We start from the raw sequence: 123,451 nt of genomic DNA on the forward strand, positions 1-123,451 counted from the left end.
GTAACTGTGCTCCCAGCGTGTGATACAGCTGCTGAAGAGACTCTAGCTTTCTCTCCAGCTGCCTCAAACGCTGCAGGCTGAAAGCAAAATAAAAATAAAAATCTAAAGACAGCAGCAATTTAAACAGCCTCAGATCCAACTGTATCTAGGATCCACTAGGAGTAGCCAAAGATATCTAACAAAAGACTCAGAACAGATAGTCACACTCCACAGGGTGGAAAAGAAAGTAAGAGCTATGGAAAACCCAAATTCCAGCCAACCCGCTAAGCATTGCACAACGTTAGACTTCCTGATTTACTATATAAGAGCAAACCCATTCCACTGACGTCCAGCTCTGGATGAGGGCAGTTAACTCATTGGCCTGGAGCTGTGATTAATTCTACATTCATGCGGAGCTCCAACCACTCCGCCAGGGCTAAAGAGTTGGGAAATAATAGCAATAATGATCGTACGATACATTCCTTAAACCCAGCCCGGAATACATTTCAAGTGACTCTCTAAGGAAAACCGATTTTCCAACCTAACGCCTTGTATGGAAAACGAACGGAGTGGACTTCGCCCGGAGACCACGGAGGGAGGATCTGTGGGGGGAAAGGAGAGGAAGTGTTTTCTGAGCTTATTCTGGGCATCCATCATTTGTCCCAAACCAACAACAGCTAGTGCCTTTGTATTAATCGGGATCCCCCGGGGTGATGATTTATAGGCGCTATAGGACACTAGCAAGGGCTTTGAATTATACAAGTCACTTTCCATTTGCTTTGTGGCTTTCTTTTTTTCTTCCTTTTTTTTTTTTTAACCAGGCTTGATTAATGATGGATATTGTCCTGGCCTAGCCCCCACCTCCCACCCCCAGGGCTACTTTGGTGAGAAAGAAAATAATCATTACCTGCTGGTCTCAGACCGCCCAGGGAGGTTACAGACCTCTATTCATCCCCAAAGCTCCAGAGGATTATAGAGGGACTTTAGAGCAGGAATTTTACTGAATGAAGCATTAAATTATGATGTACCCAGGCTAGTGTCAGTCTGCTGGAGTCTTTCCCTCTCTTCTCTTTCCCATCAGGGATTGCTGTTTAAGGAATGATGTGAGGTGTTGGAAGGTCCCATATTCTTTCTCAAGATTAAAAATAGCATTTGGATGAACTGTTTCTGCTCATCCTGTTTGTATCACTGGAACAGAAGGTAGCTCTTGATGAGTCTGTTGGCAAGTATCTTCAGCGGACGAGAAGTTGAGATTATCCAGACGCTCGGACGCAAACCCAGAATTTCGAAGGAAATGGGAGAGCCTAGCAGCTGGTGGAAACCAGAGAGGGATGTAAGACGGGCAAACAGCGTAATCTAGTGGAATGATCTTAGGCCTGGGAGTCGGAAGACATGGGTTCTAATCGGGATTTGCCACTTGTCTGCTGTGTGACCTTGGGCGAGTCGCGTAACTTCTCTGTGCCTCAGTTTCCTCAGCTATAAAATGGGGACTAAAGATCTATTCTCCCTCCTACGTAGACTCTGAGGTCCATGTGTCCAACCTGATTACCTTATATCTATCCCAGTGCTCAGTACACTGCTTGGCACAGAGTAAGTGCTTGTTAAATACCACAGTTATTATTAATAAGGTTGAATGATCCATAAAAGAGTAAGTGCAGGTGTGCCAGATTTCGTCTGGAGAAGTGGCGTGGCTTAGTGGATAGAGCATGGGCCTGTGAGTCAGAAGGACCTTGGCTCTAATCCAGCTCCACCACAAGTCTGCTGCATGACCTTAGGCAAGTCACTTCACTTCACTGTGCCTTGATTCTATTTACTGCTATTGTTTTTGTCTATCTGTCTCCCCCGATTAGACTGTAAGCCCGTCAAAGGGCAGGGACTGTCTCTATCTGTTACTGATTTGTCCATTCCAAGCACTTAGTACAGTGCTCTGCACATAGTAAGCACTCAATAAATGCTATTGAATGAATGAATGATTACTTCATCTGTAAAAAATGGGGATTAAGAGTGTAAGCCCCATGTGGGACAGGGACTGTGTCCAACCTGATTAGCTTGTATCTACCCCACTGCTTAGAACAGTGCTTGGCACATAGTAATTAACAAGTACCGTAATTATTATTGCTATTATTATTAGACCACAACCAACAGACCTCCACTCCCCCACCTTCAAATCCCTACTAAAAGCATATTTCCTTCAAAAGGACTTCCCTGACTAACCTCTCATTTCCACACCCTATTGCTCTCATTTTTTCTTCACCAATGCACACTTGGGGCTATACCCTTTAAGTATTTTGATACTTGCCCCACCCTTATGGCCTCTGCATTTATGGACATATCCAATATTCTGCCATTTCCCCATTTTCCCTATCCATAATTTATCTGTCTCCCGCTCTAGTCTGTAAACTCTTTGTGGGCAGGGAATGTGTTTACCAATTCTGTTATATCGTACTCTCCCAAGGCCTTAGTACAGTACTCTGTACAAAGTAAATGCTCAATAAACTGACTGATATTCTCCTAAGCACTTCATAGTGTTTTGCACAGTAAAATGCTCAATAAACACCGCTGATTGATTGATAAATCAATATGTACAGGGGTGCTATGGGTGGCTTGTGTGTGATCTTTAGACATATAATATTCGCCCCACCCTCAACCCCACAGCACTTAAATATATATATTTAAATTCTATAAATTATTTATTTATATTAATGCCTGTCTCCCCCTCTAGACTGTAAGCTCGTTATGGGCAGGGAATGTGTCCGCTAACTCCGTGGTATCGCACTCTCCCAAGCTGCACCTAGTGGAGTGCTCTGAACATAGGTCGCACTCAATAAATACCACCGATGAATCGATAAGAGCTGAGCCGCAAAAGTGCTGGGGTTGTAGTTGGGAAGGGCTGACCCAAGAAGAAGAAGAATGAATTGGTGAAAACTTCCTGGAGGAGATGGAGACCTCAGGAGGGATTTGAAGGGGGGGTGGAGAGGGAGGCGCCTCCTTGCTGTCTTGTAGGTGACAGAACTCCACGCAGAAGCCTCACTGGTTCCCACCTCTATGTGGGGTGCAATTGTAATTTTGCAAGGAGCAAAGAGGCCTGTGCCTGGGTGTTCAATCCCTCAGTCAATCAATCAGTAGTATTACTGAGCTCTTACTGTGTGCCAAGCGCTGTATTAAGCACTTGGGAGAGTACAGTGCAACAGAGTCAGTTGACACATTCCCTGCCATCAGAAATTTATGGTCAAGAGGGGGGAGACAGATTTTATGAGAAGCAGCAAGGCCTAGTGGCAAGAGCACGGATTTGGGAGTCAGAGGATATGAGTTCTAATCCCAGCTCTGCCACTTGTCTGGTTTGTGACCTTGGACAAGTCACTTAATTTCTCTGTGCCTCAGTTACCTCATCTGGAAAATGGGGATTAAGATTGTGAGCCCCACGTGGGACAACCTGATTACTTTGTATCTAACCCAGTGCTTAGAACAGTGCTTGGCAGAGAGTAAGTGCTTAACAAATACCATTATTATTATTATTATGTTAAAATAAATTACCGATAGGTAAATAAGTGCTGTGGGCCTGAGGGTGAGGTGAATAAAGCAGCGTGGCTCAGTGGCAAAAGCCTGGGTTTGGGAGACAGAGGTCATGGGTTCTAATCCTGACTCCGCCGCCGTGTGACTTTTGGCAAGTCACTTAACTTCTCTGTGCGTCAGTTCCCTCGTCTGGAAAAAGGGGATGAAGACTGTGAGCCTCACGTGGGACAACCTGATCACCTTGTATCTCCCCCCTCAGCACTAAGAACAGTGCTTTGCACATAGTAAGCACTTAACAAATGCCATCATCATCATTATCATTTTTATTATAAAGGGCATAAATCCAAGAGCACGGGGCACCTGGAATGTTCCAAATAGGAATCATCCCCAGGCACCTTGGTCAGAGTTGTCCTTCTTAACCCACTCTGACATTTCACATCTGAATGTGCTGTTGATAATGCCCAGACTATAGCTTCAGATAATTGAGGAAACAAAGCATTTTTTATACCGCCCACGGGAATCCGAAGAACTGCAATCAGTTTGAAACTGAGCAGAGGACCGCGCTCTCTGGTGCATTTTTTCAGGTTCACTCATGTAGCTAGTGATAGTTAAATAGCCAGCTTGCAACCAAGCTCCAACTTGTATGGGGGAGTGGAGGGAGAGCGACACATTTTAAATCAAATTCCCTTTGACTTGACAATGAGGTCTGCTCACAAGTCCTTTGTTAATGGAAAGTTTTCAGAATTTGCAACACAGATGTCGATATTCTAAGGAGGCCCTGGAGAACATCAACCAAGCTTTTTACAAGTGTGTTAATTACAAGTTAATATCAATTCATTATGGGACACAGGCTGATTGAGGGCTCACTTGGGGGGCTTGCTGTTTAGGTAGTTTCAGTGGCTGACTATGAAGAAGAGTTTCAGCCAGAGCAACTAGCAGTTGTTAAATTACATTTGGTTGCTGAGCAGACCACAGAAACATTAAGAAAATTTCCTCCCCCGAATGTGTCCTGCAACACTGTCAGCTCAAACGCCAGTGCTCTGCACACAGTGAGCGCTCAATAAATATGATCGATTGATTGAAATGATTGCTTCGCGTGCCAAGAGTGCAGAAAGGCTGGATTGCTGTGAGCCAGGAAAGCCCCGGAGAATTACTCTGCTTGTCTTAGGGACACAATAAAGCCATTTTATCAGAAATACTTGCAATCAGTCTCTGTTCTCAAATACCTATCTGGAGGTCTTCCTCTGAACCAAGAAAAACAATGTTGTTAGTGATCTTTATGGGGTAATAAAACACACTGATGTGCAATTTGCCCTGGCCCATTTCAGTGGAGTAGAGGAATGACTCCAAATTGAAATCGGAATTACTTTTTATTATGTTTGTAAATATTTCATTATCATATACCCAGGTAGTTCTAATTATCCTGGCAGAAGAGGAAGGTTATAAATACTAGTAATTATGATTAGAATGAGCCTCAGGATAAGGCCCCCTTCTCCTTGTCTATGAAGGGAGCATGCCAGTCCAGGACCACGGGAGGACGTGGCCCGGGGGTCGACGGCGGGATAGGCGAGACCGAGGGACGGTGAGGAGGTGGGCGGCAGAGGAGCGGAGCGTGCGGGGTGGGCGGTGGAAAGAGACAAGGGAGGAGAGGTAGGAAGGGTCCTGAAATCATAAGAATATGGTCCTGGGCCATTTGATAGGCACTAGGGATGCTTAGGGAACCTGGGTGATGGTTGTTCTTTGACATCCAACCTGAAGGTTTGGAAAGCGTCTTCCCACATCCCTAAATTTTCCCCATATTTTCCCCTGAGGACGCTACGTTAGGGGTTCAAATGTCAAGGGTCACCATTGGTTCAGAAGCACAAATAATGTTTCTTTGAATGGGGACTCTCTGGGGAACAACTAGAAGGCAAGAAGGGTGACCTTGAGGCTTTTGCAGTCTGAAACGTAAGCCAAAGGACTCTTCAATAAAGAATTCTCGATTTCGACATCAAGGAAAGCTTTGCTTCCGTTCTGGTACATCGATGGCATGTCATTAATTTCCCGATGCACAATTTTGACTTAAGTGCATTTTGTTATATCCCCTCCCACAAAACCGGAGGCTTTCTTCCGCTAGAGGAAATCAGTAACCAGTCTCTGGTCTCCAGCCAGGTTTTAATCTAAGCCTTGAAATGGACTGGATTTCAAGTTTAATAACAGCCTACTCAACTGGGAGCAGAGTGAATGAGGAGCAGAGAGGAGCTCAGGGGATGAAGATCGCTTGCATCGCACCTCCAACTCCAGACTTTGACTGGTTTTTCACCACCGTCTCACGCGGGATGGAGAGGTGACAATCCCTCTGGGGGATGTGGAATGATACAACAGTCTCCCATCCTGCAGCCGAAGCCTCCTGGAGTGCGGGTGATCTCTCATCACCCTGAGAGACTAAGCTTCTGAGGAATCAGTGAGACATCAGATTCAAAATAATAATGATAATAGTTGTATTTGTTAAGCGTTTACTATGTGCCAGGTACTGTTTTATAACTACTGGGGCAAATAAAAGCTAATCAGGTTGGGCACGGTCCCTGTCCCACTTGGGACTCACAGTCTTAATCCCATTTTACAGATAAGGGAACTGAGGCACAGAGAAGTGAAGTGACTTGCTCAAGGTCACACAGCAAACAAATGGCAGATCTGGGATTAGAATCTAAGTCCCTCTGACTAAAAATCCCTGGAATCACCAAAGTCATTTCCTGTGGTGCTGTCAGTCAATCTTATTTATTGAGCACTTACTCTATGCCAAGCACTGTACTAAGCACTTGGGAGAGTACAATGAAACAGACGCATTCCCTGCCCTGAGCAGTGATGCCTCTTTCTTGTCCAAGGACATTGTAGCATCCCCAGGTGAAAGGCAGATACGTTTGGCTCTGCGGGGATAGAGAAAGTGATATATTTTTCAGGGCTCTGTCTTTCCATATCACTTCCCAACATCAAATGACAAGACAAACAGCAGAATACAAAGGGAATTGTGAGACATCAAGACTTCTGTGCCTTAAAGACTACCTTCTGTCTTTAAGACGAACTTAATATTTGGAGAAGTTAGCAGTCTGGCGTTCCTGGAAACTGAGTGCTTTATTTATCCATGGGGCAAGGACTCAGCATCAGTGGAAAAAAAAATGTCCTCGTTGGCTTCTTGATGGACTTCAGTTGGTACGAAACACCTTTACTAGTGAGTTGTTTTTACTGGTTGGCTTGGCTCTTGCGACCAACAAGACTACCACTTGTAATAATATTTTCAAAATGTTAGCATCTGTGTTCTTTAGCACTGAACTATGACCACCTACTTCTTACCCCCTTTCATCCACATAACTGCCACCTCGATCAGACAAGCAATGGTATTTATTGAGTGCTTATTTTTTTATGTGCCAGGCTCTGTATTAAGCACTGGGGTAGATAATAATAATAATACTAATAATTATGGTATTTGCTATGCACTTATTATGTGCAAGCACTGTACTGAGCGCTGGGTTTGGATTCAAGCAAATGGGGACGACACAGTCCCTGTCCCACATGGGGCTCGCAGTCTCGATTGCCATTTTACAGATGAGGCAACTGAGGCACAGAGAAGCAAAATAACCTGCCCAAGGACATACATCAGACAAGTGGCAGAGCCGGGATTAGAACTCAGGTCCTCCTGAATCCCAGGCCTATGCTCTATCCACTATTCCCACTGCTCATTGTATGCAGAGGACTAGATAGAGCTCTTGAGAAAGCAGAATGCCACAGAGCTGTTACCCCCACTCCCTGCCCTCAAAGACCTTACAGTCTACGGGGGGAGACAGACGTTAAAACAGATTACGGCTAGGGGAAATAGCGGACCATAAGAATATTTATACAAGTACTGTGCAGCTGTGCTGTACAGCTGGAATGTCAAAGTGATGTGAACCAAATACCCACCTGTTTATTTTATATGCCTTCAAGTCATGAATTACTGGAGCTGGATTTGGAGCAACGGTCTTCGAATCGGGATATGGCCATTCATCTCTCAAGCGCCCAACTCCCTTTCCATGATCACATGCGCACCAGTGGATGAGGCTGCCTCATTAAAGAGGAACTGAAACAGTTTCACCCCGGACCAGTCACTACTCGCTAGCAGCATGGCGTAGTGGATAGAGCAGGGGCCTGGGAGTCAGAGGATCAGAGGGAGTCAGAGGTTCTAACCCCGCCTCTGTCGCTCATCTACTGTGTGACCTTGGGCAAGTCACTTCACTGGGCCTCAGTGACCTCATCTTTAAAATGAAGATTGAGACTGTGAGCCCCACGTGGGATAGGGATTGAGTCCAAGCCAATTGGCTTGTATCCATCTCAGTGCTTAGTACAGGGCCTGGCACATAGTAAGTGCTTGACAAACACGATTATTATTATTCTCATATTAGCTCCTCTTGAATCTTGAATGAAAGGGTAAATGCACTTTGTGCAGAATCTCTCTCAAGGGAATGACATTTTCCCTTTGGTTTCCTTTTACCTCTACCTTGAGACCCATCGAACGACAAGGAATGGGGAGGAAGACAGTTAAATCATGACAGCAGTGGCAAGAGGTTGTAGAAAGTTGGTCTATAGGAACCTAGGGGGGGAGGAGTGGCAAGGAGGCACGAGATGTCAGTCAGTGGTATTTATTGAGCACTTACTGTGTGCAGAGCGCTGTACCAGGCACTTGAGAGATAGACACGATCTCTGCCCCAAACAAGCTTACAGTATAGAGGGAGAGACAGACCTGTGAGCTCGTCACTAGGCTGTGAGCTGGTTGTGGGCAGGGATTGACTCTATGACTGTATTCTATTTTCCCGAGCACTTAGTACAGTGATCTGCACACCATAAGCGCTCAATAAATGCGACTGAATGAATAATATAAGGAGACTCCACTGGCTGGAAGCAGGTCAGGTGCCCCAGAGGGGGCCGTTCCGGGGGGTCGGGGAGAGGGCTGAGGGGCCGCCACCCAACCTCAGCTGGGAACTCGCTTCACAGGGAGCTGGATCTTTCCCTGACCTCCTTCGGCTCCTCCACTAAGCTTTCTATGGACTGCTCTCTCCTTAGCCTTTCCAATCTTGAAGCTCCTGACACATGCAAGAGTTTCTGAACCTCCAATTGTTGCCCGCTCACCTCTGCATCAAACAGAAACTCCTTACCGTCGGCTTTAAGGTGCTGAAATCAGCGTTCCCCCTCCCACCTTGAGTCAACGATCTCCTACTACAGCCCAAACCACATACTTCGCTCCTCAGGTTGGGCTAGCTCACTGCGCCCCGATCTCGGATATCTCACCCTTTCCCACATCCTCCCTGAGCCTGGAACTTCCTCCTCCTCCATATATGCCAAAACACCAGTCTTCTCACCTTCTAGGCCTTACTAAAGTCACATCTCCTCCAAAAGGCCTCTGTTCCCCGGCTCCCTTTCCCTCCTGCGATGTCTAGGCACTTGGATCTGTGACTTTTTGGGCATTTGCTATTTTCCCTTCCCTCAGCCCCACAGCACTTGTGTACATATCTAAAAATTATATGTTACAAAGAATTTATTTATATTAATGCCTGTCTCCCCCTATAAACCGTATGCTCGTTGTTGGCAGGGAATGGGTCTACCAACTCTCTCTGGGTATGCAATGCACTCTCCTGAGAGCTCAGTGCAGTGCTCAGCATATACAGTAAGCGCTCATTAAATACCATTGATGATGATAACCAACATCCCCGCTGCCATTATCGTGGCGAAGTCATTAAACATGAAAGTACAATCAAAAGAATTGCAAGCACAATCGAAACAATTACAGATAAATAGGCCCGCTGAAAAAAAGTCGGCACAAAGTGGTTTTAGTCCAATTAGGCATATGCTATATGCAGAAACAATAAATATTACAAGTGAGCCAAGAGCAAGCTAAATGGGCAAAGGTTGACCTCAGAATTTCTATTAGTAATCAATAAAAACAAAAAGTGCTTTAAAGATCAGGTTGGTTCTGTATGTACAAAATGATTTCTCTCAAGAACCTTCATACACAAGTTTATTATGAAACTGAGAAGCAGCACGGCCTAGTGGAAAGAGCACGAGCCTGGGAGTCAGAGGATCTGGATTCTAATCCTGGCTCCATCCTTTGTCTGCTGGGTGACTTTGAGTATGTCACAACCGCTCTGTGCTTCAGTTACCCTCTCTGTAAAATGGGGACTAAAGCTTTTTCCCTCTGATTGTGAGCCCTTTGTGGGATAGGGATTGTGTCCCACCACATTATCTTGTATCTTTCCAAGGCTTAGAACAGAGCTTGCTCAAAGTCAGCACATAAAATGAAAACCAATAGAAATCATTCCTGCATTGTTTGCCCATGTGACAGGGTAATTTAGGGGCACATTCTTTGGAATGATGTTTCAAAGCATCCAGTTTGACCCCTATAGAAAATCCCTTACCATTATGTATTGTATTTTCTTAGAACCTCAGGCCGTTTAGCTCATAAATAACAATGGTCCAAAATACTTGTTGAATAAATTCTTGGACTTTGGAGCTCCCTGGCTGAGTAGATTTCTATCCTTAATTACGGATGGATGTTTGCAGAAGCTCAAGAGGATTACAGTTAGTCTTCACCAATTTATCTGCAAATAGGAGGGTTAACATCCCCTTCAGTTTCAGTATAAAACCAGTTAGGGAAATAAATCAGTAACCAGGATAAATTAACATAAGATATGAACTATTAGGTTAAGTGATTCTTCAGTAAAATTTCCAGTTCTACAATAGTTCAAAGGTCTATGCTGAATTGCCCAAACCGAAATTTTGTAAAAGAGACACTAGACTAAAATTTATTTTATTCCTTTCAAATCAGATGACCTGGGTTCCAATCCTAGCTGCCGCTTACCTACTGTGTAACTTGGGGCAAGTCACTTGAGTTTCCTTACCTGTAAAATGGGAATTCATTATCTGTTCCCCAGCCTACTTAACATGGGGAAGGGTCTGTATCTGACCTGATTAGCTTGTATCTCTAGCAGGGCTTAGTACAACGCTTGGCACATAGCAAGTACTGAAATACCACAGTTATAACTATTAAGAATGAGTATTTCCATACAGAAATTAGAAACCATTTGGAAGAATTGGCATTTTTTCCGCATCAAAATGAATAAATCATACCCATTTATTTCACTGGGGATTTTTTTTCATTTTTTTTTTTTTTACATCTATTAGCTGTTGTCTGCACTCAAATCCACAGCCACAGGAGCTTGGGACACTGTTTTGGGGCCCATAGCCCCTCCTCTTCAGTCACTGACCAAGTCAACCTCCTCCCTGCACACACACATCTTCCCTGAAAGCCTGGATGGAGGTAAATTTCTGAATAAATTTTCTAGCATTTTAGACAAGGCTGCCATGGAATTCGTGTTCAACCTGATTAACTTGAGTTCACCCCAGCACTTAGAGCAGTGCTTGACACATAATAAGCACTTAAATACCATTATTATTATTTGTGGTCACTCTCTAGACCATAAGCTCATTGTGGACAGGAAACTGTGTCTACCAACTCTGTTACATTGTACTTTCCCAGGCTTAGGGCACACAGTAAGTGCTCAATATGATTGATTGACTGACCCCCAACCAATCCTCCATGAATACTGAGGGACTACTGGGCTTCCATCCATTTATAAACTGGATGTACGAAGCTGTCCATAGTAGAATTGTATCACAGCTGCTAGCAATATCACAAAAAATGACTTCTCTATTCTAAATGATGCTTTTCCAAGCACTTAGTACAGTGCTCCCAGTAGACAGTCAAATACCATCAATTGTTTTCAAGACATTAGGAGATAACATGAGCCCCATGAGGGACATGGGCTATGTCCAGTCTGATTCCCTTGTGTCTACCCCAGCACTTAAAGCAGTGCTGGCATATAGTAAGCACTTAAATACCATTAACCGCCCCCCCCCCCAAAACAAAAAAAACCCCAGAAAGATGGAGTTGGAACACTTGGGAAGGAAATCCATAGGTATTTCTGCCCATCATGTTAGCATCCTACAATTACTGGAGATTTTTATGGGATGTTATGTAACTTCTGAAATTTTGAGGTCTATATGAACTGCATGTAAGATGCACGATGTAATGGAAGAGGAAAAGAGGAAAATTATCTCAACTAATGAGATAATTCTGCTTCTGGTTATTTCAAGGTGTTAAAATAACCACTTAAAATCCGGTTATTTCAAGGTGTTAAAATTTACACGTATTCTAGTGTAATGTCAAACCACAAATTTCCAGAAGTTTCTGGGGCCACATTTGAACAGACAACTCATGGAGAGATTCTGTTGGCAGAAAAAGGGAATGAAAAGAAGTTTCCAATGCTTCATTTGCCTCTGGTTTGAATGAGTTAGCCAATCGTTTTTCCCTCAAGAAACTATGCATCTGGGCAAATCTCTTCCACATCTCCCAAACCATTGGTAAATAGCATTTACTAAGCCCTCAGAGGATTCAGTTATTCTAATATGGTTTGTGCTTTTGATTCCATTGTCTTTGAATAAAGTCGGTTTGCACAAAGAGAACATTATGCTGCGCCTTATGATTCATCTCAAGGAAATCTGCTTTAGCCCTAGAAGCGGACTTATAGAAGTCAAGTAACTATTTAAAACTTTGGGATTTGCCAAAGTTTTGTACTTATAATTCAGTGCCCTCCTTGATGCAGGGAAAAAAAACCCCAAATCTACATAAACTAGAAAATGAGACAGGAGAGCTGTGTCTGTGAATGCACTCACACACATTTCCTACTAACTGGATAGTCAATTTATATGAACTATGAAGAGAAACCAAATCTTGGATGAAATGAAGAAACTGCTGGTAAACCAGAACTGCTGTAATTCATCTGTTTCAAGCTGGAGCTTTTGACTTATTTGTTATTCAGAGGTTAATATCACAGACATACCCCATCAGATGTGACATCTAAATGTTGATCATGGGGACAGTGTTGCCGGGGGAAAGTTCCAAAAATCAGCTAGGATGGATAGGGCATTGTCATATTGTGTTCAAACAGCAATCCTCTTCAGTCAGCTGAGAATGGTAATATATCATTACCAAACACCTAAAAAGAAGTAAAGCAGCTCAAGGAGAGCTTATTAAATGTAAATCTAATACCATACTGATTATCCTGTTTTGTTAATGGTCATTTTAAAATGAATTTTTGATAAACCTCTTTTCTTTCCATTTTTACTCTATCTCTCATTCAATCGTATTTATTGAGCGCTGTGTGCAGACAGCTGTACTAAGTGCTTGGGAGAGTACAGTATAATAATGATCATCGCCTTTTGTGCATGGAAGAAAAACAATACTTTTACAGAAGGGTCCATAAACCACATTCTAGTAAACTACAAGTGTCTACTGAGCAGACCTTGGTTCACTTCTTTAATCCCCTATAACCTTCCCTAAATTAAGCTCATAAGGACAAATGATTAAGTTTGATTTCCTTGATTCTCAATGATCACAAAATAAATCATTTTTTGCTATCGCACAGCTGTGGCTGCATGTTTTATATTTTTATCCCTGTCTATTTCTTCTACTAAAATTCCTATTTGTGGATTTCCACATTTCCTCTTCTCTGAACTGCTAAGAATGGTATAGAGAAATCCCATATAGTCAGTGGCCAAATTCATATGGACAGATGGATTATCTGAAAGTAATTTTACAGGGGAAAAAAAATCTGATTTTGATTTGAATCTGCCATTAGGCACCAAGCTAAAAGATTGCCTCATATGGCAAAACCAACATTTTTAGAGCTAATCTAACATTCAAACAACTTGGAAACCCTGATCAGTACCCACAAAATGACCATCAGATTGCATTTCAAAGTTTTTCCACCTACTCCCAATCCTGTCTTCCTAAGGGAAGGTTCTAAGAAATCAAAGACCCTTCCAAATCCTTACTGATTTTTAGGGAAAAGCCAGGAATAGAGAACAGTTTGGCTTATAGCCTCATTATAAAGAGTGCTTTTCTCCTGATGAGCAACCCAGCAGGAGCGGAATGACTACATCATGGAGAAGATAAATTGTCTCCAGAGGAAAGACAAGCTGCCTCTCCCCAGAGCAAAAGAACAAAACAAAATAGGCTTTTGTTCAGCATGGGCTTGCTCAAGGCCAGGGAAAAAAAAGAAAAAATAAAGTAGCAAATCCGCTGCAGATAAGATATAACAAAGAATCAGCACTCCCCAAAAGCAGCTGTCAATCAGACAACCTCTTTGGTCATTCTCATGGATACAATCACAGGGGAAAAAAAAAAAGAAAAATCATTTATTGAGTGCTCACTGTGTGCAGAGCACAGTAGTATGCACTTGAGAGAATACAATATAACAGAGTTAATCAATCACTCAATGAATCGATAGTATTTACTGAGTACTTTTGGTGTGCAGAGCTGCACCGAGTGCTTGGGAGAGTACATGCAACGGAGTTGGTAGACACGTTCCCTGGCCACAACGTACTTACAACTGTCTGTTTCACCTCCCCCAGTGGTTGCTAGCTTCTGTGAAATTCTGGAGATGACTCATATTTCACATTCTCCTTCTGGAGCAAAAAAAAGCCTGCATACATCAGAGATGTTAAGAAGCATATGCGAGCTGAACTATTCTTCTTTCAAATAAACACGAGTTGTTCCCTGGGTAGCTATGACCAGTTGCTGCTATTTTTATCCAATAAAGAAACCATATTTTATTTCAGGCTATAAATTGATCGATGATATTTACTGACTGCTTCCACTGTGTGCAGAGCACTGTGCTAAGTACCTGGGAGAGTACAATAGAGTTATGTTATATCCCTTCCCGCAATGAGTCTAACCTATTAGAAACTGATCCTGAAGTGATGTAAATGTATGCATGACATTTGCCAGAATCTCAGAATTCAAACACAAGTCTAAAAGTACTTTCAGAAGACCATTTTTTCATGAGTAGCAATATCTAGCAGATATTAAATAAATGTTAGGAGTTAATTAAAAAAAGACTACAAAGGCAGAACAACAAATTAAAGTAGGAAAAGTAATTACATTCTTGCCACCCATCAATAGCTATTTAGAACCTTCTGGCTGTCGTCTCTGGGATGGACTTTACGGGGACATTCAGAAGTGATCCATACCACAACTACCTCATGGAAACTCCCGGTATTGTTTGAGGGCTTGTTTCACACTTACGGAGGAGCATTACAGGTAAATAGAACCCAGGCTCTGGGTTCTAATCCTGGCTTTGCCACCTCAATCATGTTTATTGAATGCTTATTATGTGCATTCTCATTTAGACTGTGGGCCCGTCGTCGGGCAGGAATTGTCCCTATCTATTGCCGAATTGTACATTCCAAGCGCTTAGTACGGTGCTCTGCACATAGCAAATGCTCAATAAATACGATTGAATGAATGAATGTGCAGTATCTGGGAGAACACAACAGAATCGGCAGGCACATTCCCTTGCCATGAGTTTACAGTCTAGAAGGGGAGAATGCTGCGTGACCTTGGACAAGTCAATTTCTCTGTACCTTGGTTTCATCTGTAAAATGGGGACTAAGACTATAAGCCTCAAGTGAGATGTGGACTGTTTCCCACCTGAATTGCTTGTCTCCACCCCAGTACTTGGTAGAGTGCCTGGCACATAGTAAACACTCAACAAATACCATTTTTTAAAAAAGTAAATGCCTTTCCACAGCCCCTCCATGCTGAGATTAAGTCAACAATAAAGGGATCTTAGAGGAAATTCTGCCCAGTTTAATATAGGATTTTCAAGGTATGGAAGAGGCCCCTGAGCAGTTAGTCAAAGAAGTTATTGAACCGGAGGTACAATTTAGAAATGGGTGATGCAGGAATGTGTCTAACATCTTTTTTGCATTGTACTCTCCCAAGAGCTTAGTATAGCATTCCGCACAAAGTAAGCTTTCAATAAGTTCCATTGATTGATTGATTAATGAGCTTACTGCAATTCAAGAGAAATTGTTTTCCAAGGAGGACCTCATCAACAATCTAGTGCTTCACTGGAAGATGCTAAAACATATGAAGATCAGTTCCTCCACCACAACTACCTTGGGATCCAAAAGCCTTGCATGGGTTTTCAAGAAAGCAAATGGACTTAAAAATATACTCAAAGAAGACCCTAAAGGGAAGAAGAGTTCAAAAGGGGCACAGAAGTGATTCAAAGGTGTAAGCCTCTGTGTTTTTTGAAGAAAAGCAAACTGCTGGGGTAATAGCTTGGACCAATTCTTCACTGAAGTTGAAAAACCAATACCACGGTCCAACGGGACAAGTTTCTACTTTCGTAGCTGCCTGCAAAGAGTCGTGATCGTATTACAGACCATTTATTATTGCGATATAATGCTTTGAATTACTTTTACGAAGATTAAGCAATAGTTGAATGACCTTTATCACTGCAGTATACGATGGAATTTCATACTACTTTTTCAGAGGTTCTGAAATGGATCCTAATTTATAAACACTGGATGATGGTGCAATCTCCTGTTGAGAAAGACACATGAGCTTTGGTCCTGAGATATGAGATCTGCACGAAGGAACTGAATAGAGTGCTATTAGTTAATGTAGAGTTACTTGGACCGTTTCTTCCCTGCCAGCCAGTTTCTGCTGAACATTCATTCAATAGTATTTATTGAGCCCTTACTATGTGCAGAGCATTGTACTAAGCGCTTGGAATGTACAAATCGGTAACAGAGACGGTCCCTGCCCTTTGACGGGCTTACAGTCTAATCGATGGGTGCAATGAATGACTAGGGGTGCAGTACACTGGCTAGTACATGTGAAGATTTGCTTTTTCAATGTGCAGAACTCTTACAGGTCCAAAGTGACCACAGCACAGCGTCAATGCCGTGCCAAGACGCCGTGACCCAGAAAGCAGTCCTGCTAACCGCTGCGGTCTTCCCTTCGGCTATTTTTCAGAATGCGCGCTGGGTCCTTCATCGTGCGGGAAGCCATCGGTAATTCTTCTGTCAGAAAACTTCATCGCCGTTGGCATAGCTCCAACCGGCAGAACTGGGATTGGAACCCAGGTTTCCTGATTCCCAGAACGGTTCTCTTTCCGCTAGATCAACAGCAGGATCTTATGAAACATAAGCCCACGGGAAAACATACCCCACAGTGTAAGTGTTCATGATTCAGCCACGTTTTCAAGGAGCAATTTGGTGGTGTCGTGGGGTATGCTCATATTGAGAAATCATACCCACATTAATCTCACAGAATTCAACTGTTCCAAGACTCTGTTATAGGAGAGGAAAATCTCTGATTACAAAGGTTCAGTGATATTTCCCTTCTATATTACTTTTGCCCACATATCTCACAGCAGGAAGAGATTTTACCTTTAGTCATCCCCAAATTCTTATTCATCTCCATTAATTTGTAACTCACCTAATCTCACGCTTGTTAATGATGAGCTCCCAATCTGTCCCCATGATGCTTGCTCTGACTCTTCCAAGAGTGGAGGGTTTGGGGTGGAAAGAGGGCGAGATGCATGCTTACTAATGTTGCCCCCACTGTCTGGCCCTTTCATGTTTTTTTTTCCCTCCCCCTGAGTCACTGATGTATGTCTGCTTTTGCTCTTATGACTTTGAAAACTATTGCAATAGCACGATTACCAGAATTCAGATGTGTTGCATTGCTTTTTACACGGCAGAAGGCTGCTTAGATGTGGTGAGCAAGAACTCCTACATTCTTAATGCAAAGGCAGACTCTTTTGAAGATGAGACCCTGGCTCTGGAGAGAATGTTATTGGGCAATCCTACCCCCATTGGTCTCAGACGCAATAGTTAACAGTACTAAGACTAGTTTGGTTAAGAAAAAGCCCTGGAAACACACACATGCACAAGTGTATACACATATACATTTACATATACACATATTTATAAATGTACACACACACATGCACGATGCTATTTCCCCTTTCTGTTACTGGATATTACATTCAGAAATTATTCTGCTTTATTTCAAAATACATTATTGGTTAATTAGAAATTCCAGTTGTTTTTTTATGGTCGGCACAGCTTCAGTTGATTCCTTCTTGCTACCAACAGATTTTATGTAGAAAAAACAGTTATTGGCCCATGTCTGCACAGACTAACAAATGCTGGTAAGGACCAAGCCCTGCAGCTGGCCCAAGGGTTTTCCAAGCACATTACTCCTTAATTCTCCCTTCCATGGGTATCACACTTGCAAGGGAATTTCTACACTAAGCTATTTTGAAAGAGCTATTTGGATACAGAGGGAGTTAATGCGATTCTTTAAAGGCAAGTGAGGTTTTGCCAGCAACACCAGAATCGAACTCAGAAAGGTCTCAACTTTGTTCTCAGTAAATGAGAAATCCAATTGAGACAGGGATTGGGTTTACACTAGCAACCAGCTCGGCATACAGGAGGTATTAGTTACAGATGATAAACAAGAGATGTGGGTGATGAACCAAGACCAACCTGATTAATCTTTCAATACTGAATTTTTAAAAGGAGAAATAAATCCATTAAGGGCAAATTAGTTTCAGTTAAGTGGATTCTGCAATTTAACAAACTGCAACACCAATTGATTCCTTCAGTTCTCTTCTGTGTTTACTGAAGTTATGTGAATTGATCAGGTCAGAGTCTTGTACACATCATTTTATAGAACAGCCTAGAAAGAATTTTTTAAAAAATCCTCAAAAAAGCCAGGTATGTATCCACATGTAAAAGTGATGGTGATAATAATAGAGATGGTATTTAAGTACTTACTCTGTGCCAAGAACTGTTCTAAGTGCTAGTGTAATTACAGGATAATCAGGTTGCCCCATGTAGGGCTCACAGTCTTAATCCCCATTTTACAGATGAGGTAACTGAGGCACAGAGAAGCTAAATGGCTTGCCCAAGGTAATAATAATAATAATGTTGGCATTTGTTAAGCACTATGTGCAGAGCACTGTTCTAAGCGCTGGGGTATACAGGGTAATCAGGTTGTCCCACGTGAGGCTCACAGTCTTAATCCCCATTTTACAGATGAGGTAACTGAGGCACAGAGAAGTGAAGTGACTTGCCCACAGTCACACAGCTGACAAGTGGCAGAACTGGGATTCAAACCCAAGACCTCTGACTCTCAAGCCTGTGCTCTTTCCACTGAGCCACGCTGCTTCTCTAATAGCATTCCCAACCTCCCAACCAATTTCAAATGTGACTGCCATTTTAATGTGGAATCTTTTTTCAAAAAACTAACAGATTAGTCATAGCAGGATCACAAGTGGAATATCATTTTACTCATAGTCATGCAAATACACTGCAATGAGAGGTCATAACTTCAATAAAAAAATTCAGATTTAGCAAATTTAGTTTAAGGAATATTTTCCTGGGAGTTTTGCAGAAAGGAACTCACTGATTGATTTCATGGGTGCAAAAAACATTGATGAAGCCACAAACCAGGTAATATTTCCTGGAGAATAAAAATAGCCCACTTTTTTGTACTGTCACATGAAACTACATTTTTGCTGACACACATCACTCACTGAAGCTGACCATCATTTCGAGCAATGAATCCACTTTACTGGTTTTTGGGAACCAGAAGAGATTAGCAATATACAGAAACGTAATATAGCCCGATTCCCTGAGCTAAATTTAATGAGGTGTGAGGGGGCCACATTTTTTTTAAGAAGGTCTAAGCAAAAATATTAAAGGGAGAAATCAAAATAAGTTCTAGGCTGACTTTTTGCTCAGCCAGCGGCAATCGTTTCTGCAGCAAAACAGTCGACCAATGAGATTCCAATTTTGGATTCAAGATTTGGCCCGGCCACGCACTCTGTGGATGGAATCTCTGTGTGGACTTCAGGAGCGAGCATCTAGAAACGTGGCGGTCCAGCCCCAAAAGCCATCCTTAGAAGAGATGGATAGTCCAGGAGAGAGATTTGAAGAAATAAAACCCATTCCTTTAAGTGGCATATGAGTCTTATGTAAGGCACCATTCAGCCCACTGATTAATAGGAAACATCTGCATAAGCAGTGCCTCTCACAAGCCTGTTACATTTGGGAAACTCATAAAACCCCAGATAAAGTTGTCAAATGGCAAGGTTATGAAAAGAAATGTGAATTTGAGATTTATTCCAACTATGCAATGAAAGCAAAAACCAATCGGAAAATGCTGAAGACTTTTTTAGAACTGATAGGTGTGTAGCAGATGCTGTGCAGAAGCCATGTGACCTAGTGCAAAAATCACAGGCTTGGGAGTCAGAGGGCCTGGGTTCTAATCTCAGCTCTCCCATTTGCTGCTGTGTGACTTAGGGCAAGTCACTTCACTGTGCCTCAGTTTCTTCATCTGTAAAATGTGGATTCAATCCCCGTTCTCCTTCCCTCTTAGGCTGGGAGTCCCCTGCAGGTCAGGGATTGGGTCTGAGCTGTTGAAACTATTCTAGAGTTTAGTACAGTGCATGGTATGTAGAGAGCACAATACCACAACTGTGGTATTATTATTATTATTGGTATTGCACTACCACTCTTCCCATTTTTAAAGCCCTACTAAAATATCTCCTCCAAGAGGTCTTCCCTATCTCCTCATTTCTCCTTACTTTTCATCCTCCCTTCAGCATCACCCATGCACTTGGTTGTATACTTCGATACTCACTCCATTCCCAGCCCTACGGAATTTGTGTTCAGAGAAGCAGCATGTAACGGACACAGCACGGACCTGGGAGTCAAGGATACGGATTCTAATTCCAGGCTCCGCCACTTGTCTGCTGTGTGACCGTGGGCAAGTCGCTTTACTTCTCTGTGCCTCAGTTACCTTGTCTGTAAAATGGGGATTGAGACTGTGAGCCCCACATGGGACAGGAACCGTGTCCAACCTTATTTGCTTGTATCCATTCCAGTGCTTAGTAGTGCCTGGCCCATAGTAAGCACTTAAATACCACCACCATCATCCTATCCTTATACTCTACTATATCCCCTAGCTGGAATTTATTTTAATGTCAGCATGACCCTCTAGGTTGTGAGCTCCTGCTAGGCAAGAATCATGCTAATAATAATAATGATATCTGTTACGGGTTACTATGTGCCGAGCACTATACTAAGCGCAGGAGTAGATACGAGGTAAGGAAGTGGTTCCACGTGGGGCTCACAGTCTTCATCTCCATTTTACAGATTAGATAACTGAGGCACAGAGAAGTGACTTGCCCAAAGTCACACAGCTGACGAGTGGTGGAGTCAGAATTCGAGCCCATGACCTCTGACCCCCCCAAGCCCATTCTCTTTCCACTAAGCCACGCTGCTTCTCAAGCTGCCTACCAATTTGTACTGCACTCTCTCTAGCACTTTGAACAGTAGCCTGCCCATTCTAAGCGCTCAATAAATACTGATCGATTGATTATTTGCTGCCAAGAAAAACAGGAAAAGTGTTTTTCCTTGCAATGGCTCCCTTGGCTTGGCTAGGCTTGGGGGTTTGATAGTTACAGGGCTAGTCAGAAAGACGACTCTGACAGGCTTCGCTTTTGCAGTTGAGACTGAGTTCTTTTGCTGGTGCTCCTGCAGAAGAAACTTTTGATTGGGCTCTGGATGAAAAAGGTTTTGCCTCAGTTCAGTGGAGATGATGGTTGACATTGATGAGGGAAAGAGAAACTGATTTGGAATCAAGCTCAAGGTGCATCTGAGAGTTCCCAAATCGGTTGAATAATATAAGACCTTATTCTGTCTTCTAAGAAATTCATCCCATCTAACTCAAAGGGAGAGAGTTAGGTGCAGAATGTGTATTTTGGACAGGCTGTGATGGCAGAATTAAGGAAGGTCTTCTGCCAATATAGGTTAGGATTTAGCATGGTGTCATCAGAAACAATTGAGCAAAAGGCACACCGCATCCAACATAGGTGAGCACCCCAGCAGTTTTCCTTAAGGAAGCAGTGTAGCCTAGTGGAAAGAGCATAGGCTTGGGACTGAGAGGACCAGGGTTCCAATCCCAGCTCTGCCACTTGTCTGCTGTGACTATGGGTAAGTCCCTTAACTTTACCATGTCTCGGTTTCCCCAGCTGTAAAATGGGTATTAAATCCTATTCCCTCCTACTTAGATGGTGAGGCCCACTGAGAAAGAGACTGTGAGACTGTATGATTATTGGTAGCCATGCAAGTGCTTAGCACCTTGGAAGTATAATAATAATAATAATGTTGGTATTTAAGCACTTACTATGTGCAGAGCACTGTTCAAAGCGCTGGGGGAGATACAGGGTCATCAAGTTGTCCCATGTCAGGCTCACAGTCAATCCCCATTTTTACAGATGAGGGAATTGAGGCACAGAGAAGTGAAGTGACTTGCCCACAGTCACACAGCTGACAAGTGGCAGAGCTGGGATTCGAACCCATGACCTCTGACTCCCAAGCCCGGGCTCTGTCCACTGAGCAACGCTGCTTCTCTATTGTTATAATAACAATAATAATGTGGGTTTCTGTAAGAATGATCCATGTTATAGAGCTGATTGTAGTATTTAAGGATTTCCTAACAACGTGGCCCTCTATAGTGGCCCAAGAATACCTCAGCCAAGCGTGTAGCACAGTGCTCTGCACAAAGTAAGTGCTCAATAAATATGATTTATTGAGCGAACAACGGTGAAACCACCATGCCAGGGAAGGAGCCACCAGTCTTAGATCCCGGTCCTCTATGAGCTGAAGGCCCCAAGCCAAGCATTCAGTGGCATTTACTGGGTATTTTTCATGGCATTTAAGCACTCAGTATGTGGTAAGCACTGTATTAAGTGCTTGGGTAGATAAAAGTTAATCAGGTAGGATGGAGTTCCTGTTGCACATAGGGCTCATAGTCTTAATCCCAATTTTACAGATGAGGTAACTGAGGCACAGAGAAATTAAGTGACTTACCCAAGGTCACACAGCAGGCAAGTGGCTGAGATGGGATTGATTATAATAATGATGGTATTTGTTAAGCGCTTACTATGCACCAAGCACTGTTTTAAGTACTGGGGAAGACAATGAGGTTGTCCCACATGGGGCTCACAGTCTTAATCCCCATTTTCCAGATGAGGTAACAGGTACAGAGAAGTCAAGCGACTTGCCCAAAGTCACACAGCAGACAAGTGGCAGAGCGGGGATTAGAATCCAGGTCCTTCTGACTCCCAGCCCCACGGTCTATCCACTAGGCCATGCTGCTGCTTCTGTACACTTACCGGGTACCCAGCACAATAATCTTTGCTTTCAGGTTTTTACTACCTCAAATGTAACCCCTGTAGTTTTTTTTTTTTATGGTATTTGTTAACCGCTGTTATAAATGTTGGGGTAGATACAAGTTATTTCGGATGGACACAGCCCCTGTCCTTTGTAGGGCTTACAGTCTTAATCCCCCTTTTACAAATGAGGTACTGAAGCACAGAAAAGTGAAGTGACTTACCCAAGGTCACACAGCAGACTAGTGGCAGAGCCAGAATTAGAGCCTGGATTCTTCTGACTCCCGGGGCCGTGCTTTATCTATTAGGCCTCGCTGCTTATCGTTATCAAATTTCAAACTACTTTAAGGTAATTTAACCAACTGTTTAGATCGGCTGATTCTTGGAAAAACAAAACCAAGACAAAGTTCAAAACCAAGTGTGACTTTTAAAAAAAGCTTTTGATTAGACTCTAGAAAAGATTTAACTCAGTTAGGGGTATGCACAAGCCCAAGAAGCCAAATGGTTCTGGAATCTTGAACACGTAGATTTATTTGAGATTGGAATGGCTGAAGGGGAGAGCGTATGGGCATGAACTTTTTCCAGTGGCCAGATCCAGGCCACTGCCTATCCCCAAGCAAATTCTTATACTTTGATGGTACAACATTCTGCTACCAGAGCATTGGCTGGATTTATTCTAAAACACACTGGACATAGGAGTGACTAGGCATCACTCACCAATGAGATTGGTTCAATTCTCACTGAAAGAAGGTGGAGTTTAGGCCCAAGTAGCCTGAAAGAGCTCATGCCAAAGGCTGTCTATGCCATTTTAAAGTCAACAACACGTAAGACACCCATCATTTCTTAGGTCAGTTACCAAAGGTTGATCAAATTTTCGACTCTGGGCATTGAGAGTCTTGAAGTACCTGTTGAGAGGATTTTTTTTTTTTGAGCCCCCCTTCACATATAGTTAGGTGTTCAATATTCTAGCAATTAAATAAGCAACTTAATTTAACAATACCTTCTGAGGCTCACGATAAAATTCAGTAGCACTGATTAGTAAACACCACTTAAAAACACAAAAGATCCCATTTACCCACCCCCAAATCCAATTACAATTTTTCCTCAGCTTTTCAACTACATAATAAAGACAGAGTTGAGAAACTTTAATTCTTGTTTAAAGTAGATGTATAGCAGTATGATAAAGGTTGTGTTTCACTCTAGAGAATTTTGAATACAGATTAAAAATTGCCATTAAAGATTATTTCTGCTATTAAGATTTACTCATAAGCTTAGCTGGATACTGACAGTCTCATGTTGTAGTATAAGGGATTCATTCATTGTTGAATATATTCTCTAAAATGATCTATTGCAAAGTCCAGTTAACACAGAGGGTTCAGAGATTGCTCTGAGGAACTCTGCTTTTAATCTCTACAGATTAGGTCTAGTGAAAAGCAACATTGTGTAGTGAAACGAGCATGGGCCTGGGAGTTAGAGGACCTGGGTTCTAATTTCTACTATGCCATCTGTCTGCTGTGCAACCTTCTTTGATCAAGTGACAACTTCTCAGTGCCTTGGTTACCTCATTTGTAAGGTGGAGATTACAACTTTGAGTGCTGTGTGGGACAAAGACTGTGTCAAACCCCATTATTTTTTTTATCTACCCCAGCACTTAAAACAGTGCCTGGTATATAGTAAGCGCTTAAATAATAATAATAATAATAACAAGAACATTAAGTAGTGAAAGGTACAGAAATTGTGAAGGTCACAAATTTTAAAGGCCTAAAAATCAAGTATTTAACCTTCCCTCCTCCCAAAGCGAGAGAATATTCTTGAGTGGAATTAAGAATGAGACAAAATATTGTTGAAAAGTACAATAGAAAAATACCATTCACTACTTTTTCTTTTTTTTTTTTTAATCTGAGCTAGAGGCTATTTACAGGTAGATAAATCTCAATGAGTGTATTTATAATGGCAATTTTTATCACTGTCTGACATCTAAAGAGATTTTTTTAAACTAGCATTAAGGCACATTAAAGCAATGTTTTTCAATATTTTAACCTTTGCTAGATCCAAACTATGAATAGGTCCAATTCAGTTTTCTTCCCCCATTAATTCTATGAGCACCAAAAATGTTAAGATTAACAACAACAAAAAAAATCCACCGACCATACAGAAATCCGGGGGAAAAAATAACTTTCAAAAACAAATCTTTGGAGATCAGTTTACTGCAAATAAGACATACACTATTTTAACAGTGAGCTTATACTCCTAATATACATAAATATTAATGACTAACAGGTATCCAAGAAGAGGACAGGAATCTAAACAATGGATAATAAATTAAAGGTATATCAGATACAGAAAATAAACAAGCTAGTCATCAGAGAAGGAAATCATCACTTCCAACATAACAGAGATTGGAGAAGATGAATGCAATCAGTTAGAGAAGCCTTTATTTTTTTTCCCCAATGCCTAATTAGGAAGGGAACTTTTTATTTTACTTTTCTTTAAACACAGCAATTATTTTGTTGTGTCATTCTAAAAATGTACATTTAACTCTTTAGTCTGAAACAGGGGGATTAGTAAAAGAGGACATAACCTCCATGGAATTTGTGATCTGCTTAGGATCAGTATAAGACAAATTACTTTGCGAAGGAACTGGAGAACACAAGGCGCTTCCCTCTTTTCCCCCTAAAGTTTACCGGATCCCAGTGAGCTGAATGGTCAGCTGGGTGGAACAACCAAAGTAGGTCTGAAAACGAGAAACATTAGTACTGTTGCACTTCTTTTGTTTTTCTTTTTTTTTTGTTTTAAATTGGAACACAACATGGCTTTCGTTCAAAAAAAGAAAATGCAAATGAAAGGAAGAAAAAGAGCTAAAATAGGGAGAAGCTGTGCAATGATAACAGTCAACAGAATATTTACCAAGCGTACAGTGTTTTTGTTACAATAATTCTTCGTTTGAATGGTCAGGTTCTCTTCTACAGGACCATAACAAAGACAAAGAAGATTGGAATGAAAAGTTAAAAAAAAAAAAAAGTCTTTTGTTCCTCATAAAGTTCTATTTCAAGTCATCATGATAATCCAGGTCTGCTACATTAATGTTCAGCAAGATGTTATCTTCAAAGGCAAATAACGATCACATTTTTTTTGTTGTTGTTCAAAAAAGCTCATTCTTCGAGGAGTTCTTGATAAGAAAATCATTTCTAAAATAGATCCTTGTGTGGACTTCAAAAATGACCTATCAATATAAAAAAACTTTAAAAATAAATTAGATAATTAAAAAAAGTCTTCTCCAGCAGAGCTGGACATTATTAGGCTGTCCTCACTGAGCCATTATTATTGCTGCTTTTCCCATAACTTGGGTCATTTTTCTCAAGCCAGATTTCAGCCAACTGTTGAGTTGACCCGTAAGTCGACGCTTTGGACCCCAAGCACATTTTATACTGTTTGGGGTCGAGATTGGGATCGCAGAAGACAGGGTGGTGAACATGCACTACTCCAACTTCTTGGCTTCTAAAAGTCTTTAAACCAGCTTGGACAACTTTGTTGAAAAGATCTACATCCTCAAGGCCCCAGCCTTGGATGGACACATCAAAACCGCCTGCTCGAACGAGGTCTCCCTTATAAATACACGTGATGCCGAACCCATAGTTTCTCCAGAAGCCTGTTTTTTGAGTGAAGGCAAAATGGTTGTCGCTGGGAACTTTCCCACTGTAAACAATCTTTGGATCATACTGGCTAAAGATAATGGGAAAATAGATCTGTTGGCCTAAAACTGTATTGGCCCTACATCGTTGCAGAAACTCTGCAGTGAACACCAGGTCCACATCACAGAAGAAGAGCAGAGATTCATTGTTGAATTGGGACGATCCAACTTCCAGGGCAAGGGCTCTCGAGAATTCTCCGGAAACGGGCAAAATCTGCATGTCAGCTTTAGGATACTTGACGTGATACTCTCTCATCAATTCAACTTGCTTGGCCTTGTCAGGGTTCGAGTCAGAATTGAAGAGGAGGACCACCAGCCGCACATTCTGATTGGGAATGAGACAGGTCTTCTCGAAGTTCCCCATGAACCTGACAAACATGTCGAAACGGCCAGAGAGGGGGATCAAGATGTTGATCTTCTTATCTTTGGGTTCTTTGTGCTCGCTCTTGGATCCGGGGAGCTGGAAGGGCACAAACATCTTCAGGGAGTTGGAGAGGAAAGACAGGGACCCGGATTCTTGGTTGATTTTATTGGCCAACTCTTTGGCATCCATCTCTTCGTGCTCCATGAACTGGATCTTGCTGAAGGTCTGCTGCAGGTAGGCGTGCCTTCTCACAGGGACCGTCATTTTCTTCCCTTTGTGTTTTTTGTACAGGAGTAGTAAGTCCAGTATGTACTCAGCCCCGTACATAGGATTGACCCTGCGATAGCCGTACTGTATCTCTTTGAAATCAATGATGCGCCCTCGGGTCTTAGCGTTGGCGTTGATCATTTCCATCACTTGCATCACGATATCGTCCAAGGCCTCCTTCTGGGAGGAGTCCATCCCTCTCCGAGGAGGCTGGCCCTCAGCGGCGGAGTACAAGTACTTTCCGGTGAGGAACTCCCACTCCAAAATCTCCTCCCGCTGGCGGGGTTGAAAGCGCATAAAGGACGGTGGAATCCCTAACTGGAGATCGTCCTTGTGAATTTCGGTGTTGCTGTATTTGCTCATCAGGACGATCTCTCGGTGGAGCTGGATGGTTCGATGACGTAACTCTGCTATCTTGCGACTCAGCAAGTAGCTGTGAAGTCTATATTGGTATGGGGGGTTTTTGTTCGGATGTAAGGTGATGGCTCGGTGTATTTTGCTGTTATGCAGGTCCCGGATGTAACCCTTCTTGTTCTGTTCGTAGTTCTCATAAAACAGCTGCTGCATCTAGTAAACAAAGCACAGACAAATTACTCTTTCACCATCGGAGAGCTGCTAACGCCGGCCTACTCTTGGCGTTACTTCACCCACCTACTACGCTCCTTCCGAGTGAGGGGCAGAGCGCCCTCCCTGAATCAGCTGGGATGCGTTAAAGGACTGGGCTGGAGTTTACCAGATGCTATTCAGAGGATTAAGAGGATTACTCATTGTAAACTGACGAAAAAACTCGACTCTGAATTTGGGATCGCTTTTGTTCTGCCCTGGCAATCCCATTTGAATAACGGGCCGCTGCGATGACTGGTATTGTAGTTTTTCGGTCTACAGTGGATTTCTGGACAAAGTTTTTCCAGGTGCTTTTATAAATGGAAGGGTCTTGGCCTAGAGCCGGGGTGCACGGACTCCTTCTTGCACCTTGGGTCACTGTGAACTGGCGGACTGGGGAGGAGGAAGGAAGAGAAGGGAGGGGTGCATGCTCCCCCAAACCCATTTTGGGAGACAATTGAACAATGGTATTTATTGAGCACTTGTGGTGCGCGGACCACTATACTGAGCGCTTGGGGCAGGATTCTGAACATGACCTGAAGTGTTTTGTGTGTGTGTGTGTGTGTGTGTGTGTGCTGACTGTGACCCTGCTGCTGCCCCACGCACCAAGAGGAATTCCACTTTCCATCTCTGCCTGCCATCAACCCCCGCAGAGACCTGGGGTAGAGACGGGGAACTCTTCAGGAACCACGTTTTCCCACCTGTGTATCTTCTCTTGGTTCTTTGCACAGTACTCTGCACAAAGTAAGAGCCTCAAAAGTACTATCGCTACAGCTCCGCCCTCGATTTAATCCCCATCCGCGCAAGGGGGCTCTGAAGTCTAGGAAGGAAATTGGAATCCAGGATCCCATGGGGATCGCGATGGAAGGGCTGCAGAGGCGGAGATGGAAGCATGGACTCCTTTACCTCAATGAAATTTAAGGACGACTTGGGTCAGCATTACGATCTGGGTCTATCAAGCTTCTGAGTGGCCCCGTTCTTTCAAACTGTGCCCGGAGCCAGAGTTTGGGAATCCACCAGATCCCATCCCCTCCCCCCTCCACCGGTTCCCCGCAAGCCCAAGCCCAAGATGGAAAAGACAGCGTCTGGCCCACCCCAACGATGCTTCCTGAAAAGTTCTGCCAGTGTGACACATTTTTAAAAGGCCAAGAGGGATTCTGCTGTTTGCATCATGCAAAGTGGTCCAGCCAGCTGACCACTCACTGGGAAAGATAAACAAACATTTAAATGTCTTTTGTTCAGAAGTGTTGGCACAAAACACAACACTTAAAATTCCCTCAACCCCCTTCCTGAGGACCCTACTCCCCACCCATGACTACTTTGTCGGCCCTGGGTTCCAGACAGCAGGAGAAGGAAGAAGGACAAGTGAGCTGTTCAGTCTGTCCGAGCCCGTTCCCCAGTCCCCCGGGGTTTGGTTCCGGGCCAGCCCGACTCATGCACGCACCCCCTACCCTGTGCTGGGTGTTCTAACAGACATACTTCCTGCCAAACAAATGGATTTACAGAACTAGCATAAGCAATGGAAAAGCTGGGACACACAATTCATAGGAAAAAAGAAAAATCTTCATCTGTCTGCCAGGGATATGTGCAAAATCAGAGTAAAGAGCTCAGAGAACAAATGTGAAGGAATGGTCTAAATTCCTTTGATTGTTTTAGAAGAACTGAACATTTCTGCCACTAGATTAAATATGTAAACATTTCAAGGGCCTCTGGAACTAAGCACATTTAAAAAATGAACGATGGATACACGGATTCATTCAATCGTATTTATTGAGTGCTTACTGTGTGCAGAGCACTGTACTAAGCACTTGGAATGTACAATTCGGCAACAGATAGAGATAATCCCTGCCCAACGACGGGCTCACAGTCTAAAAGATAACTGTAAACTTGTTATGGGCAGGGAATGTGTTTGCTAATTCTCTTGTATTGCACTTTTCCAAGCGCTTGAACAATGCTCTGCACATTGATTGATTGATGACATTCTCTGGTCTCCAATTTGTAGTTTTTCTTTGGAATGTTGACAATTAATGTCAAATAGTGGCACAAAAGACTGAATAAGAAAGAGTCTGGTAGAAAAATTAAATGAGAGTAAGAGGTGCTATTCTTTCAAACACTACACTATCCTAAATGGCACTAAACAAAGTCACATATTCTAAATCAAAGAGTTTTTAATGGAGGCAGACAGACAAAAATTGCACACAGTAGGAAAAATGCAACTACAACCGGTAACGCCAGAAGAGTGGAAAAAAACTGAATAATTACATAAACAGATTACATAAATCAATACATTTATAGGAAAATGCTGGGGATGAAACAACCTGAGGAGATGGAAATCCTTCTGGAGGAGGTGGATTTTCAGGAAGGTTTTGAGGAAAGGGAGAGAAGTGATTTGGCACACTTAGAGAGGGAAGGAATTCCTCGCAGAGAGAAGGGCTTGAGCAACGGGTCGGAGACTCTGGCATTCTAGGAAGGTTGGTTTGGGAGGATTGAAGAGTATTAACTGGGGTTTAGTGGGTGAGGAGAGCGCGTGGTTACGTACAAAAGGGAGAGCTGGTGGAGAACCTAGAAGCCAACAGTCAAGAGCCTCTGACTGATGTGGGAGGAAGAGGATAGTCAGAGGTTTCTGAGGAGCAGAGTGATGGATCTAAGAACGACGTTTTAGCAGTCTGCCCGGGCAGCGGGGAGAAGGTGACCAGTAAGGAGGCTAATGAGGTCGTCTAGTTGGGAGACGATGACGAGAATGTCTCTCTTGTTGTATTGTACTCTCCCAAGCACTTAGTGCACTGCTCTGCACACCGTAAGCGCTCAAATACGACAATGAATGACAGCTTGAACTGTGGTGGTCTGAGTGGAGAGGGACAGATTCATTCAACTGTATTTATTGGGCACTTATTGTGCGCAGAGCACAGTACTCTTCCAAGCACTTAGTACAACATAACAATGAACAGACATTCCCTGACCACAACCTTACAGTCTACAAGATAAGATGCACTGGAGAAAGATATTATGGAGGAAAAAACGTGAGGTCCAAGTCAGAGAGAAATCAAAAATGACACCAAGGTTTTTGCTCAAGACATCAAATATTTAAATAAACATTGCCACGAAGCACAGCGCTTAGTACAGTGCCTGGCACCAGTAAGTGTGCTTCACATATACCTTGAAAAAAAACAACAACAAGACATCCACGATAATCGAATCCTCTTATTTCAGCTACATCAAGGCCTTCAGACCAGAGAACATAAAGTGGCACACACAAGGATTTCTATTCATTATGACCTTTGAAAATGTGGGAGGGATGTGAACCATTCTACTCGGGACGTATTTTCTCGTAGACTTTAATGAATTCATTTTCCTATACCTGATATGTGGCTGAGCCCTCCAGCTAATTGCACGGTACACTGGAGATCGCTACCCATCGCTTCCCTTTCCCAAACCCCTTCCCTTCTATTATTCTTGGAGACGTTTTGGATCCCGTGCCCATCCATTTCGGCCCCCTCCCCACCCCTTATCTCCTCAGCTCATCTCCTGGCCCTGGGGTATTTCCCGCCTCCCAAAGCCCAATGGTCAGACATCTGGGTCCAGCCCTGAGCTTGGTTTGACCGGGTTGCCTTGGTGCTCTTTGGCACTCATCCCTATCCCCCTGGTCCCTTGCTTAGTCCCCAGGAGCTCCACTAATTCCCGAGTGCAGCTGGTACTATCCTTGCACCCCCTCTTCTCTCCTTTCCTGGCTGGGGCTGGTGCCATGTCACTTTTTTTTCTTTGTTTTTAAATGAGGGGGTTCAGGGGAAGACAGGCGAGGGAGGGCCAAATTAGGAATCTGAAATGTCAGACGGGACTTTCAGGTCCTGGGCTGTGTCAGCAATCAGGGCAGGCCATGTCTCTGTAGCTCCAGCTCTCCCACTAGACTAAGGTTTTATGACTGGGAACATGTCTACCGTTCTGTTTATACTAAGTGCTTAGTACAGTGCTCTGCACATAGTAAGCACTCAATAAATACCACCGACTGATTGAGAATTGTGGTCGTTCAGAACCAGCCTGATTTTATTTATGAAACTCTTGAGCACATGAACAAATGGTTTAGTTTGACAAAGCACAGAACATGCTTTAGGAATTAATTCACGAAAAATGGAACCAATTATTTTCTGCACAGTTCAGATCAGATTAGAAGGACCAATTTAGGCAGTGCGACCGGGAAGAAAGATTGTGTACTGGGAGTCCAGAGACTTGGGTTCTGGCCCTCGCTCTGCCACTGATCTTGGGCAAGGCACTTAACCTCCCCTGGCTTCAATTTGTTCCTCTTTAAAACAAGGGTAAAAGGCATCTGCTGTTCTCTTTGAGACTGAGTCCAAGGTGGGTGTACCGGGCTATATCTGATCTTGCATTTACCCAGCACTTAGCACAGTGCTTTGACATATAGTAAATGACACATTAATCGTAATTACCAAAATATCTCTGTGCACCACTGTCGGAGGATGCAGTGAACAACATGCCACCCCAACCGAATTTGTGGAGGGGAAGATTCTTCCTCTGTCCTTCGTTTCTAATTAGGCTTATGCCCCTTACCCGGCATGAAGAGTCAAGTCACTGCTCAGTCTCTCTGGCACACAACAGTGCGTAGAAGAACTGGGCGCTTCAGGTTTAGAACACAGCTCACCCAATCCACCACAGACTAGAATTTGGGGCAATTAACTAACAGATGCTTCATGATGATATTTTCACTTCCTGAAACGAAAACCATGATTGCCAAAAGAGTAAATTTCTACTATCCAAGTATGAGTGAATGTTCCCCTTATTTCTACTATCCAGGTATGAGTGAATGATCCCCCTTACCTACCTACAAATTCTTGAGAAGTAGGGTTTGGGCTCTTTTTAAAAGACCAGCTATGGCTCAATAAAACACACCTTACCCAAGCCAAAAACCACGCTCCCAATCCCAATTTGAAACCGATGACTTAACCTAAGGGGAAAATTTATAGAGGAAATTCTGATGGAACTCTAATTTAGAATTAAACCCAATTCCCCAGGAGGTGCTAGAAAACAAAATCATTCTTAGATGCATTCACATTATAGATTCCAGAGAACCTATGTTTCAGAAGAGAAGCAGCATGGCCTAGTGGAAAAGATGACAGGCCTGGGAGTCAGAGGACCTGGGTTCTAATCCCAGCTCCAACCCTCATCTGCTATGTGACCTTGGGCAAGTCACTTCACTTCTCTGTGCCTCAATCACCGCATATTTAAAATGGGGATAAAGACTGTGATCCTCACGTGGGACAGGGACTGAATCTGACCTGATCATCTTGCATCTAGCCCGGGGCTTAGTGTGGTGGCTGCTACATTGTACGTGCTTAACAAATACCACAAAAAATAAAAAAATAAATTTAAAAAAAAGTTTCATAATATTTTTGTTTCCATCCAAGTACTTCTAGACTGTGTGCCCTATCTCGCACCTAGCCCAGTGGTTAACACACAGTAAGTGCTAAATACCAGTGTTACTATTATTTTAATAGGCAAGGCTCCTTCAAAAACTGGCTCTCTAAAATGGTTTTTTTATTTAAATGTCACAGTCAAAGTTAAGGAAAAAACTGGCACAAGGATACAACCTCCCATTAGTAAAAAAAAAAGACTGTCATTTGTCTTCCCCTCCTCTCCCTCCATCGTACGAGATGAAGCCGTGAATGTAATTGGATACAGAACACGTTAGCATTTTTTCCCCCCAATAGCCATCAAAACGTGCAGAGAATATGCCAGCAACATTACAAATGTAGCAACTGAAGCAATGGAATGCCTATTTTTCCATAAGCAGTTATGTGCAAACATTTGCATGACAAATTGGTAACTACATACTTGCGAGGACATGTCCACGAATTTCCAGAAATACATTTCTCAAAATATTTTAAAGAACCCTTCATTACTATTAATTCCTGAGTAATTACACATTAAGTATGCTGAATTCTAACAGAGTGCTAGGAAGGCCTGGATACAAAGAGCAGCACTTTTTATCGACTGATATTTACTCTAGACCTATTGAGGTCTTAAAAATCCTAATGTTCCCCATGCTTTCGAGACTGAATTTTTCAACTGTTACAGCCGCTGTGCGTACATATTATTGGCTGAACTCCAAAATTCTAGCTGAAAGGAGTGTTATGTATGCTCATTTTTAATGAAGAAATCTCTTGCAAGCCCCCTCCTTCCCCAGCCCCCCCCAAAAGTAATGGATAAAGTTGACTTTAAAATAAAGCCAACTTATACTTAAATTGGCCTGCAGCCACCAAGCAACCCCAAAGGAATTATTCACAGCTCTAGACTATATTCCTGCAATGCTGAAAATACAGCTCAAAAAATTTCATGAGAAGAAGCAATGCGTAAGCCATGTTCAATGGTTTATTTGTAATACGTGTAATTCTCTAAATGTAAAATAAATCTAATTAAAGCCTGTAGACGTCTTTCTACCAAAACAAATTCTGCACTGTGTGGCAGGTGACTAATCAATTGATAACAGGTGAAGGCTTTTGAAGTTTTTTTTTTCCAACTACAGGCGTGCACACAACACACACGTACACAAACACACAGTTATATGATTCAGTACAAACTGAGGGCAGGAACATCCTCTATCGAGTTTGAATGACCTTTCAGTTGAGCTTTCATAAGATTGTGTTGGGATTCTTAGAGTTAGTACTGTCACTCATTTATACAGAAGCAACACCATCATTCTAACCGTATTCACTGCTTAAATCAGAAGTGGATTATTAAATCTGCACAACACCTAGGTACTTGGCTTCTTCCTTCTCTACTTTCCTGGCCATTCTGCTGCTCAGGAGCACCTACAGCAAAAGGTTCGGAATATGTAGGCTATAAGCTCATTATGGGCACCGTGTCTGCTAATTCTGTTGTATTTTACTCTCCCAAGCACTCAGTACATTGCTCTGCCCACAGTAAGCGCTCAATAAATACCACACTGATTGACTGATGGAGGGATCTATGAACCGTCCACCGTCGCATTCATTTTAGAACGCTGAATATTGGATTTATTTTTCTGAAATGCTTGTAGCAACAGAAGCATCCTTCTTTTCTCTAACGTATGCTTTTTAAAATAAGAAAATAACTGCTGCAAACCTTTTAATTGAACCAAATGTCACTTATGTAATACAAACATGAAAATCAGTCAGAGTTCAGTACGTACATTATGTACAGTGTTTTCTCATGTGCTAGAGTTATTTATAAAGTGCAATGCATGTGCATAATTTAATTTCATCATTATTATTATTATTGTAGTTGTTAAGTGCTTATGTATCAAGTACTGTACTTAGCACTGGGGTAGATTTAGACTTTGAGCCTGCTGTTGGGTAGGGATTGTTGCCGAATTGTACATTCCAAGAGCTTAGAACAGTGCTCGGCACATAGTAAGTGCTCAATAAATACGAATGAATGAATAGAGGACAATCAGGTCCCACATGGGGTTCACAGTCTAAATAAAAGGGACAACAGGCACTGAATCCTCATTTAACAGAAGAGGAAACTGAGGCAGAGAAAAGTTAAGCAATTTGTCCAGGGTCATTCAGCAGAAAAGTGGCCAAGCTGGAATTAAAACCCTAGTCCTGACTCCCCGGCCAGAGTTCTTTCCCCTAGGCTACACTGCCTCCAATGATTGTCCTTGGTTTTGTATCATCTGTGCATTTCATAATACATATCTGGAGTTTCAAATACTAACAATGCACTGTGTCCCTCTTTAAAAAAAACCCATATCTGTGCCATAAAATAAGAGAATAAAAGGTCCAATTTATAACTGCATTTTAATAATCTGGGGCAACAAATACCACATATTTAATATAAATTTTAGAGCATCATGACACACACACACACATATATATATATATATATATATATATATATGATATATCACTTGACTTAGCAACTCTGGAAATTCATCATAAAAGGCATACAAAAGGTACTGATGAAGAAATGATTAAATGTAAATGAAGCATTGTGGCCTATTGGAAAGAACTGGGCCTGATAGTCAGAGGACCTGGGTTCTAAACCCAGCTCTGCCCCTTGCCTGTTCTGTGACCTTGGGCAAGTCACATCACTTTTCTGTGCCTCAGTTTCCTCATCTGTAAAGTGGGGATTCAATAACTGTTCTCCCTCCCCCATAGACTGGGAGGTCCATGTGGGTCAGGGACTGTGCCCAACCTGACTTGTAACCTACCCCAACACTTAGTACAGTGCTTGGCACATAGTAAGTGCTTAATGGATATCACAATCATCACTATTAAAGAGATCATGCTATTATTTTTAAATAGCATCCAAGGTATTCCACAACTCACTAGAGCAACTGCTTTACTCTCTGCAAGACATTCTGGGAAGCACATTATTCTACAGTCTATTTAGTTGGCTTTGATTTAAAAGAAGATTCCATTCACTACCAAGTTCACCCGAGTGTCTGTGTGGCTAAAGAGCCAATGTAAAATCTGCAATCCCAGCCTCATAAAAAGGCTGTTCTTTGTTCCATTATGTTTAATGTTAGTGGCACCTGGCACTGTTTTCCTTTTGCCTTCTCCTCTCTCTTTCCCTAGTACAGTACAAAATAAAGCTAAAGTCAAGGTCAATGAAATCCCAATAAATGTCTTGCCAATCAATGGCATTTATTGAGCACTTATGTACCGAGAATTGTACTAAGCACTTTGGGGGGTAAAACAGAATTAGCAGAATTGTTTGGTCAAGGTGGGAATGACGAAAACACATACTCCCCCCCACCCTCTCCCCCCAAAAAAACACTGGGTAAGGCCTTCAATTGGCAAATGTACCCTTTGCCCCTGCACAGGAGAAATATTAGTAAATAGGTCCAAATGCAAGATACTCGAAATCTATCATAGTGTTTCAAACTGCTATCTCTGCCTAATAAAGCACATTTAGTCACTACAATACCCTGTCACCTCTGCCTCTTAAATATATCTCTTGGGTTCCGGAAAAGTGCATTTCTACTGAAATGGCATCTTAAAAAAAATAAGGCAACACTCCAACCTGAGTTTTTTCCCCCTCTCCTTATGCCCAGAAAAATATCACTAGCCTCCGTCACCGTTAAAAATATATTTCCCTTCCCTCCTTCTCCTCCCCACCTCCCTTCAAGATATAAATGCCACCATATCTGGCACCTAAATCTTATTTAAATATGAGTATGTGGAAAAGAGTGAAGTGGTTGTTGCTCCAGTTTTGAGCAGATGTATTAAATTAGGAAAGGAGAAAGTACCTCAACATTTAATCAACGTGAAATAAGTCCTAAATGACTTCAGGACTCTTTTACACAATCTTCTTTCCCTCGGTCATTTATCTGTAACAATTAGTCATGTTAAAATAAAAGCCTAGCACACACCAAGAAAAATGAGAAAGCTGCAGCCTTGTACAGAAATTTAAAATGTTCCTCTGAGGACGTAGGGATGTCATAACAACTGCAATTACTGAAAGTCATAAGTGTTTATAAATGAAATTATCCTCCAAGAAATGGAGCAAGAGTAAAAATTAATTTTAATTGAATCCCCAAATCAGGAAGTTCCTCGAGGGACAATCCAGTCCCCAGCCCCTGCTTCACGGTAGAACTAAGCTAACCTGCACAAGAGAGGTCATCTAGTCTATGATTAAATGGACGAAGATTATACAACTTGCCTTAGAAACCTGCCTCATCTTTAACTGTCATGAGATCTAAGTGTTGCCCTTGATTTGCTGAGATGCAAAATGAAAAAAAAAAAAAAGATGGATTTTCCTGGCCCCCTCTTTCAGAAAGATCGTAATCAGCAAAAATATAATCACCTGCCTTCATATTCTGCCCAACTAGAAGATTTTGTTTTCAAATTAGTCAAATACCATTGTGCCAAAGTTCTCTACGTGAATGAAATTCATAATGAAGAGCACTTAAGACTAGAGGCATCATTTAAAGAAATAAATGTCTCCATGTCATTTACAACTTTATGCTCTGAATACAGAAGTGACTGGCTTTTTTCCCCAGTGGATAATCATTTCATAGACGCCTGTCCCAAACCATGAACTCATTTTCCATTTAGCATATATGATGGTCAATCCATTACTCTGGTCCTGTATAAGACCAGTAAAACTTTACATACTCAGCTCCCAGGTTTTAAAAAAAACCTCCTTGAACAACATTAAAGAGCAAGAGCATTATGACAAATAGTGATGACAACTTGGAAAGAGCTCATTCTACTATGACCCTGGTTGAGGACTACTACATTAAATATTTTCATTGGCAATGTCAAAAATAAAATGTCCAGGTGGAGTTGAGTGTTTAAATCATTCTAGTAAGGGCACATCTCCTCCAAGAGGCCTTCCCCGACTACGCCCTCTTATTTCTGACTCCCTGTCCTTTCTGTGTCATCTGTGCACCTGGATCTATACCTTTTGGGCTACTGGTATTCACCCCACCTTCAGTCCTCAGCACTTATGTGTAAATTATTTATTTACATTAATGTCTGTCTCCCCCTCTAGACTCTGAGCTTGCCACGACCAGGGAACGTGTCTACCAACCCTGTTGTATTCTCCCCACCTCCTAAGTACAGTGGTCTGCACTGTAAGCACTCAAAAGATACAATTAATGGATGTAGTAAGGAAAACAGAAGCTACAAACTTTATTTAAAGGTGGTAAATGAAATGCTGCCCTTCACTAAACTGCTTACTGTTGGAATTACTCACAACTTGTGCTTCTTGTTTTCCTCTCGACCTTTTCAGCCTTAAGGCTGCCTTGACTCCTGTACTTCCACTTCTTTCATTCAATAGTATTTATTGAGCGCTTACTATGTGCAGAGCACTGTACTAAGCGCTTGGGATGAACAAGTCGGCAACAGATAGAGACAGTCCCTGCCGTTTGACGGGCTTGCAGTCTAATCGGGGGAGACGGACAGACGAGAACAATGGCACTAAACAGCGTCAAGGGGAAGAACATCTCGTAAAAACAATGGCAACTAAATAGAATCGAGGCGATGTACAATTCATTAACAAAATAAATAGGGTAACGAAAATATATACAGTTGAGCGGACGAGTACAGTGCTGTGGCGATGGAAAGGGAGAGGTGGAGGAGCAGAGGGAAAAGGGGAAAATGAGGGTTTAGCTGCGGAGAGGTAAAGGGGGGATGGCAGAGGGAGTAGAGGGGGAAGAGGAGCTCAGGCTGGGAACGCCTCTTGGAGGAGGTGATTTTTAAGTAGGGTTTTGAAGAGGGAAAGAGAATCAGTTTGGCGGAGGTGAGGAGGGCGTTCCAGGACCGCGGGAGGACGTGACCCAGGGGTCGACGGCGGGATAGGCGAGACCGAGGGACGGTGAGGAGGTGGGCGGCGGAGGAGCGGAGCGTGCGGGGTGGGCGGTAGAAAGAGAGAAGGGAGGAGAGGTAGGAAGGGGCAAGGTGATGGAGAGCCTTGAAGCCTAGAGTGAGGAGTTTTTGTTTGGAGCGGAGGTTGATAGGCAACCACTGGAGTTGTTTAAGAAGGGGAGTGACATGCCCAGATCGTACTTCTTCCTGACTTAGCTTTCCCTCTCTACTACTCTTCCCTCTTTTGCACCCTAACCTCTAACCATTCTACCAGATGCTCATCATTTCATGTTTCTCTTTTCCTAGGCTTCTTAACCTCAATTCTGGTATTTTGGTACAAGCCTTCTTCTACTGGCCATAGTAGACTCACATTTAGAAATGGGATGACCACGTAAAACAGTGACTGTAGTATATTCAACTACAATATAGGATGATGTAGTGAAACTACTTACTTTGCACACCTAAAACACATTACTGTCCATCTTCCTTTTCCCTAAGCATTTCAACGGTTAAAAGAATCCTGACATTTTAAATGCCGATTAGTGGCTTAAACCAAGCCGCCAAGGGCTGAACTAGAGTTCAACGTCCCTAAAAAATTTCACTCGACCAGGAAGATTTGGTCCTTTATAAATTAAACAGGTTAGCCGACATAATAGATTAGGACGTTTTACTTTCGCCTACGAGATTTCATCCTATTCAACGAGCTTGAAGCACCGACATTCCTCCGATGGTGCTTAAACACTATCAATTAGTGGTATCTACTGAGCACTTACTGGGCATCAAGGGCTTGGAATAATGTAGTACAACAGAGTTCATAGACATGATACATGATGAGAACCAGTGTGGCTCAGTGGAAAGAGCCCGGGCTTAGGAGTCAGAAGTCATGGGTTCTAATCCCGGCTCCGCCACCTGTCAGCTGTGTGACTTTGGGCAAGTCACTTAACTTCTTGGTGCCTCAGTTACCTCATCTGTAAAATGGGGATTAAGACTGTGAGCCTCACATGGGACAGCCTGATTACCCTGTATCTACCCCAGTTCTTAGAACAGTGCTCGGCACATAGTAAGCACTTAAATGCCAATATTATTATTAGCACTGCCCTTAGGGAGCTTACACCAAGTGGGGGATACCAGCATTAAAAGAAATTTCTAATAAGGGAAGCAGCAGAGAATAAAATAGTGCTATCGGGGTGGGCTGAGTAGCAAAGTAATGAAGAGCTTCCCTAACCACCCGCCCACCCCCAAGACTGTAAGCTTCTTGTGGTCAAGGAACATGTTACCACCTCTGTTATATTGTACTCTCCCAAGTGTAAGCAATTGGGAGAGTACAATATAACAGAGGTGGAAAACAAGCTTTGCACACAGTGATCAATATCACTGATTGATTGGCTAAGTGCCTAAAGGGGTATGAACCCAAGTGCCTTATTTACAATAGATTCCATGTGTTATCAACACATTGCATCCATGCACACCATATGTCCATCAACAGAAGTTGTGGAGCATCCATGGAAAAATACCTACAAACTAAAGAATACAAATATGTGAAGACATAATTTAGCCTTACCTATAAATTCTATGGAATACTGGAATGACAGAGTGACTGGAGCAAGATAGGATTAATGTGGCAAGCTTTCCTCAAAGACTGATTTTGGAGAATTTTTAAGAAGGAATGGAACCAGAGAGGAGGTGCAATAACAAAAATGTTGAGAATCTATGGAAGGGCCAGAAAAAGCAGGAATTAGTAGTCTTGGTATTTGAGTGCATATATAGTGCATATATAGTCTACGTTCACACTCTCTCTCTCTCTCCATATGTGTATATATTTACATATGGAGAGAGAGAAAGAGTGAACAGACTATATTTGAAAAAGAATAAGGAATTCTTTATATATATATTATTTAATATACATAAGTAAGAGTTTGAGGGAAATATAAATAGTCATCATTTCCTGTTCATAGGGAGTTTTTAATGTAGAGTGAAGTGGACAAAACAGTCAAAAAATAAGTCTTTGGCTGGAAATTGGAATTTGGTGTGAGAGGAAACAGAGAAACATGCAGATTTAGAAGAGAAAGGATATTGCCACACACGATGCCTGAGAAAGTACCACACATGATGCCTGAGAAATTAGCATGCAAGATGCAGAAGAAAATGACATTATTGATTTGGGATTCAACTTGGGCAGATATGGTTAAGATGGAACATATTAGGACCAAAACATGAGTTCAAATGAGCTCTTAGGCAGTGCATTAGGGGATTTTTATCCTCTGTAAATATGTAAAAAAAGGTTTAGTAAACTTAAATGACCTGCCAATTTAGATGGACATTTTCCCATTTGCAGGTTAAATTACACATTAGTTCAAATATATTTACAATTTTTGTGGTTTAAGTGCAGGTCATCTCAGGATGTCTGCTGTGTAGCATTGCTGGAGGGAAAAAAAAAGCCTCATCATGTTTACTCAGTCCTAGTGTCATTAAGGGAACAACAACAAAAATCAGTTTATAAGTGTTAGAAATGACTGATGGGTTCATATGACCAAAATAACCAACAACCTTTAATCAAATGCAACAATTCAAATACAGAAGCAAGATGTCCCAGGGCCTACATCTGTAGAGGCAAATCTGATATTTACTTTGCAGAATTTGGGTTTTGTAACGGCACTAACGAAGTCTGCCTTATTGGCCAATTCAGCACGGAGATTTGCACACAGTTCTTTATCTTGAGTAGCCTGGGAATCTTTCTGACAGTTGCAAACTGCAGGTCCTAAACTTGCTGTTGCTCCCCTCACCCTACTGTCACTCCTCATGGGCTCTCCAGACTGATTCAAGGCCCCCAGTTTGGCAGCAAGGTGGTGGGTGGGGGTGGGAGAGAAGAAACAAGGCTGAGGGTTGGGAAAGCCTCTAAACCACCCGTTAATGAGGATTAATAGCTGGGGTGGCCATGCCTCATAACTGAAAAAATCAATCAATGGCATTTATTGAGCGCTTACTGTGTGCAGAGCACTGAACTAAGTGCTTGGAAGAGTACAGTAGAACCAAGTTGGTAGACACGTTCCCTGCCCACAACAAACTTACAGTCTAGGAGGGGGAGACAGACATTAATATAACTAAATTAGATATATACTTAAGTGTTGTGGGGCTGAGGGTGGGGTGAATATCAAGTGCTTAAAGGGTATAAAGCGCCCTTTAAGTGCCTAGTGCCTAGGTGATGCAAAGGGGAGCAGGAACCAGGGAAAAGAGGGCTTAATCGGAGAAGGCGATGGAGGAGATGTGACCTTAATAAGGCTTTGAAGATGGAGAGAGCGGTGGTCTGGTATATGAGCGGGAGCGGGGAGTTCCAGGCCAGAGGGAGAATGTGGGAAACAGGTCAGTGGCTAGATAGACAGATAAGAGAGGGACACGGTGAGCAAAGTGTGTGGGCTGGGCTTTAGTAGGAGGTCACTGAGGTGCGGTAGGAGGGGGGCAAGTTGACTGAGTGCCTTAAAACTGACGGTTAGGAGTTTCTGTTTGATACAGAGGTGGTTGGGCAACTACTTGAGGTTCTTGAGGAGGGGGCAGATGTGGAGTGAACTTTTTTAAAAAAACTTTTTTTTTTTTTTTTGAAACATGATCCTGGCAGCTGAGTGAAATACAGACTAGAGTGGGGAGAGGCAGGAGGGAGGTCAATGAAAAGGTAGATGCAGAGTCAAACCAGAATATTAGTGCCTGGCTCGGCAGAGTAGCAGCCCGGATCGAGAGAAAAGGGTGGATTTTAGTGATGTGAAGTACGACCAACAGGATTTGGTGACAGAATAGAATATTTGGGTTGTATGAGAAAGATGAGTTGAGGATAATGCCAAGGTTACAGCTTGTGAAATAATGAAGGATGGTGGTATTTTCTACAGCGGTCGGGAGGACCACATTTGGGTGAGGAAGATGAGTTCTGTTTTGGACGTTTTAGTCTGAGGAGTCGGCAGGACATCCAGGTAGGCAGGGGAAAACGTGAGATTGCAGGGAAGGAGAGAGGTCAGGGCTGGAGAGGAAAAATTTGGGAATCATCTGCAAAAAGGTGGCAATTGAAGCCATGGGAGCCAAATGCCCCACACCAAAAACATAATATGGCCTAGAAGGAGAGTCACCTGAATGGCAAGGAGGGGTCCTGGAGGAGGGGGGATGGGGGGCTGGCAGTGAGGAATGAAGAGAGGAGGTGTTTGGGCAGGCAGCAAGCAGGAAATATCTGGGGGAGGAACTAGGGGCACCCCCACCTCCCAAAGGGCTTGAGCAGTGGGCTGCTGTGGAGAAATCATAAATACAACGGCACATGTGTGTAAGCCGGGCAGCACATGGAGAACAGCTGCATGTGGCTCTCGAGCTGCAGCTTGGCCACTCTTGACATAGAAGTTCCTGGAGTAGGACTAGAGATATTTAACTTAAAAAACATTTGTCTTTTCTGCATTCCTAACATTTGCTTCGCACTTAAACACTAACTTCCCCCTATTCAGAATTGGGTCAAAAAAAAAAAAAAAAGAAATGGAAAATTCCTTTCAAAAATGCATCTGGAACCATGTATCTTTTTGAATGGTTATAAATGCCTCTATTTTTAAGGATCACTTTTAAAATTGGAAGATCCTAAAAACTTACTCCGCACACAGTTACCAATGCCCGTTTCATTTGATTCTAAAGATAACTCCACTTTTTGTCAGCAGGTGTTTGATTCTTTCAGGTATCTTTGGACAAATTCTTTTTTGTTTTATGTTTGTTACTATTTCGAAACAGGAAAAAGTCACTCTTGTTACCAAACAAAATAAAAATTCATGCTCTAGCAAAGCATAAAAGGTGACTGCAAAAAATACAATACATCCTGACAAAATTTCCATAATTTATGAAATGCATAGAGTATTAGGAAGCTATACATGTCAACTGAAAATTACTGGACATTTTACATTTAAAATAAATAAAAGCTTCCGACTTGATAGAGCACAGTTGATTCTAGCTGTTGTAACTCCTCTTCACAAGAATAAGCCCCAGAAAGTTATATTCATCTTAATATTTGCTTTACCATTAAGGTCCGGTGCCTAGTTCTTCCATCTGTATCTTATCAGGGAATGTGTCTACCAACTGTCATATTTTACTCTCCCAAGCACTTAGTACAGTACTCTGCACATAGTAAGTGCTCAATAAATACCACTGACTGATTTGTAAATAAGAATAATAGCAATCGTGGTATTTGTTAAGTGCTTACTCTGTGCCAAACATTTTACTAAGCACTGGTGCAGAAATAAGACAATCAGGTTAGATACAGTCCCTTCTCCTACAATGGAGCTTAAAGTATAAGTGAGAGAACAAGCACTGAATCCCCATTTTGCAGATGAGAAAACTGAGGCAAGTAGGAATTAGGTAAACTTCCCACAAGAGGCAAGTAGCAGAGCTGAAATTAAAAAGGAGGTCCTCTAACACCCAGGCCTGTGTTCTGTTAAGCCACCTGCTTCTCAATCTAAAGATTATTAACTGAGAATTGAGAGTTTTTAAACTGATTCAAGGTTGTTTAGGTGTTGCTGGAGATGCACTATTTCAAAGCCAAAACAGCTAATGTTTTTTTCTCCTTTTATTTTTAAAAAATTTTTCAGTAAAATCTTGTCTTAGATGTTCTGAAAGTCATATAGTTCCTCTTTGAATATTTACCACTTTAGCAGCTGGGATGCAATCCAAGCACTCCCCAAGTTTGGGAGTTTGGAAATTTTTATACTCAACGGACCTTCAACCTCCCCACTTTCAAGCTCTTTTGAAGGTTCATCTCCTCCAAGAGGCCTTCCCTAACTAAACCCTCATTTCCTCTTTTCCCCAATCCCTTCTGCATCGCCCTGACTTGCTCCCTTTATTCACTCATTCATTCAATCATATTTATTGAGTGCTTACTGTGTGCAGAGCACTGTAGTAAGCGTTTGGAAAGTACAATTCAGCAATAAAGGGACAATCCCAGCCCACACCGGGCTTATAGTTTTTTATTTATTTATTTAACCTCCCTCCCATCCCAGCCTCACAGTACTTATGTACATATCAGTAATTTATTTATATTAATGCCTGTCTCCCCCTCTAGGCTGTAAGCTCACTGTGGGCAGAGAATGTGCCTGTTATATTGTTGTGCTATATTCTCCCAAGCACTTAGTAATATGCTGGTATGCAGTAAATGCTTACTAAGTACAACTGATTGATATGCAAGTCAGAAGCCTAAGATACCTGGGAGAATGTTATTTGGCAGCTAAGAGATGCTCAAGAGCAATAGGGGTGAAAGATAACTTTGGCTGCTATTAAAGGTAGTTCAGTTATCTTAATCAATCAGAAGTCATTTTGTTCCACCTTTTCGTTTTACGGTATTTAAGAGCTTACTATGTACCAGGCACTGAACTAAGCACCGAGGTACACAAAAGCTAATCAGGTTGGACACAATCCCTGACCCACATAGGGCTCAGTCTCAACCTCCATTTTACAGATGTGGTAACTGAGGCCCAGAGTAGTTAAGTGACTTGCACCAGGTCAAGCAGTTGACAAGTGGCGGAGCCAGGATTAGAAACTAAAGTCCTTCTGACTGCCAGGCCTGTGCTCTATCCACTAGGCCATGCTGCTTCTCCACTTGGCAATCCGGTAACTCTGCCCTCTCTCCATCCCTTTGACTCTCCAGCTCCAGCCAACTTGACACTCTTAAAAAGCACAGTAGAGAGAGAAGGGAGGGAAAGTTTAAAACCGATATCCCTGCCACTCCCCCCCGCAACCCCCACCACCCCCAAATCAGTATCACCTCCTTCCCCACTGCCCTCATGCTGCTTTTTAAGTCTACTTAATTATGGCAGCCAGACCTGGGACTGCAACAGCTGCGGGGCAAAGGAGGAGGGCTGGAAAGGGACTACTGCTATCTTTCCCCCACCCTGTCCAGCTACTATTCTGCCCTGGTTTAGACCCTGCGGGTGGCCATCGGGCAGGATGGGCAGCCAGCCATGGAGCAGAAGAGGGACCAGTGGTGTACATCACCCTGATTCTATTTATTTGCCATTGTTTTTATGAGATGTTCTTCCCCTTGACTCTATTTATTGCCACTGTTCTTGTCTGCCTGTGTCCCCCCTTTAGACTGTAGGCCCGTCAAAGGGGAGGGACTGTCTCTATCTGTTGCCGATTTGTACATTCCAAGCGCTTAGTACAGTGCTCTGCACATAGTAAGCGCTCAATAAATACTATTGATTGAATGAATGGTGAAGCCGAGATGGTGGGATTCCAGGAGAAGGGGGCTATCTGCCCACCTCGCCACTGTCCGAGGGAGCCACATCAATATAGGTAATCTGAGGGGCAGTGTAGGTTAGGTTAACAACGGCCAGTTGGGAAGCAGCGTGGCCTAATGGATAGAGCACAGGCCTGGGAGAAGGGTCATGGGTTCTAATCCCAGCTCCGCTAGTTGTCAGCTGTGTGACCCTGGGCAGGTCACTTTATTTTTCTGTGCCTCAGTTACCTTATCTGTAAAATGGGGATTGAGATTGTGAGCCCCACATGGGACAGGGACTGTGTCCAACCTGATTTGCTTGTATCCACCCCAGCACTTAGTACAGTGCTTGGCACACTGCGCTTAAACAAATGCCATAATTATTATTATTAAAGCACAGCCCTGCGAGCCAGAGGACCTGAGTTCTAATCCTGGCTCCACCATTTGTCTGCTGTGTAATCTGGGGAAAGTCACTGAACCGCTCTGTGCCTCAGTTTCCCTTCCTGTAAAATGAGGATTCAGTAACTGTTCTCTCTCCTGTGACCCCAGGTGAGACAGGGACTACGTCCCACCGGATTAACTTGTATCTAACCCAGTTCTTACAAAAGTGCTTGACTCACAGTAAGCGTTTAACAAATACAATAAGGGTCGGGGGGAAAAAAGCCAGTAGACTTGGCCAAAAGGCAGGTAAAGCAAAACAGCATTTGGATGGGGGCATGCAACGCCCCATGCTCCAGGGCTTGCCAAACACTGGCTCCTCACCCAGAGTCCCCAGGCTATTTTGTAAGAAATTACACCAACAGAAATTACTTCTTGCTGTCTAATAACAAAGCTTGTCTAATTAAAATATGTACACCTCCATTTTGCCTGATGCAGAGCTTTGCATTCTGTGGGCACTGGATATTTGCTGAGAGTACACAAAGTCTCCTCAAAGTCTTCCCAACTTATTCATGAGTCTTCACAACTGAACACTGCAGCTAAGCGACATGCTACCTTCATCAGAAGAAATTAAGACAACACATGTTAATATTGAAATGGACTCTATTATGCTCAACTTTCAACTTTATACATTATACTTAGTGTATAATCAGGGCTGGAGATAGCTGCTAGGGAGAGGTCTTGGGGAGTGGGGGGGGGGTGGAGAAGGAGAGGACTGTCAAAAGGCAGGTTAAGCAAAAAAGCAAGCCTAGGACCCCAAGTGAAACAGGGTCACCTACATATAATAATGTTGGTATTTGTTAAGCGCTTACTATGTGCCGAGCACTGTTCTAAGCGCTGGGGTAGACATAGGGGAATCAGGTTGTCCCACGTGGGGCTCACAGTCTTAATCCCCATTTTACAGATGAGGGAACTGAGGCACAGAGAAGTTCAGTGACTTGCCCACAGTCACACAGCCGACAAGTGGCAGAGCTCGGATTTGAACTCATGAACCCTGACTCCAAAGCCCGTGCTCTTTCCACTGAGCCACGCTGCTTCTCCATTGGCATAGTAGAGTTTTTGCCACTGACATTGCTCAGGATTCTTAATAGGGTTAATGCAGCGTGGCTCAGTGGAAAGAGCCCAGGCTTGTGAGTCAGAGGTCATGGGTTCAAATCCCAGCTTTTCCAATTAGCTGTGTGACTGTGGGCAAGTCACTTCACTTCTCTGTGCCTGAGTTCCCTCATCTGTAAAATGGGGATTAAGATTGTGAGCCTCACGTGGGACAACCCAATTACCCGTATCTACCCCAGCGCTTAGAACAGTGCTCTGCACATAGTAAGCGCTTAACGAATACCAACATTATTATTAATAATGGGATTACATAAACCAGAAACACTTAGGTGCATAAGACACTCTCTTATGCCCCCTCTCTACTTCACTAAAATGGTTGTGAACATCTTAACCTGACAAATACTAGAAGAACATCTGTCTGGAAAAGAAAAATAGTTTGTTACAGGATATTAAAAAGAAGAGCCAGGATATTAAAACACATCTTTTGTAAAGGACCAGATATTATTTTGAATTTGATCTATTGCAAGTGTGTTGAACGAGGACACAAACCAACCTGAAGCCCAAAGTCAATTCAGATGCAAATGAAATGCAATCTAATAACTCAAAGAAAGATGAACAGTCTCCATCCAGTGCAAATGTAATAACCTTGGCCTTCTAAATGTACTGTTGAATTAAGTTTTTCATCAGATCCGTATTTTTAAAATTGTTCTTTCAGTTAAATTTCTTCTTTAATTGCAGAACTCTATTACTTGGAAATCTTGACAAAAATATTCTCTTGGGATTAAGGTTATGGCAAAAAAGATAATGTATAAGGAATGTATTAACATTCACATAGCATGCCATACTTAGCACTGATGAGACTTTCCTTATACTACCAGGACTCCAAATTTTAGGAAGTATGTGGGGTAAGACATTTGCAGAATGGCCTGGAGAGAGGGGAAAAAACACCAGGAGATGGGGATAAAGCCAGGAGGCTGATGCAATAGGCAAGGTGGATTTTCGAAGGAAGATGAGGGGAACAGCACAGAACGATCCTATTGTGACCCACAACACCCATTACTCTTTCAATTCTTGCTATAACTTCAAACTTAACTCTTCCCGACATCCCTAACTTCAAAACTTCAAAAAATTATCTCTGATTTGCTCAAAAGTCTTCCAACTTTTCTGAACCTATTGAATTCCTCTCCTGTTCCCTGAATGTTTCCAGTTACAATTATACATTGCTAAGTAAAACGGATCCTGCAATCTGAAAAATTTGCCTTGAGAGTCTCATTGATATATATGGGCTTGTCTAATCTAAAGCAAATCACCTGGATAACAGCCCAACCTTTCACACGGCCAATACAGGCCCAATTTTTGTAATGCTACCAACTCTTTCAACCTTAATACAATTTGGTTTTCTTCAGTTGTCACTGATGGGAGGAGGCACTCAAAAGAATGCTCCAGTGAATCTACATTTCATTTTCATCTTTGATCACTTGGATTGTGAACCCTATGCAGGCCTGGGACTGTGTCTGACCTGAATAACTTGCATCTACCCCAGCTCTTAGAACAGTGCTTGACACACAGAAAGCATTTAATGTAATAATAGTAATCCCACTTGACCGAGGCCAAAGGACTGGGATCAATCAATGGTAATTATTGAGCACTTACTGTGTGCTAAGCACTTGGGTAGAGTATAAACAGAATTGAGAGATTTTCTACCCACAAGGAGCTTACCATCTAGAGGGATGGATGGAGAGTGCACGTCTCAGAGTGAACCTCGTAAGCATGAAGTCTTGCTCACTGTTCGATTAATCATTCAATAGTATTAACTGAGCACCTACTGATTGAGGAACACTGTTTGAAGCAGTTGGGAGAGTACATCACATGCACCTGGAGTATTTATTCTAATTTTGATTTCCTTACTATATTCAAGAAGCTTCTGGCATTTGAGAAATAGAGCAGTTTATAATTTAGACACTTTAGCAATCAGATCCAAAAATGATTCAAGCTTAGATTTAAGAGAACTTCTCAGATTATACAATGAAGGGGGAGGGAGGGAAAAATCAGTCAAGTGAAGAAAGCAACATTTTACTTTGCCACTAAGTGTTAGAGCTTACGTCATGTTGAATTTAAGGTCTGGAGACCTTTTTTTTTTATAATAAGAAAACCAGAGGAAAAATCACAGTCAACTGCAAAAAGACAGACAATTTCTAATCCAAGTTATATTTAATCCTGGTACCAAGTAAGAAGTCAAAATATTAGGAAAAAAAGCCTTAATTCCTTAGGAAACCACAGCTCTGGAAGATGTTGGAAAAAGTATATTCTCTACTTTCCATACCAGCCTCTTGGCCAGACATCCTCCCAAATCACATTTTCACTGTAAATACAGTTTTATTTTTTTCCTATTTAAATTTAGAAATACAATAGGAAATACAATAAAACCCACGACTCAAATGGAAAGTTTTAATAGCATTTCATTTTTATGCCCAAACTGTTATTACCTGCCCTCTGATTTTGTTCCGGAAAATCAGGGGGAACAAAAGGATTCCTGGAACAACCAGCGTGTGATGCTACTCACGATACTGCTCTTGCTTGGTTATTGCTCTTCATCGACTCCTTTAAAATGGGGTTAAGCAAACAGAGTGCTAAATGAAGTGTACTTTACCACAGGAAATTATAAAGTGCATTAATGCTTTGCCAAGATTCAAACTATTAACAAACCAATTTAAATATTATACAAAAGCAAAAAAATACAGTATAGTAATATGGCCAAATAATGCAAATATATACACTAAAATACAAGATTGGAATCTGTTTTCTTAATGTTTTCATATGTAAGCACTTAATTTTCAAAGTAATACCTTCCATGTTCTATTCGGGAAAAGGACACCTTTGTACTAAAGGAGCTAAATAGACAGCATAATCTAATGCTAAATTGAAATAAGCTTTAATCACTCTATTCAAGTCAAAATACTTCAGAGGTTGAAGAGAAGGGAGGCGTGGAAGCCAAAGCAAATTTTTACAGAGTTGCTGTAAAAAATACATTAAAACATAACAGTGGAAGAGCTGAAAGTATGGATTTGGGGGAAGTTCCTTAAAATTAATCCAGGTTTCAGTTTCTAAGACAGAATACCAGTGGGACCTTGGATGTAAGCTTTTTTGCAGGCAGGGAATGTGTCTGTTTATTGTTGCACTGTACTCTCCTCAAGTGTTTAGTACAGTGCTTTGCACATAGTAAGTGCTCAATAAATATGATTGAATGAACATATAGAGTTTCTGATTAACATTATAGGTGGGAAAAACCCCAACGAGTGCTTAAAAGATGGACTAAAAAGAGTTCAATGCAGTGAGTCACTGCAGTGAGAGAAGCAATTAGTCATTTGGTGCAATAGTGCTATATAATTCAAATGCATACTTTTAAGGCACGCATTTTTACCCACCAATTGAGCTCTATTATACAGTGTATCCAGATAAGTAAAAAAGGGACAACAAAATGTCTTTAGTTAAAATTAAACTGGTCAGTACCTCCTCTTAGCTACAAACATATGTAATAGTCAAGAAACACAAATTCGGGCATTTATTAGCAGACGGGAGGGTGATGTTTGGAAAAGGGTGTTTTCCTCCAAATTTAGAAAACTTTGGTGTGTGTAGAATAAGTCATTATTAGTTATTGGGTTGTGAGAATTGATAATGCACATAATGATGAAGAGATATACAAAAATACTGACTTTTAAGTACAGTATTCAAAGGCCTCAATGGCCTGTCTAGTCGGAGGAGATCAAAAATGATTCAGCCTGGATTCAAGGAGACACACCCTGGGGGAAAGTTTCCTGCCTTTGACTGACTTCAGGCCAAAATTTTGCTAGACTCATACAGAATTTGGTTCCATTCCAATGACCTTATCCTGTTAATAGGTTCAGACGGATTTTTCCAGTAGTACAAAGATTCTTTCTGGTTAAGATGGCTTAAGACACTAAGTACGATTCATCTAATTTACAACATTTAAGCAAGACAATTACGAATATGTATCGCAGCAGCAGAAGACAGATTTTAGTCATCACTTGTTAGATAAATCTATGAAGTGAGTTATTGGTGAGGAGAAGTTCGTATTAGAAGACTAAGCCATTTATACTCAGGCCTCCAACTAAGATCCTTTCAATTCTCAATGCACGGCTAGTTCCGAACATCCCAGAGTTGGAGACGAGCAGGTGGTTGGTGAGGGAGAACAAGAGGTAGGAGACAAACCTCACCTTTAGAGTTCCCAAGTCTCTCCGGCAGAGCAGCCCTGAAAGTCTGCTCTAGGTCTTCCTAAGGAAAATGAGCTGATGAGACTCTGACCCCCTCATTTTGGAAAAATCATCTGTTCGGTTGTGGCTTATACCACTAGTCCTTGCTTCATGGAAAGAGATGGAATAAGCTAAGGTGACTGACTATCTCATCCATAGAAACAGTTTCTATAAATATAAGCTTGCTACTCCTAAGGCACTAATCTACCATCCCCAAATAGCTAAACAGGAGGCAAAATGATTCTGTGCTTTTTTTTTTTGTCATTGTGCACTAAATCCAATATAACTTCTAATTTTAGAATTGAAACCCTAATTAAAAATTCATATTTTGGGGGGGGCGAGGGTGGGGGGTGACATCAGGTAATATAGGATAAAACTGTAAAAATCCACATCCTAGTTAGTCTCTGTCAATCAATAATGCCATGCAAACAAGGTCGAAGCTCTTTGGACTCCAGGATTGATATTCTGTGATACATTGCTTTTCTTTGAATAGTAACATTAGTATTGGTATTTACTCAACACTCACTAAGTGCTAAGCATTGGGTTAAATTCAGTCAGCCCGATGTTTATTATATCTTTTGGTCAAAATGATGTTGGTGAATTAAGGAATGCTTTTCTGACAGTGCGTGTCTCTCTGAAAATGGACAGTCAAATACAATTTGTTTTTGAAAGTTGCATCAAACACATCAGAACCAATTTTCTCACAGTAACCATGTTATTAATACGGGATTGGTTCCTGAACTGCACATGCTTGGATGCTCTGCACAGCACAAGTCTGTTCTGGAATAACATGATCTACAAGTTGGCACAAAAAGATGTGGAGCACTAAAGACACACTTATGCAAATGCAAGCGCATTAGCAGAGGTGTGATGGTGCTTTGCTTTCCAGCTTCACTGTACTCTACAGTACTTTGTGTTTTGACAACTTTTACAGTAAGTGATCCAGTAAAGTATCAAAGTGGCAAGGATATAAAGCATTTTGCTAATGATGGATGGAACGACAACAGACGGATTTATAAGGAAAAATGGAAGTCTATCTTTGAAGAATGTACCCCCCAATCCATTTATTCCCACTGACTCAAAGGTTACAGAAGGATTTTCTCTGCAACATAGGGTTCTTCAAGAATGCAACTACCATTTTGTAGCTGACATGACTGCACATAGCAAAGAAACATCTGGCATGCTGATAGGACTGAACTTAAAAATTAAAATAAAAAATTTGAAACTTGAAACCTGATTTCACTCCCAAATCCAATTACACTTTATCACCTAAAAACTTCATACCCTATTTATTAAGTGCCATGTTATAATTTTGTGCCCAAGAAGTAGCTTTCTAGAAACTAAAGACTAAGCCTGACATAATTTTTCCCAGTCGTAAAGACGTGCGGTCATATTAATAAAGTTTTTATAAGAGTGGGCAATCACTGAATACAAAATGCTCTAACAAATTTCATTCACTACAAGTTGCTGATGGTCATTTTCATAAAACCAGAAGTCACAACACAGCCTAATTTAGACATTTATTTTCGACACCTAATAAAACACCCAAAACTTCATTTTTGCACCTTGGCAAAAATCTAAATAAAACACAACTTCTAACCATCCATACCTACGGGGAGAGCAGCACAATTTCTCTTTTGATTTTAGGACAGTATCCTGACAGAACACGTTTCAATATAAAAGATAATCAACCCAGAAAGCCTAAAAGTATACACTCAAAGGGCAATTTCTCTACCCATTAGCATCAAAATGCAATAAAATGGGTGGAAGTAAAGATAAATTACAAAGTTAACACTTCAGAGAAAAACATAATGAAAAACGATAACATTCAAAAGGCAGTCATATACTCTAGGTCCCTACATCAAGATCTGTCACCAAAAATAATTTCTATTGGAATGAATTTGTAGTTCAATCCTGTTGAGTAGCAGGACTGAACTATTAGGGTCCAATTTACTCATTTCTCTGGGTACTCATTTCTCTGGGCAAACAAAAGAACTTCAATATTCTGTTCTGACTATACGGATGACAATTTGCTTCTACACAGTCCTTGAAATTTCATATTTCAAAGTTTAAAGGAATAGCTTGTATATGACAATTACAATTTAAATGAAATATTCCCAGAATCTTAAAACTATAATTCTAAGGAACTACCTTCTCTTTCATCTCCAACTCAATTACATTTAACATAACAAGTCTTCACCCTATCTATGAATATTTTGCTCAACCTCTTTGGGCAAGGGATTGGAAAAAGCTCAGATAATCTTTACACTTAAAAGCTGTGAAAGAGGTTGGTTTTTGGTTTGGGTTTTTTTTTGGCCACAGCACTCCTTGATATCAGGACCATCTTAGGGAAAAAAAAAAAAAGGAAGAAGAGGGCCTGGAGGAGAACAGAGGTGAACTAGTAGGAGTAGACTAAAGGTGAGAGAGTAAAGCATCACTCTGTCTTCTCTTTTGTCCTCTTAGCGGGTCTTCACTCTGTCTTGACCTTCCTTTCCAGCACCATGGCACCTCGCTCCTCCTCCCCTTACCCTTTTTTAAATGGTATTTGTTAAGCGCTTTCTATGTGCCAGGCACTGTAGCACTGGGGTAGATACAAGCTGATCCAGTTGGACACAGTCCATGTCCCACGTGGGGCTCACAGAGGGGACTGAGGCACAGAGACATCAGTGATTTGCCCAAGGTCACACAGTAGATATGCGGCAGAGCCAGGATTAGAACCAAGGTCCTCCGACTCCCAGGCCTGTCTTTTTTCCAATGGGTCATGCTGCTTTCCCTCTTCCTACCTCTTCAGGAAGGTAGATGCCCCCTCGGTCACCTTCCACCCTACTACCCTGCATGGTGAGATCAGAGCAGAGACTGTGCCCTGAGTAACATGCCCTACTCTGGTCCAAATCATTTCACGGATTTATCATACACGTTAACCTGAATTATTGTTTCAGTTTGAGGATTTTTTAAAAGTGAAAAATGGTATACCATTAGGATTGGAGTCTTGAAAAACCTGCATTAAGGAAACATCATGCTATAGTAGTCCTCCATTTCAATGACACATGGGGGTGTGTGTGTGTGGGGGGGGGGTTTGACATTTTTTCCTAGGTAGTATGGTAGCCATCACCAAAAAAGAATACTTTGTTAGACAACCTCCCTCTTCCTATTGGACCAATACATACTCTCACCACCTTCAAAGCCTTATTGAAGGCACATTATTGAAAGCACATCTCCTCCAAGAGACCTTCCCTGATTAAGCCCTCATTTGGTCTTCAACTCCTTTTTGCATCACACTGATTTGTTCCCTTTACTCACCCCTCCCTCAGCCCCACAACACATATCCATTATTTATTTATATTAATGTCTGTCTCCCCTGCTAGACTGTAAGCTCACTCTGGACAGGGAATGTATCTACCAACTTGTTATACTGTACTCTTCAAGCACTTAATACAGTGCTCTGCACAGACTAAGTGCTCAATAAATATGATTGGTCGATTAACCATTCCATGATTCCCTAACAAAGCTCTGGTCGAAATCCATTATGAACATTATGGTAGAACTGAGCGTATTCTTATACGCAAGTTATTACCATAAGATGTTGTGAAAGCATACGATATTAGATTTGAGTAACCGCAAGCGCTAAGTGCTTAGGAGAGTGCAGTATAACAGAATTGGCAGAGTGCAACAGAGTTAGTTGACTCAAAATAAGTTTGGATAAATTTGTGGAAGAGTGGTTAGGAGGGTTAACTGAATTGGAGCTGGGGAGCTGCTAACCATCTGGGTAGGCTAAGGAGGGAGTTTTCTCAACAAGTAACAAGTCCCAAACCATGCAGATCTTTTTATTTTATTTTATTTTTAAAAGAGTTGCATGAAGTGCAGTCCCCTCTTTCCGCAGAGTTGATATCAGGATTACACGGAGGTTGTATTGCTTTTTCTCCAACCCACGGATTCCAGCTCTGTCCTGGGAGTGAGAGCTGCATAGGTATACAGGTAGGGCCAGTTCAAACCTAGGTCCATTCTGCTTTCAACCAGCCCAAGACCATGTCTCACACAGATCTCTGTTAGGTCCCAAACTGCACGTTCAAAATGGTTCCACAAAATATCATGACACAATGTTTAGACCATCTTTCCTCCAAGACACTCAAAGCGCAGAGCATTCACACCTCATAAACATGAAATGGAAAAGGAAGTCAATTGAAGCCTGATCCTAAGAAATCAAGACCCGCTTACCATATAATAATAATGTTGGAATTTGTTAAGCGCTTACTATGTGCAGAGCACTGTTCTAAGCACTGGGGCAGATACAGGGTAATCAGGTTGTCCCACGTGAGGCTTACAGTCTTAATCCCCATTTGACAGATGAGGTCACTGAGGCACCGAGAAATGAAGTGATTTGCCCACAGTCACACAGCTGACAAATGGCAGAGCCAGGATTCAAACCCATGACCTCTGACTCCCAAGCCTGGGCTCTTTCCACTGAACCACGCTGTCTTTTATACGATTCCTTATTTTTAAAATGGATTTTTGAAAAAGTATGGCACTTCAAAAATTTACAGTTATTTTTCATGTCAAATGGATACATTTCGATCCTTTGCTTCAATTGCTTCAATTTCTACTTTCAAAAGCAAAGCATTAAAAACACTTGGTTTAAACATTGCTAACTATACTGAGGGAGGAGGGGATGACACAAAACATTAAAGAAAACAGAATGTCTCCACTCATAAAGGTTGTGAAACCAATGCGAAGATGGAAAATACTATTTATCCATAATCTCCTCAGGCATTTCACAAAAAGTGAAGCCCTAGGTGAATTCAGCTGATGTTAGTAGTAGCCACAGTAGAATGACTTTCGAAATTCACCTGGGTTAGAGAGGGAGAAAACATTGCATTCCAGTAAGAATTTACTCAAAATAGAAAAAAAACGAAAGATTTAAAGATGTGTAGCTGGGACCCAGGGATTGGTCATCTGTGAGAAAATGAGGCAAAAGCCAAACAAGACAACTGGATAGAGCTGCCCTATATAAAAGGTCAATATCTTAATTTTCCTGTTACTATTAGTAGCACCATTATCCTCCCTCTTTCCAAGTGGTAACCTTGAGGTTATCTTTGTCTCCTCTCGCATTCATATTCTAAGTACCACTCTGTCCCCATGCACTATTTCACAATCTACCCTTCCGTTTCATGTCTGTAAACACACTTTAATACAAGCCCTTAATTACCTATAGACTAAATTACTTTTAATAACCTCCTTGCTGATCTTCCTGTCACAGCCCAGCACAGGTCTAAAATTTAGGACCTAACCTGGCCAGAATCTGAGTCTGGGCTCTTGTTTGCCCAGATCCCCATCGTTTTTTCTTTTTCTTTCTTTCACTGAAAAAAAAAACCCAAAAAACTCAACAACAACAACAAAAAACCAACAAAAAAACAGTCCTTGGAAAGCCAAAGGCTTTAAAGTGGGAGCAGCCCTTGCGCCTTGGGGCAGAAAACAAGAATTTCAACAGCAAACAAAAATTCACCAGCCAGCTCAAGAGAGAGCTATCCTCCAGCGCTGGGGTGGGGGGTAGGCATGGGAGCACTTTTTTCCCTCACCCATTTGGGCACCCTTTCCCAGTGCTTAGTCCAGTGCTCTGCACTCAGTAAACACTTAATAAAATCCTATTTCTACTACTTCCCCCATGAACTAGGATCTGGGAAGACTAGCAACAGCAGCAGTAGCAGAGGAGCTACAAACCTCCTTCCCAAAGGCTGTTGCTTTCAGGCTACTATGGAACTAGAAGGAACTTTACATTCCAAAATGAGTCCTGTATTATAATCAATGGTATTTATTGAGAGCCTACTATGAGCAGATCACTGTACTGAGCACTCGGGAAAGTACAATACAACAGAATTAGGTGACATGTTCCCTACCCATAACGCACTTAAACACATGATAAAGACTAGTTCTGACTTCTCTTCTGCAAATTTCACATTTCCTCCCTTCTCCTAGACATCTCAATATGGATAATAATAATAATGATAATGACAGTATTTGTTAAGTGCTTACTATGTGCCGAACACTGTTCTAAGCGCTGAAGTACATACAAGGTAATCAGGTTGTCCCACACGGGGTTCACAGTCTTAATCTCCATTTTACAGATGAGGTAACGGAGGCACAGAGAAGTTAAGTGACTTGCCCAAAATCACACAGCTGACAAGTGGAAGAGCTGGGATTAGAACCCACAACCTCCGACTCCCAAACCCATGCTCTTTCCACTAAGCCACACTGCTTCTCATGATCTTTCAGCAAGCTAAGCTCAACATGTCCAAAACTGAACTTGGCTTCCCTTTCAAATCCTCTCCACCTATTTTGGCCAACTCAGTTGACAATACCACTCTCCTTCCTGCCTCTTAAAAGCCTGTAACCTTGGCATTATCTTTAATTCCTTCCTCTCTTTCAACTGCCAACATTCAGTTTGTGCTAGATGGTTCTTCTTCCACAATTCCAGAATCTATCTTCTCAATGACACAATTCCATTGGGTTGGTGCCTCTGTGGGCCGGACTTGGCACTATGGGTCGCACGTAACTCCGATAGCGCAAGAACCAGTTAGGAAAGTAGAGGATAGAAACAGGAGTTTTTGCTCCTCAAATCCCATAATTTCTCAGTAATTACTGTGAAGTCAGCCTGGCCCTCTTCCTTTGAGCCTGAAATCACCAGGAATTTGAATTCTCCCTCATTCTCATTCTCAATTCTCCACCCACTGAGGACAATGCTCTAATCAAACGAAGTGAAAATAATGATGGTGAAAGTCAAGAACCTATTTAAGGACATACAAATAAATGCTGGGGTGTAAAGATAGGGTCCCCAAGGAATTTAGAGGATCATAGATTTAATAGCTTTAAAAGGCACCTGCATAACTTCAAGGTACATTTCAGAGCCAGGTTTAACACTGCCTTTATTGTTGCAGAACTTGGGTACCTAGGAGACAGATGGTCTCATAACACTAAATAAAAGTAATATGTTTAGAATATAAGAGTGATCAATGTTACACTATGCCCTATGTCGTCAGTTCCCAGAAGTAATGACCATGACAGTGAAGTATCTCAGTAAGCTTCTCCATCCACCCAAAAATAAGTCACAGACTTAATGTGGGGATGTCTAAAATGTATGACCAAACTTCTTTTTGGTAAAAATTTAAGTTATATAAATACTCTAAGCTTTTGTTCTATAATTTGTTTCTATTACTGGCCCAACCATTACACTTGAGGTTTTCTTATTCTCAATTTGAGTTAATTTTTTTTTGTAATCAAAATGGTAATAGCATATTATACACTTTGAGGTTTCCTGGACCAAATCTTGCTGCTATTTCTGTCTTTAATTCATCCTTTTTGCTTGCTGTGAGAATGACATCACATTGTAACCAATAATTTGTTGTACCTTCCAGTCACCAAATTACCACTCAATCCAATGGTGATTCAGACTTAGAAAATGATATTCACTAGAACCAGAATATCCATCTGTTCCACAAAGATTTCTTAAAGTAACTACTGAAAAAACATCTGCATAGATGGTTAGGCTTATCAGTTGACTTATCTGTTCTTTGCTAACGTGTGTTCACTACGTATTTTGGGTAGAATACTGCTGGTTATTTAGGAAATGCTATTTTGAAAACTTGTCTCTATTCAGATGAAACCTAATGTGATGTCAGTATAAATGGTTGTGTACGTCCGTGTGGTCAAGAAGCCCGTGCTGCAGCTCAGCTATCATTTCCTCAAAAAACTATTAGTTGGGGCCATACTTGAAAAGTAGGATACCAATGACAAATCGCCTTAAATTGAAGGGGAAAACATTAGTTCCTCCTTGAGGACAGGGAACATGTCTACTAACTGTAGTACTGTTCTCTCCCAAGTGCTTAGAACAGTACACAGTAAGCACTCAAATACTACTAACTGATTTTTCAATAATAATAGGAACACAACAATACTTATGGTATTTAATTGTTAAGTGCTTACTATGTGTTCAGCACTATTCTAAACACCTGGGTAGATACAAGTTATTCTGGTCAGAAACAGTCCTTTTCCTACATGGGGTTTTCAAACTAAGTGGAAGAAAGAACAGGTTTTGAACCCCCAATCTGCAGTTGGTGATACTGAGGCACAGTGAAGTGATTTGCCCCAGGTCACACAGCAAGCACGAGGTGGAGCTGGGATTAGAATCCAGACCCTCTGACTCCTAGACCCCCATTCTTTCCTCTAGGCAATGCTGCTTCCCATTAAATTATTTTCATTACATGGTTATTTTGCTTATAGTTGCATTTAAGAACTACTACCAAAAAGATACATTGATGATCTGTAAAACCGCACCTTGGGTTACGGTCAGCACGATTTGCAGACACAACCCAACACCAGCCCACCTAATGTTACATCCAATCATTTGCAGATAAGTCGATTCTCTCTGTTTCCCTCCGATCTCCCGTACTGAGTAGTTCCCCTGCCTCTCTCTTTCACTCTGAACTTAGTCCCCCCTCGGCCCCATATACCTGCCCGGCCCTGCCCGTGGTGATGGGAACGGAGCGATAGACTGGGGTAGGAGGGGGGACAATAAGTTGTGGATGCAGCTCCTCCCCACCCCTTCTGCTTCCCATTCCAGGCTTGATACTGTCAGCTGGGCCCGGGACACGGTTATAGAGTGGTGGCTGCCCTTGCAGAAACAGCTGATGCAATGAATGAACTTCAAACCAAGAAAAAACGAGAGAATGAGAGAAAAAGAGAGAGAGAGAGATTTTGTGTATGTGTGTATGGTGGGAGTGGGGCGGGGGGGAGGAGCTAATGGATGCTGGGGGAAGGCAGCATCTTTGAGGGGTGAAAGCGATAATTTCACCTTGAAGATCTAGGGCCCACAAGGGGGACTTCCCTTATTACTCTCACATAGCTCACACCATTATATGTACAACTACTGCACAAAATTCATGGGGCTGCCTGGATAATATTTAGGAATGAATCTCTCTACCATGAACTAAAAATAATAACAGTCTGCAGAGAAGCAAACAGTACATGGTATAACAAATTCATTTTTGTTCTCAAAACTAAAAAGCCGAAGCAGAGGCATATTACAAGAAGGTTGCCCCACTGGGGAAAAAAAGACCATATCACATACCTATGGAATGCTTTTCAGAGATTAAAAGAATCCAAAGTTGGAAAACAATATTGATAATAGACATTACAAAATGCAATTGACTCTTGGCCTTAACACAAATGGCAAAACACCACTCAATTAAATGGAATCTGTCTGAAATCCCACTTGCCAGCCAATGAAATAATGGTAACTAAGAAATGTGATGGAGAAAAATGTTCTTTAGAATGAAAAAACAAACAAAGCAGTATTCCAGGTACAGGCAGTTGAGGGTGCAGCAAGTCTCTCAACACCAGAAATCAATATATACTGAGCATAGTATGAAGATGATCTAACTGGAGTTTGTCACCTGTGAAAAAAATGTACAAAAAAAACCCCCCTACATATTTTGGAGGAGATATAGCAACTTCAAGCCAGGAATGACAAGAGAATCTCAACTAAAAACAAAATATAATGGGCAAGATATTAAATTAAAGAATGAGTTATGTCCAGGCTTGTCAGTGGCATAGTTATTTTATAAACTGGAAAGAGGAGAGGCAACATTAGTATTGGCAGATGTGAATAATTTGGCTTAGTACAGAAGTAATGGGAAAAATAAGCATAGGTTCCTAAGAGATATTATAAAAACAATCTAAAGTATCATTACATTAATAAAGTAAGGGAAATGACCAGTTACCCAATAAGACAGAAATCCTGTCACTGCTTCCCCACAAATACAACTTAGGCTTTACAAATGTTTTTGAAATTAGCATAGCACTTAATATAAAAAAAGTCTCCTTTTACTACCCAAAACGCAATAAAGGGCTTTTCTTCTTTTACTTCGTCTTTGGAAACAAAAACGTCTGGCTGAAAAAAGAAAGAGTTACACCCTTTTAAAGCTTTCACATGGGAAGAATATCACCAAGTGTTCCCAACACTTTGCCAGCTAACAACAGAATTTAAAGTATTGTTCATTACTGGATTTCTTTATTTCTGGCTTGGAGGCATATCAAGAGAAGAACTACCTACCCATATTATCGAAGCCATATAGCGCCCTGACTTTGTGGAATGCTTAGGATAAATTCAAAATGCAATCGTCTTGAGACACTTCAAAAAAATGTTATAACTCTAAGGGGTGCTATTTTGGATATCTGAAAGTACAACACAGGGGTTCAATTAAAAATAACACCATCTCTCTCTGTCCAGACTATCCAACCTATTTGAAATAGACTGCCAATCCCCATCTGATCAGTCTTTTTTATCCCAGTGGAAGTCTCTGGTCCTGGGGCCACTAACTTTTGATTTTGCTACAGCTCAGCAAAAGCAAAGATGTTGGTTCTCACCAGAATGCCACCAACTATTAAACATTAAAAGCACACATTACTCAGGACACAGAAATCCTCATAAGAAAATACTCCCTCCCCCAAAGGTGCCTCCGACCAGTGTAAAGTATCTGCCTTTTCCTTTTCTAACCAGAAGTAACCTAACCATTTGCAAAAACTTTAGTCTCTGGTTGAAAACTAATCCCTGTCTACTAAGTTGGGAATGTTAAATTTTAAATGAACAAATAAAACCCGATACTGTAATGCGACTGCCCAAAAGATGGATAAAGTTAAAGCCAGAACTGGAAAGGAAAACAGCGGCCATAATTTTCACTGCTAATTCAAGGAGAATGCTTCAGCAAGCGAATTAGAATTCTCAATTTAGGTATTTTTAAAATGAGCTAGTTAATATGAGTATAAAGCACAGAAAAAAGTCACACCCCTTTTTAGGAAGTTGGGAAAGAGCTTTCTTACTAGTTTTCATATTTCCCATTGCTCGACTTTTCAGTTTATCCTTCACACAGCCGAATGAATCACCTATAGGAAATGCCATTTGAGAACAAAATGCCTCTCCTAAAAAAGTCTTCCAAAGGCTGGTTCAGATGCCTTCTGGACTCATCCAAACTTCTAGAATGGGTAATATACATCTGCTACTTTTCATTTCTTGCCACCAATTCTCTTCCTGTCCCCCTCCAATTCGATTTTTGCCTCCACTAAGACAACCCTCTCAAAAGTCACCAACACTCTTCAATTAACACCCCTTTCGCCCCGATCGCATCATTCCCTCAACTACCTCAGCAAACAATCGTCTCCTGCACTAATTGATCCACATATGCTTGTTCTTATCTATACTCAAACTCAAATTGTACCTGTTCTTCTATATGCTTATAATAATAATAATTATAATAATAGGGGTATTTGTTAAGCAATTAAGTGCTGGAGTACATACAAGATAATCAGGTCCCTCATGGGGCTCACAGTCTAAGTAGGAGAGAGAACAGATATTAAATCCCCACTTTGCAGATGAGGGAAACTAGGCATAGAGAAGTTAAGTGACTTGCCCAACCTCACCCAGGAGGCACATGGTGGAGATGGTATTAGAAACCAGGTCCTCTGATTCCCAGGCCCATGCTCTTTCCACTAGACCATGCTGCTTCGCTTCCTGATTAGGTGTTAATCTCCTCCAGGATTGGATCTTAGTTATACTTCCTCTGTATTTCCTAAAATGCTTATTATTCAGAGTGCAAAGGAGGGATTCAAGAAGAGATGATGACAGTGGTGGTGTTGGTGCTATTTAAAAACAGATGGCTTTGGCCATAGCTTGGCTTATACATTAGAAGGTTTAGCAGAGTCACATGAATATGTTTGTTCATTTGTGGCCCAGGGGTTCAGAGGGGTGGGATAGGACTTAGTTCCAGAATACAGGAAGAATAGCTGAGCCAAGTTCTCCCTCTGAATGTTGTGTGTAAATGCCTAGCTCCCCATCTGCCTTTTAGTGTTGAGAGCAAAACTTCCCCTTCCTCAGCAACCTACAGTTGTTGCCCATACCTTTCCTCCAATAAAAACTTCTCTCCACTGGTTTTAAGGCACTCAATCAGCATTCTCCCTCATCTCTCCTCATTCCTCTTTCACTACAACCCAGCCCATACATTTTGCTCCTCTAATACCAATTCATTTACTGTGCCTTGATCCCTCTCTCTCGCCACTTATTTGTGACCTCCCTCTGGTGAAGAACACCTTCAAACTATATCTGATAGACCAACCGCCCAACTTCCTTCATCTTCAACACCTTACTAAAATAACACCTCCAGGAAACCTTCCCTGACTGCTTGTTCTCCTTATGACTTTCCAATCACTGTAAACAGCACCACACTCCCTGCCTCACAAGCCCATAATCTTGGCATTGTCCTCAACCCATCTCTCTCATTCAACCTGCTTGTTCAGGCTGACACCAAATCCTGTCGATTCTACCTTCACAAAACCTATTAAAATCCATCCTTCCCTCTCTATCCAAACTGTCACCACATCGATCCAAGCAGTTATCCTATCCTGCTTTGACTACTGAATCAGCCTCCTTGCTGACCTCCCTGACTCCTATCTCTCCTCACTCCAGTCCATACTTCACATTATCTGGATCATTTTTCTCCAGAAACATTCAGTCCATGTCCCCCCACTCCTCAAGAGCCTCCAGTATCTACCCATCCACGTCTGCCTCAAATAGAAACTCCTTACCATTGGCTTTAAAGCACTCAATTACCTTGCCCCCTCCCATCTTTCCTCTTTGACTACTACATCCCAGCCCACATGCTTTGTTCAAGGTATTTGTTAAGTGCTTACTGTGCGTCAAGCCATGTTCTAAGTGCTGGGGTAGATGCAAGGTAATCAGCTTGTCCCACGTAGGGCTCACAGTCTTAATTCCCATTTTACCGATGAGGTAACTGAGTCACAGAGAAATTGAGTGACTTGCCCAAAGTCACACAGCTGACTAGTGGCAGAGCTGGGATTAGAACCCATGACTACTGACTCCCAAGCCCGTGGTCTTTCCACTAAGCCACGCTAATGCCCACCTACTCACTGTACCTAGATCTTGTCTCTTGCCTTCCTCGCTGCTGACATCTTGCCTCTGGCCTGGAACTCCCTCCCCAATCATATCCAACACGCCGCCCTCCCCACCCCGAACCTCCAAAGCCTCATTAAAATCACATTTCCTCAAAGATGCCTTCTCTAAGCTCTCATTTTCCCTACTCCTTCCTCCCTTCTGGGATGGACCTGCAATTGGATTTCTACCAACTCAGTTGTTTTGTACTCTCTCAAGCATTTAGTAATAATAATAATAATGTTGGTATTTGTTAAGCGCTTACTATGTGCAGAGCACTGTTCTAAGCACTGGGGTAGATACAGGGTAATCAGGTCGTCCGAGGTGAGGCTCACAGTTAATCCCCATTTTACAGATGAGATAACTGAGGCACAGAGAAGTGAAGTGACTTGCCCACAGTCACACAGCTGACAAGTGGCAGAGCTGGGAGTCGAACCCATTACCCCTGACTTCGAAGCCCAGGCTCTTTCCACTGAGCCACGCTGCTTCAGTGCTCTGCAGATAATAAGCACTCAATAAATACCACTGATTAATTGTACCCTTTATTCATGCCATCCTTACCCCACAGCATTTATAAATCTATAATTTATTTTAATGCCTGTCTCCCCCTCTAGGCTGTAAGCTTCTTGGGGACAGGAAACACGTCTACCACCTCTGCTATATTATATTCTCCCAAGCACTGCTCAGTACTGTTCTCCTCATTCAATAAGACATTCAATAAATAGGACTGATTGATTGATAGGACTAAGCCAACAAACATCTTTCACTGCTTGCAAATCTTCAACAGGCTAACCTAACCATATGAGAAATGCGCAGCCTGAGGCATTGCTCTTCACAGCAATTCTGTAATAACTTGTAATCACCGGCCAATTGGCTCTTTGTTAAAATCACTCCAGGGGGTGAGTGTGTGTGTGTAGGTGTGGAGGGGGGAGGAGAAGGAAAGTGAGGAGGTAAAGGGATGCATGTTAGAACAGGACCAAGAATCAAATAGGGAATACTCAGCTGACCCAGGGGAACCCTGTCTCTAATTCTGCATTGCTCTCCTACATTTAAGAAGTAATGATAAAAATAATGGTATTTGTTAAGCACTTACTATGTGCCAAGCACTGTTCTGAGCACTGGGGTCAAGGTCATCAGGTTGTCCAACGTGGGGCTCACAGTCCGTCCCCATTTTACAGATGCGGGAACTGAGGCACAGAGAAGTTAAGTAACTTGTCCAAATTCACACAGCAGAACTCTAATCCGGGATTAGAATCCATAACCTCTGACACCTAAGGCCATGCTCTTGCCACTAGGTCATGCTGAGTAGTGATTTAGGTAGGGATTTCTTCAGTTTCTAAATAAACTCTTCCTTTATATCACCGCAAGGTAACAGACAAGGGGGAATGGGAAATAAAATGTACACAACTCACTGCTTTGAATTTAGTAAGAGGCAAAAAGTGTAAAGGCAAATTCTTGATTTTAATGTTGCCTGCCTCATCCCCTTGCAGTCAAATGATAGTATTTACTGAGTGCCTTGCTATATAGCCCTGCTGTCGACTAACAGAAAGAGCACACTGCTCTGGCACCAAGATGGACTGAGTTCTAACTGCGGCTCTGCCAAAAGGGGTGACCATTTCTGTGACCAGAGGCAGATATGGTCAGCAGGAGTCCTGTATAATGTGGGGGGGTCAGTTACTAAAACCAACTGCTGTTTATGACACTATGCCTAATCAATCATTCAATCAATGGAGTTATAGCAAGGCCTAATGGAAAGGACAAAGGCTTAGAACCTGGGTTCTGATCCTGGCTCTCTGTGTGATCTTGGCAAGTCACTTAACTTCTCTGGGCTTCAGTTTCCTCAAATTTAAAATAGGGGTTCATTACTCCCTCCTCCTTAGACCGTGAGCCCTACATGGAACAGGGACTGTGTCTGAGCTAATTAACTTTTATCTACCTAAGTGCAGAGAACAGTGCTGGACACCTAGTAAGCACCTAGAGAAGCAGCGTGGCTCAGTGGAAAGAGCACAGGCTTGGGAGTCAGGTCATGAGTTTGAATCCCGGCTCTGCCACTTGTCAGCTGTGTGACTGTGGGCAAGTCACTTCACTTCTCTGTGCCTCAGTTACCTCATCTGTAAAATGGGGATTAACTGTGAGCCTTACATGGGACAACCTCATTACCCTGAATCTACCCCAGCGCTCAGAACAGTGCTCGGCACATAGTAAGCGCTTAACAAATACAAAACATTCATTCATTGGCATTTATTGAGCACTTACTGTGCGCAGAGCACAGTTACAAAGCACTTGGGAGAATACAATTTAACAGAAACATTCCCGCCCACAAGCTATCAAAATTCCTCATGCTGCAATTTGGTAATGATAATAACAATAATAAAATATTTATCGAGCTCTGAGGGCAGAGCACTATACGAATCATTTGGGAGAAAACCACAGAATAAGCTCACTGTGGGCAGGGAATATGTCTGTTTACTGTACTTTTCAAGCACTTAGTACAGTGCTCTGCACATAGTAAGTGCTCAATAAATACAACTGAATAAACACACAGGGATCCCTGGCCTCAAGGAGCTTACAATTTGGAAGGGGGAGAAAGCATTAAACTGCACAGAGAGGTAAACATCAGAGGATAAAGATATAATAACAATGATGGTATTTGTTACGCACTTACTATGTGCCAAGCGCTGTTTTAAGTGCTGGACATGTACATAAAGTGTGGTGGGGTGAAAAGCAAAGCCATAGAGGACACCGACTCAACTGCGTAAGTGATAAAGCATAAGCCTTGGTCAGGGAAGGCTTCCTGGAAGAAACATGATGGGGAATTTGTTGAATACACAGGGAGACAGAATTCCAGATGAGAAAGGAAGTCACGACCAAGTAGTCGATGGCAAGAGAGACAAGATCGAGGCCCTGTATGGAGGTCGGTGTTAGAGGATCAGAGTGTGCAGGATGGGACGGAGTGGGAGAGAAGCAGAGAGATGGAGGAGAGAGAGCTGACAGTCTTCAAGTCAAGGGTGAGTAGCTTCTGTCTGCTGGACAGATGGATGGCACACCATTGGAGGATCTGGAGGAACGAGAAGAGGTTGTACAGAGCCAATTTTTAGTAAAAGTGATCCATGCAGCAGAGTGAAGTATGGACTGGAGAGGGGAAGGGCTGGAGGCAGGGAGGTCAGTGAGGAGGCTGGACACAATGCCTGCTCTCTAAGTCATATTATGATCTACTTGTTGCTAGCTCATGGGTTTGACTCCCGGCTCTGCCACTTGTCAGCTGTGTGACCATGGGCAAGTCGCTTGACTTCTCTGTGCCTCAGTTACCTCATCTGTAAAATGGGGATGAAGACTGTGAGCCTCACGTGGGACAACCTGATTACCCTGTATCTACCCCAGCGCTTAGAACAGTGCTCTGCACAGAGTAAGCACTTAACAAATACCAACATCATTATTATTGTTATTATTAGATAATGTAGTGTAACTGATCGGGGAAACCAAATATAATGCCAGGGAGCAATGGGGGGTGGGGTGGGGGGAGAGAATGTGTGTGTGTGTGTACACACACATACATGCTTTCAGAAGACTGTTATACCTAAGGATCAACCACATTCGTAAGATATTTCTATCTCTGACTTTTTGGCGGCAAGGGGCAGGGGGTGGGAAGGAGGACGGAAGGAAGCTCAAAAATCCCAACTCTAATGTTCATACATACTCTATGCCTACATATAGTAGGTGTCACGCTGTAGCTTGTTTTGGGCAATGACTGTGTCTACCAACTGTTTTACTGTATGCTTACAAACACTTAGTACAGTGCTTTGCACACAGTAAGCACTCACCAAATACGATCAATTGATTGATAGAGAACTAACGATCCCAACCAGTGTCCTAATAATAATAATCATGGGATTTGTTAAGTGCTTACTATGTGCCAAGCACTGTTCTAAGCACTGGGGTGGATACAGGGTAATCAGGTTGTCCCACATGGGGCTCACAGTCTCAATCCCTATTTTACAGATGAGGTAACTCAGGCACAGAGAATTTAAGTGACTTGCCCAAGGTCACACAGCAGTCAAGTGGCAGAGGCGGGACAGAGTGCAATTGTAGGGTGGCATAGCATTCTGGCTACTAGGTTTGCAGTCAGGTGTTTTGGGTTTGTTTTTTTTTTTGTTTTTGTTTTTTTTAAAAAACACATACTGAATTACCCAGTTGGGATCAGGCAGGGCAGAAGGACTGCTCAGCAAAACTTGTTTAAAAGAAAACCATCAACAATAACAAAAAACAAGAGAGCACACGATGTTATTTGCATCAGCACCTGTTCCACCTCCCAATGAGGATGGCACAGTGTGAAAGTACTTCATCAAACTTGCCTCAGGTGCAGATTTTGTGACTACTAATCTGCCAGAGGTTTGTTTTGCTTTTACAAAAGTTATGTGTCATCACACTTTTGATTGCTCTAGACTAAGTGCTTTGAGGGCTAGGAATATATCTACCAATTCTGCTACACTGTACTCTCCCAAGTGCTTGGTACAGTGCTCTGCACACGGTAAGCACTCAATAAATACGATGGAATGAATCTGAAATATAGATTTAGGAATTTATTAAAATTCCAATAAGATTAACTTTGGGGAGATAAGTATACTTGCTCTACTACTGAAAACCTCAACCATATTATATTTAGACATAGCACAGTCCTTTTTTCTTGGCCATTTTTTGGTTGGGCTTCACCTATCTGCAGTTGCCTGGACCCTTACTCGTGGTTACGATGGTGGTGGTGTGTGTGTCTGGTGGGGCGGGGAGAGGGAGAAAATGATGACACCAGACAACCCTAATCCAGCCCATCTCTCTGGTAGCCAGGAGTCAGTTGCCTCTTTCGTGGCTGGCTGGCCACTCCTCCGCTGCCCACCTCTAAAAAGCTAAGACGACAGTGAGTTGTTGAATAAACTTTCGCTGTCGGGCACTTTCGGTATTTGCGGTTTCACCTCGTTCTCAGGGGTTTCGCTAAAGAATCCTCCATGAATATCAAGGGACTACTGTATAACTGAACTTACCCATTTCTTGGGTCCATTCATGTTTAACAGACTGAGAGACTGCTCAGACTATATTCAACATAAGCCCCATTTTGCTCTCAAGAATGATGAAATGTTTCAGTTTTCCACTAAGACAAACAATATACTGTTTAGAACATCATACTGCCATGCAAAGATCTTCACAATATCGTCTGCCTCATGCTGCTCCGTTTCTATTTTGGTTATTCTACTCTATTAACTTTATTAGCACGGATGTTATTTGGCATTAAACTACTGTGCTGGGGGAGAGGTGACCAGGGCTGCTTAGTTATCTTTTTTCCATTCCCCAGACTCTTCTCCCCAGAAACGTATCAGGCTGCTGTGGCTGACCCAATCCTGTTTGGAAATCTCTGAGCCATTCCGGAGCTCAGGGAGCCCTGGAACATGGAAGCAGCAGGATTTAAAGCCAACCAAGACTTCCTAGGGTCTTTAAGTCCAGATACCCCAAGGTCAGTCTGCAGTTCAACCAAACCTCAACTGTGTGGGGAAAAGGGTAAAATTGTTGCCTTTCTGCTAATCAGAAAACAATGCAGTACTTTACTGTCTAAATCCACTCCCCCCCCACAATTTGCAAGGTACAGTTCATTCTACATTCCATTAGTCTGATTAAAAAATGTCATCAACATTTTCCTTATTCAAAGTTCACATTGGCAAATTGATTTTTCTGGAATCAGACAACTCTGCACTGAATCTTTTTTCACCAATCATTTTTTGATTATTGTACTCCCCCAAGCGCTCAGTATAGTGCTCTGTACACTGTAAGCACTCAATAAAATGATCGATAATCAAAATCTCTTCACAAACACTGTATATGATCAGCTAATACAAACCACCTGGGAGCACAGTTGAAGATTTAAGTTACAATCCTTTGCGGCAAAATTAAACTGGTAATGAAAAACTCTCAAACTCTGAATAAAGCAAGCGAACACGGAAGCCATGCAGAACTGAAACGTCACTACAGTTGCTGGTTTATTTGGAGAAAGAAAGGAAAATGAAAGATTAACCCTGGACTTCCTTTCAAAGAGATTGCTACAGGTGTATAGATAAGTGATACTTCAACACCAATCCTCTCTTGTCCTTGATCCTCTTCCTATCACTACATCTTCCTTTCTGAACCTGCAGAAGTAGCAGTGGCCAAGATTAAGAGCGAGAAAAGAAGCAGGGGGAGTGAAAACATCCATTACGTTCCATTTCTTACACATAACTTCTGGATACTGAACCCAAGTCAAGTGCTTTATTTATTCATTCCCTTGTCTGGGTGGCACTCTGGGAAACAAACTTTCTCTCCACAATTCCCTGAATTCTACAATAATCCACCAAAAGAGAGTCCCCTAAATCCAAACTAACAAGCCCATTTTTTTGCCTTCTTGATCTCACACAAATCTTAAAGTTTGGTAAGGAAAAGAATTTGGGTGGAGGAAGTTGGTTCATCTTGGCCATAAAGCCTACTCTTGACTAGAGAGCTCTCTGGTCTCATAATGACCTCTCATGGACCGATGGCTTCAAAGGGGTCCCCGGGGTACAAGTGAAGCCTCTTCTGGTAGTCAGTTCTTCCCTTTCCAGGGCAGAGATAGAGATGTCCACCAATGAAGAGCTGCCACTGGCTGTCACCACCCTGGGCTCTCACTCCAATGGTTCACAATCCTTGAGGGGCTGAAGTTAGCGGTGATTTCTGAGAAAGGATGGAGGTGGGAGCAAATAAGTGAGGGTGGGGGAAGATCAATCAATCCACCGATTGTATTTACTGAGCTCTTACTGTGTGTAGAACACTGTACTAAGCACTTGGGAGAGTCCAAACAACAATACTACAGACACATTCCCTGCCCACAATGAACTGACAGGCTAGAAGAGGCAGAGGCAGGCAAACAAAGCCACTCAGGAGGGAGAGAAGATGGTGCAGGACTACTGAGGCCCAGACTGCCCAGATAACAATAATAATAATAATAAAATGATGGTATTTGTTAAGCGCTTACTACGTATTAAGCACATCAGCTTATTCCAGAGCCACAGAGAAAAACGTCTTTCACCTGCTGCTGTTTATGATTTTCAGTGCAAGCCCTGGGGTAAAGGGGGCTATTCCTGATTCCTTTTTCATCCTCTTTCATTTCCTGGAGGTTTGGGGCATCCACCAGAAGCAAACTAACAGTGCTTGGCACATACTAACAGCTTAACAAGTAACATCATTACTATTATTATTAAACAGCTTTTTTTTTTTTTTTTTAAGAGAATAGCTAAGCTCCCGCTGTTCCTATGAGGGCATAGGCAGCTGCCGCCTGAGTAGGGCTGGGTAAAGAGGTGCAAAGGAAGGAGGATGGTGGCTCTACTCATTCATTCATCCAATCGCACTGAGTGCTTCTTGTGTGCAGAGCACTGTACTAAGCACTTGGGAGAGTATAATACAATGAACAGACATTCCCTGCCCATGATGAACTTACAGGCTATAGGGGCTGGTGGTTGTGGTGAATGTGAGAGAACAGGGGGCATGAGATGTAGTGAGAGAGATGAGTCCACGAAAGCAGCAGCAGGTTAAATAAAGGGAAAGGTGTCTTTTCTGCACTGTGTGCTCAGACCACAGTCATTTTCTTCTGCACCCTTTTTGTGAAGTGGCTGGCAAGATGCTGTGCCCAGCCCCGCCACCTCTGGGGTGATCTCCGAGAATGGTCGCCCCCATGACAAGCTTAACTCTGTCCCTACCTTAGTACCCTCTCACCGCTGCTTGCCACTGTAGGTCCAAGCAATACAGCTCACTGCTTCTCGTTGATAGAGCTTTGCCACTATTACCCCTGCAATCACTCACCTGGCACTGATGTTATCAGCAGGAACAGCTTTCCAGTTAGAAAGGTTTGGGTTTTGGGTTTTTTGTTTTTTTTTTTTAACCTCTCAATCCTTTCATTCATTCAATAATATTTATTGAGTGCTTACTATGTGCAAAGCACTCTACTAAGCGCTTGGAATGCACAATTGGGCAACAGATAGAGACCATCCCTACCCAATGATAGGCTCACAGTCTAAATGGGGGAGACGGACAGCAAAGCAAAACAGAATGAAACAAAAACAAGACATCGTCATCAAGATAAATAGAATCAAGGGGATGTACACCTCATTAACAAAACAGGGTAATAAATAATATATACAAATGAGCACAGTGCTGAGGGGAAGGGGGTGGGAGGGGGAGCAGAGGGAAAGGGAGGGCTCAGTTTGGGAAGGCCTCCTGATGGAGGTGAGCTCTCAGTAGGGCTTTGAAGAGGGGAAGAGTTAGTTTGGCAGATGTGAGGAAGGAGGGCATTCCAGGATAGCGGTAGGACATGAGCCAGGGGTCGACGGCGGGATAGGCGAGAACGGGGGAGAATGAGGTGGTGAGCGGCAGAGGAGCAGAGTGTATGGGGTGGGCAGTAGAAAGAGAGAAGGGAGGTGAGGTAGGAGGGGGCAAGGTGACGGAGAGCTTTGAAGCCAAGCTGCAAATCCTTGAGTTTGAATCCTGTAAAACATCCATCAGAATGTAAGCTTCTCAAAACATGGACCATGCCTTCTATTTCCAGTATGCTTCCAAAGTACCTAAAATAATCCTTTACATACAGTATGTGCTTAATAAATACCTTTGATGATGATGATGATGAATAGAGCATAAAAAATGTCATTACAGGTTCAGAGCAGTGGTCTGATTCAACCCACTGGAGAGTAGCAACAGGATGCTTGAAAGAACTGTGATAGTTGCCTTCCTTGAAAACCATGTACAATTTCACTTTTTAAATTTCCTCTCTACATCTCTAACTTTCTCTCGAGTAACCTACTTTCTCCAAACTCCTCTTGAACCTACTGATAATTTCAGCCTGTACAACTTCCTATGGTAATGAATTCCAAATGTTTACCACCCACTGTGTGAAGAAATAATTTACATTTGTTTTGAGCTTACCAGGGTAATACCTAATGTTTTCCAGGGATACATCTAGAGCTTCGGGAGGATTGGCTGTATGTCTATTTCAGAAACTAAGCTACAATTACTTCAGAGTGTTTTTATCTGCTTACACAACTATCTTTGAGTTTAACAGTTTTTATATTATTAACAACTTCCAAGCACACAACATTGCGATCTTGCTTTCAGAACTCAAAAATACTATGGGCAATCATTATGACTAGCAAGGACAGAAGAAAGAAGACAAAAGCAAAGACTTCATATTTTCATATCAAAAGAAATGTTATGCTCTTTGAATTAACCCTTTTAAATTTTATGAGGGAGAAAACATATGCCAAAAATCCTACCCTAACACAACTGACCCAATCTAAGAAAGTACAACCACCATTATATTTTTTTATAAACTCTGAGTTTGATCCATATTAAAAAAAAACGAAAACACACTCAAAGTTCAGTCATTACCTCCAGGTTTCGGGAATATGGAAGACTCCATTATTAGCAAAAGGGAAGAATGCTTAGATGGAAATGAATTTGACTAATTTAATGGATACTTGAAAGTTTTCCTCTTACGGTAGCTAGGCAATTTGACAGATAGTCTATAAATCCATTCTGTGCACTGTCTATAAATCCATTTTGTGTACTTAAAATTCAATGATATGGTGGATTAAAATAAAATAGCAGTCTTGTATGTTGGTGTATGATGGTTATGGTTCCGATAAATCAAAGTTTAGTACTTCTCTAGCCCTCGCCTCTTTTCCTTTAAAACCTGCATTTTAAACAAAATTGTTTTGAAAATTATATGATTACAGTGCACTATGCCAAAAGTTCCCCAGAAACCATCTAGCAGAGACTGAACAGACCAGACAGGCACATCTTTCAATAGAATAGCAGTATTCTGAGAGCCCTCAAAAGATTTTAAATTACATCTTAGAGTTTAAATTGAGTATGCATTGCAAAGGAAGTTCGCTTCATTCTTTGCAGTGGGAAGATGAGGGAAACGAGAGCCTAGAGTTACTCCACAATGACCTTTATCGTTGATTAAGGAATAGCTTTGATTAACTACAAAGACAGCCCTGTCTACTTTTCAGCTGACAGGATGGTAACTCCAAAAGGCATTGACGGTAGATTTTGCCAGAACTCTAAAAGGAACACAAAAAAGGGGTGGGTAAGGGAGGGAAAGATTTGCTTCCTAAGCACTATAAGTAAAGTAGCAAACGACTAGGCTGTGTGCCTGGAATCATTCAATCCACAATAAAGCATTCAAACAGCATTACGAACTTAATTTAAGGAAGTTTCCAGACAGCCTTCAGTTTTAGGTTCGGCAGGAATATACTTGGTTACAGCTGGCAACCAAAAAAAAAAAATCTGCCTGATATTGCCCTAACATTTTAGAAGGGGAGCCCACGTTTGGAGTTTTTTTTTTTTTTTTTAAACCAACCATCACTTTAATCTGTAGGAATTTTCCAAATGATTTTAAAACATTCATGCCCACAAAGACCCAGAATTTGTTTGTCATTAAAACTGAGGTTGTTGGCTAGGGATACTGTACTAAAGATATTATACCTCCCTGCCTATAACGAAGCCTCAGAAATTGTAGACAAGAGCTACATACATTGCTAGAAATCCATGGAATTCAGCTTCTTGTCCAGTATACGTTGGACAGGAGAAGGATGCACACAACTCCCTACATCTTTGAAACGGGGTCGCTTTTGAATACACACACGGCAATACATGGTGAAGATTTCTTGTTCCATTATTGTTCTTTCCTGGGCATTATTCTCAGGGTTTATCACGCATTTATTTTTAAATGTAAAGCTTGAGGATTAAAAAGCCATATCATTATGAACTATTAAAAAAATGCATCAAGGTCAGCTCACTGTAGTCAGGGAACGTGCCTTCCAACTTCCTTATACTGTACTCTCCCAAGAACTTAGTACAGTGCTTTCCACACTGCATGGACTCAAAAAATACAATGGATTGACTGCTGAAGACTTAGCAGCTTGGTCTAGTGGATGGGGCATGGGCCTGGGAGTCAGAAGGACCTGGGTTCTAACTCTGGCTCCAAATCTCGTCTGTTGTGTGACTGTGGGCAAGTCATTTCACTTCTCTGTGCCTTAGTTATTCATCTTTATCTGAGATCTTTCATCTATTTGTTGCCGAACTGTACATTATGTGCTCTGCACATAGTAAGCACTCAATAAATACGATTGAATGAATGAATCTTTAAAAATGTGGATAAAGACTGTGAGCCCTATGTGAGACATGGACCGTGTCCAACCTGATTAGCTTGTTTCTACCCCAATGCTCAGCAGAGTGCCTAGCACATATTAAGCACTTGCAAATATCATTAAAAACAAAAATAAAAAAACTCAATCCTTCTTTGCACGACCTTAAAGAGGCCAAAGCAACTCTGTTCTTGGTTTGGAGGGGTTTTCTGAGGGGACAGGTGAAAATTAAGAGTGGGTTTGCCCTTGAGAAATTCAGGGAATGAAGGTGAAAGGGAAATGGAGAAGAGGAGAGAGGACAGAAGTGAGGAAAGGGAATGTATCTGTTAGATTGTTGTGCTGTACTCTCAAGTACTTAGTTCAGTGCCCTGCAAACTGTAAGCACTCAATAAATGACAGATTGAAAGAGCAACAATAATGCCCCTATAATTTTCTTCGAGGGGTTGCACCCAACATTCCCACTGAAAAAGCATACATTCCTCCTTAATCACCCCTGGATTTTTGCTGCTGCTGCTATATCAGAAAGGAATACTTACTATAGAGAAACACTTGTCAAGTGCACGCTGTTTTCTGTGATGCCTAAAAGTTAAAATGAAATCCTGAATTTGTGAAATTTAAACCTGATACATTATTTTAATCCAAAACAATCCACATCCAAATTACAGAAAGGCACTATATTAGGAAATTAGAGACACTCATAAGTGCCGAGATAGGAAAACGGAACAAAATAGTGTTCAGAAAGTCTTTTGCTCTGCATTATTGAAAGCCAAGATGATGCAAAATAGAAACAGATTCCTGTTGCATCTCCCCAACCGAAACTGATAAGGAAGGAAAACAATGAACCAGGATAAAGATTTCCTTTAGTCAGAAATAAGCTAATAGTATTCCCATTCAACTGATTAAATACAGAAGAAACAAAATCCACTCCAAAAAAGCATCTATAAAATTTGTTAGGCACTTGGCAACATAGAGTTGTGATTTTACATGGGAAAAGTCACCTGTTGCCACATGTTATATGAAATGGAGTATACCTCTGATGACAACTTCTGATGGCTCACATACGGCTTCAGGGTAAGAAATGAACTCTTTGAATGAGTCTATTGAAGTGTTTCATTGTTGGAAACCTTTACTTCCAATACGAAGATTAATTCTAACCTAGATTGAATTTCTAATACTGTCTTAATGCTTGCCTTTTGAACTTCCGGCAACAGTTTTCATTTTTCTCCATATGGAACTGTTGTTTCACTTGTAATTTTTAATAAACATATATAGTAAACCTTAGTGCTGCCCTTTTAAAAATAATTTTTGTCTGGTGGGTGGTGTTTCATTAGTTTTATTTTTACTTTTGTTGTTTTACTGTTTCTAATCTTTACCTCAAATAAATGTGAAAAATTTACTGAAGTAGATTGTGGCAGAAACGGCATGGATTAGTAAATTCATTTTGTTAAAGTCTTAACCAAAAAAGGTGGGTTTAACCCTAGTACAAAGCCAACAAATGAAACAAAAGATTGGAGATAGGAAATTGATTAAATAAGACAATGTCCTAAAAAAAAAATCCATATCTGCTGGATTTTGGGAATGAATCTTCATTGAAATAATACACTGCAGCATCAAATAATATTTTCTCAATGTTTGTTTTTCTGTAAACAATCATTTTGTGCTTTAGTGCTAAGACAACTCTCTGCCCCACATCTAGCATCTCTCTCACCGAACCGGAGACACAAATAGAAATTATAGAGGGAGGAAACGACAGGAACTACAAGCTTGTCTAGACCTGAACTAACGGAGCAGAAAAAGCACTAGTTTAGCCTCAGTCGCCTCACAATCGTGGCTAACAGTTCCCAGGTGGTCTCAGGCCCAATATCATTGGACAACCAGAGGGCAAAAAGTGCCTATCAACTGATTTTCCTTACAAAGGCAGGCAGAAAATAAATAAATTAATTTAAAAATTTTTTAAAAGTCACCAGAGGTTATTCCAGCAGGGGAAGTGGAATCCTCTCCACCAGAATGCTCAGAAGAGCAAGGGTTTAGAAATAATTCATTGAAGGAGTTTCCGACTGAAAGACTGGAAATGCAAGACAGGCTGGTTCATTGCATTCTCTCCACCCTAACTGCTTCCATTTCCTGAACAGCTGTTTTCTCTCTGATGCTGTCATTATAGATAGATCAGGCCACAACTGAGGACAGAATGCTAGCTGGACCCTCTTTATTATAGCCTAAAATTATTACGGGGAAAAAGTCCCATAATATCCTGTACGCTGCTGCTTAACAAGGCTAGTGGATAAGAGAATGAGGAAGGTTGGAAGTATTCATTCAATAGTATTTATTGAGCGCTTACTATGTGCAGGACACTGTACTAAGCACTTGGAATATACAATTCGGCAACAGATAAAGACAATCCTGCCCAATGACAGGCTTACAGTCTAATCAAACATGAAAAACTCTTCGATGTGGAGGTGGAGGGGCAACCACTGGAGGTTGTTGAGGAGTGGGGAAACATGGATGATGGTTTTTTGTGGGGAAATGACTCGAGCAGCAGAGTGGAGTGGGGACTGAGGGAGGCGTGGACAGAGGGCAGGGAGGTTGGCAGGGAAGCTAGTGCAGTAGTCAGGGCAGGATGGAGATAAGTGCTTGGATCAGCACAGTGGCAGGTTGGATGAAGACGAAAGGGAGGATTCTGGATATGTTTTTGGGGTGGCTGGTTGGGTGTGTGGACTGAATGAGAGAGAGGAGTCGAGGATGATGCCAAGGTTACAGGCTTGGGAGATGGGAGGATGGTGGGGAGAAAAAAGACTGGAGAATTCTGCAAACGTGACTGAAGACGCAACAGGACTTGGTGACGGTGAACATTCAGGTTAAAAAGAGAAGGGGTCAAGGACATTGCCAAGGAATACACACTACCATCTCCAAGGCCCCAACTTGGCCTGAGTACAAGCCACCTTACCACAGTACAGTCAATGAAGGTTTCTACTGCAGCAGATAACTGCCATCATTTTTAGTAAATGCAGCTAAATAAACCATTTCACATTTCTTATTTGGCTATGTCTGCTCTTTGTTGGTTGTTCAGACTTGCTTTAGCCCTCTTAATGATAATCACAAAATTTTTCTGTAAAGCACTCTTCAACAAGGTCCCAGATGCCTGAGGCCCATGAACACCCATAAAATACAGGAGCTCAAACTCAGTCTCAGTGGAGAAGAACAGTTCAGCATTTTTCCATGTCCTCATTAGGGTCAGGCATAAACATGTTCAGCTCAGTATTTATTAAAGCACGAATGGAAGCTCCTACTTGCCAAAATTAAACTTTCAAAAATCCTATAGAAAATTATCTTGGGTTGAAATATATAGATTACACATCCTTTTCTACTTTCTTTTTTGTTCCAAGACATAATATCAAAATGACCAAAAACAGACACACTAAGTACATTTGCATAATGTGAATTCATTTACTCAATAGTGTTAGAAACCCTAAAAAAAAAAAATCCGATACACCTCAAAAAGTGAACGGCTGAGCCTGAGACTCAGGAAATTAATATGAACTCTCATATTTACTAGCACAATTTTTGTTACATTAACAGAGAGGCAGGGCTATTATGTGAGTTATATAAGAACTAAGTCTAGCAATATGGAGAGAACAAAGAGCAGGAAAAAGGAGGCAGAGAAGAGGGGAAAGGAAGGCAAGAGGACACTTGAGATGGCATCTTTTACTTCATTTGCACTCTCCCAAGTGCTTCACAAAATAGGTCTCCAAATGAATTAACCCTCCAGGCATCTGCTATGTTGTCAAGCTTTCTCATCCACTCAAAGGCTGTTTTAATGAGGTGAAACACCCTACAACTTTGTTGTCTTCTCACCCCATTGCTCTTCCTTCTCCCAGAGCCAATTCTTCTCAGTTCTTAAAAGTATGAGAAGGTACTTTTTTTTTTTTTAAAAGATTTTCCTAAAAAGTTGGAGTGGGGCAATTATTCATATAAATAAGGTATTATAGCCCACCCGTTACTATTTAAAGAATACTAATTTACCTGATGTAAAAACTCTATATAGATTATCCTGTGTTTATAAACACAATAATACAGTAAGTAGGGAATATGGACAACAGTTGGTCATTAAAAGAATTTAAGCAATACATACTCAACAAAATGAGGTTTTTCATAAGGTCTATCAGCTAGCTACCTGGACTACTTACACTGACTGTAGGAAGCTTTTGCATGGTCAGCACCTTTTATGTTTCATTTCTACAATCATGTACCAACTTTGAGAGACCCTACAAATTGGCATCTCCTAAATTATCTTAAATACAGTTAAAATTTATGAAGGTATAATGAAGGTCCTCCGGAAAGATGCTAAATATTTGTTCAATTTCAAACCCCGCTAAAAAGCTCATTGTGGAAATGACCGTTCTATGCTACTTTAGTTTCCAGGAAGAACTTGATCCTAATTTTGAAAGAAATCTCTAATTTGATTATAATTCTATAAAATACTCAAAAAGGGTAAGTGAGGGATGGTTTTAAAATAAAATATAAAGATAAATAGATTGAAAAATATATCAGAAAATATTTTAGCATAATAAAAGTCTGGACAATCTCTTAATTGTTCATTGATTCTGAATGACCCCAGAAATAAGTTCAGAAGTTTTTTAAAAACTCTTTTATAAGCTAACTCTAGTCTCCATTTCTCCACTCCTTAAAATAAGACTTTGAAAGAATGGTTTTACAACAGTTCTTGAATTAATCTCATATTGTTATTGCATCAAAGTGTTGCCTTATTCAAAATCTTACATCACTGAGGGGTAAAATTAAGGAATAAATACAATAAAAATGAGGACTTTATATTAATTAAAATCAGCTTTGTTCCTCTGGCCAATTAAATATTACACTCTGACTACTTTCAGACTGAGTAGGCACGTCAGTGTGAGTTGAGGTTCCAAGATGAAAGAGAAGATGTGAAACATAAAAACAATAGAGTCTAACCTCATACTTACTACAGGATGCTCAGTTCCCATATTCAACTAGACTACACAGTACCTTGAAAAAATGTCAAAGATGGGAATTAAAACATCTGAGTTCTATTTTAATAATGTTTTTATATAAAAGCTATCATAGTACTTTTAACATCTTTAAAATGTCTGTGTATTCATCAACTGTACCTAGAAAAATCAATAAAAACAATGACAAACAAAGCTAGTGTATTAAAACAAAATTGGCAGGTTATTTTCATTCAAAGGGTGTTTTTACTAATATAAAAGACCAATGCTAAGCTTTATGGTGGAAGAAATACCAGAGAGGTGATTTAACAAATGGGAACAATGGAATAAAAATTATTTGCAGATTTCCTTCGAACATAACCATTAGCTCTTATTGAAAATGTTTTACTTGGATCAGAACATTTCCCAAACATTGGACTACTGAGCCATGGATAAGACTAGAATGAACTATTTAGAATGCTAGAGGATAAAATAGCAGTCATATAACAGAACCTCAAAATCACCTGAGGAAACAGAGAAAAATGGGGGTATCTGGAGTGTGAAAAATACAAGCATCTGAATTAGAATCAGGTGTCAGGAAAGAAGTGGGCACCTTGAGGAAAAAGTTCATGGTACTCTAGACTGTAAGCTCATGAGCAAGGAACATATCTGTCAACTCTGCCATACTGTATTCTCCCAAGTGCTTAGTACAGTGCTCTGCACACAGTAAGCGCTCAAAAATACAATTAACTGAATGGTGCCCTGTAATCTCAGGCTTTTCAAAATGAATCACGGAGGATGGAGTGGTATAGGCTTGATTAGATCTTTCAGCCGTCTAGCTGGTAAAAATGAAATAAGAAACACTGCGGGGGAGAAGTAATACAATAATAATGATTGCGGAATTTGTTAAGCACTTATTATGCGCTAAGCATAGTACTGAGCATTGGGGTAGATCTAGGATAATCAGGTCTGACAATCACTGTCATACATGGAGCTCACAGTCCAAGGTAGGAAGACAACCTCATCTACCCCAGTGCTTACAACAGTGCTTTATACATAGTAAGGGCCTAAATATCATAAAAAAGAATAGATATTGAATCCTCATTTTCCAATGAAGAAACTGAGGCACAGAAAAGTTAAGTAACTTGTCCAAGTCACACAATTGGCAGGGCTGGGATAAGGATCCAGTCAGTCAAATATCTTTATTGAGCCTTTAATGTGTGCAAAGCACTGTACTAAGTGCTTGAGAGAGTACAACAAAAAACAGACACAATCCCTGCTCATAACCAGCTTACAAGAGGCCCACTGACTTCCAAACCTGTGCTCCTCTCACTGGGCCATGCTATTTCACAAAAGAAAGGCATAGTGATCTGAAGAGCCACGTCACCATTATATAAAGCCTGCAGGAAGCAGACACGGTTTTAGTATTTAGTCACGAAGGAACAATCTAGCGACGTTTACAGTTTTGGAGAATGTGAACTTACAGAGCTTATCCATCAATTAATCAATCAGTCAGGCTTACTGAGTACTTACTGTGTGCAGAGCACTGAACTAAATGCTTGGGAGAGTACAACACAACAGTAAAAAACACATTCCCTGCCCAGGACGAGCTTAGTCTGGACGCACTATCTTTTAAGAGGGAGGAAAGATCACTTCTCTCAAGTGCTTTGGTCTTTCCTCTCCATATCCTCACACATGTATTAAGCAGGGGTCTAAATGTTAGATAAGAATCCAGAATTAATGGCAAAAACAGCATTATCTGAGTACCCTCTGGGTGAAATGCCCACTTGCAAAGTGTAAAACAAACACTTTTCCAACCACAAGGACCTTATACTCTAATATAAAAGTATTTACAAAGTAATCAAATTAAATAATTGAATGTACAATTGAATAAACTTACATCCATCCATTAAGTCCTGGAGCCGGGTATAAGTACATATGTTAGAGGCAGGTGATGATGGATGTTTTCACATGGCTTGGGCTGCTAGGAATCAATAGGGGAAACCTTGGTCAAAGGCTTTCTCCTAAAGAAATTAATTTCTTAAATAGCCCAGAACTTGTCCAGCAGAGAAACAACTTATGTTAGGCAACTTGAAATGGATGATTTCATTTATTTTATTACCCGTGTACTTGTTGGGAGGGACGGAGAGAAGGTCTAGTTTGAAAAAGAAAAAAATTGAAAAAAGAAGTTGTGAATTCCCAGTTTAAAAAACAGAACAAAATCCATTTAAGCAGTTTTTCCCAAGTTTTTACTAAATCCCCTTCAACCCCAGTAGGTTCTGATTTCTGGAGCTTCTATTTAGCAATGAAGTATCCCCCAAAAGAATCACCTGGCTCTTTATGGTGAGGGACTAATGTTTCTTTTATTTTAAAAATACCTTCTGAAGGTATTTATTCATTCATTCCTATTTATTGAGCGCTTACCGTGTGCAGAGTTTACTAAGTGCTTGGAAAGTACAATTCGGCAACAAACGTAAATGTAAAAAGAGTCACCCTCACTCCACTTTGCTTACTAGTGAATACGAAATAGAGTGCTTTGATGCTTAATTCAATTTTACAGTTCTTTATAACAATTAATTTTATTTACAAAGGCTGGCTTCATCCAAAATTGAAATTAAATTGAATTTTCACTGTTTCCTGAATTGGTCAAAGGGATACAGGCTCCACATCTAGAAACCTTTAATGAATACAACGGTCTGTTTTAAGAAATGTGAATTTAACATCAGCCAGCCAAAGACAAAATCCATCAGAACATACTTTTATGTGGAGGAACTGGCTCTTTAAACTATAAAACACAAAGGACTACTGTCTCTACCAAAACATGTTTTGTTTTGCTTTTTGTTGCTTTTTTTTTTTTTTTAACAGGGACTTCAAAGACAAAGAATTAGCAAAGTCAACATTTAATCATTTCTCATTGTTGACAATTGGGAAGATTGTGTTTACCAATTAAACAAAGTCCTCTCACTTGTTTTGAGACTTTTCATCTTTAAAAATAGAAAGTACTTAAAGGCAGTTTAAATTGTTTAAGAGATCAATGGACAATCAGAAATGATGTGAGACAAAAGCCTTCGGGCTGTTAAGAGTTTGGATTAGCATTGCCTGGGAAGAAAATTCACTTAACTGAATGTTATTTACCGCTGATATTCAACTGCTATTTTCATTTTCTTAGAAAGCAGGGGTGGACAAAATATGGCTAGGAGGCCACCCTATCTGATCCACCAAAAACGCACTCTGATTTATTGGGTGAGATCTTTTGACCCAGGACTATAACAGGCTCTCAGACCGTGAGCCTGTTTTGGGCAGAGATTGTCTCTCTCGGTTGCTGAACTGTTCTCTCCAAGCGCGCAGTACAGTGCTCTGCACACAGTAAGCGCTCAATAAATACGTCTGAACGAATGAATCTCCAGCACACTCTCCTACCCACGCCACCACCCCCTGCACGGGCAGCCCTGGTCCCTCCCTCAGCATCAGCTCTCCTCTGCCCCACTGCCCGTGTCCCGTCTTCTGCCACCCGATGGGAAAGGGAAACAACCCATTGACTGAGGCCTCCCCAAAACCTCGGGAAAACGACTGGCTGCTCTAGTAGTTGCCAGTAGTTGAGAAGCAGCACGGCAGAGTGGATACACAAGGGGCCTGGGAGTCAGAAGGTTGTGGGTTCTAATCCCAGTTCTGCCACCTGTCTTCGGTGTGGCCTGGGCAAGTCACTTCACTTCTCTGTGCCTCAGTTCCCTCATCTGTAAAATGGGGATTGAGACTGGGAGCCCCACGTGGGACAGGGACTGTATACAACCTGATTTGCCTGTATCCACCCCAGCATTTAGTACAGTGCTTGGCACACAGTAAGCACTTCACAAATGTCATCATTATTGTTATTATTGCTTTGGCTATGGATGTGCCTCGGATTCAGCCACAAAGATCCTAAAATTCTACTCCTCTAGCCACAGCACCCTGACTTTGATTTTATTTTGTCTTTTATTTTTATTTTCTGTATTGACTGTTTTAATGTTTCATCATTCCTGATGTGTCCATCCCCAGTCCCCTCTCCCCACTTTATACTCTTAAGACTGTGAACTGGGACTGTGTCTAATTCCCATTTGGGTATACTCTCCCAGCGATCAGTAGAATGCTCTGCACACAGTAAACATTTAAGAAATACTACTACTGCAATGGGTCTTTTAGGAAATAATTGATAAGCCCATTGTTCAACCACTGCTCCTTAGGGAGGGCCTGTGACCTGGGGGGGGGGGGGGGTGGAGGGAAGGGGAAGTAAAGGACCGCAACTGGATTTCTGTCACATCAATAATATTGGTTGAGCACTTACCATGTGGAAAGCGCTGTACTAAGGCCTTGGAAAAGTATGATCGAAGACTCCACTATCTAAAGGATGGAATTAGATGAAGAGTTTAGTCTATTAGAACTTAACCTCAATTCTGAGACCGAGTGTTCTTGCCAAACATTTATCTTGCCAGGCAGATTTCTGAACCGATTAAATGAAAGGAAAGGTACCATTGAAAGAACAATTACTATTGATGGCAGGATTTCAAAATATACTAGAAAAATACACTAAAATTCCACACACCAAAAATACTTTTCCTTCACTTTTTTCTACCTCATTAAAGGGTTCACCAGGAAAAAATACAGAGAAACAAATACTACAGGATAAACTGAAATGACATAGCAAGAGAGAGAACATTAAACTGCTGGATGAAAACTGAAAGATCCAATTTAGTCACAGCCAAATTAAGCTAGAGTCATGTATGCCATTACACATTTCTCTCCGTAATAACCCTGTACACCAGAAACTTTCTTGCTTGCTGAACCCTTTGTACGAGGCAGAATTCTATGCCAGTCTGAAACAAAAGCCACCCTGTCTCATTTCCTCGAAGTCCGTTAGCTCAAAATGATATCTTGCACAGCATCTGTTTAAAGTTTTGAAAGATCTAACCTTTCCTTTCATAGTCTCGGCTGGTTTGGGTTTAGTTACGGCACTGAGCTTTCATCCTTTGATTCAAAAGCATAAGTAATAATTATTATGATTATGGTATTTGTTAAGCGCTTACTATGTGCCAGGTACTGTTCTAATTGTCCAAGCACTTTTGCATTCCATTTTAGGTGGTTTCAACAATATAATTCAACTGTTTATTTGCTTTCATTAGGTGACTGCAGAGCCACAGTTATTTCTCAGTCATCATAATGGGACATGTATTTTGGATTTAGGTCCAGGAGACAATAGAGGATTTTTTGGCTCAGGCCAAAAAAAAAAAAAAAAAAAGACCCAATTCTGATTTTAGATTCTAGTTGACAATCTTCTTTTCTCAAAAATTTTTAGCATCAGTTTGGGGTTTTTTTGGTAAACTAATAACCTCTTGCTTCAGTAGAATCCACGGGTCTGTCAATTGCTGCTCATTCTCATTCTGGTATTTGGATTGGTAATACTCACTGTGATAATTACAGATATTTTTAATACAAATGTCTCTTGCCCTTTTTTTCTCCAAGTTATTCCCTAAGCAACTCACAGCCTCCCACTTCCAAGTCCTGCAAGCATCTATTCTCCCCTGCTATATAAGGCTTGACATTTAGTTGCATTGACTAACTGCAGGGGGTGGGTGATGTCTCCTGGAAAGAGGATGGAGCTGGATGTCAGTACATCTGAGTTCTAGTCCCAGCTCTGCCTGATGAGTAACTCTGAGCAAGTCATTTAGCCTCTCTGGATCTCGTTTTTCTTATGTAAATAGGAAAAATAATGCCTCCTTCTCCCTACCTCACAGGGATATTATGGAGTGCTCTGCAATATAAAAAGAGATGACTAACTGTAAATCAGGAGCACAAAGTCATTCAGAGATGCTCTTTTCATTTTTAATCCTTTGTGCTAACATCAAGTTATATATGGACCTGCACTTTTATTTTGTTTGAGGCACTTATTAGGACTCAAAGGGATAATAAAATTTAAGACAGTTCCTCAGGGGCTATAGCCAGAGGGAGAAGATTGAGGAAAAGAGGATGACTCACTTTATAAAAGGTAAGGGTGCAAAAAGTGTTCATGAGAGCAAATTGAGAAAGAAATGTCTTAGGATGACTGAGAAAGAGAACCTCCATTACAGAGTAATCTCAAAATTCAATAATAATAATGATAATTATGGTATCTGTTAAGAACTTACTATTGGACAAGCACTGTACTAAGTGCTGGGGTGGATACAAGCAAATCACGCTGGACACAGTCCCTGTCCCACGTGGGGTTCACAGTCTCAATCCCCATTTTACAGATGAGATACCTGATGCACAGAGAAGTTAAGTGACTTGCCCCAGGTCGCACAGCAGACAAAGGGTGAAGTTGGGATTAGAACCCATGACCTTCTGACTCCCGGGCTTTAAAAATGTTATAAAGTCAAATAAAAAATGCAAAACCTGGCACATTTATCCACAGATTTCAACGCACCACTTTACAATGACCTCACTCTAACCCTAGGTCATCATTTCCATTTATTCTTGGTATTTGTTAAGCGCTTACTATGTGCCAGGCTCTGTTCTAACTACTGAGGTAGATACAAGTTCTTCAAGAAGGACAGTCCCTGTCTTACATAGGGCTGACATTCAATCCCCATTTTGCAGATGAGGTAACAGGCCCAGAAATTACATGACTTGTGCAAGGTCACACAGCAGACAAGAGGCTGAGTAGGGATTAGAACTCAGGTCCCTCTGAGTCCCACAGCTGTGTTCTACTCAGTAGGTCACACTGCTTCTCAATTTCCAGGCTTTTCCTAACATTCCATTCTAAGTGTTTGGCTGAGACCTCAGCAATCACCCTAAATCTATCCCAGCATCCCCAATTGCAACAAAAAATTAAAAACTACATGTAGCCTTGGAAGCACTAGATCTGAGATGTTTGGTGTAGGGTTGTTTTGTTTTTTTTTTCCTTCCCAAACTGAATGCTCTTGGTGTGCACCAAAATAGCAAGCTGGCCACCCACCAGGCTAGGAAAGACAGTTTAACCTCAGGGCTGCCAGCGCAAAGAGGAGGGGCACCGCCCCAGACCAGGTAACCCTCCACACACTACAGCCGATCCCATTTTTAAAGAAACTGGATTTCTTTCTTTAATCCCAATGCAGAACTCCTTTCTCTTCTGAGCCACAATTTTCACCCTTCGGTCTAAGTAATGATGGCATTAACATCCCTCACTATCTATAAATTCTTTTACAGCTATCTCCCCCTGTAGACATAAACTCTGTGAAGGCAGGGAACATGTCTACCAACTCTATTATACTGTACTTTCCCAAGCACTTAGTACAGTGTCCTACCCCCAGAGTTCAATAAATACCATCGACTTATTGATCAATCACCTTTTTTTTTTGCCTCCAAATAACACTAACACTGACTACATCTCATCTGGGCCCTTGGCTTGTAATCTCTGGTATTCTCTTCTATATTAATAATAATAGTAATGTTGGTATTTGTTAAGCGCTTACTATATGCACAGCACTGTTCTAAGGGCGGGGGTAGATACAGGGTCATCAGGTTGTCCCACATGAGGCTCACAGTTAATCCCCTTTTACAGATGAGGTGACTGAGGCCCAGAGAAGTGAAGTGACTTGCCCACAGTAACACAGCTGACAAGTGGCAGAGCCGGGATTCTAACCCATGACTTCTGACTTCCAAGCCTGGGCTCCTTCCACTGAGCCACGCTGCCCCCACCCCCTCCTCTCTACAGAACGATATGTTGTAATAATAATAATAATGACGGTTTTTAAGCGCTTACTTTTTGCCAAGCACAGTTCTAAGCACTGGGGTAGATACAAGGTAATCAGACTGTCCCAGGTGGGATTCATAGTCTTAATCCCCAATTGACAGATGAGGGAACTGAAGCCCAGAGAAGTGAAATGGCTTGCCCAAGGTCACACAGCAGACCAGTGGCGGAGCCTGGATTAGAATCCACGATCTCTGACTCCCAAGCCCGGGCTCTTGCCACTAACCCACGCTGCTTGTACAAAATAGGAGCCAGAGCAATACTGTCAATGATGCAGATGTCAAGACTTACCACCATTCAGCAAACTGGTTTAGTGGGTTCATACATAAAACAATGGTAGAAATGTTTCAAGGGCATAACCATGATCATAGCAGCGAATTACAACATCATTCACTCAACTGTATTTTTTTGAGCCCCCTCTAGTTGTGGAGCTAGAAATGATTTGCAAGTGTCAGCAAGAAAGATGAAGGAGAAATCAGAGACCCAAGGTGCTTAAAATTTTGCACAAAAACAGATGGGTCAGGGGGAAGAGACAATATGGTCTAGTGGATGAAGCAAGTCAATTAACTTCTCTGTGCCTCAGCTTCCTCTCCTGCAAAATGGGGATTTAATTCCTGTTCTCCCACCTATTTGACTATGAGCCTAAAGAGGGGCAGGGTCTGTATCATCCTGATTAACTTGTAACTATCCCAGCACTTAGAACAGTGCTTGATGTACAGTAACAAATGCATTTTTTATCTTTTTTGCAAATATTTGCAAAGATTTTGCAAATATCAACAGGCAGGGGGCATAACCAGAGGGCAAGGAACACGTACAGGAACGATAATGTCTGTCTGGTTTTGGACTAGATTATTAGATTAGTCTTTTCAATTATAATTCTGAATTTCATTACCAGCTATAACAACTCAGAGCAAAGGAAAAATACTCTATCTCCATCGTAAGCAATGCATTCCAAATAAGGTAATTCTTCTATCAGCAAAAACTGAGTAAATAAGGGTCAAATATTAACAGCTGTATATCTCCGATAAGAATTCTGAATAGGAATATTTTTGAGATTTACTTCCACCAAATTATAATTTTGTGGAGAGCTCCCTTCCTCTTCTGGTCTCACTGTACGTCTCTTCTTTCCTTGGGTCATTTTTTGGAGTTGGATACTGGTGCCAAATTGGCATAACCACCTCAGCCAACTTTAGCACTAGATGTCTAAATCATGCTTGAGGCATCTTTAAATAATTTCGAGGTTCATATAGTTAAAATAATATTTAGAAATCCAATACAACCATAACCTCTCCATATTGAGGGAAATTTCCTTGGTCTTCTCTTACCCAAATACTGGTTTTGGTCTGTCAAGACTACTAAATTCCTTCTTACCACCTCCCTAAAATTTCAGAGGTGGGGAGAGATCTCTCCCAAGAACAACACATTACTGTATATCACTCTCAGAAATTTGTTTGCATACCTAGAGAAGTGGCCAGTGCTAATTATAGTGTAACACCCTGGAACCAACATCTACTTCACTTGCTACAAACAAGCCTTGTGCCAATTCAATAAGAAACAAAGTTGATTTTTTTTTGCCATATTAAAAATGCTTTCCTAAACTATACCAACAAAAAAAATCCATTACCTCCTCTTTTGCTACAAGCAAGCCTTGTGCCAATTCAACAGGAAACAGGGTTTTTTTGGCCATATTAAAAATCCTTTCCTAAACTATACTAACAACAAAAAACTATTACCTTCTCTTTTTCTTAGACTCCAGTCCAACTGATTTAAAAAAGACCTTATTACCCTGCTTCTTCAGCTACAAAATGATCCTGATGGCGTTTATTTTCCACCTCTTTCCTTACAAGCATGTAATACAAGTGTTTTTTTCAGTGATTTCCTTTCCTCTTAGTGACAAATAAAAGGCCTCTTCAGATGTCACCTCAAAATTTAAATAAAAAGAATTTCAATATGCAAGGCTGGCTAAATATTCAAATCAGAGGGGCCACTAATTAGTTCAATAAGACAAAATGCTGGCTTCTTGAATGACAGTGAAACATTTTTCAGAAAATTCTAGTATCCATTTTTGACATACTGCTTGATGAATTCCTTCTCAAACTCTCCCTGTTTTCCTTGTCCAATTCCATCTCTCTCTCTCTAATATGTGTGTGTGTGTATATATATGTATGTATCACAAGAGAGAGAGCGCGCACCAGTGCACATCTATATTCATTCAAAATCTTTCAAAGGGAAAACGGCTCTGGTCCCTGGGCTATTTTTGCAGTCTCCAAACTTGAGATTGCCTCTTCAACAGTTCACTCTCCAATAATTTCTTCCCATCTGCTTTCAAACATGTTTATCTCTCCCTTATCCTAAAAACAAAACAAAACCCTTGATCCCATGGCTCCCTCCAGTTTATCGCTCCATCTCCCTCTTACCATTCCTCTCAAAACTCCTTGAGTGAGTTGTCTATACCAGCTGACCCCTCGCCAAAGTCCTGCCTCTGCTCTGGAACTCTTTCCCGCTTCATATCTGACAAACGATCACATCCCCCACATTCAAAGCCTTATTAAAATCACATCTCCAAGAGGCCTTCCCAGACTTAGGCCCTCCTTTCTTCTACTCCCTCTCCCCTCTACGTCATCCTCACACTTGTACATTTTATTCATCCCACATTTAGTCCCACAGCACTTATGTACATACCTGTAATTTATTTTAATGCCTGTCTTCCTCTCTAGACTGTAAACTCCTTGTGGACAGGGAAGGTGTCTACCAATTCTGCTAGATTGTACTCTCCCAAGCACTTAGTTCAGTGCTATGGACATAGCAAGAGCTCAATAAATGATTGTCCCCCCCTGCCAAAATCTGGAAACATTAGAGTTAATATTTCCACGCTAAAAATCTTAGCTAACAAGGGCATTCCTACTTTTCAGACATCAGCTTCAGGATTTGTGGCAAGATTTTAAGAGAACTCTGGCTAAAAGAATGAAAATTCACATCAGGAATCTAGGTTAGCTTTTAACAGAGGAAATTAGTTGTAACTATTTTGAGCTTCTTAAAGATCAATTAAGCACACTGCAGAACTAAAACCTTGGTTTTTCAAATGGGAGTTGGGGGGAGAAAGCATTTCTGAGCAACTTTCAAAAAGCCACCCATTTCCCGAATGAATGAGTTTCCTTATTTTCCAGGCTTAAAGTCCTCAGATAACTGTACCATTTTCTGTCTTGGCTGTAAAACTGCATTCTTGGGTTTGTATCTTGCACAGAGAAAGTCTTTGCTCTAGTACAGATTAACACCTAGGTTCCAGAAATTTTTCAGAATTCTCTTTTAAAACCGCTTCAACCAGTGGTTATTTAAAATTGTTTCCAGACACTGATGATAAAAAATAAAAGGGAATTTATGAATTTTACTTATTCGTTAAGCCTTTTGGCTTTAGTGCAAGAAGGCTGTCTTTAACTATCCAGAGTCTACTTGGTGCCAGCTTTTCCAGCATGATCTGTTAATCATTCAAGCAACACAAAAGCGAGGAAGGGAATGGAGTTGTAACAAAAAATCTGGAGTCTGAGTACCACTTCTGTAGTATTTTCAGTTCTTCCATAAGATTTTCTGCAGAACATGTTTTGGGTAGAACACTGCTAAACAAGAGCATTCTCCTGACAGCGCACATCTATCTAGACAGAACGTGATTCTGGAAGAAAAGGCATCCTTCCAAATGCCACTTCAGCTCCAACTGTGCTTGTATTCTAACCACCCATCACAGATCTCTGTGAGCCCGTTGCTGGGTAGTGACTGTCTCTATCTGTTGCCGAACTGTAATTTCCAAGCGCTTAGTACAGTGCTCTGCACACAGTAAGAGCTCAATCAGTACGATCTAATGAAGGAATGAATGTATAGACCTCTTAAATCCCGACGCATGGTAATACATATTCACTGTTTCTCCTTCAGCTCTAAAAAAAAAAAAAATTTGGTGCCTCTTCTGCTAGACTGTAAACTTCTTGAGGACAGATGACACATTTTTCCAAGCACTCGGAGCACTGCTCTGCATTATATAAACATTCAATAAGTACTACTGACTGGTTCATGTTAACTTCCCTCCACCTCCCACCACACCCTGGGAGTGGCAAGTGGATTTGGATGAGAGTAATTCATCAACTACCTCCACCCTTAAAGATGATTTTACCCTTATGGCTGGCTCCAATATCTTGCTTCTAATCCTCACTGTATTCTGGGGAGGTGGGGAGAAAAAGGGAAGTGGCCTCCTACTGAATATCTTCCCTTTGCAACCACAAGAGGTAATTAAGGAACTGGGTGATGGGTAGTCTTCCTATGAAAGTTCCTTTCCAGTTACATGCCATAAAGGATTAGTCTTTCCCGATTTGTACAGAACATTATGACTAATTTTAACAGTCTCTTAAAATCAGATTACAGGCATTCAAATTCTTTACAATAAATTCTTTCGCCTGAGCTATGAGGCTCTGTGAGATCTGATAAGATTGGAGGAACTCAATTTTTCAATATATTGCCCTTATAATACTATAAGCTCTTTTAGCTAGAAAAATTGGAAAGCCTAAAGCAAACCAACATACAAAAGCATTTTAAAAGAGTTCTGCGATAACCCAGAGGTTGCTTTCTTGAAGAACCCCACTTCAAGGAAAACACATATCACAATACTACAGTTTGATCGACATGCATTTCTTTCAACCCTGGTCTGAGTTCTATCCAGGGAGATGTATGCTATCATAAGAATGTTTCATTATTCTGCCATCACATTCCATCTAATATGTGTAATGATATCGCAGACTATAGGAGAACTGACTATTGTACAATGACTAACTTGCACCGAAACAGCAAGCTGATGCAAACTGGCCCTATTTTTGCCAGGTACTAATACTTAGCACTAGAAAGAGGCTACATTCTGAAGCTAGATATCACTACTCTCTGAAGATGTTTCGCCCCCGGTCTTTAAAAGCAACCAGTTAAATTGTTTTCATTTTAACTTCCTAGATATGTGGTAAATTGGGCCAGAATATCCTATTTACTTGCGTAATCTCCACCGCATAACATCTCCACTCCGATTTCTGAGGTGGAAATAAAGACTATTTTTTGTACCACATAATTGTAAGCCGTGATAATGGCATGGGTCTGGATAGGAAGAGAAGGGTTAGAACATAATGCTGAAGTAAGTGCTGGGGATAGGAAGAGGGAAGGGGTAGAGACAGGGAGGTGCCAGAAGGAGGGAGTTTCTTTTTTGAAACGGGTGGGCTCTGGCATAGGACGGAGAGATGGGAGTGGGGGCTGATTCACTGAGTGTCTACTGTATGCAGTTCTTGGGAGGGTGCTAAAGTAATAAGAAGCAGTATCAGGGTCCCTCTTACTTTTCCTCTTTTTCCTCTTCTTTTATTCTTCTGCTCCCCTCACTGCTAGATTTAATTCTTATGCCCCCTGTAGGGCAATTATGTGAGTAAATCCCGCCTAATAACGTTTTGCATAAGGTAAGCTTTCTCTGGTTAAGTTTACATCTGTAAAAAGCCCAGTCACGACACCTTTAAATCGAAATGCAATTAAGCAGCTGCCCAACCACCATATGAGCACCTATGTTTTGGGCCCAGGAAGAGGCTGAGAGGTACATCCTTGAAAGGGCAGGGCAATCAGAACAGAAACACTCTTCCAATTATCTGCACCTTTCGCCAAGCTTCTTCCGCTTTACGGCAGACCATCACTTTGGCTTCCAAACCACAGCCTGTTACTGATATTTCACTGATGTGTTGTTATAATTCTTACGGGTAACTCCGATCCAACCCAACAGGCGGAGCACCTCCCATTTGACAAAGTAAGTCGCTCGCCTAATAGGGTGCTCTACTGACATCCACCCGGTGTACTTGATTCTAAATGGTTCTTCAGATCAGGGAAGGCAGAATGGCACTAGCCCAGCCAGAGCTGTCTCCAACTGCAATGGTTTCCACGGAGGAGCAGAAGCTGCTGGGGCCGCATAAGGAGACCACCTGGCACCGGCATCCCCAGAGCGACATCGATCCTTCTCGACGGGTCGGTTCGGATGTCTCCGGGACCACCTGAAAAGGGTATCCATGCGCAGTACTCTACAGATAGCCGCTAGGTCTTCAAACCGGCAGCACCCAGCAAATAATTATCTGGTTGACCGTATATTTTCACGCGTTTGGAGAAAAGTTGTGATTACCTCTGAAGGAACAAAGGTTAAAAAAAAAAACCCACAGGGCTTCTCTTTGGCATAACAGTAATCTATTGCTAGGCTCTAACCCGTAAAATTAAATATGGAAAATACTGCTATAAGCAGCAGCCAGAAATATAGCATTCAGGAGATGGCTGTTCAAAATTGCACATAATCCCCTAAACAGCAGTTGTCATTTGCATTCTTCTATTTTGAAAAATAAGAGTCACTCAGGCATATTTACCTTAACTGCCCATGCATTCGAGGCAAACAAAGAAAATCTGTCATTTATAAGGAGCCAACAGACTATACATGGCAATGTCTCGGAAACTGTCTTACCTCGGTGATTCCTACTGCAACCGAGAACATCCACTTTGCACCTCTACTGCAATCTACTCACTGTACCTCAATCTCATTTTAGTCACTGCCAACCCCTGGCCCATGTCCTGCCCCTGGCCTGAAGCTCCCTCATATCCAATAGACAATCACCCTCCCCACCTTCAAAGCCTTAAGAAAATCACAACTCCTCCAGGAGGCCTTCCCAGACTAAGTCCTCATTTCCCTTACTCCCTGTCCTATGCTGCCCTTGCATTTGGACCTGTATCCTTTATTTACCCCACCCTCAGTTCCTTATGCACTTAGGCATGTATCTGCAATTTATTTTAATGTCTTTCTCCCCCTCTAGACTGCAAGCATGTTGTGGGCAGGGAACGTTTCTACTAACTCTGTTATACTGGACTCTCCCAAAGTGCTTAATATAGTGTTCCGCACACACTAAGCACTCAAAAACATTTGACTGATGCTTGGTAAACAAGAAAATGTAAATTTTGTGGCCCAGGAAATAAGCACATTAAGGAAAAAAACTTAAGACAAAGAACAAGAAAGTGAAAGAACACACACTAACTTCTCTTTGCCAAATTTATTCAAATTAGAGATGACATGTTTAGGCCAGACATTTAATTGGTCATTTCCTTTTCCTGTGTATCTGAGGGGGAAAAAAACCCCTCTCATTTTCAAAAAATACATGCACTCTTTTACAGTCAGTCTGATATTCAGTTAGAAATTCAAGTAAAATCATGGCATTTTCAAAGTTCTAAATATTGGTTATGAACATCATAACGAGAGGAAACGTAAAAAAATAAAGTCAGTTACTCCAAGTGGGAAAAGAAAACAGCAAGAAAACAAAGATACATATTCCAGGACTTTTAAAAGGAACCTGACACACTTACTGTGTTCAAACGGCACTAGGGTAGTTGGAAATAGTCATGTCTTTTATCTTCCTTATGTCTAAGGACGTACGTAAGTCAAAATCATTTAAGAGTTCAAACCCACAGTAAGCAATATGTGCCTCAATACTAGCATGCCCATGCCTTCAACCCTTTCTCTCTCTCTCTCTCACACACACACACAGTGAATTTGTTTTGCAGGCACACAGTTGTTCAGTGTTCCACAGCTCTGCTCTCCCTCTCAGAATCGCAGAAGATGGCTATTTGGAGTTCAGCACGTTAAATCTTTCCTACACTTGACAAAAATCTACTTGGAGCAGCACAATCCCACACCATTGGTACCCAACACTCTGTAGCTCACAATTATTTTTTAAAGTTCAGAACATGAGCCAAGCGATATGAACAACCGGGATTCAAAAATTTTCCAAGCCATCGACGGTACCTCGTAAAACAAGATATATTAGAATAAGCAAGTTTTCAGGGCTGCGGAGAGCGGTTTAGGGATATTGCCAGCTTTGACTTCATCCAGGACTGGGCACCTTCCTGATCCCCTATTTTGAGCCCTTTCAAATTTGGGGAAGAAGGGAGTCGACAATACTCCCAGTGAGCAGGGAGCAGTTAGACGAACACTGTGTGAAAGGCTCAGTGGGATTTGGGGGATAAGACCTGTTTAAAGACACAACCTACCACGCACGACTCTTTCCCACCACTCACCCAAAAGGCTGGGCCCTGACAGGTCTGGCCAGGATTGACTCACGGGGGTTGAGCCCCAGGATTTTAACGACCTCCCACGAAAATTCTTGGGAATTTCATGTAATGTAACAGAGGGTAAGGAGAATTCATGTAATGTAACTGACAGGGTAAGGAGACAGTGATGACTCTTGTAAATTTGATAGCTCATAACCACACGCGACTTGTAAAAGCACGATGCACTAACCACAAGTGTGACAAACAGGAAGCGAGGGGAAGCGTAGAGGGGTCTCGATTCAGCTACTGGAAACGATCAGACTGAAAAGCGTCCCGAAAGCTGAGCGGTAAGGGATCGTGTCAGTGATTTTTACAATAGTAAAAAAGGACCCCCACGGGGGAGGTTGGACCCTTTCCCACCTTACTTCCACACTAATCTAGACTGTCAGTGTCGCTTTTAAACTCCAGTTGCCTAGATACATCCTTTGCTTCCCCGGTGATTTTTCTTACCTCGTAAGACCAGACGCACTGCACTCCCGCAAACCTCCGCACGCATCTCCCCACTTCCACGTCCTCATGGGTGGTGTACATTTCTCGCAGACACTCTCCAATGTGGGGGACCATTCTCCGCAGCACCTCACGGCTCATGATCACACCGGGCCCGCCCATGCAGAAGTTCTCGCCAGGTTCCAGCGCCAGCTTTCCCATCTCCTCCGTGGTGCCCAGCCCCGTCTGTCCAAGGAAGAGGGGTTCGCTACTATTCAGACTTCTCAGAAAATTCTCCAGCCGGTCCCCTTTGATGTAGACGTCGTCGTCGGCTCTCATAAACCATTCGAACTTGTCCAGGTAGTGGTCGTGCATGTACTTGAGCATCATGAAGGACTTCTTCTGGGGTGGGTAGGAGTCATCGACACCTTGTAGGGGCACGATAGGGATCGGAATAGATGTGTCCGAACCTTCACTGGAGAAGAATTCAACTTTCCCAGGGATAGTCTTGGACCAGGTTCTAAAATTAAAACACACACCGGTTAGAGCTAATCGAGAAGAAATCGGGTTTCATTTTAACCAGTGCCCGCTTCACATTATCGTTAGCCAGCACCAATCTCATTTTAGACAACAGATAGTTTACTTTCATTATCCAACTCCATAAGCACCCGTAAGTCGATACACGTATGCCATTTCGGCATCTTCAGGGAGGCTGCTGAAAGTCTCATAGTTTCTTTGGTTATCTTCCCTCTATACTGTCCCGCATTCTTCCGACCTCTTCCCAGCTATCGGGAGAAAAATGAAAATGCAAAGCTCCATTTATCATGATTATTATTTATTAGGCTCCTTCTGGATGTTGAGCCCTGTACTAAAAGCTTGGGAATTGACAAAATATGCATTTCTCTTCAACAATAAGCTACGCCATTCACAAAATAAAAATTATGATTGTGATGATAGGGCAGAGGGAGCGTGGAAGTGAGGAGGAAGGACCTAAGTTGCGGAGAAAATCCTACCCTGGATGGTGCCATGGAGCCTGGTAAAGGTGCTCACTTAAATCACCTCACTGCAGTTTTAAGATATAAAGGAAACCTTGTTGGTGAGACTTGGGACTAACAACTGTTTATTTTTTTCATTTTCATTATACATCAAAGAATATACGCGGCTGCTGAAATGAAACGGTAACAAACGTGAACGCGAATTAGACCTTCCTAGTGCCCAAACTTACTCCCTGAAAGGAAATTACACACTTTGGAAAGAGCATCAACTCCTTCAGACCACCAGGAGACCACTTAGTGCAACATTCTAAGAGCACAAGGAATAGAACAATGAACTAATTGATCTATTGGTGTGCAATCTCCTCCAAAGAATGCCTGACACAACCAGGCAGTAACATTAGGCAGCGGGAGGACAACACTTTAAATCGTGTGTCACTTGGAAGATCTATTTAGAGCTTTCCAATGAGAAGCATCATGGCCTAGCGGAAAGAGCATGGGCCTGGGAGTCTCAGGACGTGGTTTCTCATCCCAGCTCGGCCAACTGCTCACTGTGTGACCTTGAGCAAATTACAACTTGTGTGTGCCTCAGCTTCCTTAACTGTAAAATGAGGGCTAAATACCTCTTCTCCCTCCTACTTAGACTGTGAGCCCCATGTGGGGCAGGAACTGTGTCCAACCTGATTGACTTGTATCCATTCCAGTGCTGAGAACAGTGTTTGACACTTGGTAAGTATTTAAATGTAATAATAATAAAAAACAAAAAAAATTGAATACCAAAACCCACACGAAGATATACCCATATTATGACATCCTGGAAGAGCATTTTAAACTGCATAAAAAGATGGAATTTGGGGGAATGCCAAATATTTTTATTCATAGGCAAACCACTTTTTAGAATCTGATGAAAGAATATTCTGGAGAAGCAAAGGAGTGCCTTACATATGAAGCATTAGGGGACTTCTCACCAAAATTCAGTCCAAAAAATAGAGTTATGAGAAAGAATCTGTACATTATAGGAATTTTAAATTTCAAATTTCTAACATAAAGTTTATTAAGCTAGAAAAATTAAATTAACAGCCAAGAATAACTGTTACTACTCTTACCGCATGATTTGGCTGTAAAATACAATTACATTGACGTCTAAATGATAATTTTCTTTAAAACGTCAAAATCAAATTTAGCCATAGCATTGCATTCATTAAAGGTTCAAATACTGCCAAACCATTGAAAGACCTCATAGGAATTTATTATCAATTCAGTCACCGATGAAGTAATTAATGCCTAAATTATGACTGAAAAACTGCACCCAGTCTAGAAAGAGAAACCAATGAATTTACAAGACAGACAACTAAACCTCAAGTCTTCGGTAATGGGCGTCTGTAATTTTCTGGTTACTCCACCCTAAGTATGGATCACCTCTTCCTTTTTAGTTCAATATCCATAGAGGGGAAAAAAAAAAAAATCACATACTGTCTGCTTCTCTTTCCTGTATGCCTTGTGGGTTGAGGGGAAAAATCTCATTATAAAGCAAAAAAACTCACTCTGAAGAATTTTTTTAACTACAATATTTTTAAAGCAAATCATAACCACATTTATATAGCTTAAGGCTAAGGTAAATTTTAAAACCAAACTTCTAAGTCTGAATATATTATCTTTTAGTGGTTCTGTCAAGAGAATTGATCAAAGTAATATAGCTTCACCTGCTTTACAAAGCAAGTAACTGTTCAACACTATTACTTATCGAATTCAAAATCGATTTCCAAACTCATTCCAGTTCACCATAACAATTTTTGTCCCATTAACCTTTTTTTTTTTTAAAAAATTTCATTTGTCTTGGCTGATGTTCCTTGGATTTTTAGTTTAGTTTTACCTGAAATCATATTATAGGAATGATGCATCTGTGGAAATTATGAAGTTAAGTTTTCTAGGGTGGAGAAGATCATATAAAAAGAGGTTGGTCAGCAACCTCACGTATTAGGTGTGAGGGGTGCAGGGTTGGCTTAGTAGGCTTTGGTGACTAGCTGAGAGAGCTAGAGACTTTACCGTAGCCTTGCCTCCTGAAAAAAAAAAACCAAAACCCAAAAAACGGGTTTCAGAAAAAATGACTGAGTGGAACTGATTTCCTTCCTCCTCTCAGGCGTCCAATGCTCTCACAAATCCACCTTATCTTCATGTTGAAGTAGGACTGGTATAAATGGCCAACGCTCATGGAATCAATCATTTACTGAGCATTAACTGTGTGCAGAGCACTGCCTTAAGTGCCTGGGAAAGTACAATACAATGCAGTTGGTAGGCAACTCCCTGCCCACAACGAGCTCACCATCTAGAGGGGGAGACAGACAATAATATAAACAGTTTACAGATATGTAAGTAAATGCTGTAGGGCTGAGGGAGGGGTGAATAAAGGGTGCAAATCTAAAGCGCAAAGGCGACGTAGAAGGGCGTGGGATGAAAAAGAGGGCTTTGCCCGGGAAGCCTTCTTGGAAGAGATGTGCTTTCAATAAGGTTTTGAAGGTGGAAAGAGCGACTGTCTGTCGGACATGAAGAGGCAGCTCCAGGCCAGAGGCAGGGCGTGAGTGAGAGGTCAGCGGAGAGATAGAGATCGAGGCACAGTGAGTAGGTTGGCATTAGAGAAGCAAAGTGTGTGTGTTGGGTGGTAGGGAGGGGAGGTAGGATGGGGGTAAGGTGATCGAGTGCCGTAGAGCTGATGGTAAGGAGTTTCTGTTTGATGAGGAGGTGGATGGGCAGCCATTGGAGGAACCCGTGAACATCCAGGGTGCTTGACCACTGTCGACATTTCAGAGGCAACCAAACTACAGTGGTTCAGAGGGCAACTGCAAGTCTCCATCTCCGTCCTGGGCTCTCTCCTCCTCTCATCTGATGCTCGATCTCTCTCCTAAGACTTCAGCTTTGTGCAAGACACAGCCACTCAAAGGATAGGCTAATTGGTAGGTTTCTTTTAATTAATTTCAAAAATACAAGAACACTTCCGCCTAGGTACGCCTCGTCCGCTCCTCGGCACCTTGCTTCTTCCCTCGGTGACTCCCATACTTGCATCCCCCGCTGACTGTATTCCAAACCTTCAACTCCCACATGGAGACCCAAGCGTCCTTCCCGCCTCTCTCCATAAACCCTTAATGATCTCTCACCAACTATTTTTTTGGCAAGTTCACACCTGTTGGTTTTTATTTTACCCAAATCCCTCTGTTCTCTCTTCACCACCTTACTACCCCTTTCTTCCTCTTCCTTCCCAGTTGTCTCTCAGGAAGTCTCCTATTTGCCTTCTAAATCTACCCCCTACTATATCTTTACTCCTCTCACCTCCTTTACAGACATTTACTTCCACTTTCCTCTCCTGTCTTACTACCTTCAACTTCTCTCTCAGAAGGCTACTGCCCAATTAAACTTCAAACGTGTTTATCTCCTCTACACCAAAACGCCTTCTCTGGAGCCCAGGTCTACCTCCAACTATCGACCCTTTCCCGCTCCTGTTCTTATCCTAACTCCCTGAATGGGTTGCATACACTCACTTTCTTCACTCCCTCTCCACCAATTCTCTTCCTCACCCCCACCCCATTCCAAGGTGACTCTCCAAAGTCACCAATGACCACAAAGCCAAGTTCAAAGGACTCCACTCTGTTCTCATCCCCCCTCGTCTCCTCTCAGTTGTCCTCAACCCTACTGGCGGCACCAAACACAAACTGCAAGACCGCTTCTCCGCCTCATCCGAAAGCGACTGTAACAGTAGTAGCATTTACTAAGTGCTTACTGCGTGCGGAGCGCTATACGGAGCATGAGGACGAAATCCAGAGATGGGAATTAGGCAAGGCACTCTGAGGACTCGTAATCTAAGAGGTATTAAAGGCTGTTGACTAAAATCCCTCTAAAATCTCTGTCTCTTCTATCTCATTGTGATCCCTGACATGGGATTTTTAATCCAAAGAATCTTAGCAATTGGAGTTAAGATTCTGGCCTTAATGGCAGCAGTGACAGAGAAAGGAGTCCCAGCTGCCAATAAGGCTTGAATCTTAACTCTAACTGCTAAATTTTTTGGATTAAAAATCCTTGCCTATATTTTCATGAAAGTAGATGAACACTTAAATCAAAAAGACTATACTGCCAGAGCTCTAAAGGTTCTAGAATGAATCCCAGTGAATAATATATATAAACCTATGGGAAAAGTTACCCCCAGTACAGCTATTAGTCAAACATCCATTTTGAGACGCATATTACGGTCAGTCAACTGTTCAATCTGATGTCATCCTTTCACACTATTGCCTATTTTGACCTTACCCTTTCTCCTGCTCCCACCCTTGATAAACTTGTGTTTGTCAGTCTCCCGCACTATGCTGCAAATTTCTCGAGGGAAGGAATCACCCCATAATTTACATGAGAACTTACTTTGTGCAGAGCGCTCTACTGGGCGCTTGGGAGAGTTCAATACAGTAGAATTGGTAGAAACGATCCCAGCCTTCAAAGAGCTTACAATCTAGTGAGTGTGACTTTTACCCTAATGTATCCTCTCAAGCACTTAAGAAATATGTTCCTCAATAAGAAATCACTCAAGAAATCCCACTGGTTGATTGGGGTGGGCAGTTGCTACATATGTGCACATGCCTGTCCACTTTTGTCATTTACCTTCTTGATGCCTTTGGTTATCTTTCTGTCTCACCAATTTTGCTCTGTGGTTTGCTCCCTGACACTTAGCCCAGCGGTAGCAACTCAATTGACCATGATGAACGGGAAACTACCTGAGTAAAACACTAAAACGAAATAGAAGAATGGTTGAGGGGAGAAGCTTCCTATTTCAAATCAAAACCTACTTTTCCCTTGGGGCTTACTGGTAAATAGAAACCACTTTTTAAAGAACATTCTTGTTCAATCATTCATTCAACTGTACTTTTTGAGCGCTTACTGTGTGTCAAGCACTGTACAAAGCTTATACCTGTTCTTGTAGAATCATCTTCATCTTATTTCTCTCACATCCCAAGATGTAGCAGTTACATTAAGTGATTCTTAAATGAATATAAACAACTTTTAAATATTTTCTGAATGCAAAATAGGATATTTCTAGCCCATAAAAACATATCCGAAAAAGAAATTTGGTAAAATTATTTTTAAAAAGAGGAATTCTCACTTATATTCTTTACTATTCTGAGTCCAAAGAAAGGGCCTGAAAAGGATCATCGTCCCAGAATATAATAAAGTTATCTTTTGTAAACTAATTTTAAAAAAAATCTTTGATTTTTTATTTGAATATAGTTTCTTCACAGAGAAAAGTAAAGTCTTTGTTGTGTCTCAACAAGGGAAGCTATTCCCTTTGTAAAATTTAATTTCTTTCTCAATGAATGCGAGAGAAAATGGCCCCTAGGCCAAAAATGGCAGTGTGTTAGCACATCACCTGCTGCTTTTCATACTGAGAGATTTAATAGCACTGGTCACCTAGGGGAGCATAATTTACTACAACCAATTCTCAATTAGCTGTAGTAATGAAGGGCAGGCAGAGTCCTGCCTAAACACATTGGGAGGAATAGGAGTGGGAGAATGCCTTTGAAGCATGAGTTTTAAATGTGCAGATAATACTACCAAAAGATTCACTGGTAATTTCAAGCTTCCCTTCCATCTAGGCTTTTCTTAAAATCAGAGAAGGTTGCAGAGACGCTGATCATGCCCATAGCAAACAAGAAATTCTATAATGCAAACTCCATTACATGATGTTGCTAAACCCATTCCAAATGTCTTGAGACATTTTTAGATCTTTAATGTTCTATTTCAAGGTTGTGCCATAATTTAGCGTGTCTGTTCGTGCAGTTTAACTTCACTTTTCTTACAGCAATCATCACATACTTACTACATATTAACCATGGGGTAGATACGAATCCATCACATTGGATCACATTCCTGATCCATACGTGGCTTACGATCCGCTTTATCCCCATTTTACAGATGAGTAAACTGAGGCCCAAGGGTGGGGTGGCTTGTCCACGGTCACACAGAAGGCTAGTGACAGAGCTGGCGCTAGAACCCAGGTTTGCTGACTCCCAGACAGTGCTCTTTCCCCTAAACCATGTGGGCCTCAATCTTTCACAAACAAACAGCAGATAATTTGACCACGGAAGTTTCATGAAGGGATGCTGGATTTTACATTTCAAGAGTGAACATGTATAATCTTTCAATTTGGTACTGAAAAAAGTTACCCTTAAAATGACTGATTTTAATTATTTTAAACCATTAAAGACACGCATACATATTAAGAGACAGGGTCCACTCACGCCAAAACACATACCTATCCCTGGAAATCCAAAAAATGAATGAATGGAAGAGCTAGCTTTCCCAGTTCTTTAAGTATATAACAGTAATGGAGTAAGAAGGTATTTTGTAATTCTGAATAACTGATTGAAAGCCTATCACATTACCATACTGCATTCATGGAGAAGCAGCATGGTATAGTGGGCAGAGCCCGGGCCTGAGAGTCAGAAGGCCATGGGTTCTAATCCCAGCTCCGCCACCTGTCTGCTGTGTGACGGTGGGCAAGTCACTTCACTTCTCGGGGCCTCAGTTCCTTCATTTGTAAAATGGGAATTGAGACTGTGAGCCCCAAGTGGGACAGGGACTGTGTCCAACTCGATTTGCTTGTATCCACCCTAGGGCTTAGTACAGTGCCTGGCACCGAGTAAGCTCTTAAATACCACAATTATTATTATACATTCCCATGTGGGGAAGAGTTAAGTACTGACTGAAGCACGACCCACCACACAAACCAATTCTCCCCAGAACTCATTCATTCATTCAATAGTATTTATTGAGCGCTTACTATGTGCAGAACACTGTACTAAGCGCTTGGAATGTACAATTCGGCAACAGATAGAGACTGTCCCTGCCCACTGACGAGCTTACAGTCTAATCGGGGGAGACAGACAGACAAAACCAATAGCAATAAATAGAATCAAGGGGATGGACATCTCATTAACAGAATAAGTAAGGTAATAAAAATATATACAAATGAGCAGACGAGCACAGTGCTAAGGGGAGGGGAGGGGAAGGGAGAGGAGGAGGAACAGAGGGAAAGGAGGGGAAAAGGGGGCTTAGCTGAGGGGAGGTGAAGGGGGGGATAGAGAGGCAGCAGAGGGAGCAGAGGGAAAAGGGGAAGCTCGGTCTGGGAAGGCCTCATGGAGGAGGTGAGCTCTCAGTAGGGCTTTGAAGAGGGGAAGAGAGTTAGTTTGGCAGAGATGAGGAGGGAGGGCATTGCAGGACAGCGGGAGGACGTGACCCAGGGGTCGACGGCGGGATAGGCGTGAACGGGGGACGGTGAGGAGGTGGGCGGCAGAGGAGCGGCGCGTGCGGGGTGGGCAGTAGAAAGAGAGAAGGGAGGGGAGGTAGGAGGGGGCAAGGTGATGGACAGCCTTGAAGCCTAGAGTGAGGAGTTTTTGTTTTGTGCAGAGGTCGACAGGGAACCACTGGAGGTTTTTAAGAAGGGGAGTGACAGGCCCAGAGCGTTTCTGCAGGAAGATGAGCAGGGCAGCGGAGTGAAGAATAGACTAGAGCGGGGAGAGACAGGAGGAAGGGAGATCAGAGAGAAGGCTGACACAATAATCCAGTCGCGATATTATGAGAGCCTGTACAGGTAAAATAGCCGTTTGGGTGGAGAGGAAAGGGCGGAACTCCACATCGACAACCCCCTTCTAGTCCCTCTCTTTTTTCCAATGTAAAAGCCAACCTGTGGAGACTTGCACCTCTGGGACTCCAAACATTCACTCCATTCACTCCTCCCTATAAGTTCCCTTCGGTCAATCAATCCATCCATCAGTGATATTTTTTGAGCACTGAGTACACAGCTTTGTAGTCGGCGCTTGGACGAGTACAATATAACAGTTGTGATACTCTGGCCATACTGAAAAGATGTCAGAAGAAGAGAGGAATGGAGTGGCAGTACATTCCAAAATGCACTACACTCTTCCTCAGGTGAACTTGGACACGATACTATATTGTGCATTAGGGAGAAGACTTTTTTGGGGGGCCGGGTGGGGAGAGACAGTATTTCTCTCCCTCAATATAAGCATAGGTGTCTCTAAATGGATCTAAAACAGTCCCTTCTCTCTCTAAGCGGGGGTGGGGAGGGAAAGGGTGTGACCCTGAAAAGGTATTTTTAGCAAAATGAAAAAAGGATGCTTCAACATTCATTCAGTCGTATTTATTGAGCACTTACTGGGTGCAGCACTGAACTAAGCGCTTGAAAGTGTACAATATAATAAGCACACAGCAAGCTTACAGTCTCGAGGGGGAGACAGTCATTCATATAAAGATAAGTTCATATGTGCTGTGGGGCTGGGAAGGGGGGGGGATGAATAAAGGGAGCAAGTCAGAGCGAGGCAGAAGGGAATGGGAGAAGAGGAAAGGAGGGCTCAGTCAATGGTGAGGAGTGTTTGTTTGATGCAGAGGTGGATGGGCAACCCGGAGTTTCCTGAGGAGTGGGAACATGTCCTGAATGTTTCGGGAGAAAAACGATCCGGGCGGCAGAGTGAAGAATGGACTGGAGTTGGGAGAGACAAGGAGGCTGACAGAGTACTAATAAATACGGTACTTTTTATGTGCTGCGTGCCAAGTACCTTTCTAAGTGCCGGAATCAAGGTGGGATAGGATAAGTGATCGGACTAATGCGGTAGCAGTTTGGAAGGAGAGGAGAGGGTGGATTTTAGCCATGTTGTGAAGGGGGAACTGACCGGGTTTACCGAGGGACTGAACGTGTGGGTTGAATGATAGAGAGGAGTCAAGGATAACGTCAAGGTTAAGGGCTTTTGAGACAAAGGATGGTGATGCCAACTACAGTGGTGAGAAAGTCAGGGGGAGGGCAGGGTTTGGGTGGGAAGACAAGGATTTCTGTTTATTTTCACATCTAAACCATTTAATGGGTTACTTTTTGAGACTTAGCAAAAAGAGTGCAACCATAAAACACCTCTAGAGTTAAACATTAGGGGAGATCTTGCAAATGGCTGGGTTATCTGGGGCCGAACTGTACACCCCAAGCGCTTAGTCCAGTGCTCAGCGCATAGTAAGCGCTCAATACGATTGAATGAATGGATCTGGGGGGAATGAAGCCGCATTCGTATGGTGCTTTTAATAAGGGGCAATTATGTTAAACAAATGACTTGAAAAAGAGAAGCTTCCTGGCAGAATCAAACTAAAGGATAAATCGAGTCACCTTGAAAAACGAAAAACCATGCAAAATATTTTGGTTTCTCCTGAATTTCCCTCCTACTTCTAGCTCTGCCTAGTGGGTCATTTAGTAAATTAAAAAACAAACAGTAAAACAACTGTATTTTCTATTTCTATCTCTGTAAATAGTTACACTCAGGGAGGAGAATGATTCTTTGTCTTCATTTCACAGTTCAACGGCAGTTTTGCTTTGAAGTAAGACCAGTTGTGGACAATCGTTTGTTCCAAAGAAAACACGGTTTCTTATTGGGCTCAATCCTTTCAACAAACTAAGAGAGCATTTCCATTAATTGAAATCTTATTCTGAAAGAGGCTTCGACTCTTTCACTGCATATTTACAAATGAAGATTTGAGAAACTTGAAGATAGACGATACTGCCTGAAGCAAAGTAGCCGACCATTCCACGATTTCTTACACTAGGATGACTAATTTGAGCCATTTACTCTAACTCTGCAAGTTTTTTCCAAGTCCTACATTTCAACTTCAGGGCAGAGAATACTAGCTGAAGAATAAAATAAGTTGGCAAGCTAGAGGGTGAGGAGAGTCAGACTATATATGCGAAACACTTCACCGCAATTTAACGTGACCCAAACTAAGTGACTTGTTCTGGAGGATTAAGATAAAATGTAATGTAGTGGGGGGGGGTAATCTTTTAAATGGTATTTGTTCAGCGCTTACTACGTGCCAGGCATGGTACCAAGCACTGGGGAAGATACAAGCTAATCAGGTTAGATAGTCTATTTCCTACATGGGTCTCACAGTCTTAATCCCCATTTTAAGGTTGAGGAAACTGAGGTACAGAAAAGTGAAGCAACTAGCCCAAGGTCACAGGGCAGACAGGCAGTAGAGCAGGGATTAGAACCCAGGTCTTCTGATTCCCGCAGGCCCATGTTCTTTCCACTAGGTCATGCTGCTTCTCGGTAATTGTACCCCATCACTGAGTGGATATTCAAGAAGAGAGAAGATAACTGAGAACTAAAAAGGGAAATCCCATGCAGAACTGAAGTACGAGAACCTGAAGCTATCCATGCTAATCGTTAAATCAATCATATTATTGAGCACTTACTGTGGGCAGAGCACGGTGCGACACACTTGGACGAGTACAACAGACTCGGTTGACTCATTCCCTGCCCACAAGGAGCTTACAGTTTAGAGGACTGAAAAGTGTCTGTTCTCATTTTCGATATGAACAAACGATTAGGTCACAAATATCCAGTGGCTCAATAAAAGTTAGTCACTAACAAGTCTTGAAGAATCTTCATAGCCTTTCTTGGTTAGTTTTGTATTTAAGGAAGTCACATCAAGGATTACTGGGGTTCCTAATCTCACTGCCTTTCTTTTTTCAAGAAATTCCTTGCAGACTCCTAAAACCCACAAGCTGTAATCAGGCTGCAGGGTAACAGAAACTGAAAAGTGGACCAGTTACTTTGTGCCGACTAAATAAAGGGGAAAGGCTGTCTTTTTTATTTTACCCCAAAGTTAAATCACCAAATCAATTCTCCTCTGGTATTCTATTATTATCATTATTGTCTCGTCGCAAAAATCATTGACTTTTTTCACCTTTCACGTAGATGACAGCTTCAGCTTGCCTCCCCTCAACTCTTTTCAACCAATTACTAAGAAATAGCACCCAGCTCTGCTCTAACTTTCCCTCTTATGACGGTGTTATTCATTCAATATTCAATAGTATTTATTGAGCGCTTACTATGTTCAGAGCACTGTACTAAGCGCTTGGGATGAACAAGTCGGCAACAGATAGAGACAGTCCCTGCCGTTTGACGGGCTTACGGTCTAATCGGGGGAGATGGACAGACGAGAACAACGGCAATAAACAGCGTCGAGGGGAAGAATATCTCATAAAAACCGATGGCAACTAAATAGAATCAAGGCGATGTACAATTCATTAACAAAATAAATAGGGTAACGAAAATATATACAGTTGAGCGGACGGGTACAGTGCTGTGGGGATGGGAAGGGAGAGGTGGAGGAGCAGAGGGAAAAGGGGAAAATGAGGCTTTAGCTGCGGAGAGGTAAAGGGGGGATGGCAGAGGGAGTAGAGGGGGAAGAGGAGCTCAGTCTGGGAACGGCTCTTGGAGGAGGTGATTTTTAAGTAGGGTTTTGAAGAGGGAAAGAGAATCAGTTTGGCGGAGGTGAGGAGGGAGGGCGTTCCAGGACCGCGGGAGGACGTGACCCAGGGGTCGACGGCAGGATAGGCGAGACCGAGGGACGGCGAGGAGGTGGGCGGCGGAGGAGCAGAGCGTGCGGGGTGGGCGGTAGAAAGAGAGAAGGGAGGAGAGGTAGGAAGGGGCAAGGTGACGGAGAGCCTCGAAGCCTAGAGTGAGGAGTTTTTGTTTGGAGCGGAGGTCGATAGGCAACCACTGGAGTTGTTTAAGAAGGGGAGTGACATGCCCAGATCGTTTCTGTGGGAAGATGAGCCGGGCAGCGGAGTGAAGAATAGACCGGAGCGGGGCGAGAGAGGAGGAAGGGAGGTCAGAGAGAAGGCTGACACAGTACTCTAGCCGGGATATAACGAGAGCCCGTAGCAGTAAGGTAGCCGTTTGGGTGGAGAGGAAAGGGCGGATCTCGGCGATATTGTAGAGGTGAAACCGGCAGGTCTCGGTAACGGATAGGATGTGTGGGGTGAACGAGAGGGACGAGTCAAGGATGACGCCGAGATTGCGGGCCTGAGAGACGGGAAGGACGGTCATGTCATCCACGGTGATAGAGAAGTCTGGGAGAGGACCGGGTTTGGGAGGGAAGATGAGGAGCTCAGTCTTGCTCATGTTGAGTTTTAGGTGGCGGGCCGACATCCAGGTGGAGACGTCCCGGAGGCAGGAGGAGATGCGAGCCCGAAGGGAGGGGGAGAGGACAGGGGCGGAGATGTAGATCTGCGTGTCATCTGCGTAGAGATGGTAGTCAAAGCCGTGAGAGCGGATGAGTTCACCGAGGGAGTGAGTGTAAATGGAGAACAGAAGAGGGCCAAGAACTGACCCTTGAGGAACTCCAACAGTTAAAGGACGGGAGGGGGAGGAGGCTCCAGCGAAGGAGACCGAGAATGACCGGCCAGAGAGGTAAGAGGAGAACCGGGAGAGGACAGAGTCCGTGAAGCCAAGGTGAGATAAGGTATGGAGGAGGAGGGGATGGTCGACAGTGTCAAAGGCAGCAGAGAGGTCAAGGAGGATCAGAATGGAGTAGGAGCCATTGGATTTGGCAAGAAGGAGGTCACGGGTGACCTTAGAGAGAGCAGTCTCGGTAGAGCGGAGGGGACGGAAGCCAGATCGGAGGGGGTCTAGGAGAGAATGGGAGTTACGGAATTCTAGGCATCGATTGTAGACGACCCGTTCTAGGATTTTGGAAAGGAAGGGTAGTAGGGAGATAGGACGATAACTGGAGGGGGAAGTGGGGTCAAGAGCGGGTTTTTTTAGGATGGGGGAGACGTGGGCATGTTTGAAGGCAGAGGGGAAGGAGCCCTTGGAGATTGAGTGGTTAAAAATAGAAGTTAAGGAAGGGAGGAGGGCAGGGGCGATGGTTTTAAGAAGGTGAGAGGGAATGGGGTCCGAGGCGCAGGTGGAGGGGGTGGCACTTGCGAGGAGGGAGGAGATCTCCTCTGAGGATACTGCAGGGAAGGATGGGAAAATAGGGGAGGGGGTCGGTGGGGGGCAGGGGAGAGGCGGAGGGGTGACTTTGGGGAGCTCAGACCTGATCGTGTTGATTTTCGTGAGGAAATAGGTGGCCAGATCATTGGGGGTGAGAGATGGGGGAGGGGGAGGAACAGGGGGCCTAAGGAGAGAGTTAAAGGTCCGGAACAATCGGCGGGGGTGACGGGCAATAGTATTTATTGAGCGCTTACTATGTGCATGTTAGTGAGCAGTGCAGCAAGGAATGTGTCTGTTGATGGTTATCACTGTAACTCTCCCAAGCACTCAGTGCAGTGTTCTACACACAGTCAACGCTCGACAGATGCGATTGACAAAAACAAAAGACGCGGATAGAAAAGCTTGCCCCCCTCACCTTGCTCCCTCCTACCTCGGCTCTCTCCTCTCCTCCCACATCCCAGCCCGCGCACTTTGCTCCTCTAATTCTCCCCTTCTCGCTGTGCCTCGATCTCATCTCTCTCGCCGCCAACCCCTAGCCCGCATCCTGCCTCTGGCCTGGAACGCCTTCCCTCCTCAAATCTGACACACAACTACTCTTCCCCACTTCAAAGCCTTATTGCAGATACATCTCCTCCAAGAGGCCTTCCCTCACTTAACCCCCCCCTCCTCTTCTTCCGCTCCCTTCTGCGTCACCCTGACTGGCTCCCTTTGTTCTTCCCCCCCCCGGTCCCAGCCCCGCAGCCCTTGTATTCATATCTTTCATGTATTTAGCGTCCGTCTCCCCCCTTCTAGACTTTAAGCTCGCTGTGGGCAGCCCTTCTAGACTATAAGCTCGCTGTGGGCAGGAAATGTATCTGTTTATTGTGGTATTGTACTCTCCCAAGCGCTTAGTACAGTGCTCTGCGCACGATAAGCATTCCATAAATACGATCGTGTGAATGAATAAATAGAGCGAAGGAGGGAAAAAAAAAAAATCAAGAGTTTTATAAGTCCGCAAACTCGATAATCAGGTCCTGGGCCACAGCTGCAATCATCGGACAACCTGTTATTTTCAAAACTTGATTAACTTGTATCTATCCCAGGAGTTAGACCGGTGCTTGACACGTAGTAGGGGCTTAAATACCAGAAGTACGATTCTGATGTAAGAAAGAACAAGCCAGGCCGCAAGGAACAAAAAAGGAACAGCTTGAAAAAAACCCACGCATTTAACCGGTGCTAAGACTACTTGGCTCTTCAGGTAAAGTCGTGCGGATCGGCAACTAGGGCTTTTTGCTACAGTTTGGCCTGAGAAACGGTAGGCCGGGGTCACGCAAATAGGAGGATTTGGGTGTCGGACCGCACTCCTCCACAAACCCAAGAGTCAACCAACTGACAGCTAGCGCCGGAGGGTACTAGCAGGGCTGCGTTCTTCCTCTTAGCCAACTCCTGGCAGACTGCCTGGACGCTGGGGACTGTCCTGAGGCCACCCACGATAGCAGTAGGGTGGCGGCACGGGGCCGGAGGCGATGAAAACGTCCGAGGTGCTCATATATCAGTCAGGCCGATAGGCTACTGCCAAGATTCCCGTGCCAGGCTCTGAAATTGTTGCCGTAGTCAGCACGGCATCATCCCTCCAACTCAATCCATGGGATCTGTTGAACATTACCACGTGCAGAGCACCGTACTAAGCGCTTGGGAGTGTGCAAGAGAATCAGCGGGAGCATTCCCTGCCCCTAACAGGCTTACAGGCAGCTTGGGGCATAAAGTTAGGTCTCCTCCACGCAGATTTTAATTAAAAAAAAATTTTCTACACCAAAGAATCTCTTCCAAAAACCACATTCGCTCTGCTCAGACACACCCAGTGACTCGGTGGACGAATCAAGACTGGAAATTCAGGGGGTCTGAATGTCCACAATGACTTGGGCCACGCCACAGCTCCTCTCTGCCTCATTTTAACATCTGTAAAGTCAAGGATCATCTAGCAGAACGCTACGCACACTCGGACTCGGGGGCAAAATGCAAGTGATATTTTTCTTAAGGGCAAGCCCGCTTCCCACGGGTCTCCCAAACCTTGGTGGTTTAGTTCCTGCAACCACTCTATACTGCCAGTAATAACACCTGTGGCATCCGCCCAGCCCTTACGACACGCCAGGCACTCTAATAAACACGGAGGGAGATACGATACAATCAGATCAGACGTAGTCCCCGCATCACACGGAGCTCAAGGTCTGAGGGGAAAGGAGAATAGGTAATGGATCCCCATTTTGACAAACGAGGAACTGAGAAGTTAAGTGACAAGCCCAAGGTCATCCAGCAGGCAAGCGGTGGAGCCGGAATGGGAACTCGGGTCCCCTGAATCTCAGGCCCCTGCCCTCTCCACTAGGCCACAGTAGTCAGAGGTGTAACGAAAAGAACAAGAGGGGGAAAGAGACAGAGATCGGAGTTGGAATGTAAAGATTTCGTCGTCCGGTTTTAGCGGCAGCCAGAGAGACAGCGGGGAGAGCGAAAGGAGGCACCGGGATCAAAATTTGCGTCCGAGGATGGCTCCGATCAATGGTGTCATCTCCAGGGGGAAGGCAGGATGACGGAAGAGTGGGAGAAGAGTCCCATATTGATCACGCTTCTTTCGCGGGTGCCGGGGACGTCGCAGACGCATCTCTCCTAAACCGAGCACGGCAGTGTTTAGAAGCTACGTCCTCGGGGTATTTACTCTTGGCAAATCGGTATGACGATATCTCAGACTGGCAGTGCTTTTCACCCGAAGAGCTCTACGTGACTGATCGTGTTTCTTAACCCAATTTTTCAATAACAGATACGACGTGGGAGATCACGATCCTCGTTTCAGATGCAAAGTTACTAGGAAAGGATGAAGTGATTTTTCCACGGCCCTTAGGGTCGGACGGTTACGGATCCCACCGAAGAACCTGTCAATTCAATCTCCTGGGCTAGGCGCGATCATCCCCCACCCAAACCCCGGCTGGACCGTTCGCCGACGGTCCCGGCTCTTTCCGGGACCGCACCGTCCACTACGTGGCTCAGTGGAAGGAGCCCGGGCTTAGGAGTCAGAGGTCATGGGTTCTAATCCCGGCTCTGTCAGCTGTGTGACTCTGGGCAAGTCACTTCACTCCTCGGTGCCCTCCTCTGTAAAACGGGGATGAAGACCGTGAGCCTCACGTGGGACAACCTGATGACCCTCCACCTACCCCAGCGCTTAGAACAGTGCTCGGCACCCAGTAAGCGCTTAATACCAACGTCACTATTATTACTGTTCATGACACCCACCCCGGGTCTCCGTCCCCGTCCCTCCACACCCCAAGTCTCCTGCCACTTTCTCTGCCCTAGCTCAGGAAGGAACTATAAGGAAAAGTAGCAACGGATCACAGCCACCCCGGACGTAGGGGAGTGAGAGGGGCGGGGGGCAGAAATACCAGAGAACCCCAAGAACTACCGAAGCAGCAGCACAGGCTGCCCTCTCCTCCCAGTGGCCCACCCTGAAAACATAAATCCTCGCTCTCGTCTGCACCCCATCACCCTTCCGCTTGACGGCACCTTCAATTGTTAGCAGTCGGAATCCGGATTTAACGTACGAGCTAAGTGCCCGGGACTTTAAATCGATCGCCCGACAGCAGCCCGGGCGGCAAAAGAGCTACCATCAAAAAGGTGTCCTCCTCGGGCGCGACCCAGCGGCACGGTCTAGTGGAAAGAGCACGGGCCGGGGAGTCTGAGGACGTGGGTTCTAATCCCACCTCTGCCTGTTCCGTGACCCTTGGCAAGTCACTTCTGTGCCTCGGTCATCTCACCGGCAAAATGGGGACGGAATACCTATTCTCCCTCCCTCAGACCGAGAGCCCCACAGGGGACGGGGACTGAGTCGCTTATAACGTACCGACCTCAATGCTTAGTAGAGCGCTTGGCACAGAGTAAGCACTTAAATGCTATTATTAGCCTTCTAATCCTTCCTCTTCAACCCTCCTTCACGGATCCAGTCCCTGACTTGGCTACAAATGCCACCGCTAACACCTGCTGAAAGGGAATGAGAGCCCAGTAACCAAGTTGTATATTTTCCATAGGGCAAAAAAATATTAGCGGTAAACAGGAGACCACAGAACTGAGGTTAACTCATCTTTCTCACTGCTCCAAAAGATTAAGTGCTCCATTTTTTCTGATTTTAGAACAGCTCACTTGGGTCTAATTTTCTGTGGCTCCATCGACGCATCCTCTAACTGAGAAGAGGGTCGATATCTAGAAAACCGTGTTGAGAAATGCCAGTTTACGTCCTCTTTAAGACCGAGACTTTGAATTCCAAATAGCGCGGTAAAGAAGCCCTTTCGATGACAACTATTAGCTACTCGGGACGAAAAGCTAGTTTACTCTAGACTGCGAACACCCCCTCTAGACTGTGAGCTCGCTGTGGGCAGGGAATGAGACTGACGTTTACAGCGTACTCTCTCAAGCGCTTAGCACAGTGCTCTGCACACAGTAGGAGCTCGATACAATAAAGTCCGAGGTGTCCTTTTCATGCTTTTACGGGAAACGTGGACCCGGTTCCAAAATTTAAATACAAGTGGCAATCTAGCTCATCCGTTCCCGACAGACGACCAGGCCACCGCAGCGTTTCCGTTTATGACCGAATTGAAAAGTCCGGCCCCCGTCTTCGACCGTTTCCCAGCACTCGGGACCGTATTCTGTAACCACTGGGTACTTAGTCAGTGCCGCTGCTGACAAAAGTGACGATTACATTTAGAGAAGCAGCGTGGCTCCATGGAAAGAGCCCGGGCTTGGGAGTCAGAGGTCATGGGGTCGAATCCCGGCTGGGCCACTTGGCAGCTGGGTGACTGTGGGCGAGTCACAACTTCTCTGTGCCTCAGTTGCCTCATCTGGAAAATGGGGATGAAGACCGTGAGCTCCACGTGGGACAACCCGATTCCCCATGTCTACCCCGGCGCTCAGAACAGTGCTCTGCACATAGTAAGCGCATAACAAATACCCACATTATTTTTATTATTACATCTGCCATCAGTCTGAGAGGCGATTCTCTCGTGCTCCACGGCCCGTCACGGTTCCGACCTCCCTCGACTCTGAGGGCTTACTAGGCGCAGAGCACTGTACCATGCGCTCGGGAGAGCACGCTCCAACCGCATCAACGGACGTGATCCCCGACGAGTTTACAGTCTCGAGGCCGAGCTTTCCGCGGGCTCCCTCTCCCACGGGGATCCGTTTTACTGAAGAAAGCGCTGACTCTGAGAGAGAGGCAGTTCGTAACAGGGTATTTTCCCAAATAAATCCTGGAAACACGGGCCGCCCCACCCCGCCCCTGCCACCCAAGTGGAGGCAAACAGCCCCCGCAAGAGCCCCTTCAATTTTATGAGTCATTTGAAACAAAAGTCTGACCCCTAACTGCTTCGGCAAAGGAGGGGATTCCCACATACTGCATCCCTTCTAATCCCTGGGAAATCTCATCCTGGGAATCCTCATCGGGGGCGGGCACGTTCGGGATCCCTCGGGTTTTAAGCTCACCGTGGGCGGGGACCGTGTCTACCAACTGTGATATATTTTATTGATGACGTGTATACATCTATAATTCTACTTATTTATACGGATGCTACTGAGGCCTGTTCACTCGCTCTGCCGTCTCCCCCCTTCTAGACCGTGAGCCCGCTGCTGGGCAGGGATGGTCTCCGTGGCCCAATTGTACTTTCAAGCGCTCAGTACGGCGCCCTGCGCACAGTAGGCGCTCAGTAAATACGGCTGAATGAATGAAATAAATATCGTCCGCTCCCAAGCTCATGGTACGGCGCTCTGCACGCGCTAAGCGCTCAATAAGTACGCCCGATTGACCAAACTCGAAGGAAACTGGATGCCGCAACTGGGAATCGCCTCCCAACCCCGTGGCTCCGACAGGTCGGGGTTCCCGAGGAGCCTCCAATCAGTGGTATATACTGGGCGCTTACAAAGCGTGCGGGACACCGTCCTAAGCGCTTGGCAGAGCCCACTATTAAAAAGGGACGCATCCCCGGCCAGCAAAGGAGCCGACAGGCGAGTCCCGGCTGTGGGGGTGGGGGGGGGGAACGGGGGGCTTCGTGCGTTCATTCGATCTGTTTCCGGGGCCTTACGGTGTGCAGGGCACTGTAATAAGCGCTCAGGAAAGGGCCAAACAACGTGCACCGGTGACGCTGCCCGCCCGGGACGAGCTCCCGGAGCCTCCCGACGGGAAGGGAGAAGTCGGGTGGGATCCGGGGGGAGGGGGATGCAGTTGTGGGGGCAGGGAGGGTGCGGGGAGGGCCTTCATCCATTTTTCCGTTCAGTCGTACTTATGGAGCGCTTACTACGTGCAGGGCAGTCAATCGTACTTGTTGAGTGCCGACTAGGTGCAGAGCCCTGGACTAAGCGCTTGGAAGGTACAATTCCTTCATTCAATCGTATTTATCGAGCGCTGACCGTGCAGAGCACTGGACGAAGCGCTCGCAAAGTACAATCCATTCGGTCGTATTACGGAGCGCTGACTAGATGCACAGCACTGGACGAAGCGCTTGGAAAGTACTATTCATTCATTCGATCGTATTTATTGAGCGCCTACGGGGTGCAGAGCCCCGGACTAAGCGCTGGCAAAGTACAATTCATTCATTCAATATTTACTGAGCGCTTACAGGGTGCGGAGCCCTGGACTAAGCGCTTGCAAAGTACAATTCATTCACTCAATATTTATTGAGCGCTTACAGGGTGCAGAACCCTGGACTAAGCGCTTGGAAAGTACAATTCCTTCATCCATTCCGTCGTATTTATTGAGCGCTACCTGCAGTGCACTGGACTAAGCGCTTGGAAAGCACAATTCATTCATTCAATATTTATTGAGCGCTTACAGGGTGCCGAGCCCTGGACTAAGAGCTTGGAAAGTACAATTCATTCATTCCTTCGAATTTATTGAGGGTGACTATGCGCAGAGCACTGGACTAAGCGCTTGGAAAGTACAATGCCTTCATCCGTTCCGTCGTATTTACTGAGCGCTACGTGCAGAGCGCCGGACTAAGCGCTTGGAATGCCCAGTTCGGCAAGACGGAGAGACCATCCCTGCCCGACAACGGGCTCCTAGTCTAGAAGGGAGCAGTAAAATAAGTAAAATAAGCGGACGGGACGGCATCGATATAAATAGACAATTATAGACAGACGCGCATCAACGGCGGGGCTCAGTGGCGAGGGCCCGGGAGTCGGAGGTCACGGGTTCTAATCCCGGCACCGCCACCTGTCAGCTGCGTGGCCTTCGGCAAGTCACTTCACTTCTCCGGGCCTCGGTTTCCTCATCGACAAAAGGGGGATGAAGGCTGTGAGCCCTACGTGAGACGGCCTCACCGCCTTCTATCCACCCCAGCGCTCAGAACGGTCCTCGGCGGCTAGTAAGCGTGGCTCGGTGGAAAGAGCCCGGGCTTGGGAGTCAGAGGTCATGAGTTCGACTCCCGGCTCTGCCCCTCGTCAGCTGCGGGACTGTGGGCAGGTCACTTCGCTCGTCTGGGCCTCGGTTACCTCATCTGTAAAATGGGGATTAACTGGGAGCCTCACGGGGGACGAACTGATGACCCCGTATCTCCCCCAGCGCTTAGAACGGTGCTCTGCACATAGTAAGCGCTTGACAAATACCAACATTATCAAAAGAAATCAACATTATTACGCGAGCCCTACGTGGGACAACCTCATTATCGTCTATCTACCCCAGCGCTTAGTACAGTCCCGGACAGGTAGTAAGCGCTTAACAGTGACCAACATTATTACGGGAGCCCGTCGTCGGGCAGGGGCGGTCGCTCTCTGTGGCCCAACCGTCCATTCCAAGCGCTCAGTCCAGTGCTCTGCGCACAGTAAGCGCTCAATAAATACGGTCGAACGAATCGTTAAAAAAATGGAGTGAAAAATACGTACCTACAGAGACCCAAGTGGGGTGGGGAGGCCCAGTCGGGGAAGGCCTCCTGGAGGAGGTGAGCTTTGAGGAGGGCTTTGGGTGTGTAGATAATAATGTGGGTATCTAAGCGTTTACTATGTGCCATGCACCGTTCTAAGCGCTGGGGCAGAGAGGTCGTTAGGTGGTCCCACGTGGGGCTCACAGTCTGCACCCCCCTTTTGCAGATGAGGTCACTGAGGCCCAGGGAAGTGACTGTCCCGTCCCGTCCCGTCCCCCCCTCCCCGCTTGGACTGTGAGCCCGTCGTTGGCTGTTGCCCAACTGGACGCTCCGAGCGCTTAGTCCGGTGCTCTGCACCTAATCGGCGCTCGATCGGTACGACTGTGTGAATGAAGTGACCGGCCCAAGGTCACGGGGCCGACAAGCGGCGGGGCCGGGATTGGAACCCGTGGCCTCCGAAGGGAGCCCCGCTGGGCACGGCGGAAAGAGGCCGGGCTGGGGAGTCAGAGGGCGTGGGTTCGAATCCCGGCTCCGCCGCCGGCCAGCTGGGTGACCCGGGGCAAGTCACCGCCCTCCTCGGGGCCTCGGTTCCCTCCTCCGTGCAATGGGGCCGAAGACCGTGAGCCCCACGTCGGGCCCACCCGATGACCTCGTCTGCCCTCCGGCGCCTTGTATCTAGTAAGCGCTTAAATATCGCTATCGGAGAGGCAGCGTGGCTCGGCGGAAAGAGCCCAGGCTGGGGAGTCGGAGGTCACGGGTTCCAATCCCAGCTGTGAGACCGCGGGCAAGTCGCTTCACTTCTCTGGGCCTCAGTTCCCTCATCCGTCAAACGGGGATGAAGACTGGGAGCCTCACGTGGGACCACCTGATGATCCTGTCTCTCCCCCAGCGCTTCGAACAGCGCTCGGCACCTAGTAAGCGCTTAAATACCAACATTGTTAAGAAGGAGGGAGGGGAAATGACCCTGTATCTCCCCCAGCGCTTAGAACAGCGCTCTGCACCTAGTAAGCGCTTAACACAGACCCACATTATTGTTAAGAGGGAAGGGGGGAGATGACCCTGTATCTCCCCCAGCGCTTAGAACAGCGCTCTGCACCTAGTAAGCGCTCAGCGCAGTGCTCCGCACCTAGTAAGCGCTCAGCACAATGCTCTACACCTGGTAAGCGCTCAGCGCAGTGCTCTGCACCTAGTAAGCGCTCAGCACTGTGCTCTGCACCTAGTAAGCGCTCAGCACAGTGCTCTGCACCTAGTAAGCGCTCAGCCCAGACCCACATCATCATCAGGAGGGAGGGAGGGCGAGGACTGACCTGAAGGCGGCAGGGAGATGACCCTGTACCTCCTCCAGCGCTTAGAACAGTGCTCCGCACCTAGTAAGCGCCCAGCGCAGTGCTCCGCACCTAGTAAGCGCCCAGCGCAGTGCTCCGCACCTAATAAGCGCCCAGCGCAGTGCTCCGCACCTAATAAGCGCCCAGCGCAGTGCTCCGCACCTAATAAGCGCCCAGCGCAGTGCTCCGCACCTAGTAAGCGCCCAGCGCAGTGCTCCGCACCTAGTAAGCGCTCAGCGCAGTGCTCTGCACCTAGTAAGCGCTCAGCGCAGTGCTCCGCACCTAGTAAGCGCTCAGCGCAGTGCTCCGCACCTAATAAGCGCTCAGCGCAGTGCTCCGCACCTAATAAGCGCTCAGCGCAGTGTTCTGCACCTAGTAAGCGCCCAGCGCAGTGCTCCGCACCTAGTAAGCGCTCAGCGCAGTGCTCTGCACCTAATAAGCGCTCAGCGCAGTGTTCCGCACCTAGTAAGCGCCCAGCGCAGTGTTCTGCACCTCGTAGGCGCCCAGCGCAGTGTTCTGCACCTAATAAGCGCTCAGAGCAGTGCTCCGCACCTAATAAGCGCTCAGCGCAGTGCTCCGCACCTCGTAAGCGCCCAGCGCAGTGCTCCGCACCTCGTAAGCGCCGAGCAGAGCCCCACATTATCATCAGGAGGGCGGGCGGGAGGGCGAGGACTGACCTGAAGGCGGCCACGGCTCTGCTGTGCAGGTACTTCTGGGCGGTCATGACTCCGACGAAGAGGAAATCGTCGGGGCGGGGGAGCCCGTCCGGGGGCCCGCGCCGTGGCAGGCGCGGCGGTTGCGGCTGCAGGGGCTGCAGGGGCTGCAGGATGCGCTGCAGGGGCTGCAGGGGCTGCAGGGGCTGCAGGGGCCGGGGCGGGCGCGGCGGGCGGCAGGCGTCCGGGCGGGGCGGCCGGCGGGGCCCGGGCCTGGCGCGCTCGGCGGCGCGGGGCAGCACCAGCCTGGACGCCAGGACGAAGCCGAGGACCAGCCCCAGCAGCAGCCCCAGCCCGGCGCGGCGGCCGCGGCCGGCCATCCCCGGGCGGCCCCGGCGCTAAGCGCTCCGCGGGCGGCGGCCGGACGTTCGCCCCATCGAGGCCGCCCGGCCCGCCTGCCCCGCCGCCCCCGCCGCCGCCGCCCCCGCCGTCGCCGCCCCCGCCGTCGCCGCCGGGGGGCGCCCCGCTCGGCTCCGCTCGGCTCCGCTCGGCCCCGCTCGGCTCCTCCGCTCGGCTCCGCTCGGCCCCGCTCGGCCCCGCTCGGCTCCGCTCGGCCGGGCTCGGCCCCGCTCGGCTCCGCTTGGCCCCGCTCGGCTCCTCCGCTCGGCTCCGCTCGGCCCCGCTCGGCTCCGCTCGGCTCCGCTCGGCCGGGCTCGGCCCCGCTCGGCTCCGCTCGGCCCCGCTCGGCTCCTCCGCTCGGACCGCGGCCTCAGGACGGGACCCTGCCGGCCGGCCGGCCGCTGCACGATGGCGCCGCTCCGGCCTCCCCGCCCCGCCTCCTCGCTGCTGCTGCCGCCGCCGCCGCCGCCGCCGCTGCTCCTCCTCCCCCGCGCCTCCGCCGCCGCCGCTGCACATCCTCCGCCTCAGCTCGCCATTGCACCGGGCGGCCGGCGCGTCACGCGCGACGCCTTATGAAGCGGGCGGAGGCGGCGGCGGAGCGGAGCTCTCTTGGCCCTCGTCGCCATCCGTCCGCGCCGCCCCATTGGCGGGACGGGGACCCGGGAGAGGGAGGGAGGGAGGGAAGGAGGGGGGGGCGGCTCACGTGACCAAAGTTGGGACCCCCCCCCACCCTCCTTCTTCATTCATTCATTCATCCGTTCGTTCATTCACTCATCTGTTCTTTCGTCCATTCATCCATCCATCCAGTCATTCATTCGTCCGTCCGTCCGTTCGTTCGCTCCTCCATCCATTCGGTCGTCCTCTTCATTCATTCATTCACCTGTCCGTCCGTTCGTTCGTTCATTCACTCATCCATTCATTCATCCGTCTGTTCATTCATTCGTCCGTCCGTCCGTTTATTCATTCACTTATTCATTCATCAATCCATTCATTCATTCATCTGTCCGTCCGTTCGTTCATTCATTCACGCCTCCATCCATTCAGTCGTCCCACCGTTCATTCATTCATTCACCTGTCCGTTCGTTCGTTCGTTCGCCCCTCCATCCATTCGGTCGTCCTTCTCTTCATTCATTCATTCATTCATCTGTCCGTTCGTTCGTTCATTCATCTGTCCGTCCGTTCATTCATTCATTCACTCATCCATTCATTCATCCGTCCGTTCATTCATTCATCCGTCCATTCATTCATTCATTCGTTCACCTGTCCGTCTGTTCATTCATTCATCCGTCCATTCATTCATTCATTCATTCGTTCACCTGTCCGTCCGTTCATTCATTCATTAATTCATCCATTCATTCATTCAGCTGTTCGTTCCTTCATTCATTCACGCCTCCATCCATGCAGTCGTCCGACTGTTCATTCATTCATTCATTCATTCACCTGTCCGTTCGTTCATTCACTCATCCATCCACTCATTCATTCGTTCGTCCTTTCATTCATTCATCCGTCTGTCCGTCCGTCCGTCCATCCATCCATCCATCCATCCGTTCCATCCTCTGCACCGAGCGCTGACTACCAATAGTAATGACGTTGGTATTTGTTAAGCGCTTACCGGGTGCCGAGCACTGTTCTAAGCGCTGGGGGAGATGCAGGGTCACCAGGTGGTCCCACGTGAGGCTCCCAGTCTTCATCCCCATTTTAATAATAATGATAATCGTGTTGGGATTTGTTAAGCGCTTACTAGGTGCCGAGCACTGTTCTGAGCGCTCGTTTGTATATATTATTTATGTTCTTGATGAGGTGTCCATCCCCTTTGATTCTATTTGTAGAAGCAGCGTGGCTCAGTGGAAAGAGCACGGGCTTTGGAGTCAGGGCTCATGAGTTCGAATCCCAGCTCTGCCACTTGTCGGCTGTGTGACTGTGGGCAAGTCACTTCACTTCTCGGTGCCTCAGTTCCCTCATCTGTAAAATGGGGATTAAGACTGTGAGCCCCACGTGGGACAACCTGATTCCCCTGTGTCTACCCCAGCGCTTAGAACAGTGCTCGGCACATAGTAAGCGCTTAATAAATACCAACATTATTATTTATCTTGATGATGTCTTGTTTTTCTTTTGTTCCGTTTGGCTGTGCCGTCCCCCCCC

General features: G+C 43.5%; 1 protein-coding gene across 1 annotated transcript; it reads right to left on the minus strand.

Moving 5' to 3' along the window:
• Positions 1–24,790: 24,790 nt before the first annotated feature.
• Positions 24,791–121,305, minus strand: CHSY1 (chondroitin sulfate synthase 1). Its single transcript, XM_029065660.2, has 3 exons — positions 120,935–121,305; positions 97,288–97,783; positions 24,791–27,490 (listed from the first exon to the last, which is right to left on the minus strand). Exons 1-3 carry the CDS (start codon positions 121,288–121,290, stop codon positions 25,898–25,900), a joined length of 2,445 nt encoding a protein of 814 aa, XP_028921493.1. The 5' UTR covers positions 121,291–121,305; the 3' UTR covers positions 24,791–25,897.
• Positions 121,306–123,451: the final 2,146 nt, after the last annotated feature.

Source organism: Ornithorhynchus anatinus, chromosome 5 (assembly GCF_004115215.2).
Source record: "Ornithorhynchus anatinus isolate Pmale09 chromosome 5, mOrnAna1.pri.v4, whole genome shotgun sequence".
Lineage (NCBI taxonomy): Eukaryota > Metazoa > Chordata > Mammalia > Monotremata > Ornithorhynchidae > Ornithorhynchus > Ornithorhynchus anatinus.

Coding starts and splice junctions, on each gene's coding strand:
- CHSY1 (XM_029065660.2), bottom strand. CDS start 121,290: ATGGCCGGCCGCGGCCGCCGCGCCGGGCTGGGGCTGCTGCTGGGGCTG. Junction 97,784..120,934: donor AGAGCCGTGGCCGCCTTCAG/GTCAGTCCTCGC, acceptor TTTTAATTTTAG/AACCTGGTCCAAGACTATCC. Junction 27,491..97,287: donor AGTGCGTCTGGTCTTACGAG/GTAAGAAAAATC, acceptor TTTGTTTACTAG/ATGCAGCAGCTGTTTTATGA.